General features: G+C 41.3%; 1 protein-coding gene across 1 annotated transcript; it reads right to left on the bottom strand.

Annotated features, from left to right (window-relative positions):
* Positions 1–23,603: 23,603 nt before the first annotated feature.
* SPRED1 (sprouty related EVH1 domain containing 1) lies at positions 23,604–132,650 on the bottom strand. The gene is made up of 6 exons (XM_034768960.1): positions 131,489–132,650; positions 80,908–81,082; positions 64,834–65,002; positions 62,865–62,914; positions 37,830–37,985; positions 23,604–28,697 (listed from the first exon to the last, which is right to left on the bottom strand). The coding sequence occupies exons 1-6, from the start codon at positions 131,518–131,520 to the stop codon at positions 28,038–28,040; spliced, it is 1,242 nt and encodes a 413-aa protein (XP_034624851.1). The 5' UTR covers positions 131,521–132,650; the 3' UTR covers positions 23,604–28,037.
* Positions 132,651–141,500: the final 8,850 nt, after the last annotated feature.

The following is a 141,500-nucleotide window of genomic DNA, read 5'->3' as shown; positions in this document are numbered from 1 at the left end:
TGGGCAGAGCAAAATCAGTATTTAAGACGGGTTTCCTTTAGAGAACAAAATCAGAACAATACACTTTCCCATGTACGCATATTCAAAATAAAAATGAAAATGGCCACAGAAAAGTGCAGTTGACTTTTACTGCTGGTAGGTGTCATGACAGAAAAGGTCAGGATGGGGCAAGAGAGGAGAGATGCAATACGGAGGCCCTAGCAATGGAGGAGGAGAAGGGGCATTTAGTATATATTTGTTTGTTTTGATCACTCTGTATCTAAGTGCTGTGAAAAGAATAATCCCTAAAGTAAAGATGGGTCCACATAGCTCAGGGAAAACCAGCCAAGAGGATGGCAAAGAAAACTCTAAATGGAAGAGCTATGGTCTGTGGAAAAGGGATACAAAATTATGAAAGATGAACCAGCCTGGATAGAAAGGTCTTCCACCAAACTTAAAAAAACAGGTTCATTCAGAGGGATGTATCTGGAAGGGATTTCCCTAAATGGGATCCTCAAACCAAGAAGGTCTTGAGTCCCGATCAAGATGAAGCCTCATGATGGAAACTGAGGCAAAACCAAGCTAACATCACCAGTTTTGGAGGTGCATGGGCAAAATGTACCGTTGACTTACGTTCTTAAGGGCTTTCTATACAAAGTAGTAGCTGGAAAATGGGTATAGGAAGATGTCAAAGATCTGGTCAGGCTCCCCCTGCTGGCAGCTCACCAGACTGCTGTGAGGAGATCCAGACACTGAATCCCCCGTGTGCTTTATAAAAGCTTCCCTGGATGTCAGTGGGCTGCAGCACTGTTTTCCCCTTTGTTCTCTTTGGCATACATCCGATGAAGTGGGTTTTAGCCCACGAAAGCTTATGCCCAAATACATTTGTTAGTCTCTAAGGTGTCACAAGTACTCATCGTTCTTTTTCCTGGACACAAACTCTCAGTCCATTACCTCTTCACAGAAATGGAGTCTCACAGACCTCCTGCCTATAGCCCCAGGATCCATCCCCAAGATCTCCCCTATATCTTAAGAACACCCTTTCCTAGAACTCCACCCAAAGGTGTGAGCCTTCTGGTTGACCTCTTCAAGGGATCACATGGTAGATGTACCCTATAACACAGACACTTTGCACAGAATTCTAACACACTATTTCTCTTTACTTAGACACACAAGTAATCTATAGAGCTATACAAAAATAATAATCCTTACACACATTTCCCTGCCTCTTTCCTCACCACTCCAGAATATTCTTTGGGCTCGGATCAGAGTCCTCTTGGGCTGTCTAGTGTCCTTCTGTTGCAATGCATTGCGTATGTGCTGAAACATCAAGCTATCTCCCCAAGCTCAGTTACTCTGATGTTGGCCAGACCGTCCCCTTCCTTCCTCCTGCCCAAACTCCCTGACTATCTGTATGTCTTTTAGAAACTCCAGCTTAATCGCCAGCTTGGTAACTTTCCATTGCTCCAAGCGCCCAGTGTCCTAGATACCAGCTTGGCTATACTGGTTTCTCCCTCCTTAGCATAGCCATTGTGTGGTCAAAATACGGTCATTAAAGATAGGTTTCAGAGTAGCAGCCGTGTTAGTCTGTATCCGCAAAAAGAACAGGAGTACTTGTGGCACCTTAGAGACTAACAAATTTATTAGAGCATAAGCTTTCGTGGACTACAGCCCACTTCTTCGGATGCATGTTTGTTAGTCTCTAAGGTGCCACAAGTACTCCTGTTCATTAAAGATAAGTACTCCCCATTGTGCTAATTTTGGTGTGTACCTGCTGTAGGTCTTACCCACAATAGGGTATTCCACACTTACACGGGGAATTCAATGATGCAGAAATCTTCATGGCAAGAACTTCATAATAACTTCATATCAATCACAATTCTTAAGTTCTCCAGACAGATTTCCCAAATCATCACATTGGGTCTAAGAAGGTGGGGAAAAAACAGTAGAATAATCCTAGGATAGGAAAGGAGGTGTGAAATCTGAGAGCTGAAAAAGAACAACTCTTTTGTCTGACAGACAAAGCAGCAGGACAGAAGTTCCCAGGAAGGAAGAAGACCTGACAATCCCCTTTGCTTTCATCTTTTATGATCATTCATATCAGAGAGCTTTGGTGCATTTATTTACCATGCATCCTTAATGCTGACTAATTCACACTTGTTTATGATTTATGTTCATGCAAGCATTGGTGTTACATATGATAGCACAAGGGGATCATGGTCCATGATCAGGGCTCCTAGGTGCTTTGATACAAATAAATAACAAAACAAAACAACTAGAACTAGCCAAAATTCAGGATTTCCAGTTTGCAAGAAATTTCAGTATTTTAAAATTATCCAGGAACAGAAAATTCCAAAAAAATTATTTTCCGAAACACTGACACATGGTGTTTCCAAAATGAAATATGCTTCCCAGGACCAGCAGCTGCTGACTGAAATGGACATGATTTTTGTCAGTTTCATTAAGCAGCTGAGTTAGGCAGCATGGGGAACCAGCTGGCCTGGGACTCCGGAAGCCATAGGATCCCAGTTCCAATCTCTTTTCCCAGCCTCCCCTCTCCACTCCCATCCCTTGGCTCCCAGTCCCAGTTTCCTGGCCCTGCAAGTCCCAGTTTCTCTCACCCTTCACCTCTCCACTCCCAATCTCACCAGATCCCTTGTCACAATCTACTCCTTCCCCTCCTCCCTGTTCAGGCTTCTGTCCCTTCTGCATTTGAATCAGATGGCTCCCTTCTCAATGCTGTATGGGTACCATCTGGGAAGTCACTGACAGCACAGGAGAGGTTAACTCCCTGCTCTCAGAACTGATGCCCGGCCCTGAACAGCAGGGAGCAGCCATAACAGGAAAAGGGCAGGAGAATGCTCAGTTGTTCTGTGAGGATGGCACATGCACAGTCTGATCAGCACTAAGAGCTGTGAGATGCTCAAAAATCTTCAGAGATTTTAGCCACTAAAATGTAAGAAGTTTCCACTGAGCATGTGTGAACTAACAATTCTCAAATGCATATAAATTGGCCAGATTTGGGCATATTTTCCTGGGGTTGGCAAAAGTCACATCCCTGACACAAAGGTCACCCCCTGCCAAATTTCAAGTCCCTGCTCCAACGCATCATGATGCAGGAGCTTTTCAAACACAAGGTCATTAGAATTTTTTAACATGGGCAAAACGACTATTTATTTATTTATTTTGAATAGCCCTGTTCTTGGAAATGGCTGAACTGTTTTGGCTGAAAGGTCCACAAAAATTCAGCCTGAGACAGCCATCCAGCAGGGGAAAATTTAGCCCAGTTAAAGTTTGACAATGTTCTAAGCAACTGAAAACAGTGTCTTATAATGGGAACTTTCAGGCCAACAATACTACGTGGTGCTATTAGCCACATATATAACACACACGCACATATATTGTCTTTTACCCACTCTCATGCATGCACAAACTCACATACACATATGTATATATAATAGAAAGTGTCTCAGCTTTACATTTGGGGTGGGGAGGCAGGGCTGGCTATTAGACTTTCTCTGCCAGATAATTCACTGGTGTTTTTTTCTGCAGGAACCTATTCATCTATCCGTAATGGAGTCTGCTAAAAAAGGGGAGAAAATATTTTAGGAGGGAAAAACAGCCCAGGTGATATTTAGAATGCTTGTTGTTTTTTAAAAAAACTCTATATTTTTACAGTAACTCTGACTCTTTGATTTTCCTCCATCTCTATTCCACACTCCCTCCCCCCACCCTCTTGCTGTTGCTCAAGAACTGTGGGTGGCAGTCTAAGCAGTGAGCATCACATGATGTCACCTAGCAACCTGATATTCATAAATAGTAACAATCATTTTTATGGCTATTTATTTCCCCCATCAGGAAAAAAGGTTTAGACCCATTCCATTCTGATAGTACTGAATTCTTCCTCTGCCCTGCTAGCATACTTACTGCATTCTCATTTCATGAGTGGCTCTCTCTCCAAACTTTCACATCATGGTTGATTGTCCTAAGAGGTGCTCAACGTATTTCCAAGCTTATTCTAAGGGGGGGAAAAATCAAATATCATCAAAACCCCCACAATCCTATTAAAAATGAACCCTCCTCTAAATGTCTGCATTGTCCAAATTCCAAGTGCTTCAGCAAACTGCTGTTCAGATGAAAACAGAAGTGTTATCCATGAAGGATTTTTTTTTTATATGCCATTTGGGAATATGCAGGAAATTCTGAGACTCTTTTCAATTCTTACAGAAAGTGTTTGTCTGGACTTTGTGTGTCCTATTAACATTGGTTCTAAACTATAAAAATATCAGCCCTTTAAAATATCAGATATGCTGTCAAGCCAGTGTATGATATAATTTGGCAAATGACATCACATGTTAACGAGGAACATACCATTATGAATAATTACTAAACAAGAAACAAAAAGATCATAATAAAACCTAGCTTTACTTTTCATCAGTAGATCTCAACGTACTTCCCAATCTTCATTGTATTTGACCCTCACAACAGCCCTACGAGATAGGGAAGTCCTAGTATCCCCACTTTGCAGAGGGGGAACTGAGGCACAGAGAGGCTAAGTGATTTGCCGAAGGTCACACAAGAAGTCTATGAAAGTTTTGTGTGTGTGTGTGTGTGTGTGTGTGTGTGTGTGTGTGAGAGAGAGAGAGAGAGAGAGAGAGAGAAATGTAGCGAAGTTATATAACATCCAAAGGCCCCTATGCGATCTTTTTGGGAACACAGAAATAATTGATTGATGCATCTGCTGCATTATTCCCCCTTTTCCAGTAGTTCCTCAAAGGGGGAATCTGTAACTCAGAAGGGAGCAAGGTGAAGCCAGGGGACTTGCATCATCACTCCCACAAAACCTATAGATACTCCGTAAATTCCCCCTCCCCCTCATTATTTGCCCAGCTCTAATAAAAAGTCAATTTAACTAGTGGCTAAGCCACTTAGTTAAGAAAAAATATTCAAGTCTCTTTTTTAAATTGGCTTCTTTACTGACAGTTTTAAAACTTAATATACAGTTTAACAGAGAAGTAGCTAAGCAACTCAAGCATGTAAACTTTCTTTTCTTCTCCAAGAACCCCTTATTTTTCAGCACCCATAGATGAAGTGAAGCTTGATGAAGCTAAGGCCAAGTCTACACTAAAGAGCCCTTTGCCTGTATAGCAATACGAGCATACTATATTGGCAAAGGATTCCCCAGGTGGCCACAGCTTATACGGCAAAGCTGTGCTTTTGCCACCTGTGATGAACTTCAAACATCTATATTTATTTTTATGAATATGGTGCATGCCTCTGTGCGTTTATGATAGGTTACTTGCTATGGAGTTAAATCAAAAGGAGTTGTTAGGGGAAAGCAGGAAAGGCAACATGACCTAGATAAAGAACATCCCAACACACACTCAAAATCTAATAACCAGATTTACAGCCTTGAAGAGCCAACTCCTCAGGCCCCCCCCTCTGGTAACATAGCTGTTTTACAAAAGTTAGAAGAGAGAGAGATCAAAGAGTTACAGGACTCTGGCTGAACTAAGGTGGGGAGGGTCTGTGATGCTAAGCACGTCTATATTCACACCCGGCACATTATTGTAATAATCTTTGTGCAAAATATGCATTATGGGGTATCATTTAAAAACTAACAACACAATGATTAATATTCTTGTGTAATCTACATACAAAATGCGTACTAAGAGTTATGAATGTAAACTGAAATTATGACTAAAATGCATTTACCAGATAAGTCTTGAGGTGTGGGGAGGTAAACCTGTTTCTCAAAGACAAAGGACAAGCTGATGCCTCTAGCCAGCTGTTATCAACGTTGATTGGCAATCACCTGTCAACTGGCCATTCTTTGGCAATGAAGGGGGGCAGGAACAGATCTATCTGCATTTTAGCAAATAACAATGTGGAACTTCTTTCACTACAAGACTCCATGTCTCCTTTTTCACAGCTGGAATGAACTTTATCTAGGGGCAACCCTCAGGAAAATGCATGTCAAAGGGTGACTGGACTATAAAACTGAGGGGCAAAACCACCCCAATCTCTTTCTCTTTCACCTTAGAAGACAAAGGAACCAGCCGTGAGAATCTGGTCAGCCATGTTGCTGGGAAAGTGGTAAGGATTTTACCTTGAACCAAGTCTACCTTGTTAAGTTTTAGCTACTAGAAAGCGTTTTATCTTTATTTCTATTATAACCATTTCTGACTTTAATACCTTGTACTTGCACTCACTTAAAACCTCTCTCTGTCATTAAATAAACTTGTTTTATTTTTAATCTAAACTAATCCACGGTTATGTTTAAACTGATCTGTTTGGTCACTCCCATTAAAGTAGCAAACTGTTGAGCATTGACCCTTTACAGGGGCAACATTCCTTTAATATCTGAACCGTCCAGGAGAAGACTCGAGAGTGCAGAACACGCGTTTTGGAAAAATTCAGGATTGAGAGTGTGTTGGGGTCACCCTGCAAGTAGTAACCAAGGCTGGTGGAAGCCAGTGTGAGACTGATATGTTGCCAACAGGCTGCTGGGGTCAGAGCTGCTGGCCCAGGGCTACAACTATAAGACACTCAGGGTGTGACCTGCATGCTGGCAGGCTGTTTGAGAATGGCCAGGGTTGGGAGCTACAGCAGAAGCATTACGAGGCACCCAAGATTGTGGGGGAGGCATAGGATTGCTAGATGTCTGGTTTTTGACTGGAACGCCTGGTCAAAAAGGGATCCTGGTGGCTCTGGTCAGCACTGCCGACCGGGCCATTAAAAGTCTGGTCAGGAGTTCAGCAAGGGCCTGGGGCTAAGGCAGGCTACCTCCACACAGCTCCTGAAAGCGGACGCCGGTCCTTTCGGCCCCTAGGTGGAGGGACGATCAGGGAAGCTCCGCGTGCTGCCCCCACTCCCAGCGCTGGCTCCACAACTTCCATCCTAGGGGCTGCAGGGAACTGGTGGCTGCTTCCTGGGAGCCACAGTAAGTGCCGCCTGGACCCCACACTCCAAACCCCATCCCACACCCCAACCCCCTACCCCAGCCCAGAGTCCCCTCCCGCACCCAAACTCCCTCCCATACCCCCCCCAACACCCTGCCCCAGCCCTCTTCCACACCCCAAACCCTTCATCCCCAGCCCCACCCTAGAGCCTGCATCCTCAGCGGAGCCCTCACCCCGCTTCCGCACCCCAACGCCCTGCCCCAGTCCAGTGAAAGTGAGAGAGGGTGGGGGAGAGTGAGCGACGGAGGAAAAGGGGATGGAGCGAGCAGGGGCAGGGCCTCAGAGAAGGGGCGGGGCAGGGGTGTTTGATTTTGTGCCATTAGAAAATTGGCAACCCTAGGCAGGCAGTGACATAGTCCCTCACTGGTCTGGATTGCACTCCAGAATGTGATAAGTTCTGCCCATGGAATGGTGGTGAGAGCTGACAAGCAGACAAGGAGATACACAGAGACAGAGATCAGGACAGAGTGCTTAGAGCAGGACAGACTGCTTCTGTAACTGGGCTAGCTGAAATGTATGAAAAAGTTGGCCAGGAAAGATTAAGAGTAAGGTAAAGGGAAATATACCTGTAGAGCCCATGGTTTTTGCCCTTTGCTCAACATGCTTTGTACCTTTGAGGGAAGGAACAAGTAATGCTTTGTTTTGAAAACGCTTCTTTTTGAGTCACCTGAGTTGTCTCAGGTCTTCAGTGTGAAAAAGCTGACAAGTGCCAAACACAGCCCAGAGATCCTGAATAAGAGCGGTTGGACCAAGTCATTCCACTTACAGTGAGATACTGCAGATTAGTATCTAACCCACTGCCACTGAAAGAGGAATTTTTTGTACATAGAGGCATACTCCTCTCTCTCGCCAATGCAATTTAATTTTTCCCCACAGTAGTAATCTCATTCTGAACAAAGCATGTATTGAAGTATAGGAATAGTATTATTTCAGTTATTGCCAAAAATAATCTTATATGCATAGTAGCCACCTTCCACTGTGAAGTATGAACCATAGTTCAGAAACACGTCTGAATGAAGGAAGATAAAACTTAAAAACATGTTGTGAGAAGTGACAAAGCTGTAGATCTCAGGTTTTAAAAGCTGCTGTCAGGAAGATTCAGACTCTTGTATGCCAGTGGCTGGTGCTCTTTATATTATCTACATACACAACATATGTATATACTGCTTTTATCTTGCTCTATACTTGTGCTAAATACTTTCCATTCACAACACAATCTTTGAACTTTTCTGCTCTCTCGTTGTTTGATTTTAATTTGTCCCACTTCTTTCTGTTGAGGTTTGTCCTCAAAAGGTTTCTGGGCTGGTAGATTTTCTAGCCTCAGCTCTCACCATTGTCAGTTTGAATGTTACTAGTAACTGAACTTGTTTCACAGTTATCGGTAATTTCCATTGTAGCCCTCAATTGTGTATCATGTGGTTGGACCCATTTGGGTCTTCATTTGAGAACAAATGTTCTTTGATAGTTCATAGCAAACAACAGTTGTGGCAGTAAAGTTGACCTTTTACTTCTAGTATGTGTGACTAGAATGCCACTACTCTTTTCATGCATGTCCCTGATCTTCATCTCTTGTCCCTGTCCTTCGGTGATAGTTGTGCTCTTCCTGGAATTCAGGAAATTATTTGATACCACTGGCACAGTAGTATTTGACTTGCTGTCATCGTTTATTTTTTTTCTGCCACCTTTTCCACTAGTAGTGACTTCAAAAGTTTATGGTTGTAGGCAGCAGAGAGAATGTGCAACAATGACCTGAAACAATGTGCTGGGCTCTCTGCTCATGCTTTCTGTTGGTGTATTTCCTCAGTCCAATAATGTTAAGAGACTTGAGAGAGAGAACAGATGCCAAAATATGGAATTCTGCAACCAGGTGACCTTTTACGTTTTGCTTCTCGATACAGTTGCCAGATCTGTGCTTCTGCCTGTGCTGGAGGGATAGAGGGATGGACGCCTGAAGCCATGTATTAACAGTTGTAGCTGCCATAGTTTTAGCACGTAGAACCTTGCTATCCAAAACTGCTCTGTAGATACCTTCGTAGGTAGTATGGTGTAGTGGCCTGTGGTCATCCCTCCCCAACAAGCTTGGAGAGGCGCCACTCTGCCTCACTACATCCCACAGAAAGTCAATTATTAGGCTAGGGCCCTGACCCCTTGGGCGGGGCCGAACACCATTCAGTCTATAGCCCAAATCTCCTGGTGGGGCAGACTAATTTACACTGACTGGGGCTCTGACTCTCTGGGCAGAGAAGAACAATGAGCAGTCTTTAGCCCACAGCCTCCTGGCTAGGGCAGACAGCAAATCCAGTCAGGGCTCTGACCCTTTGGGTTGGGTAAATCAATTGGCAGTCTTTAGCCCAGCCTTTTGGCTAGAGCAGACAGCAAACAGTCAGACACAGACCTTCAGGCTAGGGTGAGTAGGTGGCCACTCCAGGGATGGGGTCAGCGGCAGAGGGACCCAGGCCCACCCTACTCCACAAGGTCCCAGCCCAGGGCCCTAACAGTGGTAGGTGGTCCTGCCACTGGGTCAACAGGGCTCCTACTGAAACGCTAACTCGTATTGCAAGAGCACAACCGGACTAATGTCTGGTTTCCCTGGGCTACTTCCTACTACAGTCCATTGGCATGGCTCCATTGTCTGCAAGTCCTCAATCTCCTCTGGGTAAACAGTGGACAGCAGTCCCAGCAGCTCTGCTCCACAGTCTGTCTTCTCTGGAGTCAGGGCACTATGTGGCTTGGTAACAGGCCTGGAGTTCTGCAGTGAGGCGGAGATGTCTGCCTCCTTCCCTGGCTCCAGCCCCTGGAAATCTATGGCTTCTTTGAGGAAGAATGCTGCCCTGCACTCTCTTACATTGTTTCAGAGTGGTAGCCGTGTTAGTCTGTATCAGCAAAAACAACCAGGAGCACTTGTGGCACCTTAGAGACTAACAAATTTATTTGGGCATAAGCTTTCGTGGGCTATAATGGGAAACTGCAGAACTGGAATTAATTTGCAAACTGGACACCATCAAATTAGTCCTGAACAAAGACTGGGAGTAGATGGGTCATACAAGAACTAAAAACTAATTTCCCCATTCTAATTTTCCTCTCCTGTTACTCACACCTTCTTGTCAACTGTTTGAAATGGGCCACTACCACTACAAAAGTGATTCTTCCCCTGTTGATAATAGCCCACTTTAATTGAATTGTCTTGTTAGAATTGGCAAGGGTACCCCCATCTTTTTATGTACTATGTATATACATCTTCTTCCTGCTTATGCCCAAATACATTTGTTATTCTCTAAGGTGCCACAAGTACTCCTTGTTGTTTTTTCTCTTACATGAGTTTCCGCTCCAATGAGACGACACTTTACCCACAATGAGGATCAGTTATCAGGAAGAGTATAGAAGCCTGGATCTTTTAGGAACTTGTACAGGGTGCTGTGAGGAAGTACTGAATTGAGTTTCTTCAGGTATTTTGAGATCAGCAGGTTTATTAGCCTGAAGTCTCTTCCCCCCTGCTCAATGGGCAGGAATACCAGTTACAATGGCATGGAAATTCTTTGGACAAGAATCGGAAAGTCCACATAAGGCAAGATACAGCCTTTAGCATTAAGGTGAGTGATCTAGTCCATAGTCTTATGTGCAGATATATCTGTATATCATAATATCCAGCTCCATACTGTCTGATTGTGTCCTATCACACCCCTCCTTTACATTTTAAAATTATATTAACAGTTCTGAAGATATTTTGGATTGTTAAATAAATGTCAGTGAAACCAGAGATCTGTCATAAAGGATTGTTTAATATTACACAAAGGGTTTATGACCAATTTCTTATTTGGCCATATTTCAGTTTAAAACCTTGATATGCTCTAGGAATTATTTTGGGGACGTTCTATAGCTGTGCTACACAGGAGGTCAAATGAGATGGTCACAATGGTCCCTTCTGGCGTTAGAATTTATGAAATCTATGAGTCAAATCCTGAAGTCCTTACTTAGGCTAAAGATTTATTGAAGTCTACAGCATTTTGCCTGAGCTAGGACTGAGTATAATCTGAATAAGGACTGTAAGATTTGGCCTCCACATATCCAAGAATTTTTGCAAATCAAATTAAACTTGCAAACCAAAATTTAAGAAGTTATAGTTAACTAGAATAATCTCATGTTCCCTCTCTCTTTTGACTGAGCACTTGTATACAGTCTTGCCTGAAATGAGTTAGAAAATCTGGTAGTATCTCCAGACTATTGTTTGAAGAACAGAACGTAAGAGATGCCTGGAATCGGACCATGGGAACATCACTCTGCAGTCAGTGAAATATGCCATGTTAGATTTTTCTACTCTGTCCAAACCTTTTCAGATAAAATGGTGAGATTCTGAATGAGTGCTGAGGATGCAATCCTATACTTAAAATATTTAAACATGTCGGTTGGGAATATTATAGACTTTTGGAGAAAAATTCAAAACCTATAATAGGAAGATTCTGTGTTCTACAACTAAATTAACATCCCAGTTTTATTTTGATTGTTGGTGCATTTTCTGTTATTTTCCAATGGTGAACACTAAAATTTTCCACTTTAATTAATTGGGAGGCCACAATTTTCAAAAGAAATATGAACCTACAATTAAATATGGATTTCAGAGTTTAGACACCTGAATAAGTGCCTTCATTTTTTTTTTAAAGTGCTGAGCACCCAACAGCACTCATTGACTTCAGTGGGTGCTGCTGTTTGCTCAGCATGTTTGAAAATCAGGCAGTGGATTTGCAATTAATGTTGCATTCTAGTACTGGGGATAAGGAACAACTTACCAGCTTTAAATTCAAGAATATGAAAAATATATTGCTATTGGGCAACCATTTACTAAACGTGTTGAGACCAACGCATAAACTAATAATACACGTTTTTTGTTTCATATGGATATGATACGGCAATGCCCCAACTTGGTTTGCCTACCTGTACACTTCATATGCTTTGTTGTATTTATTTCACCATGTTATCCTCTCTCTATTTGTCCTGTATGCTTATTTCAGTATTTACTAATGCTAAAACATTCTTCACAACCTGCCTAATTTGTGATTTCTATAAATCAGATGTGTTTTAAAATAATTTCACAGTCAGTCAGTCTTCATCTGTGACTCAAAAATTTGAGTGTTGAAAACAGTATTAAATAAGACAAGCCAGAGGGATACGTGCACAAAGCTCATAAAGTAAAGTGATGGCACGAAATGATAGAAAAAGGGCAGCAGCTTTAAATTAAAAAGGGAAAGTGATGTAATAATGATTAAGCCACAAAACAGAACTCCAATGCTATGAGTGAGCAATGAAAATAAGGTAATAAAAAAAAAAAGTACAGAACTACCTCATGAGACATGTTATTACAGCAAATGTCATGCTAACAGTATTTATTTTGCTTAGCATTATGGCTATCTTCAAGGTTTCTATGACAGATGTGTGTAAGTTTTTAACTGAAAGTGAGTTTTAGTTCAGAGCTAAATAGGCATCAAACAGCTTTCTGCCTACATGATTCCTAAATTACATACCAATCTACATGTCATATAAATAAAATTGGTTTAGAGCCAATAATATTTAACAATAACTACTTGCAGGGCCAAACCATAGTTTTGGAAGTATTCATTCAATGTGCATACCGGCCAAATTCTAGCCAGGGGCTGAAGTTCACACTTTATGTCCAGAAGTATTATACCTAAACTCCCTGCTAGTTTGCTTGGAAAAGGTATTACTGTGAGTCATCTAAGTGAGGCATTCTAATAGCTAAGGGTCTGAATCAGTGAGATGTTGAACACATTTAACTCCTGTTGGCCTCCGGGGAAATTGAGGATGCTCATCCCCTCACAGGATTAGCCCTGAAGTCACATTCCTTTTTCACTGAATTAGTAGAATCCTATTCATGTGTGACTAAGCAATGCTGAATTTTATGTGCATTAATTATGGGGGAGAGAGGAAAGAAGGGAAAAGAACACCAGGGCCATTCTATGCAGTTTACAAAAATGCCATGTGTCAATGTGGTTTTTTCAATGAGCAATGACAAACTCACAGGCCTGGCACTTATTAAGGGGGTATATCATTAAAATGGTGGAACAGGGAGGAAAAGTATGGAACTGGCACAACTAAAAACTAATTTATGAATGAAAATTGTCCAAAAATGCAGCTGTATAAAGCCCCTGTAGAGTAACCTACAGCGAGGATCACACTTTTATAGGTAGCACTTATGTAGCTGTCACATACTGTTTTACCTGCACCCACTCTTCCCTGGTTCCCCCCATCCACACTGGCTCTCTAACACAGTGGCTCTCAACCTTTCCAAAGTACTGTACCCCTTTCAGGAATCTGATTTGTCTTACATACCTCCAAGTTTCACCTCACTTAAAAACTACTTGCTTACAAAATCAGACATAAAAATACAAAAGTGTCACAGCACACTTTTACTGAAAAATTGCTTACTTTCTCATTTTATCATATTATTATAAAATAAATCAATTGGAATAAAAATATTGAACTAACATTTCCATATATACTATACAGAACAGATTAAACAAGTTATTGTCTGTATGAAATTTTAATTTGCACTGACTGCACTAGTGCTTTTTATGTAGCCTGTTGTAAAACTAGGCAAATATCTAGATGAGTTGATGTACCCCCTGGAAGACCTCTGCGGACCTCCAGGGGTAACCATCGCTCTAGCAGACTTCATTGGACGTTCACACTTCTTGGACTTCACTGAACCCTCTAACCTGGTTTATCATGGGGAAATTTTCCAGCTGTTAAATCTTGTTGGAGCTGCAATGTAGACAAGGCTCTAGCCATATAGACTTTTCCAGAACTGGTTTAGTTAAACCAATTTTCAGGAGGTTTAAGTAAATGGGTTATAAAAATAGATCTGGCAGCACCCCTAACTACCCTGGCACTTTCCCTGGTTTTTTAAAATCGGTGTGCTATTTTGGGAAAATAACCCTACTATACACAAGGCCACTGATTACCTCATCAAGTGTAGCTGCTATATTTTCATCAGTCATGTAGGCCTTTGCACAGCAACCGAACTCTTTGATCAGAAATGGAACCTGTTGTCCTTTAGTTAATACATACATTGTTTATCTAAAGAAAATTCTGTTGGCTAGGGAATAGAATGAAAAATGTCTTAAGCAGTCAAGGGATCTGCAAAATCAGTAGCCTAATTCAGATAGTCTTTCACTAGAGAGCTAACAAAATTGTATTGTAAACCTTGGGAATACTTTGAAAGGAACTTTTCAGTGGATACATGATCAATTTCAGCTGCCTGGTCTAAATACTGCACATTAAATTTATATCTTAAGTTTGAAGCTCCAAGATTTCTCCCAATCATTTGGAAATATAGAGTTCAGTTAGTCAAGCCAGTTTCTCATTGTCCGGATTTCCCCAAATGGTAGTTGTCCCAACATTCTGGTTAATAAGAACCATTAAAGGCCAGGGTCCTCATTCTGCTTTTATATGAGGCAGAGCCTATAAATCATACAAGTCACACTTTTAACAATAATTGTACATTAAAAAAAAAGTTCCTAAGGCTGGTGGTGAACTCAACAGAATACAACGTTATTTGCAGAGGCAGCATGGGTCACAGTGAATGTGGACAAAATAGAAGGGATGAAGGTTAAACACAATTATGGATACATCTTGGTAGTTTAACAACATGTACATGTCTTTCCCCTACCCTAGTTTCATCTAAAAAGAAATATTTCTATGTAGACCTCAGATTTCATCTACATTTTATTACTGACAAGACCTTTGTCTATAAACCCACAATTACTTTCATAAATGTGTTAACTCACTAAAATCCTCACCAAGCTCCCTTATCCCATGAATGTCCTCCCCTGTCCCCAATCTTCCTCACAACATTGAACTGAGCCTCTGACCCTATCTCTATACTGAGAACTATCCCTTTGTCTCTGCACAATCCCCATCTGCTCAACAGATGGGTTCAGAAATGTCATTCATGTGTCTGCCAAGCGACACCCTGATTCTCCCCTACCTTGCCCTCTGTTTAGGTGACTAAAAATGCTACCAAATTAGAATGGTAGTGGTTTACATCTGCTTTTCATTGGTGTAGCTGTCTACACAAGATGCATGGCAGAATTAGGCCCATAGGGTAACATTTTTAAAATTACCCAAGTCACATTGTACTTCCAATGTGACCTAGGCTCCTAAGTGACTTAGCTGCTTTAGGAAAATCTTACCTATAATGTCTGCTCCTGGCAGCAGTTTAAGTCAAGAGTAACTCCATTTTTCAGTGAAGTGTCTCCAGATTTATACCAGTGTAAGGGTCAGTTATTGGTGGAGATTGTCAGTGTCTCTCTCCCAGGAAAAACTCTTTGGATCTGGTCTGTGATTTAATTAATTTATTTATTTTTGCATTGGTGCAGCTGCACCAGAACTGCACTGATGCAAACATCAGTGTAAAAAGTGACTTGCTCTGGTGCAGTTTAATCCAGTGCATGCCACTTTTTACATTAGTGCAGCAAGTCCACGTTAGCTGCTCTGAGGCAAACCCCTAAACTGACACAGCCACTCTGGTGCAAAAATGTCACATGTAGGCAAGTCTCTAATCCTCCTGCCCCCGTTTCCCCAAGTGTAAATGGAGGACAGTATACCTATCTACTTCACACAGGCCTTTGAGTATTTAGTTAATCTTTGTAAGGAGGTTTGAAAATGAAGCTTCAAGAAGCATTATCAAATTTTATCTTTAATAAAAACTGTGCCACTCTCATTTACAGAGATAATAATCAGCAGAGAGAGAGAAGTATCAAAGGTCAGCCCACTAAGAGGGAACAACCCTCTCTCATTAATATTATAGTGATAGAATACACTAACAGGTTCTTAGCATACTCCTGTTAACATACCTCTTTCCCGGCTGTGTTTAGTATTTTTAGAGTGCCAATCATCCCAGCATTTAGGGGCCAGACAGTTTTTGGTTCCATGATAACCAAAAGATAGAATCAGACTCTGCCCACACAGAGCAGGTGGTGTTTCAATAATTTCAAATTGTTTCACGCTCTGTGTATTACTACATTATAGCACATGCTATAGCCTCCATTTGTGCTTTAATGTGATCAGCAGAAAATCTGATCTAACAATTTAGTGATGAGGATTTGCTCATTTTAAAAAATGTTTAATTTTAAAAAAGCAAAGGGAGGGAGACATTAACAGGTATATATGAAGGAGAAAAGAGATGTTTCTCCATCCCTGAAATCCAATATAGCCCTAACTTACACACAGATGTTGCAGTGGTTTAGCTTTAATTGGTTTAAAACAGATTTATTGAAACTGGTGCAAACCCTGTGTAGACATTGTTATTTCATTTCATCAGTGGGTTATTACAGCTTATCTCAAACCTGTTCCTAATATATTTAAGTTAAACTGATATGCCAGGTTTATGTCCATCTAAGAGTGTCCACATGGCCATGGCCTTTTGCCATGGATTTTAAGTCATACCATTACTTAGATTAGTGCAAAGTGGCATGTGGATGAGCCTCTAAAGTTCATGGAGTGGGATAAAAGGAGGTTTTACAACCTGCAGAGAAGAAAATTCTTGCATCAGCAGTGGTGAAATTGTGTCAAGGGATAAGGAGAGGGCCACTGCTAGATTAGTGTAGGGAATAGATGGGGGAGTAGAAAGAGGAACAATGTCCATGTGATGGACTGGATCAAGTCTATGGAGGAATGTAATAACCAGCAGCTTTGAACTGGAATTTGGAAAGAACAAGGCATCACTGGAATTGTTGAAGGATAGGTGTACTCTAAATGTGTGAACAGGCAAGCAGCATATTTCAGTGCATACTGGAGCCTGGAGAAATAGGACTTTTTATAGAGAAGGGAACCCTAGTAGTTAAGGAAATGGGAAATAAAGGCGTGGATTCAAGTTTTAGCAGGGGTGGAGCTGCAGAAGGGTGTATGTGGGCAATGTTGCCATGGCAGTGATAAACACATTTGTAGATGTAAGAAAAGGGAACAGTATAGTTGAGGATCAGGGCCACCACTATGGTTACGAACTGTTGAGGCCAATCAGAGGCCTCAATCTAGAAAAATTATGATTGTGGAGATCAGAGAGAGGAGGAGAATATGAGGAAGAGACTAGAGAAAAGGGAGCAAGTAAGGGAGTATTTTGGAAATAAAGGAGTGGGAGGATCATAGAGCTGCATGATTTATGCGAGAGACCTCTCCTTTTTGGTGCCATGAGTTAATGACATTTGGAAGATCTCACCACTTGCATTTCGACCCAGGCAAGGAGAAGTCAAGCCCAGGACTATAACAGTAATTGTAATAGAGCATATTCAAATCCTAGAAAGGATGAGCCAAGCTCAAGTAGCCCAGTGGCTCTCAGAGTGTGCGCAATCTGTTGTGAGTGATGTCTCCTTTTGGTGACTCACGTGAATAGAGCTTATTTTGTGGGCCCCAAGACATTTCCAAACTTCTGAAATCAAATATTGCCAATTTCAGGGAAGAAGGTATAGTCCATTTCACCATATTAACTACTCTCCGGACAGAAGTAGCCCTGTAAGAAAAAAAGAGCTCTCTATTCCAAAAGCAGAGTTCTGTAATAACAACTGACAACACATGACTCTATCATCATTATGGAAAACAAGCACATGGGATCCAGCACAGCAAATGAGTCATCTGGGAGCAGTGCAACTCTGCCTCAGGCAGAGCATTTCAATCACTGGCAAGGGAACCAGACCAAGCCTCTCAGACTATTTTGTTCCAGCGTCTACAGGACAATACCAACTGGGGAGACAAGGTAACTGTACTACAGATGTACACTCTTGCTCTTTGAGCCGCACAAGGACTGTTCAGTGCTTTATTTTACAGAGTTGTCTACTGATAGATATTATCTCCCCAAAGGGCCTAATTTGGGACTACTTCTGTATAAATGTGGCTAGGTACAAATTTGAACATAGGTAAAAACAATGAATGGACTGAGCTCATTCTTTGTATCAGAGAGCATAGAAATGGCTGTCTGATAAGGAAGCTTTCAGTAACACAACATTTGAGATTAAAGTAAAATTCAAGCATCCCTAGCATTCATTACAGAACCTTAGACCTTGTCTGTAGTTTGGAGTGAGTATCAGTGACAACCAACAGGTGTAGTAATATCCTTATCTAGGGTTTGCATAGGTATCTTAGGATAAAGCTCAAATGGCGCAAAGTGCAGCCATTTTTCTCTATGCTCAGGGTTTGTTGCAATGCTGCATTTGGTTGCTAAACTGGAGCCATGGCCATCCCTAGGAGGGTTTGGGGCCTGTGACAAATCAGCCTGTATAGGCCCCGCTTCGCATTTTTTATACAGGTGAAATCTGGTGTGGGGAGCGGCTACCAGTGCTGGGGGGGCGAGGGATGATGGAGAGTCACAGGGTGGCACCTGTGCTAGGGGCAAGGGGGCCCCCTGTGCTGGGGGGTCCAAGAAAAGGGAGAGGTCCAGGGCAGAAGGGCAATAGATGGGGTTAGCCTGGCGCTGGTGTATTCCGGCGGTGCTAGGATGCCGGCAGCTGGTGCGGTGGCAGGCGAGCAAGAAAAAGAAATACAGCAAGCACTTTCTGCCGGTGAGTGTGGGCCCAAGCCCCGCTGCCAGCGCCAGGCCCCCCGCTAAGCCCCCAGGCTGGCCTGGCCCCCCAATCCCAACCCTCCCCAGGCCGACCTAGCACTCCCCACACAACACATACACACTGAAGCATGGGACCCCCCCCAAAGCACGTAGCCCAAAGCAGTCGCCCCAATTTGCCATACCCAAGGCTCTGACTGGAGCTAATGCAAAACACAAAGCCTTAGGAAAACACTTTCATCACTGTCAAAAAGATAGTACAAAGAGCTGCATCTTCACCCCAGATCTGTAGCAATATTGTGTACATAAAGAAAGAAAAGATTGGAGAGGGTTCAAAGAAGAGCCCTAGAATTATTAAAGGATTGAAAAACACTTCTATATTAAGTCAAATGAGCTCAAAGAAGGTTAAGGGGTAACTCGATCACAGTCTATAAGTATCTACAGGGCAACAGGTAATATCTTTTATTAGACCAATTTCTTTTGGTGAGAGAGACAAGCTTTCAAGCTGCACAGAGCTCTTGTTCAGGTCTCTCTAATATCCTGAGACTAACATGGCTACAACTCTACTGCACACGTGGGGACAGATATTTGGTAATAGAAATTTTTCAATCTAACAGACCAAGGTATAACCGGAAGTTCATGCTTGACAGATTTAGATTAGAAATAAGGTGTAAATGTAATGGTAAGGTTATATTAACCACTGGAACAACTTATCAAGGGCTATGGTGGATTCTCCATCACTGGAAATTTAGACACATCCAATCTTGAGTTCAAAAAGATATGCTCTACTTCCAATAGGAGTAGATTCAGATCCTATGGTCTGTGTTATACAGGAGGTCACACTAGATGATCACAATGATCTCTTAGTAGCTATGAATATAATGGGTATTTTCACTGTTCATTTTGCAGCAAGTTACATAGCACTGGGCTGATTAGTTAAATAACCTACAGATCAACAGAGGGGAATGAAAGCTTCATGCTGAAGCCTACTCTTATCAGCTCTAAGAATAGGAAATAAAGTGAGGGGAAAAGGTGTTGACTGGCTTATTTTTATAATGCTAACAGAGTACTAGGAACTGTACAGAGAGGAGACAAGATCTCTGCTGCAGTTTATAGTCTAGCCTGATCAGAATATCCAGCAAACACACAGATGGTATCAACTGATTTTGTACCACAGAAAAGCAGCAGGTTTCAGAGGTCACAGAATCATAGGTCCTTGTGTATTAGATGGTGGTCCTGAAAGATCTTAAAGGTGACCTGTGTAAAGGAGGGAGGGAGAGAGAGAGAGAGAGAGTCTGTGTGCGTGTTCAAATCGTTACCTAATATGATTTCTCTTTTCGCCATCTAGAGAGACATCCTTTTAAGGCTAGTCATGACATTGGCTGTAGAAGTAGATGTTCTTTGGTATCAGCATTTGGGCAGGGTTTGGCTAACTTAAATGGTTTCAATGGACTCCTCTTGGCTCACCTTGTTTATCTGCATCATTGTCAAAGATTTTGATGCATAGATAACTAATCCTAATGAAGATGTATTTATAGGGCTTGTGTTTCTTGGGGTTTGTTAATTTAATTTTTGGGTGTATTTTTAGCAATTTTTGACTTGTGTTGATTTAAAAAAAAATTTTTTTTCAGGGTCTCTTTGTATATACTGTAATGAGTAGTACATAAGAATGGCCATACTGGGTCAGACCAAAGGTTCATCTAGCCCAGTATCCTGTCTTCTGACAGTGGTCAATGCCAGGTGCCCCAGAGGGAATGAACAGGTAATCATTAAGTGATCCATTCCCTGTCACTCATTCCCAGCTTCTGGTAAACAGAGAGGATAGGGACACCATCCCTACCCATCCTGGCTAATAGCCATTGATGGATCTATCCTTCATGAATTTATCTAGTTCTTTTTTGAACCCTGTTATAGTCTTGGCCTTCACAACATGCTCTGGCAGAGTTCCACAGGTTGACTGTGTGTTATGTGAAGAAATACTTCCTTTTGTTTGTTTTAAACCTGCTGCCTATTAATTTCATTTGGTGACCCCTAGTTCTTGTGTTATGAGGAGTAAATAAACTTCCTTATTTACTTTCTCCACACCAGTCATGATTTTATAGACCTCAATTATATCCCCCTTAGTCATTTTTTCTCCAAGCTGAAAAGTCCCAGTCTTATTAATCTCTCTTCATACGGAATGCGTTCCATACCCCTAATCATTTTTGTTGCCCTTTTCTGAACCTTTCCCCATTCCAATATATTTTCTGAGTGGGAGTGACTACATCTGCACGCAGTATTCAATATGTGGGTGTATTATGGATTTATATGGAGGCAATGTGATATTTTCTCTTATTATCTATCCCTTTCCTAATGCCCAACATTCTGTTCGCTTTTTTGACTGCCGCTGCACATTGAGTGGACATTTTCAGAGAATTATCCACAATGACTCCAAGATCTATTTTACACATTCATTACGGTAGCATATCTTTATAATATTCCCTGGTGCATTTTGTCATAGTACTATTTTAAATAGCACTACGGCAAAAATACTAGAGGAACCATAGTGTGCACAAGCAAGGTCTACACAGACCAATTAATTCACAACATTTTAGAAATCAGGCTCAGACTACTGCGTCTGCATTACTGCTCCATGTAGACAAGCTCTTAGATACAAATATTGTAACTATCTCTAGTGTTTATCGGTTAAAACCAAAAATCAGATGCCCCATGTATTTATCATGATAAGCGAAGAACATAAGATTTTTTTCCAGCTCTAAGTGCACTACTTTTAATTAAATCTGCATGTTTTCCCACAAAGTCATGCTATATCCTGAAATAGCTCTCTGTGTGAGATTGTCAAGTCAGATACGTTTAGTATGGATTTTCCCAAGGTATGTGTTTACACCTTGACTTCTATTAACAAAAATTTTTTTTAAGGGGGTCAAACTCAGCAGTAGCTTTTACTTAAGATTTGTCTGTTTTCATGCTGTGCTGGTTTTCGTAAGTTTTGAAAGCGAGTTACCTACATATGGATAGGGCTCACATCTGGATATCCACACATCAGATGCGGAAACAAATTTTTCATCTAGAACCCTGCAATCCATTTTTGTGGATTGGATGTGGATACAAATTTTGTATCCGCTCAGGGCTCTACATGTGGATTTTGCTTCCGCATCCATGTTGACATTTCGGTTCATCTTTCCTTGCTCTCTAGGCATTTCAGTTGGTATTTACATTGCTGTCTGTTTTTTTGTCATTGCCAAACACAAGAAAATCCACCATGGCCTTCCAGATCCCTAAGAATGGGCATGATGCATATGTGAAATAGTTCCTGTACATTGTTTATTTGAAACTGATATCTTACTTAAAATATATGTTCCCAATAATTCATTGGGCTGATATGATTCTTTAAGGAATGGAGTTTGGCAACAGCTACTGTTCGCAACTTTCACTGACAGACAGCAAACCTCTAGGATGGATGACGATTTCAGCTACTTTGGAAATTTGGAAACATTCCCTGCTCACACCATTAAGTTCTTAGATCAAGGCATAAAGATTAAAGCTACCAGTCAGATTTTCAAGGTAGTGTTTCTATTTTCTTTGTACATAAATATAAACATAGTTCTTAGTCTTTCATACTACTCCAACTTCAAATTTGTTTTTTCCAGAGTGAATCTAATTTGTTTTGTTACACACACCTTTTATTTGATTTCAGGATTTTTTAAAATTTATTTTCAATACAACATATAGTAAGGTCTCTTGCTGACATGAATGTCTGTCTACACACTGTTAAAAGTACATCATACTCTGTACAGTAATTACAAAGCAATTAAGACCAGCTGGAAAGTTTTTGCACTCTTGTCCTCTCAGACTTCTAGCTGCAAGCTACAGAGTATGTTATGTGTTGCCTTCAGTTCTAGATTTAACCTTTTGATACCCCAGAACCTGAGTTTACTCTGGTACTTAACGCTAAAAGCAACCACATCTAGCCTTTTGTTTTGTTCTTTTAGAAGGGCAGGATGTGCAAAGGTATTTGTTATCTACGAGTTCACAGTGGGAATGGTAGAGATGGATTTCTTGAGGCAGACACTAGGCACCACCTACATTTTTAATTCTTATAGACCCTGATGGAACACTACGTCAAATGTCCTTTGGTTCTTATGCATTTCAACTTGGAATTTCCCCCAGGGTACTCTCCCCCCAACCCCAAGGTTGTAGAAAACCACAAACTTACTAGTCTCTATGTTAGTTTGCCTACTTCCCTTTTATGGCAACATCTACCTTTTCCATCTATTAGCTGCCCCAGGAAGTCAGCTATGCTCAGTCCTTTTGACCATAACTAGACCAACTATCCTCAGGTATTTGTTAGATGAGTGGCTGTATTCACACACGGGAATAATTTGAAGAAGCATGCAGCAAAGCCCCTCCAGAGATTACTTTATCATGTGTAACAAATGTGAAAGCATTTGCAAGAGCTAGAGGCACATGGAATTCAATTTAGAACAGTCTGTACTAAATTCTGACAACTGACCTTTCAAATCATATCCAACGTTGATGCTTTCTCTAGGTCCATCTTCCACTGAATTTCTTCTTTGTTGAACAGATTTTTGTCCTTCATATACTTGTTAATTTAATTTTTTTCTAACCTATTCAATTTTTCCTTCTGTAGCGAGCGTTCATTGTTCTAATATGTTTGTGAAAAATCTAAAAATTAAAATCCAAACATAAGGTTTTAATGAAAGTGGCTAATTGTCTTGACTGGTTCAACAGAAGTTCAAACAAACAAACCTGATATAAACAGCAAACCTAAAACCAGTCAGCTCCATAGTATGACTGCAGGTACGATTCATGTTGTACTACTTATGTACATGGAGTAATCTGGAACAGGCAAGTATTTGATTAAGGCATAATAGTAACACCTTTAAAACTGATAGAGTAAAGAATGCAAGAGCTTCAAAGTAACACTTTGGTAACTTTTCAAGTGTATTAGAGATTTGATTACACTTTAATTAGTAAATATTAATGCTATATGTATTCTCCTCTCCAGCAACAATACTTAACTTCTTATGTACTGTTTGATCTGAGCAGCCCCAAAAGACAACAGAAAAAACATGTCAGCAGTTTAATTTCATGATAGTTTTAATCAGGTAATTGCAGAAAAACATTGAAACTGTTGTATGATATTATCTGATGTCAACTTACAAGTGTATGATGTAACAAAACAGTTACAAACTTATATATGCATATTTACATTATATACTCAAAAGTAACAAGCTATATTCTTATACATAGAAGAAATACATCTATGACATGAGTTAAACTAAATCATACATCATTTAGTAGAAAGAAATAGCTGTTAAGATTTTAATGGAAATAATATACAAGTGAGGCACTTTTTGAGGTCGTTAGGTGGAAAGCAAATGGCACTACGCAAAAGAAGAGGCAGTCTTCACAAATGAAAATCTATGTACAGATTATACTGTAGCTTCAAATACAACTGTTTCTCCACTAGGTAATGCTTTAGAAATCTCAAAACTAACAACAACATTTGCAATTTAAGAAGCTTTAAGAAAAAAATGCTTACGTTTATCAGTGCACCAAAGCATATGGAAGTTTTAACCACTTGGCTGCTGACTAACAGTACCATAAGGCTTTCTCCCCCCCTCTGGTAATCCTTATCTTGATATTTTATTTCTTTAATGAATACGTATGCATCACGGTACTGTCCACATACAGGTGTAAATTCTGTGAAAATGTAAACTCCAATTTAAAAATTGTGCATTATTTACATGGGGGTTTTCAACATTATCCTCTAAGTACACATGGAAAGATCATCCAAAAGAGAACAAATCAGAAATGGGAGTGCTACATTTCAACATGCAAAAATCTATGCATTCTTTGAAATAGTTTATCCAGAGCATAACTCATGCACTAAGCGTCCCTTACTTTGCTCTGGACACTTGTGAATTTTATACAACCATTTACTGTGCTGTTCTACAAACAATTACTTATCAGAGGTTTCTCAGTATTTTGTTTTAATCTTGCTTAGAAGATTATAGGCACCCCACTTCACAACTGTTGGGCTGATGGTGTGCTTGTTTAAAAAAATTTACCCAAAGAATTAAATTCCTCTATCTACATAAGTGTTTGTACCACCATCTTGTAACTAGTAAAAATCCCAAACAAAGGCAAAAAAACCCCGACCCAGTTATTCTTGGATGTCCACTGGTAGAACACTTTTTTCAGTCATGATTTTAGCCATTATCTTGATTTTAGTGACACAATTTTATATTTTAGGCCCATCTCATATAATCTATGGTCCACTTTGCAAATTTGTACTCTAGCAAACACTATTTTATTTTTAAAGTCAGCTGTAATGGAAACATTTAAAAGGCATAAGATCTCAGGAATCAGAGTAAGGGTTCTTATTCCCACTTCCAGTTTAGGATAGTTTTTACTAAATTCATACCTCAAACAATGTACTGTTGTATTTAGCTGGCAATTTGTACGGGAATATAGCTACAATACATGATTGGGCTATGTAATCACGCTTGCCTTTAGTTTTTCCAGTAGGTGGTGCCAAAGTGCTACAGTTGACCTCTTTCCCCAGGAGACTAAATGCTTTCTTTTCATAACTGTAGAGTTCACCATGCCAGGAAAGTGAATCTTCTATGGCGGTTTCTTAAAACTTAGGTCTCCCATATGGCAGCACAGAGGTCTGTTACAAAGTCACATGACTAAAATTTGACTTCCGACTTTTCAGAAAAAAAAAATTGTATTAAGTTTCCCTCTTCACTTTCAAAAACTTGAGAAAAGATTTCAGAAGGAAAGGTAAATGTCACTTAACAGTGCCACAGACAAGGGGTGGGATGTAAGGAACAGTCTCTGAATGGTTTTGCAAAGTGTCTATTTTTGGATACTCAGAAAGTGCCTCCAAAAGTGAATAAGAACCCAAACAGTACAGAGAGGCATACATCTCTGTGCATACATCTCTGTGCTCTACTACTTCCAACCCATGTGTCAGTGTAATTCTTTTAATTAGTCTTAAATTGGGTGAACTGCTAGAAAGACCCATGGTGAAAAAAGATGATAATGGCATTAAGGTTTGTTTTTTTTTAAATGGATTGAATTTTTTAAAAGAGTAAAGGAAAGGATGGGGACAAAATTTTAGCAGCAAAGTGGTTAAATGCAAATTGAAAATATTACTGCACACATTCAGTAAAATTATTAAAGCATATATGTTGCATATAAAATACAGTACAGGACCAGGAGTTGCACTATGTTGAATAGTGCTCAGAGGAAATTGTTAAACTCATTTTTTCCTGAAGTATATACACAATACAATTCTACAGTATTTTCCTATACAGCCAGCAAGTTCTTTTCTTAGGTTGTTCATACCTCGCTCAATCTGGTTAAAAACCTAGCACTTACAAATATTTTTTATTCACAAGGAAAACATTCCCATTTCACTAATGAATAGTTTAAGTAACAGTCTATTCTAGGCAACCAAGTTTATCTGAAAACACGTAAAGCATGAAAATCATCCAGAGTAGCAGCTTTCAAATATATAAACAGTAAAAACGATACTTAAGACTGCTGCTACAGTGTCATATTCTTGGATTTAGTTTATCCAATCAATTTTTAGTACAAAACTAGAAGCTCTTTCATAACTTCTACAGTTATCAATATATTTGTCTTCTTTTCAATGTGAAATAATACTTCAAGATGCTCTATGTACACAATGCTGTCAATTTGAGCTGTCATATAAATATAAATGTTTTCTTTAAAAAAGTATTTTACAGACAGATAGTGTTATATACATTTGTTCAGAATTTGATTCCTGGACTACAGAAGAGAACTAACAAAAGCTTTAATATATGTAAGAAAGAAAAGGTACATACACCCACACTGGGAAAAATGCATAGAAAATTAAGGTTATTAAAAAAAAAAAAAAAAATCAACTATGCAACTTTTTATAGGAAAGGTGTACAAAGGAGATTCCTTCCCACTCCAACCCTATTGGGATATCTTCCTAAATGAATGAAGGTCTTTACTTCTGTTAGAATTTTAACATGACATTAATTAAACATTATGAGTGAATGTATTTTGTTATACCATGTAATAAGAGTCATAACAACTTGTTTAAAAATTCTCTAACAGTTAACCTGTTAGAATACTTGACCAACTGTTCTGTAAATTAAACACTTAGTAATATAATACCATGGCCAATTTTATACACATTTTGTGTGTGTGCACACAGACACAGACAGACACACACACACACACACACACACACTCACTCTCAAAAAAAGTTTACTCCAATTTTTCAGGGGCTGTAAGTTGTTAATTTATTTTTAAACACAGAATAATTTTATTCTTGCCAGTTTAAATAAAAAGATGCTACAATTCAAAATAATGAAAACAATTTCAATTTTTGTTAATTATTAATCTTTCAGTTTAATCATCGTACATGATAAACAGTTGAACATATAATCTTAGTTTAACAGAAGGATAAATTGAGAACACTGATGACATACCATTACAACTGCCTTATTGGACCTTTTGCTTTGCTGAACATTTGTAAATGCGATAAAATATTTTTTGGAAGACACCCCAAAAGAAAACAACTTGCTGGTTGAGTAACAGAAAACAACTTCTTTTGCTATAATTGTTGAAACCAAAGTAATTTATATAGAAAAATAAATGTGTTCTTATTAGAACATTTTAGACACTTACATCTGTGCTTAACAAAAAAATATTGGTCACTCAAGACTATAATAATTAATATTTTAAAGGTTTTTTGAGATTACCAGAATGCATGGATACAACTCAATACAAACTGCAGCTGACGGGAAATAGGACTGAAAATACCAATTTGTCCATCTGGAATAGAAATGCTACTAAATAAACTAATTAAATATTTAAAATACTATTATGGAATGTGATTGTAGATATGATTCATACCTACTATATAACTGGAAGGGGGAAGGAAAGTTTAATATGTAATAATTCGTACCTTACACATTTAGTTAAATATAAACATTTGTTATTTATATATAAAGTTGCTTCCAAAAATCTATTAATAAGTGATTTAGTTGCACTTAAATCAGTTTCATTTCTCATTTGCCAAGTATTAACTTTTCTTAGTCTTAAATCAACTGTCATTAGTGCACTTTTAATTTCCTCTCAAATAATTTGTAATTCTTTTAAGAGCCCCATCACCTAAACCATGAATGTACAAAATGGCAAAAGTTAATCCCTTTTAGTATAACTGTAGTTTATATACTCATTTTATAGCCAATAATAAGAAAAGGCTTCCTTTTCCAAACTCCTTCGTAACTTGCAACGAAACACCATGCACTGAAAGGAAATAGTTAGGCATGGCTACTAGCATTTGTAAAATGCTAAGGTCTGACAAGTCTTGCTGCTTCTTCCACATCAGGCTTCTCTTACACGAGAAGATTTCCTTCTGCTTGCCAAAGGCTTCCACAAATCCAAGATAGATGCTTCCTGGAAACAAAGATTTTCAGCTCTATTTGGCACTAGACTGTTCATCCAGCAGCTTTATGCTTTCCTCCACAGCACCCACACACCTCACCACAGTGATGGCATGCTCTCAAGGGGAGGTAGCAGCACATACATGGGGCAATGAATGACAAAGCTATCAGGGCTAACCATCGTAAGCAGAACTTGTCATCACTAGTGTCACATGAGCAGGGGTCAGAGAAATCTCCTTCAGAGTCTGACATGCAGTGATATAGCATGCTCTCTGCACAAAGCATGCAACTAACTTGGTATATGCATCTTTTAATAGGATCTGGAGCATCCTGACATTTCCCCCTGCCATTCTCTTCATGATTAAATCTCTCCTGGCAGTATATACAGCGAGAACGCTCACCATCTTCTTTCCTTCTTTTTGACTTTTTAAATTTTAACGAGGAAGGCTGTGTTTTAAATACCACAGAACTCTTCGGGTCTTTTAGTGAATTCAGCTTAGTCCCATCCACACATGGATATAGATAGTCCGATTTTTTATTGTCGGACTTAGAAAACTGTATATTGGAGTCCGCCTCATCCCTCTCCAGATCATTTTTCCACATGTCAGGATGTCTGTAGTCTGCATAACGACGTATTAAAATATCACGAGGATTTATTCTAACAATTTCCTCTTCATCCTGAAAGCTGACGTGTCTGATTGATTTCAATGGGACCTGAAATGGTAAATGGAAGCATCTTGTTAAATTACGTACAGGGACACAGTTAAGTTAGTACTTCAGTTACCATACAAATCAGGTCTCAGAACTTTTCCCCATTGCCAGGAGATAGTGCTTTCAGTTTATATATGATCTAGCACAATCTGCATAACAGACTTTTACAAGGGGTAAGCTCAACTTATCTTGTGAAGCAGATGATCAAATAACATACAGGTTGCAATGCAAAAGCCACCACCATCCATTCTTGAATAATTTCAAAATACTTTCTAATGGAGTTGTCTTTGCTTACTGAAGCAGTACTTCAGAAGAAATGCATTAATGCTTATGGTGGGAGCTCACAGCCAGTTACCACAAAAAGGGTTTAGAACACAGCTGGCATCTAATGGAAATTTTGCTAAACCAAGATTGACATAACTTTTTCATAGTTATATAAAGATTGGCTGGTGATGAGAGCCATCTTTCACTATTAATGAAAATAAGTTTGCTATAAAGTTTTCGCTTATGAGCAACGATTAAAAGCAAACAATCCTTTCCCATCGCTGCCAACAGCAAACAAGTCCCTCAGTTATAGGGGAGGTTAACCTCTGCCGAAATACTTGAGATTCATGAAGATTTAGTTGGCTCCATGGAATAAAGTTCAGAACCAGCCAACCTTGCAAATGGTAAACACACTAATATTGTAGAGCAAGATAGAGAGGGGAATCTTTGAAAAGCTGCGTAGCACAGTCCTCAATAAAAATATAGCAACAGAAATCTAAGGTACTGTAGTGGTGCTGGGTCTTTAATGGCAAGCATATATACCTGACTTCAGCTCAGAATGGGGGGTGGGATAGCAATGAATGCTGGGAAAGGCAGCACTATATAAAATTGTATAGTTCTGTCTGCAGTGCCTCATGGGAGGCGTTTGTGCTTTATGCTTTCCACAATGGCTCTAAGAAACACTAGACATGAGGAAAAACCTGGAGTGGGGCTCTCCATTAAGGCAGCTAGGGCAGCAGAAAGGACAAGCTGTGGGAAGGACCTGTTAAGAGGCTTAGAGACAAGCAGAAAAGAAGGCAAGGGGACTTTGGGGAGGATTATGTTGTCCAAGGTCTGAAGGTATTATACAGAAGGACCTCCATGGAAGAGTGAAGTAAATGAAGGGAAAGGCCTGTGGCAACACAGTAATGGTGTAGGCTTGAGGCCTGGCATTGGCACCTGCTGTTCAGGTGCGTCAAACTGGGGATTCCTCTACAGCAACATAGACTTCAGAGGAGGTGCAAGAAATCCCACAGTAGACATATGTAATAACTGCTCCCCAAGGAGCATGAAGTTTTATATTCTTTATGAAGTCTTTTAGTATCTACTATAATAGTTCTATTCTTGTTAGCCATACAAAATATCCAATCTTTCTTTGAATCTTGCTAAATTCCTGACTTCCACAACATCCTGTGCAGGGTGGATTGATTTAAATGAAAGCAATTTAAATCACTGATGGTAATCATGATTAAATCAGGAAACAGGAAACCTTCATTTAAATAATTGATTTTAATCTTGTTCTGCATTTGCACTTTAGGCATTTTCCTAAAGAAAAGCTGAATCTCATTTGTTTGTAACCATGCTGAACTGCAACTAAATAAAGCCTTTACATTAAATTTGGTCCTTTTTGCTAACCAGAAAGATACAGTATGTCTATACACATTTCTTTAAACAATTATATAGATTAACATATATTTTTTCAGATTCTTAATTTTTATATTTTATAAAATGGATGCCTTTTTGTAAAATGGATATATGATCCATTTTTATTTACTAGATTAGTTTATTTGTGATTTGTGTTAAGCTCTATTTGGATGGAAATTAGAATTCAATGGGCAAAACCAGCTTTTTTTATTAGTTCAATTAAACAACCTTAAATCAGACATGCCAAACCCACGGAAAAAAACTGCAGAAATTGGGCTTGGTTTTGGCTTAATTGGTGTGAGAGTTGCTTGTTGGCTAGTTTTTGGCTAGTAGCTTGTTTGGTTTGTAGATTCTTTTTTTTTTTTTGATTGGCTCCCGGCGGGGGGGGGGGGGGGGGGGGGGGGGGCGCGACAGGGGGGACAACAAGCAAGGGAGAAAGTCGTGTGCACAGCAGACCCACCAGAGCCCCAGACTGCATGCCGGGGGGATCTAGTCACATAGAGTGTTGGGGTTCTTAGGGACTGGCTTGTTTTGAAATGGGATTAGCTTGATTTTTGGCTTATTGTGAAAGTTAGGGTGTGCTTATTTACCACGTGAAAGTTGGCAACTATGCTTAAGTGTGCTGGAGACTTTCCATGATCTCCGTGACTTCTGCAGTGGCTGGTGCTGGCTCAGGGACTGCCAGGCAGCCCCTGGGCCAGCAGCAGCAGTTTGGGTGTGTAGGAGGGGGTTCAGGGCTAGGGGGTTGGGGTGAGGGGTGGAGCTTACCTCGCGGTGGGGGGCTCCCCCCAGCATGTCTCTGCAGCTCCTAGGCGGAGGGGCCAGGGGGCTCCACGCATTGCCCGCAGGCCCTGCCCATGCAGCTCCCATTGGCTGTGGTTCACAGCCAATGGGAGGTGTGGTACCGGCGCTTGTGGCAGGAGCAGAGTGTGGAGCCCCCCTACCCTTCTCCTCCCAAGGAGTTGCAGGGACACACAGAGTCAGGTAGGGAGCCTGCCAGCCCCGCCAACCCTCCCCCTCAGCACCAGCAGGGGTCCTGGGCCATGCGCCACTGCCAGCCCCTCCCTCCCAGCACCAGCAGGGGTCCCGGGCCACCCACCCAGAACATCTGTGGTCCCCCTGGACCATCCCTTCAGAGCATCTGCAGCCCCCTACCCAAGTTTTAGTTAGGGGTATATAGTAAAAGTCATGGACAGGTCACAGGCCATGAATTTTTGTTTATTGCCCATGACCGGTCCATGACCTTTACTAAAAATACCTCTGACTCAAATGTAGCCTTATTTATAACTAACTGATTTATTAAACAAAAGGACATATCTGTAGTTAGTGAACTGAACCGACTGCTTCTGGTCACTATGAACTTCAGATTTTAAAACTAGTAGATCTCATCCTCTCACATCTAGTTTTTATTGCAACACTGGAAGAGGAAAACAAGCTTCCTTGCTTTTTCAAATTCCAATTGGTTTCTTAACAGTCCGAAAGAAATAGTTATAGAACTGAAATAGTTCAATAAACTGAAATGAAGAAAATATTCTCTCTGCCCTTGCAGAAAAGCCTACTGCTGTCAAAAGCTGGTTTAGCACTTCAATAAACTAGTTCCAGGTGCTTAACCAGTAACTTTCACCCATTCGGTGGTTTGAAAAAGTATTTCCTTTTATCAGTTTTGAGTCTGCTACCTCTTTCAGTTTCGTTGGATGCCCCTTGTGTTTGTATATTAGACATGGAGAACAGAAGTTCCTCATCTAATTTCTCAATACCATTCATTACTGATGTATACTTTTATCATGTCCCCTCTTATTTGTTTGATCTCTAAAGTAAACAATCCCAATATTTACAGTCTATGTGAGAATTTTTCCATGCCCCATATAATCTTGTTGCTAGTTTCTGAACTCCCTCTAATTCTGCAATATCCTTTCTGAAACTGGGGTGACCAATACCGAACACAATATTGCAGAGGTCACCACATCTCAGAAAGGATACTGAAAGAAACTGGGACTGTTTACCATAAAGAAAAGACAAATAAGACAATAAAAGCATACAAAATAATGAATGAAACTGAATAAGCAGCTAGAGAACTTCTATTTGCCCTATCTTGTAATACAAGGAGTAGGGAACATTAAATGAAACTCCATTGAAAGGAAATACTAAGGAGCTTACAATCGAAGTATAAGAGGAGACAACAGCTGGATGCAGACAAGCAATAGCGAGGCAATTATGTTCAGTATAAATTAGCAGCAGTCACAGCACATCACATGCATAGCCTTTATTGAGTGCTTTATTGATATCAAAACACAGGTGAGTTTTAAGGAGAGATATGAAGGAGGATAGCATAGAGGTTCTGCACGTACATATTGCAGAAACTTCCCATAAAATAAGAGGCAGCTGAGAGAAAGCATAAGTCTCGGTTCATCCATAAAATGGGAATACTAATACTTAACTTCCTCAAGGGATGCTGCAAGGATGAATTCACTTAGGTTAAGCGAGGAACTCTGGTACTATGCTGGGGGGTTATAGAAGAACCCAGACCAAGAGAATGGAAACTCTTCAACTTTCAAGTCAGTTTTTTTCTCACTCTGCTCTCAGGTGCATGATTTGTGAACCTTCTAACAGAAAAGGCTGAGGGGGTTGAGCCCCCTAATTTAGCAGATCCACATGATACCATAGGTAGGGGCCATCTGTGAGGACACCGTGGTCGCTGTACTATCATTTAGACCGTACAGAAGCTGTTCTACCAGAGATACCCAGCCCTTCGGACTGACATTCCCTGGAGCCTCTCTCAGTGTGGGTTTCCAAAATGCAGAGGAATTCAGTTGAGTTGCTCAGTGAGTTTAAGGGTGGAATATGTCATGAAGAATATTTGTTCCCTTGGCCCTAATCCATAGAAAATTTGAGGCTGGGCTTCCATTTGGTCTAGGAGAAAATGCGTGAACAGAGGACTTATGGCAGGCAACCAATACTATTACTTTTTTCATGCTTCCTCTGGGCCTGAATTAAGGGGTTAGGGCTCCCTTCTGCTCATGGAAGCAGAGATATCCCTAAAGATTAGGGAAGTTTCTGAACAGAAGTCTGAACAGAAGTAGTTATGGTTTTAGCACTTGAAGTGGATAATCAGTTATTTTTTTAAATAGTTACTGCATATTTGTCATAAATCTGTTCATTCTTTCCTTAGAAGTCCTTCACTTACACAAAATGCTGAAAATGCATTCTAATTAAACAGAAATAAGTCCTTCCTTAAAAAACTGGTTAACTAATAATAACTAAGGACAAGATTAGGGTTAATAGTCCTGAAATTTGACTTTTTTTCCTTCCCCCTTTATGTTTGTAAAGCTCGTTATTTTTATTTATTCATTCATACACATGGATACTGTATCCACTTCTCCTTCCCCAAATCACCCCCCAATCTACCACCTGCTCAAATGCTTCAATGCTGATATATTAAAAACTTGGCAGCAGTCCATCCCAATAGCAAGCTAATAACAAATCAGTGGTCAAGGGAGCAGGAGAAAAAAAAAACATCTATAAAGGAAACAAGTTTTAGTACTGAACTTCCAAAAGGTTTTATACATGAAAAGTATGAAGTAATTTTAAAAGCTAGGTGATACACCTTGATAGTGTCCTTTTAAACAATTCAAAAACAGGAAGTAAAGGAGACTACAACAGTGTGTGACCCAGGATCAATTATGTACAAAACATGGTTGGCGAAATAAATTATGTTTACAGTGTGCCTTTCATTCAGAACAATCCCATTCTCTAACTCAACTTCAGAGTATATACCTGCACCTACATTTACATATTTCAGGATTCACATCACCCAATAGTGAAATGTGGTCTCTCCTAACACCATGTAGCAACACTACACAGCAGTTTGAAAAAAAGAGTAAGAAAGAATACTATATCAAATTGGAACTCCAGCGAGAATTTCATTAATAAAATTACCCAACTGGAAATTAGTTAGAACACTGGTGCTAATGTGCTTAGTCTTGCTAGAAGTACCAAAAGATTAACAGCTTCACTGTGGTCAGGGCCTTAATGTTGCATTTTGTTTGAAATACAGTACATCCAAACTAGGCTTGGACATTAGTTCAGTACTGTACATTTCCCACGTTTTCCTAGACAATCTCCCATCCAACCAAGTGGGCAGATCCAGCTCCGCTTAGTTTGCAGTCAGCCTTCAATGGTAGGTTGAATACACAATTATACATGAAGGATTGGGTTATGGCTGAATTTCTTTACTCTTGTCCATTAAAATTCTTAATCATAACACTACACTAAGCAGTTGTGTATGCTATGGTCAAGATAAAAATCTATAATTTATTCAATGACTGATTCAAATATCCCTGCACCCCAAGAGGGTTTGTTTGAATATATGTATATATGATCAAAATAAAACACTTACTGGCATTTACCTCATTATGCAGAACTCCACATACATATTAGTGTATACATAATTGAAGCACTGCACATTAAAGTCAGGAGAAATATACATTAATCTTTCTATAATTCTGTAAATGAAAAAATCCAGAACCAATAAAAATCCAAGCTATTCCATGCTCTAAATGGGACTCTTGAGGGCTTATGCTAAAGAGGAATGTACAGGATGCAACTGATCTTTAGGTTTGAAAGGAATGCTTTAGGAATCTAAGATTTACCTCAGTCTCCATGGATATTCAACAGTCTAGATTTGAATGTTAGTATTTCATGTAAAAATCTATAGTAAGGCATTTTTGTAGAGACATATGTTCAAAGCACAGTAAGTAATCTTTACAATATTCCTTTGACAGGGGTAGGCACATATCCCCACTTCACAACCACAAGGACTGAGACAGAAAGGTCTGGTGACTTATCAAGGAGACAATGAGTCAGCAGCAGAACCAAGACAAACTCAGAATCTCATTTCAGAGTGGTAGCCATGTTAGTCTGTATCAGCAAAAAGAACGAGGAGTACTTGTGGCACCTTAGAGACTAACAAATTTATTTGGGCATAAGCTTTCGTGGGCTAAAACCTACTTCATCCGATGCATGCAGTGGAAAATACAGTAGGAAGATTATATATTATATACACACACACACACACACACACACACACACACAGTACACCAATATAATGTGACCCGATATAACACGAATTCTGATACAACGTGGTAAAGCAGTGCTCCGGGGGGGAGCGCGCGCGCGCGCACACACACACACACACACACACACACACACACACACACACACACACACACAGAACATGAAAAAATGGGTGTTGCTATACCAATTCTAATGAGACTAATCAATTAAGGTGGGCTATTAGCAGGAGGGAAAAAAAAAACATTTGTAGTGATAATCAGGATGGCCCATTTCAAACAGTTGACAAGAAGGTGTGAGTAACAGTAGGGGAAAAATTAGCATGGGGAAATAGTTTTTACTTTGTGTAATGACCCATCCACTCCCAGTCTTTATTCAAGCCTAATTTAATGGTGTCCAGTTTGCAAATTAATTCCAGTTCTGCAGTTTCTCGTTGGAGTCTGTTTTTGAAGTTTTTTTGTTGAAGAATTCGACTTTTAGGTCTGTAGTTGAGTGACCAGGGAGGTTGAAGTGTTCTCCGACTGGTTTTTGAATGTTATAATTCTTAATGTCCGATTTCTGTCCATTTATTCTTTTGCCTAGAGACTGTCCGTTTTGGCCAATGTACATGGCAGAGCGACTCTGTCCACATATCTATTCAAGGGACTCCATCATAGGACCTAATCACATCAGCCACACCATCAGAGGCTCATTCACCTGCACATCTACCAATGTGATATCTGCCATCATGTGCCAGCAATGCCCCTCTGCCTCTAAGGTGCCACAAGTACTCCTCGTTCTCAGAACCTCATGAATCCTTTGCCTATTTCTCCAGATACGACTGTCTTTCAAATCAAAGAAGAATGTTTATTTTACTACTTCTGGGTAATTAGCACTAGCTGATACAAGTTTGTGAAAGGGGATCTTATCTTTCTTTGGAAGAAGACCTAATGTATTAGAGGGCTCCCTCCTTATGCTTTTTCCAGAGGCAGAAGTATTTTCTAATAAAATGCACTGAACTATTATTTGAACTTCCACATTTTCAGCACATGTTATGAACATACTCTCTAGAATTTCCTTAGTAAAAAGTTCCCAAAAACTTCTTGGCATATAGTCCTCTATAATAAATTTGTTACCCAAGTCAATAAAAATGTCTACTACTTCTATGCTGTCTATCAAAAACCTTGATGCTTTGACACTTAAGAAGCAGCAAAATGCACACATCATATTGGAAGACTAAAGTCAGTATTTTCCTTAGTCTTAATATTGTATGTAACACTATCTTTTGGAAAGTGTATTTTAACATTTGAAGCAGTAAAGCACACATTTCCTGTGTCAGTGGTCTTTTCCTTTTGTAACTTTTAATACTATTAATGTACAATTTATATATTGTTTTCCTGTTGTACCAAACATTATATCCTGGTCTCTGATGATGCTATAAATGAAGTTTCTCTAATAATATTAATTAGAAAAATACTCTATGCAATACACCCCAAGTATACATTTATTTATAATTTCTAACCAACACAGTTTTTCCATACTTGCCAAAAATGTTTTGCTGAGGACTAAGACCATGGCAAATCAAAAGTTTCAAAAAATAAATGGCTTATTAAAACACAGAAATATGTAATAAAGACTTGAAAAAAAAATTCAGAATGTGGAAATAATGGCTTTTCACCTAATCTGGTTAACTCAAGGATGACTAAACAATTTTACAAAACTTAACTTTCAAAACATCCTTTGTGAAGTAAAAATCCTACCACATTTCAGAAAGTAATTCAGTGCAGTATCTAAATATAGGGGTTTATAATTCAAGTGTCATCCCAGCCATACCTATGTAGTGTTGGATTAAATGACTAATATAGAATTACATGGTAAGTGAAACAAGAAATGTTTCTATGGTTGGAAGCAGGATTGGCAATTTCCTGGGAAAAAATTAGGTTAGGACAGGGCACTGGCAAATACCAGTTGAAACTGGGAAAAATAAAAATTATTAGAATATACTAATGAAAATTACTAAAAAAATATCTAGCAATTTAAATAGTTTTGCAGTATATATAATATTTTAAATTGAAATGAGTCATAACATGTATAACTTCCTTGAGAAAATACTGAAATATATACACATTCTGATGTTCAGTATCATATTAAATATATTAGTTTACACCTATTGCAGTTTTACTTTTTATTTGTACAATTTTAAATCAATCTCTGAATCTACTGCTTATGTAACCACAATGTGAATATGTAATTAAAATGAAGTGTAATGGGATGTGCATGAACAAAACAGTTTTTAAAATAGAAAATGCCTTGAACTGGAACTAACTAGTCTTTCCTGGGGTGGTAACAACTACAATTTCACATGGTAAAAATCACATCTGGTAAATACCATGTCATCCCCAGTTGGAAATCTCTTACCTGGTTGGGATGGCTGGGAAAGTAGGCTCTTCTAGAGTTCAATTCCTCAAACGTTGAGGGCCTTATATTTGGACTTTTATACGGTTCGCTGGTTACTACGGTTTCATGTTGGAAACGGTGATCTTTTAATGAACTGGAAGTATCGTCTTGAATTGCCTAAAATAAAAAGAATTCAACTTTATTCTGTTCTTGATATAGATTTAACATTTACGTAAAAATCTCTAGGAATATCAAACCATAAAATCTTCAAACTCTCCAATATATACATATATATTTTATAAGATACATGTTAGAAGGAAACATTCACAAGGTCTCAAATAACATTTTTTTTAAAATGGTTTCAGTATCGACAAAGTCAGTCTGCCCAACAGAATGAAATTCCCTGTCCAGAGAACGGATACAGCATAGGCAGCAGCAATACAAGCCTCTCTACCCACCCATGCACTTCAAATCTGACATGGAAGAACCACTTCTAGGAGGGAGTGTTTAGTCCAGTCTCCAATACTATTTGTTCTAGAAATGTCCACAAAGGTGTTAATTATTGCTGATTTTGACAGTAGCTTATACTGTGTGTTTGCAAAATTGTATTGCTCTCACTACAAATTGTGTAGAAACAAAAACTCAGACATACTGCTGGAGGAAAAAGTTCTGAAAGTAATGATGCGTAAACAGAATTACTGTTTGGGTATCAAGTTTAGAAAGCAAGTTCGTTTAACAGATTGGCTTGCTATAAAGGAAAATAAATGAACAAAAAGTGAATTTCAAGATAGATACTGGAGCTGAGTGCCACATAGTCACAGCAAGCATACACAAAACTACTAATGACTATCCAATATTGAAACTAAGTTTACATGAAACAACTGGGCACAAGGTTAAGACCCTGTGGCAAATGTATATTAAGATATCTTTAGGATAAATCCCACTCATAGCTTCAGACTGTGGAACAGGAAGTGTGCTTTGGTTGAATAGTGGTCTGTTTGTGCAGACGATCAATCTACTGGACAGAATGGAGATAATTTTAAAGAATCTGAGGTGTTTAATGAGTTGGGATATATTGAGGACAGGATGTAGTGAATGAGAATGAGGCAGATCCCAGTTAGCTGCCCCTTCCCCCCCAAACAACCACCCCATATGACATATAAAGTTCTGTTAGCACTGACAGATATAATTAAAAACTAGAATTGACTGGGTGATAAAATCTGATGTTACTGAAAAAGGTCAAACTTCAACTTTGAGTTAATGGTGGTCACTGTAATAAAACCAAACAAGCTAAAGATTTGTAGAGAGCCGAAATATTTGAATAAGCCAATTCAACACAAACTACTGCATAGGACCAGATGAGATAGTGATGTTTAGACTTCAAAATAGAAGAGTATTTTCCATTTTGGATGCAAACCAAGAGCTTTGGTATGTCCAAAAGATACAGCAAGTGCAAGACTCTTGACTTTTAACTTTCCTTTTGGTAAATTAAAAAAGTTCTGAAAGTAATGATGGGGGAGGGATAGCTCAGTGGTTTGAGCATTGGCCTGCTAAACCCAGGGTTGTGAGTTCAGTCCTTGAGGGGGCCACTTGGGGATCTGGGGCAAAATCAGTACTTGGTCCTGCTAGTGAAGGCATTGAGCTGGACTCGATGACCTTTCAAGGTCCCTTCCAGTTTTAGGAGATGGGATATCTCCATTATTTTTCTATAAATATATGTTTAAATAATTTCTTCTTTAAATTAGCTCTGCATCTGAAGTAGAGAAAAGCATCACATTCTGGATCTTTGAAGATCTGGATGAGATGGAAGGAGAGGTTACTTACCTTACAGTAACTTGAGTTTGAGATGTTTTGCCCCTATGGATGCTCCACCGTAGGATGCATGCATGCTTGTGCCCTCTCGACTGGAGAATACAAAGCAATGTCCATTGGCACTGTCACGGGGCACATCACTCACTGTTGGCCTGGCGCTGCCTCGTGGTACTCTGGGGATTATCTCGAGGCCGATGCCCGTCTGTGGTTTGCACACCGTCACTCTGTCTCTGCTATCGACTTGCTGCCCCTCTTGCAACCTCAGGAACTACAACATCCTCTGTGGCTCAGCCCTCCGGCCGTGTCACTGTCTGTGTTCCCCCCTTCTGGGGGAGTGTAACTTCTCAATAGTCGGGCAGTCCCCTCACTCATTGCCTCGGTGCCACTTGCTTAGTAGCTGATAGGGGAACCCAGGCCTGCCCTCTTCTCTGGGTTCTAGCCCAGGGACCCTCAGTTCAGCAGTCTGGGCCTTCTCTCTCTGAGCTCACTGGTCTATCCCTGAGCTGCTTTCAACTACTGGTTCCCCTTCTCTTCCTGGGCCTACCAGTTTCCCAAAGCCTCCTCCCAGGGATTGACTGCCTTTTCCCAGCTGCCTCTTCTCCATTCAGCTCCTGGGCTTTATAGGCCCCACAAATTCCTGGCCAGCTGAAGTTCTTTAATCAGCTGCCATATGGGTTAAGTGTACCATCTGGCCTGCATTAAACCCTGCAGGGTGAGTGTGGGGTAGTCATCCCACCACAGGCCCATATTTGCACAAAGTAGCATCTTGTGCCTCCAAACCAGGGGATATAAGGAGACAAGGACCCACTGCCACTCATTTCCTTCTCAGCAGTTGAGAGCCTCCACAGCTGAGGAGGAGGAGGAGGAGGAGGAGGACAGGAGGCGGAGCATCCATAGGGACAAAACATTTCAAAGAACTCAAGTTACTATATGGTAGGTATCTTCTCTTTTGAGTATATGTCCCTATGGGTGCTCCACTGTAGAAGAATCCCAAGCAGTAACTTAACAAGGAGGTAGGTGCTGAGGAGGCACATTCAAGACTGTTCAGAAGATTGCATCATCAAAGGTAGTAGCATCCCTGAAAACAGGAATGATGGTGTAATGCTTGGCAAAGGTATGGATGGAAGACCAAGTCACAGTCCTACAAATTTCTGGTATGGAAACATCCTTCAATAGAGCTATATATGTGGACTGAGATCTAGTGGAATGTATTACCACTCTGTGAGGGTACTGCATCCCAGCAGATTCATAGCAGGTAAAAAGATGCATCCTGAAACCCACTTTGCCAGTCTGTGTGTGGGGAAATAGGTTATCCCTTCATTCTCTCAGAAAATGATAAGGAGAGGTCCAGAAGGTCTTAGTCCCATCACGTAGAAGGCAATGGCCCTTCTGACATGTAGTGTATGTAGGCTGGTCTTATCTGTGGAGGTATGAGGTTTTGGGTAGAATACTGGGAGTCAAATCTTCTGATTAATGTGATATTCTGAAGAGACCTTTGGGAGGAAGTGAGAACGATGGCATAGTATCACCTTTTCTTCATAAAAGATGGTATATGGTGGGCCGACCTTAAGGGCACCAAGTTCTCCCATTTGTCTAGCTAAAGCAATGGCAATGAGGAATGAAGTCTTGAGGGAGAGAGAACAGGTAGCTACTGGTTCAAAGGTAGGTTTCCTTAGGACAATAGGAAACAAATCGAAGTCGCAACTGGGAGAAACAGTCTGTACAGGGGGAAACAAGAGGGTTAAGACCCTTGAGGAATCTAGCTGTAGTAGGGTGGGTAAAGACTGAAAAGTCTTTGATGAGTGAGTGGAAGGCTGTAATAGTGGCCAAATGTACTCTGAGTGTAGTGACAGGTTTTCAAATCCAACAGGTAGCCAGGAGTTTGGAGACCAGGCCCTCTGAGGCTTGGGAAGATTAAAGAAAACACCAGGAGTGGAGCACTTCCATTTTTGAAAGTAGTCTAGCTCCATAATAGAGAACCATCTAGGAATCATGTTGTCAGGTTCAAGAAGGAGGATTGGAGTCGATCAGGGCCCCGAGTCCTGCAACAGGAGATCCTTCCTGAGATGAAGTTGGTGAGATGTTGGCACAGAGAGGTGTAACAGGCTTGAGTACCATACTTATCTTGCTCAGGAAAGTGCTATGAAGATAACCTTCACTCTTTTCTGATGCAGTTTGGAGTCAGGTCTTGAGGATTAAAGGTAGAGGTGGATAACATACGGTAGGGGATGGCGTAATATATCGTGAATGTGGGTACCGAAGACCATATCGCGGCCCTGTAGATGTCCTGGATAGGGACGTGCGCCAGGAAGGCAGCCGAAGACGCCTAAGCCCTAGTCAAATGAGCGTTTACTATCGGTGGAGGCACAGCCTGTGCCAACTCGTAAGAAGTACAGATGCAGGTAGTGATCCAATTCAAAATCCTCTGAGAAGACACCGGAAGGCCCTTCATCCCATCAACTATCATGATAAAGAGCTGGGTTGATCTGCGGAAGGGCTTGGTGTGCTCCAGGTAGAACGCCAGGGTGTGCCTGACATCTAGAGTGTGCAGCCGCTTCTCCTCATTTGTCATGAGAGGCTTTGGACAGAACACCGGGAGGAAGATATCTTGGTTGACATGGAAGTGCGACACCACAGTTGGCAGGAAGACCGTATGGGGCTGCAGTGGGACCTTGGAAGACGTGATTAGATTTCTTTCTTTTTCCCATTTCTTTATGGCTTGTGGACTCCACTGTGCTAACCCAAGATGCTTTTGTTTTGCTTCTAACCTTTAAGCTGGACCTCAAGAAAGCTGTTGTTGGTGCTTAATTCTTATAGTTGCGCTCTCTCTCTCTTTTTTTTAAATCTAGCAACAGCCTGAGTTTTCAGATGCGTTTTCTTTTTTCTTTAAATACAATTTACCTTTTTTAAGAACAGAATTGGATTTTTGTGTCCTAAGAGGTTTGTGCACATGTTTAATTAGCTGGTGGCAACAGCTTATTTCCTTTCTTTCTCAGCTCTTCCCCAGAAGGGGGTGAAAGGGCTCAAGGGTACCCACAGGAAGGAATTCCCAAGTGCGCCTTCCTGGGTTCTCAAAGGGGTTTTGCACTTGGGTGGTGGCAACATCTACCCATCCAAGGTCAGAGAAAAGCTGTAATCTTAGGAGTTTAATACAAGAGTGCAGTGGCCAGTATTAATTTTTAGAATCCTTGTGGGCCCCCACCTTCTGCACTCCAAGTACCAGAGTGGGGAATTAGCCTTGACAGAGGCCAAGGAGACCATGGGGAACTTCAACTTCTTGAGGTACTTGTTGAGGCGCCGCAGGTCAGGGATGGGTCGTGGACCCCCCCATCCGGCTTTTGGGATAAAAAAAAAATAGGACAAGTAAAACCCTTTCCCCCTCAAGTGCAGAGGGACTTCCTCCACAGCTTCCACCTGCAGTAGGCCTTGCACCTCCTGAGTGAGCAGATGCTTGTAAGAAGGGTCCCTGAAGAGGGACAGGGGGTGAACAGAAAAAACCTGGAGGGTATATCCCCCCTGCTACTGTGCTGAGGACCCACTGGTCTGGTGTTATAGAGACCCAGACAAGGAGAAAGGGGGACAAACAGAAAGTAACAGGGGAGCAGGATCCAGCACACAGGCTGGAAGGGTGTCTTCAGGCGCATCCTCAAAATGCCTGCTTGTTACCTGGTTGGTTACGGGTGGAGCTCAGGTGAGCTGAGGGTGCCGGCTGATGGCCTTGCCAGCGCTTACAGCCCTTGCGGAAGGGCACTGATCGAGGTTTGCTTCCGAACCTCAGGAGCTGTTGCGGCTTAAACCGCTTCCTCGCCGGCCCCAGCATGTAAAGACACAGGAAGTGCAAGGTAGTCCTAGAGTCTTTCAGGCCATGTAATTTACTGTCTGTTTGCTCCGAAAACAATGCCAAGACATCGAATGGGAGAACCTGGATGGATTGCTGAACCTCCATCAATAGGCCCGACAACTGCAACCAGGACGACCGCCTCATAGAGATGACCAAAGCCATGGTCTGGGTCGTAGAGTCTACTGCACCTGAGGCCGCTTGGAGGGCTTCCCTGGCCACAGCTCTGCCCTCATTGAGACTAGCCAGAAATTTTTTCCTGGGGTCCTCTGGCAACAAATCCATAAATTTGGCCATGGACTGCCAAATATTAAAACCATAACGGCCAAGTAAAGCCTGATGGTTGGCTCCTCTCAGTTAGAAAAATGTATTCTACATCCAGCCTCTAACAAAGAGATCGAGCCTCTTTGCCTCCTTGTTCTTAGGCGTCCAAACTGTTGGTCCTGCCTGTCATGCTCATTGGCTGCCAACACAACCAATGAGCTTGGGGCAGGGTGGGTATAAAGATACTCATACCCTTTAGTGGGGACATAGTAAGAACGGTTACTTACCTTCTGTAACTGTTGTTCTTCGAGATGTGTTGTTCACGTCCATTACACATTAGGTGTACGCGCGCCGCGTGCACGGACGTCGGAAACTTTTTCCCTTAGCGGCTCCCGTCGGGCCGGCAGGGCCCCCTCCTTCCCGCCAGAGCGGCGCCCCGCTCCAGGGTATATATATCCCTGCCGACCCGACCCCTCCGGTTCCTTCTTGCCGGAGACTCCGACAGAGGGGAAGGAGGGTGGGAAGTGTAATGGACGTGAACAACACATCTCGAAGAACAACAGTTACAGAAGGTAAGTAACCGTTCTTTCTTCTTCGAGTGATTGTTCACGTCCATTACACATTAGGTGATTCCCAAGCTTACCATTGGAGGTGGGTAGGAGTCAAGGTACAACTGACTGTAGCACAGCCCGTCCAACCATCGCGTCCTCTCTGGTCTGATGATGGATCGCGTAGTGGGCTGTGAACGTATGCATGGACGACCAGGTGGCCGCCTTACAGATCTCCTGGATAGGGACCTGCGCCAAGAAGGCCGTTGAGGACGCTTGGGCCCTAGTCGAGTGGGCCCAGATCTCTGGGGCCGGAACATTTGCGAGCTCATAACACGTGCGTATACAATGCACAATCCATGCCGACAAGCGCTGTGTCGAGATAGGCAAGCCTTTCATACGTTCCACAATGGCAATGAACAGCTGAGGTGTTCTGCGGAACGACCTGGTCCGTTCCAGGTAGAATGCCAATGCCCTTTGAACATCAAGGGTATGTAGGCTGCGGTGGTGAGGGTCCATATGGGGTTTAGGGAAGAACACCGGTAGACAAATGTCCTGTCCCATGTGAAACTGCGATACCACTTTCGGAAGGAATTTGGGGTGCGGCCTCAGTTGCACCTTATCCTTATGAAAAACTGTATAAGGGGGTTCTGAAGTGAGGGCCCTCAATTCCGATACCCTCCTGGCCGATGTGATGGCCACGAGAAACGCCACCTTCCACGAGAGGTGCATGAGGGAGCAAGTGGCTAGGGGTTCAAAGGGGGGGTCCCATGAGCTTTGTTAGGACTAGGTTCAGACTCCACGCAGGGACAGGCGGGCGCAAGTAGGGAAACACCCTCTCCAGCCCCTTGAGGAATCGGGCCACTGTGGGGTTGGAGAACACTGACACTCCCAACTCTCCCGGATAAAGCCGAAATGACGGCTAAATGCATTCTAATCGAGGCGGGCGCAAGCCCTTGATGCTTGAGGTGCAGTAAGTAGTCCAGGATCGACGGAACTGAGGCCTGTAAAGGCTGTATGTGCTGAGGCTCGCACTAGTGGGAGAACCTTTTCCATTTGGCCAGGTAGGTCGCTCTTGTAGAGGGCTTCCTACTACTAAGGAGGATTTGTTGAACCTGGTGAGAGCACCTGTGTTCTGCATCGTTCAGCCAGAGATACCACGCCGTGAGATGTAGCGAAGACAGGTTCGGGTGGAGCAGGCGACCCTTGTCTTGTGTGACTAGGTCGCGATGGAGGGGGAGGGTGATCGGGTCGGCTATGGACAATTCCAGCAGGGTCGTGAACCAATGCTGGCGTGGCCAGGCCGGGGCGATGAGTATAACTGTCGCCCTGTCCCTGCGGGTCTTGAGGAGGACCTTGTGTATGAGCGGAAACGGAGGGAAGGCATACCTCAGGCTTCCTCCCCATGGGATCGTGAAGGCATCTGCTAATGATCCCGGGCTGAGGTTCTGGAATGAGCAGAACTGAGGGCATTGACTGTTGTCCTTGGTGGCGAACAGATCCACCCGGGGAAAGCCCCACCTCCGGAAGATTGAATGCAGGACGTCTCGCCTCAACGTCCATTCGTGCATTCGGTAGGATCGGCTGAGGCGATCTGCTAAACCATTTTGGATCCCCGGAAGATACGTTGCGATGAGGTGGATCGCATGGGCTATACAAAAGTCCCATAATTGGAGTGCCTCGCGACAGAGGGGAGAAGACCGGGACCCGCCCTGCTTGTTTATATAGAACATGGCGGTAGTGTTGTCCATCAGGACTGCCACGCTGTGACCTTCTATGGTGGCGTGGAAGGTCTGACAGGCGAGGCGAACCGCTCTTAGCTCCTTTAGATTGATGTGAAGCAGTTTGTCTTCTCTGGACCACAGCCCTTGGGTCCGTAGTTCCCCCAGATGCGCCCCCCAACCCAGGTCCGATGCATCCGTTACTAACGTCAGAGTGGGCTGTGGGGCAGCGAAGGGGATCCCTTCGCAGACCTGCTGTTGATCGAGCCACCAGCGGAGCGAGCCCAACACCTGATCTGGGATCGTCACCACTCGATCCAATGGGTCTCTGTTGGGGCGGTACGTTTGGGCAAACCACAACTGCAAAGGCCGGAGCCTTAGGCGGGCATGTCTGACCACATGTGTGCAAGCTGCCATATGCCCCAGGAGCTGCATGCAACACCTTGCCGTTGTCGTGGGGAATTTTTGGACTGAGCTTACGGCCCTCTGAATTGTCAGGAACCGTGACTCTGGGAGGCTTGCCCGCGCGGTCACCGAGTCCAGGGTCGCACCTATGAAGTCCAGTCTCTGTGTGGGGACTAATGTGGACTTGGGCACATTGACCCGGAGGCCGAGTCTGTCGAACGTCTGCAAGGCCAGCGTCACGTGAGATTGGACCTCGGCCTCCGACCTGCCTGCGAGAAGCCAGTCGTCCAAGTACGGGAACACACGCATCCTTCTCTTCCGAAGGAAGGCTGCTACCACGGACATGCATTTCGTGAATACTCGTGGTGCTGATGGCAGGCCGAAAGGCAGGACTGTAAATTGGAAATGGCGCTGGTTGATAATGAAGCGCAGGAACCGCCTGTGGGCCGGATTGATAGCGATGTGAAAGTAGGCATCTTTCATATCGAGGGCAGCGTACCAATCCCCCGGATCCAGGGATGGGATAATAGTTCCAAGGGAGACCATACAGAAGCGCGCTCTGATCAGAAACTTGTTTAGGTCGCGCAGGTCCAAGATAGGACGGAGGCCCCCTTTTTCCTTGGGAATCAGGAAGTATCTGGAGTAGAATCCTTTTCCCCTTAGGTCTGGTGGGACCTCTTCCACTGCTCCTGCTGCGAGAAGGGTCTGTACCTCCTGCATGAGAAGTTGCTTGTGAGAGGGGTCCCTGAAGAGGGATGGGGAAGGGGGATGGCAGGGAGGGGGCGAGGAAAACTAGAGGGTATAGCCCGCCTTCACTGTGCGCAGGACCCAGCGGTCCGATGTTATGCGCAACCATGCCCGGTAGAAATGGGACAGGCGGTCCTTGAAACTCGGAGGAGGATCCGGTATGGAATGTGGTACGCTGTCCTCGGGCGTAGCTTCAAAAGCCTGGTTTGTTCCCTGGCTGCGGCTTGCCCTGGCCGTGACCTTGGCCCTGGTTAGGCGTATTGTTACGTCTCCGCCTGTTATCCCTGCCACGACGGCGGTATGGTTCGTGCCGAGGGCGGTACTGCCTCTGTGGTGGCTGAGGTTTAAAGGGCTTGCGCTGTGTCACCGGGGTATGCATACCCAACGACTTAAGGGTTGCTCGCGAGTCCTTAAGGCTATGTAACCTGGCGTCCGTTTGGTCGGAGAACAAGCCCGAACCTTCAAACGGGAGGTCCTGCAGTGTGGTCTGCACCTCTGGCGGAAGGCCTGAAGCCTGTAACCATTCCGAACGCCTCATCACTACCCCTGACGCGATTGTTCTAGCCGCTGCGTCGGCTGAGTCGAGGGAGGCCTGCAATGAGGTCTTGGCCACCGCCATCCCCTCGTCCACCAGGGCCGTGAACTCAGGATGCGCGTCAGGTGGTAGGGAGTCCTTAAACTTGGAGACTGATGCCCAAGAGTTAAAATTGTGTCTGTTTAGAATCGCCTGCTGATTAGCGATCCTCAGCTGAAGGCCCCCAGATGAATAGACTTCCCTCCCGAACAAGTCTAATCGCTTAGCTTCCTTGCCCTTGGGCGCAGGAGCTTGCTGGCCATGACGCTCTCGCTCGTTGACCGCCGAGACCACCTGCGAACAAGGAGACGGGTGTAAAAAGAGGAAGTCAAACCCTCTAGATGGGGCGAAGTATTTCCTCTCCACGCCTCTTGCAGTCGGTGCACTGGAGGCCGGCGTTTGCCACACCGTCTTATAGTTGGACTGGACTGTCCGTATAATCGGGAGAGCGACTCTGGAGGGCCCCTCCGGGCTCAGGATATCGACCATGGGGTCCTCCTGTTCTACAGTCTCCTCCGCTTGCAAGCCCAGATTGAGGGCTACCCGACGAAGCAGGTCTTGGTGCGCCCGATGGTCAATCGGGGGAGGGCCGGACACCGTCGTGCCCGCTACTGCCTCGTCCGGCGAGGAGGAAGAGGTCGGGGCCTTCGGCCCATCCTCATCTTCCTGCAACCCGGCATCGACCGGTTGCTCCTCTGGGGCCTGACCCACAGTGTGGGACTGGGACGGTACCGTGCTCGGTGCCGAGTCCACTCCCTCCCGCTCCGGCGGTCTAGAGACCGTTGCCTCCTTATGCGATGGCGGGTGGTACCGCGGGGAGCGGGATCGGTACCCTGATGGCCCGGATCTCGAGGTCCTAGATGGGGGCCCTTACTGGTGGTAGGCCCAGGGTGTCCAGAAGGGCCATTGGCTCGGTTGGCCCCACTGGGAATGGCCATAGGCTTCGTAGTCCCTGCTAGCCTGCGCCCTATGAGCATACCCGCCGTACCGGCCCGAGTCAGTCTCCGAGACCACGGACGGTGACCTGGAAGGCCACGGCGGAGCCATAGGATGGTGCCGGTCCGGGTTTGGGGAGTAGCGCCTCTGCGACCAGGACCTGGAGCAGCGTCTCGCCGACCTGGATCGGTACCGGTGATCGCGGGACCGGGAACGACTACGGCTGGTCGGCCTCGGGTAACGTACCGCTGACGCCTCGCGGTGCCGACTCGTGCTTGGTTGCTGAGTCGGTGCCGACCGCTTGTTGAAGCCCGACTGCTGCGGTGCTTTCTGCGCCGAGGGCAACCGGGAGTCCACCGAGGCGGAGCTCGACCGGGACCGGTGCCCTGAACGGTGCCGAGACGGCGACCGTGATGGGCGCACCATCGCCGGCTTGCCTCTGTGTGGCAGCTTCGGCGGAGCGTCCTCAGTACCTGTAGGGGCCTCAACGGACAATGCAATGAGGTCCTTAGCTGCCTCAAATGTGTCCGGAGTGGAGGGCTGTTCCAAGAGCTCCTCCAGGCCTTCATCCTCACTCGACGCGCCTATCCCGGGGCTCGACGGGCCTTTCGGCGCCGGAGCCACTACCGGGGTCTGTGCCGGGGCCGTACCGGCCTTAGGCGCACTCGAGGTCTTCACCGGCGCCGCCCTCTTATGCGGGGAGCGTCCTCGGGCTTTGGGTTGGCCCTTCGATTTTGCCGGCGAAGACGACCGGTGTCGTACATGCTCCCGTTGGGTCGGTGCTGTGGGCTTCGGGTGACCCGCCGGCGCCGGTTCCCGCACCGATGCCGGGGCGCTCCGCACGGAGGCAGACGGTGCCGCCGAAGTGGAGGGCTGCAACGCCGTCTCCATGAGCAGCTGCTTAAGGCGAAAGTCTCTTTCTTTCTTAGTTCTGGGCTTAAAGGCCTTGCAGATCTTGCAGCGCTCTTTCTGGTGAGCTTCCCCCAGGCAGCAGAGACACGAGTCGTGGGGGTCGCTCAATGGCATAGGCTTGCGGCACGTGGCACAAGCCTTGAAGCCTTGGGCGTGCGGCATGCCCCGCCGCCCAGGGCCGGTGCCGGGGTTGACCAAGCAACCACAGCAGGAACTTTAAGTACCTAATGAGCTGTTAACTACTAAGCTCAACACTACTACTAAATAACTGATAACTGTTTGCTAAATAACACTAATGACTATGCTAAGGGATACTCTCCGACGAGAGACAGAGTTGTTCCAACGCCGCCACGGATGGTAAGAAGGAACTGGAGGCAGGGCCGGCTTTAGGAAGTGCGGGGCCCGATTCGAACAGTTTCGATGGGGCCCCGACAGGGATGACTAAAAAAAAAAAACACGTAAAAAAAACACGTGGGGCTTGTACTCACCAGGCCGCGCTCCTACTCTTTGGCGGCGGGTCCTTCACTCGCTCCGGGTCTTCGGCAGCACTGAAGGACCCACCGCCAAAGTGCCGCCAAAGACCCGGAGTGAGTGAAGGACCCGCTGCAAAACACCTGGAGCACCGCCGGGTGAGTAAAAAATTTAAAAGGTGCCTCTAACCAGGGAAGGGATTTTCTGCCACTTGCCCCCCACTCTGGGCGGCCCTGCCACTGGGAGCGGGGCCCTCTTAAGCGCGGGGCCCGATTCGGGGGAATTGGTGGAATTGGCCTAAAGCCGGCCCTGACTGGAGGGGTCGGGTCGGCAGGGATATATATACCCTGGAGCGGGGCGCCGCTCTGGCGGGAAGGAGGGGGCCCTGCCGGCCCGACGGGAGCCGCTAAGGGAAAAAGTTTCCGACGTCCGTGCACGCGGCGCGCGTACACCTAATGTGTAATGGACGTGAACAATCACTCGAAGAAGAATTTTCTTTCTGCCCGCTTGGAGATGGGGGGCAGAAAGGAGGGTGTCTGCCACAGGGCCTTAGTAATTTTTACCACTCCCTCGTGCACTGGCAATGCCACCTTGGAAGTGGCTGCTGCACTTAGCACATCGAACAGGGAGTCTGAGGGCTCTGCCAGTTCCTCAGCTTCCAGCCCCAGGTTTGAGGCGACCCTCTTCAAAATTTCCTGGTGGGCCCTTGCATCATCCTGGGAAACCAAGTGAGAGGGCCTTGCTACCGCCTCATCAGGCAAAGATGAAGAGGAGGCAGGTACAGATGTGTCGGTCAGCTCCGCCACTTCTGCTAAGGGAGCTTGGCCGAGGCTGGACGGCCTTGGGGAGCCTGCTCCGACTCCGCGTCCGAATCAGGGGGTGGGCGAGAGACTGTCACTGACCATCTTTCAGATGCCCCTGAGACTGACCTATGCCTTGTGATGGGTGGGGAAAATCCCCAGGGGTTCCATGCTGCCCCTGGTGGCCCACAGGGGAATGCTAATGGTGGGTGGCCTTGGCCTGCGAGCACGGTCTCCTCCTTGCTTTCCGAGCCCGAGGAGAGAGAAACTTGTCTGGGGGACTGGGATGGTACCGAGGCCACCTGTCTACCCCGATTCTGTCAGCTCTGGCTGTGGACTTCCATTGAGGACCTGTACAGAGACGATGGCTCTTGGTGCCAAGACCCCAATGACTGGTGTCAGCGTTCGGTGGATCGGTGATGGTAACCTGGCGATCGATGCATCAGTTAGAGAGTGGTGCGGCTCTGTAGATTGGGAAAGGGAGCAAGAAGACCGACGTGTCAGAGACTGTCAATGTGCTCACGGTGAACTGTACTGGTGGATCTGGCGACCAGGCTCCGGCGTCTCGACCCTCCAGAATGGTGCCGTGAGCTGTGAGAGCAGCTCGGGTACTCCCGGCACCGGTGTTCTGGGCTTTGATCTGCACCAGATCACTGGCAATGGACGCCTAAAACCCAAGGAACAGTGCCTAGAGTCCAGGGACCGATGCCGGGGACTCTGGCAGGCCAGCTGACCCGCATCCGGGGACTGGTGGCACTGTTCAGGCAAGTGCTGACAGGGCACCCACTGTGATGAGGATCAGTGCCACACTGATGGAGACCACTGGAAGGGTCCCAAGGCAGGTTGGTACCTCTTGAATGGGGAGCCTCACCGGCTGGTGTGGGCGGTACCGGAAGGGACAGTATGTCCTGAGGATACAGCAGCACCAGGTGCTGAGTGCCTCTGCCACTTCCTGGGATGGGGTTGGGTCTTGACAGCTCAGAGCCTGGCCACCATCCAGAGGGGAAGAGCTGCCCCATGCAGGTTTTTGCTCTCCTCTGGCTCTCTCCTTCCTTTTACGGGACATAGGAGAATGCCCCCTCCCGGCCTTAGTTTGCTTTTTAGCTGGTACAGGGATGAGGAATGGCGCCAGTTGGAGGTTGGTGCCGGCGGTGCGTTCCGCACTGAGGCTGCAGTACTTGGAGCAGAGTCTGATCTTGTTGGCTCTGAGGCCGGTGCAAGGGCCGACTCCATAAGGAGCGTTCGGAGATGAACATCCAGCTCCTTTTTAGTCTGTGGGCTGAAGCTCTTGCAAATGCAACACTTGTCGCTCATGTGGGTTTTTCCTAAACACTTCAGGCAGATTTTATGGGGATCACTGACTGGCATGGTTTTTTTGCCACAGTCATAAGGTTTGAAGCCCAGGGACCAGGACATGCCCCCGTCCCTAGGCTGAATCCCACATGGGACTAACTATTTCTAACTTAACACTAAAGGAACTATTAAACTATGCAACTTTGAACAACTATATACAACAAATTCACTACTAGATATAGTACAGATGGGAAAGCTTGTGAAGCAAGGAGACGGTCCAGCACAGTCACTGGCAGCAAAAAGGAACTGAGGGGGGTGGAGACGGTGGTGCCCCTTATACCGGCGCATACGCGGGCCACTCCAGAGGGAACCAGAGCCAGTCTCCTATGGATACCACTGAGGGAAAAACTTCCAGCACCAGTGCATGTGGTGAGCACACATACCTATAATGGAATGGATATGAGCAAGCACTCAAAGAAGAACGAGAAAGATAAAAAATTAACATGGAACACATTCAATGGATTAAAAGCTGGCTAATTGCTAGGGCTCAAATGTAACCGTAAATGGGGAATCATGATTGCACAGGTGTGTTTCTAGTGGAGTCCTATGGGGATTGGTTCTTGGCCCTATGCTATTTAGTATTTTTAAGTAACGACCTGGAAGAAAACATAAAATCATCACTGAAAGTTTGCAGATGATACAAAAATTGGGAGAATGGTAAATAATGAAGAGGTCAGGTCACTAGTACAGAGAGCTCTGGATTGCCTGGTGAGCTGGACTCAAGCAAATATGTATTTGACCAAATGTAAATGTATACATATATGTCAATGTACATATTTAGGAACAAAGAACGTAGGCCATACTCATAGGATACGGGACTCTATCCTGTAAAGCAGTGACTCTGAAAAAGATTTTGGGATGGAGATGGATAATCAGCTGAACATGAGCTCCCAATGCAATGCTATGGAATAAAGGGCTAATGCAATCTTTGGATGCATAAATGGGGGAATCTTGAGTAGGAAGGTTATTTTACCTCTATACTTGGTATTGGTGCAACCAGTTCTGGCATATTGTGTTTAGTTCTGATGTCCACAATTCAAGAAGAATTATAAACAGGAGAGCATTCACAGAAGAGCGAGACGAATGATTAAAGGATTAGAAAACATGCCTTATAGCAATAGAATCAAGGAGCTCAATCTATTTATCTTAACAAAGAGAAGGTTAAGGGTTGACTTGATTACACTTTAAGTATCTACATGGGAATATTTAATAATGGGACTCTTCAATCTAGAGGAGAAAGATATAACATGAGTCAATGACTAGAAGCTGAAGCTAGACAAATTCAGATTGGAAATAAGGCATAAATGTTTTATAGTGAGTAATTAACTCTCAGTACAATTTTCCAAGGGTAATGTTGGATTCTCCAATGAAAATTTTTAAATCAAGATTGGATGTTTTTCTAAAAGATGTGCTGTAGGAATTATTGTGACGAAGTTCAATGGCCTGTGTTATACAGGAGGTGAGATTAGATGATCACAATGATTCCTTCTGGCTTTGGAATCTATGGATCCATGCTCCGGCACAAAAAAAAAAAAAAAAAAAAAAAAAGGGTAAAAAACCCCTAAATGCTGGTTTTAACGTGCACATTTCTGAGCGCTAAATTGTCAAAGAAAGGTACCTAAGTTGTATCTACAAAATTTGCATATATTCAGCCATGTAACAGAAGTATGCAAAACATCTATTTGTGTATGTATTAGCATAGTTTGCAGGCATATCTTAGAGTAAGTCTACATTGCAGTTGGAAGTACACCTCTACCCCGATAGAATGCTATTCTCGGGAGCCAAAAAAATCTTACCGCATTATAGGTGAAACCGCATTATATTGAACTTGCTTTGATCTGCCGGCGTGCACAGCCCCCCCCCCCCCCCCGGAGCACTGTTTTACCGCGTTATATCTGAATTCGTGTTATATCGGGTCGCGTTATATCGGGGTAGAGGTGTATAAAATTTCCTGCTCGGGTAAAATGTACACATGCTAGCTTTGAGCTAAAGTGCTAAAAAATAGTGACATACAAACAGTTGCTATAGTATGTTTTGTGTGGAGTTCCTTCCTATCATCTGTCCATATTTACTTGAGCCCAGCTTACCAGGCGATACAGATCTTTCTGAATTAGTGACCTGACCTCTTCATTATTTACCCACTCTCCCCAATTCAGGGCAGGGTGGAGATGAGAAGAAAGAAATGTACTAAAAATTCATAAGGTAATAACTGAGGAAGGAAAACTGTAGAAAGGTTGACATTTTGCCTAATGACACGGACAGTGTCCTTTTAATTATCTTCACAGTTTTTTTCCTATTCAAAATATCAGAAATGATTAGATTTAAACAAAGCCGCTTACTTTATATGGGTGCAAAATAGTTAAATGAACCAATAAACTTTTTTAGTGAACTCATAATTCAGAAATATCCAAAGCAATTTTATTAAATTTGAAAAAAGCTTTACTTTGGACAGAGGATATATATGCCAAATTTTAGTCCAATGTGAATTTTTATGGCAGAATTATGAACATTTAAGAAACAGCATTTATAATGGAAATGCTGACTCAACTTGAAGAAGAAGTCCTAGAAACAAACTCCAGTTATACTGAAAAAATTCTTTAAATAAGAACCAAGCATGTAAAATCTTCCTTAAGAACGAAATTTGTTACATTAAATATAATAAATATATATATTACACAAACACACATGCACACATCCTCCTCTTCTACTGTCCACAGCAATTACACACCGCCCACATTCAGTATCCTTTTACCAGTCTGCAAAGTTCAGCACAAGCATAGGTTATAGTCAGTATTATCTGTAAAGTAATCTACGCCAGTTTTTAATGCACAACGGAAATCTGGTTTGCTCCCAGCTGCTGGTATAATAATTACTGTCCTATGGTTGCTACGAGATACTAACATTTTTTTTCCCAAGACTACTAAAACATTTCTGTGCTCACAGGCAAAAGGATGCTGGGAAAAGCAATAAAATGAATCCAGCTGTAGCTCTCCAGCGGAATTCAAAGCCAGATGACAGCTGTAGAGAAAATGAAAACCAGAAGAGCTTCTCTCTTCTTCAAAGCTTCTCTCCTCACTTTTCCCTTCTCCCAGTTTGCCAGAGCTAAGCCTTGGAGAGAATTCAGCATTGTTTTGCAAACATTGTTAAAGATGTTCTGTTTTCAGTATTTTGAATGATTATTCAGAAGGAAGGATAAAAACCACATTTCCCTTACTTGTACTTTGCTTCCATGAGGCCTGAAATTTTGCTGCTTGATTCTAACCAACAGGTGAAGGTTTTAAGTAATTTTTTTTTTTTTGAGTAAGTGAAACAGATCTCAATAAATTTAAAGTAACCACCTTCTGTTTTGGTTTATCTTAAAGTGATGGAGCAATTTTCAGATTTCGCAGTAAAGCCTTCACTACAAACAATCACATGCATTTTTTGGCCTAGATTCTGAAAGTGTTGAAATGTTGTCCAGATTAGTTTGAATATTTTTAAACAGTTCAAGAAAAATAAATAAGACATATGACATATATTGCTTCTCCTAAGTCTGCTTTGCCTAATCACAATGGAACACGATTTTTGGTGTCAAATCTGGTATACAAATTCATAAACCATAACAGGAAGTGGTCTACCTTTGAAAAAGTAAATAGGGAGAGATTAAATAGCTAATAATTTGAATTAATCAGAAAAAAATAGTAATTCCGCTTCCTTGTTTAGTATGCACTATCCCGCACACAGAATTGCTATATTAAATTTAAATAAGGAATACAGATGACTGTCACATTTACTGCTTGGAGTTAAACCTAATTAATATGCTATTTGCACCGCATACAAATAATTAGTGTAGGAATTTCTTGACCCCGTAATACATGAAACAAATGAAATTACAAACATCACAGTATCTCTGCTAAATTAGATTGCAGTTACTTGCATGAGGCCATAATGCTATAAATTATTTTGGTAAGATGAAGCCTAAACTTACTTCATTTGAACACAAAAACCTGGACACTCATTAAACATTACCTTTACAAAAAGGAACATGACCAACTCACATCCTATCTGCTGCAGTAAGACCATTTTAGACAATGTATGTGAATCACAGGCCTTTTTGCCACTTTGGCTGAAAACCTGAAGCACTTAATCCTGATAACAACAATCAAGCACTTCCTTGGAGTCAAAGAATATGACAACTTTTCTTTTTTTAGCCATCAAGTTTAAATTTTCCTCTGTCTTTGCCTGCAGCAGGAAACTCAAGGAAGAACTTCCTGTCTTAGTACATCAAAACTGTAGTGAAACAGTGCTAGTGGCCTGTCAATCACACCAATATACCTGAACAACAAAATCTGTCAGGCATTGTAACATATTTGATGCATCTTGCAAGTCTCAAAATCAAAATTTACAATAAGCATATCAATTTGAAAGAAATAGGCAAGTATTCCAACAATACAGTATGCTTAGACTTCACTATCAGATGAAAACAGATTAAAAGATATTGATTAGTTCTTCACTTTTGGTTTATGATTCTTAACTTCTTCATTTAAAAATAAAAAAAAATCACCTCTGTATCTATAAGTTTATATTTAGTCGAGGAAAACAACTATGGCCAGCCACTTAAAACTGCAGGTACACCAAATGCAAAAACATGCACTTCAGCTGAGCCCACATGTCCTATATTTAAACAAGAAAATCCGATAAATGCATGCCTCATTGCTTAGCTTCCCACTCATGAGCAATAAATGGGTCTCTGTGCACCCACTGTACTCAGTTAAAAATTTGTCCTTTAAGTCTCTATACATGTGTATGCGGAGATTTTATAAATATACACACACACACAAAGTCATTTATGATTGCACCAACCTTTTTATATAAATTTATATTTGGAATTAATGTAGTAACTAGTTAATAAATTGTACTTAAAATGTTAAGTTGAACCTACTGTAAGAAAATTGTTTTTGAAAAATAAATAATGTCAGCTAACCACTTATGGTGGTGAACTGGTATTTTATGGTGCTAAACAACAAAAATATGTACACTGAGTGCTAGCAGTGAAAGTCTTCAGATATAACACACAAGTGATTTAATAAATGGTAGTTTTAGTCTCACTAATCAATAAATATACCTGTACCATTCTTTCACTTAATAGCAGTTTGGGAAAAACTGAAGTGCCGATTTTTTCTTTAAAGTATGTTTAGGATTTCAATAATATTTTCTGCAGTTGAAAAGTAAATATTAAATTATATAGTTTGAAGGTCAAATGAAAATGATATCAATTGAAAAAACTTGTTAGATTTGGTTGTCAGCTGGGAATTTTCTTAAGTTTCTTCAGGATTCTTCATTTACACAATCTACCTTCTCCCTCAATAATTCTAGATAGAAAGAATTATCTAGAATTATCTATCTATCCTTCAGCTTTTGTATTGGAAGGTATGAACTCATTTTCATTTTTTAAACTATTTAATTATTCATGTTCTGTAACCTGCCTTGCCTTTATTAAAATGTTGTGTGGCCAAACTTGCAGTCTTTATACTAATAATATTCCTATGGATTTCAGTAGCAGCAGAACTTATGCTCTAACATACATTTCTTTCATTTAAACCAAAAAGCCATCTGAACATAAAGTTACAGACCCTTAAAAAAAAAAAAAAGTTATAAAGCAAGAAGTTCAGTTATCACCAAACTTAGCTCCCACACATTAAAGGGATTTTATAACAGTGTAATATTATTATATACATATCTTTTAATAGGTCTACACTAGTAGAAGCACAAATGAGTCCAGAGATGTTATGTAGATTTTGAATTTCTAGGGTTTTGATAGTTTTAAATAACTAGTTGTTTTATAATAAAATGTATTATATGCTAAATATTGTATTGTAAATATTGTACAGTAACTCCTCACTTAAAGTCGTCCGGGTTAATGTTGTTTCGTTGCTGATCAATTAGAGAACATGCTTGTTTAAAATTGTGCAATGCTCCCTTATAACATCATTTGGCAGCCACCTGCTCTGTCCACTGCTAGCAGGAAGAGCAGCCTGTTGGAGCTAGCTGGTAGGGGTTTGAAACCAGGGTGGACCGACAGCCCTCCATCAGCTCCCCGCTCCCCTAAGTTCCCTGTGTGGCAGCCACCCAGCAGGCTGTCAGTTGCCGGCAGTTCAGCTGTCCCTCCCCCCACTGCCATGTGCTGCTCCTGCCCTCTGCTTTGGAGCAGGGCAGGGAGAGAGGGAGGCTAATGTCAGGGTGTCTCCCTCCCCCCACTCCTGCACCCCACTTTCCCCATCTCCATGGGGGGAAGGGGGAGAACGACACGACAGGGCTCAGGAAGGAGGGAGCTTCCTGGGAGCAGCTGCTGTCAACTTGTTGATCTACTTAAAAAGGCAGTATACTTAGAGTGGGGTCAGCATACTTAAAGGGGCAATGTGCATCTCTCTCACACAGGGTGTGTGTCTCTGTCTGCCATGCTGTCTCCTCTCCCTCCATTCGTGCTGCCTTGTAGAGTGTGAGGCTACATTAACAACAATGGGTTAACCCCTAAGGGCTCAGCCAAAAGCTAGTTCATCATTTAGCAGTAAGGCATTCCCTCTGACTTCACCACCTCAACCAAGCTTCACAATCATCATCGCTGTGTACAGTATTAAATTGTTTAAAACGTACAGTGTGTGTGTGTGTGTGTGTGTGTGTGTGTGTGTGTGTGTGTGTAAAAAAAATAAAAATAAAATATAGTCTTTTGTCCGGTGAAAAAAATTTCCCTGGAATCTAATTCCATCCGTCCCCCAATTTACATTAATTCTTATGGGGAAATTGGATTCACTTAACATCGTTTAGCTTAAAGTTTAATTTTTCAGGAACATAACTACAATTTTAAGCAAGGAGATACTGTATTGTAAATACTGTAAAATGTATTACATGCTAAATATTACAATATTCTTACTGCACATGTACACAATCTTTTTGTGGGATCTGTGTAGTATGATGATTTGAGAAAACTGCAAAACCGTGTTAAAAAGGTGGATTAACAGTTAAGAACCTACTACAAACATCAGCAAAATATCTTTGAAATTTCAGTGAATTTGTCTAGCATCCCAACTAACAAACAATAATATGAACTGCAGAATTCTGCTATATAGCGGGGCTACTTTGCTGATGTGAATTTCAGGACACTACTTTTTGTAGCAATATCTTTATAAGTTTGAATACAAGTCCGCCCCCTTGTATTTTAACTACAGATTGCGAGGATGAGCTCTATTGGACATATAAAATTCTGGCTTAAAACAAGTGGATTATGCCTCAAAGATTAAAATAAATATTTTAGCATTTTCATCTCTGAGCAAAGAACAGTTCAGATTAGGTCAAATTTGGGGCTTATCTTTTAGATGTATCTGCCAATATTTTAAACACTCTCCTGCTCCTCTCTCTCCCCTCCACCCTCATTTTTTTTTTTTTAAACTAAAGGCTTATTGTGCACATATACTGAGTCATTAAAATTTAAGCATATATCAAAGAAAGTACTACCTAATAATTGGAAGAGATGTCTGGATTAGAACAGTGGAATGGGGATGAAGCCTTTTAAGATTTAGTGCAATAAAACTGGATGAGCCCTGTCTCTCCAGATATTTAGCACAGGAACTTTTGTCAAGGAAGTGATTATAGACCTCTTCATATAGCAAACCCCCTAGAGTCCAGAGCTGGAGTACTTACCTTGATGGAAGAGAGGTTAGGCTCTCAAACAAGGGGGGGAGGGGGAAAATGTACTCTAGAAGGTTAGGGTTGAAGAGTAAGCAAGTTATGTGGTACAATCAATGAAATAATCTAGCGATGCTGCTGTTATGCTAATCCTGCAATGAAGTAACATAAAAGAGCACCAAGCCCTACAGAAGCATCGCTGTACTGAATCTGGTTGAAATGTGATATTTAACTATAGTCAGACTAGTAGATCTTAGCGTGTGACAGATTCCGCAACCCTTCCAGTCCATAGAACACATATGGCTAAACAGAAAGTTCAAAATTCAGTCAGAATTTGCCCTGTGCTGCAGCTTCAGCAAGGAACTCCTCATACTTCAAAGGGCAGAGCTACCTGTTAGCAGTCAAGAAGCAATAGGGCACAGCTGATGCATTTTGTTCTGCTCCATGTGTGACATTAGTGCCAATTATTTAATCTAATTTGCCCTTAACCATAAACACACTTCTGATCAACCCAATCTGCTCTGAGTAGTGGTGGTGGTAGAACACAGAGCTGAACAAAACTTGGCAGTTGTGGCTTGGGTAGGTGGGTCATCAAGGGTATCTAGAAGCATAGCTGGGTGGGGTGCTGACTGGATTTCTACAAATAATGGTACTGGAAGTCAGGGAGCTCATAAGCGAGCTTGGTGCAGCTGACTGTGGGAAGAAGGAGAGCACGCAGGCGCCTGAGACTAGTATCGGGCCCCTCACCTTGTGGTAGTGTGCTTCCTCCTCAAGTGCTCCTTCCTTACTGGGATGCAGCAAGGGGAACTGCAATAGAGGGGGTGCCTGGCTGCCTGTTCAGAGACAGAGTGGCCAAAACAGAACCTACAAATAAATGCTTGCAGCCTTCCCATAGCATAACCAAACATACGAGATTCAGCCTGACCTGCAGGAATGTGAGACAGGGTGCCAAATGCAATACTGCATGGAACTTGGCAGTTCTGAAAGGGACTGCTAGTGAAATACCCAGAATGGGGATTATTTTTAAGATGACCAACTTCATACTTCCTTAACCTCACCAATAAATGATATCTAACTCCACCACTACCGCACACACTTCAACAACAGTGAACCACAGACCCGGTCTACCCCATGTGAGGCTGTAAGTGTGCTCTGATTATGCCCCTTCCTACCATCAATGCACTCTCTACTCTAAGGAAGTAGGAAAGGATGGTGTACAACTGCCTATGCCAGCCTAGGATTCCTCCATACTGAGGGAATCCTGAGCTACCCAGTTAATACATCTTTTCAGAACCTTATCCCTGGTGGCTAGAGCAGTTGCTCCAAATATTTGAATATTAGAGGGGAAAATTAAGGCTTATTAATTGATTGTAGAAGTTTTGCTTTCACTAGCAGTGTAAAATCCTTGTCTGAAAATATAAGTAAAGGTACGCAATAAACACATGTCTTTTTCTGTCTCATCTACTGCGTGAATTTCTTCATTACCAAAATATCCCTTACTTTACTATGCCATGCAGATAGAATGGGAGAACTTATTTTGATATTTGTTTTGCCACCAAGAGACAGATAAGAAATATGACTACAATAGGGATTGCTAATCATGATGGCACTTCACACTGTGTATTCTGGACTGTCTGGGATACTGTACTCAGATGAATTTTATCTATAAATTCAGACTAATTGTAAACTCAGACTAATTGCTATGAATAGGGGTAACAACCATCTTTTGTGAAGGAAAACTGAGTCCCCACTCTCCCTATAATACAAGTAATTCTATCATTATAAACTTGTCTAAATTATGTTCATTTAAAATATATAAAATATTAATGTGATTTCCCCCCAACAATATTATTGTTCCTTCTATCTATAATTAATAACAGTGTCCCCAGACTGTGAGGTGTGCCCCCTCAGGGGTGTGGGGGTGTGCAGAGGAACATTTTGGGGTGGGGACATGTGTCAGGGACAAGGCCAGCCACCATGGGGGGCAGGAAGGGAGCACCACACAGCCCCACTCCACCCTCAGCCCCACTCCACCCCCAACTGCAGTTCTCTTCTACCCCCAGCTGCAGCTCCACTCTCTGTCCTCAGGCCAGCTCCTCCTCCTTCCCAGTTCTGTCCCCAGCTCCATCTTCAGCCCAAGCTCCTCTGCTGAGCCAACTCTGCTGTAACAGACTGTAGTTGGGACTTACATGCTTATAAATGAAGAAAAGCACCTATGCTTTATACAGAGGTGACGTGGGTTTTTAATTGTATAACTTGGTAGTTATTACTACATATCAATTTCAGAGTACTCAATGGTGTCTGAATAAGGGAGCTTGTTAAACTCTAATCTCATCGTTGTCTATAGAAATTGCTCAAGAACAGTTCAAATAAAAATTAATCCTGTAATGTTGCTATGGTCAATAAAAGCTTTAAAAGATGTGTAGGGACAGCTTTAACTATGGCACCAGCTTTATTTAAAATTATCTGAAGTTTTCCAATATGACTAACCTGTTTGGACTGGACTTTTCCCACTGCTTCCTCTAAGACTCTCTCAGGTTGTGTTGCAGACCCTCCAAAAAAAAAAAAAAAAAACACACCCCACGAACCAAACAAAAAACCCACAACCCTAATCATGCCCAGTGCCAGCAGAATATACAATACCACAATGACATCCAGGTCAGCAAATAAAACTGTATATTTTTGAAAGACCCTGGCTCCTCTGCTTTTCTTTAAATGTTACCAGAGGATCAGACTTTGTTTCAACAGGACATATGTTCCCCTGGAACAGACAACAAACTTAAAAATTGGACTTTTAAAATGGCAAACCATCTCCTTGTTTAATATGTATTACAAAGATATGAGATGGGCTGGATTATAAATTACTTTCCAAAATAATGAATCTAGGAAACTCACTTTAATTAAACTTTAACTACTATAAGTACTAGGAAGAAGCAGCAAAATAAAATTACAAAAGTCAATCAACTGTCATTTGCTCTAAATTATGTGATTGGTATAAAGCTAAAACACTTACTTGAAAGCCATCTTCAGCCACTTCAGCATCACTGTGCAATGGTGGACAACCTGTGGAAAAATGAAAAGGGAAAAAATAAACAACATTCGTTTTACTTCCTTCACTATATATGGCTTCAATCATTCCATCTGAACTTCCAATAACCACCTAGGATACAAAAACTGAACTAAATACATAGACCTTTAAATAAGTAGATACACTGCTTCATCATTTATGGTTACAAGCCTATCATACAGGTTCCTAATACTTCTGCTGCTCCTGTCAGCATGGTCTTCTAACTAGCTTGCAGTTCTGCTTTGCTATGTTCTTACCATGGACTATTTCTAGTCACCTACTTATTTGCTTTTCTCTCCTTGTCTTGTAAAAGCTCCCCCCGCCCCCAGAAATCTCTACCATGAATCAGAATTAAGAAAGCACTCTTTTTTGGATTAAATATTTTACAGATTTTTCAAGCATTAATATATTTTGTTCTACTCCCTCATACTAGAATCTTGCAACTCCCAGAATTATGCCTTAAGCTGCATCAATTGGTAAAAAGGCAATATGTTGCACATATCTAAAGACAAAAATATTTCCTTCAAAAAGTTACTTTGGAATACCATCAATAAGTGCACACACACAATACACAAGGATAAACATTAAAGGGAAAAAACAGTGTGTGCTCAAATGTTCACTGATTAGTCTTGCATTTTTTCCCTCAGAGCTCAACTCATGACAAGTCTTTTTAATAGAACAAAACAATTAGCATTCTGCCTTTTACTTGCATTGCTTCATGCACATAAAAAAAAAAACATCTCAGAAGGATATCTACATAGAATATTAAACTCTCCATTGTTTGACCTTCCCTTTTATACGTCTGAAAGGGACATTCCCTCCCTTTTCCATTGGCAATTTTTTTTTTGCCTCCTCCCCATTTATTGTGTTTCTACCTCAAAACAGTCTTTGTTTTACTGTCCTTATGCATCAGTTTCTATGATACAAGCACAGCTCTGGGCCTGTGTGTCAATTAGGCCACGTCTACATTACCCGCCGGATCAGCGCGTAGTAGTCGATCTAACGGGGATCGATTTATCGCGTCTTGTCTAGACGTGATAAATCGATCCCCGAATCGACACCCGTACTCCACCTCGGCAGGAGAGTAAGCGGAATTGATGGGGGAGCCGTGGTGGTTGACTTGCCGCCATGAGGACGGCCAGGTAAGTTGAACTAAGATACTTTGACTTCAGCTACGCGAATAGCGTAGTTGAAGTTGCGTACCTTAGATTGATACCCCCGTGCCCCCAGTGTAGATCAGCCCTTAGACCAGAGTTCAAGATTTTTCCATGAGACATTTTCCCACAGATCCTACTTAAAAATCATGCATGAAGTTACTTTGACAGCGTCATTTTAAAAAATTACTATGAACTAAGCATCTCAGCAAAGAAAGTAATCTTAAAGGTGTCTGACCATTCAGCTACATGGTTCACATGCTAAGAACATATAATTTGACATTTCCCTAGAGATACTAGTGTGGATCCATTGATATATACAAAACAGTATCAACAAATGGGAAAGATGGACTTGTAGTTAAAGCATAGGACTGGGAATTTATGGATATGGTCAAGTCAGTTCCATCGCAGGCCTCTGGCATGATCTGGGTAAGTCACTAAACCTCTTTATGCCTCTGTTTTCTCATTTGTAAAATGGAGATAATGCTTCTTCATTACACAGGCATGTTTTGAGAATTAGTTCATTAGCAAAATATTAGGACCTTAGATGGAAAGCGCTAGAGAAATTCAAAGCATTATTAAACTGTCCAACCATTACAACCATAGTATATTGTGGAACAACGCAAATTTTTAAGTACTTAACAGCATTACATCAAAATACATTTTATGGTGTCATTTCACAAGGTTAATACGGATTCGTTTAAAAAACAAAAACAAAAAACAAAAAACAACAAAAAAAAAAACCCCAAACCAAGACATACCTTGAGAGATATCTTCTACAGCTCTACGGATGCCTCTGTCAAATGCTCGTGCATCAGCAGGACTCTGAAATGTAAGGCCAAACTTCTTGTCATCAATCTTCCAGTGGTGAAAAGTTGGGGTAACTTTGTTGTAAATGAGGTCCTTCTTTAACGTACATTCCAAAACCACCTTCCAGAAATTAAGAGGAAAAAAAATTGTAATTCTCTGAAAATATCACAAATTTGTAAAGAAAGGGTATTCAGTATACATCTTTGGAATTTTACTTGAAAAATGACTTCTTAAATACAGTTAACAAGTCCTTGTTTAATTTCTTCCCAGTACAAGCAAGCAGTTTCAATTAAGGCCAGGTCTACATTAGAAACTTTTGCCAATATAGAAATGTCATTGAGGAATGAGATTTTTCTTTAGTGACATTTTTATACCAGCAAGAGCCCTGGTGTTGGCATTATTTTCCATCATGAAAATGCTTTTGCCAGTATAGCTTATTTTGCTTGCCAAACCAGTATAAGCTATACCAGCAAAAGAACTTTTTTTTTATTATTAAACAAAATCTTCCTATCACTCTGCCATTTTTCTGTTTAAAAAAGTTATCACACAGTAAGCTTCAGTTATATTACATTTGTTGCTAAAAAATGTCAATAGTGAACAACCTGTAACAAGGGGCCTTATTATCTCATGTTTTCGCAGCACTGTTTAAATTTAAAGCACTTCATGATAAGTTGTTACATACTATTTTTTTCCTTTAACCTTGTCATATAGTCTTTTCAGAATGCTAACTTCAGCATTTGTTTTGTACAACATAGTTACAAACACACATAATATAAAATCTCTTATAGTAAATGAAAAATAATTATTTTGAACACAGTATTTGATTAAAGAGAAGACTCGATCAATGTTTTCTGCATATCATTTTTACCCACTAATTATAAGTACCTCTTGAAAGCAAAATTCTGTTTCCTTATACCACTAAGGTTCCCTCACCACAAAAGCATATTTGCCACTGGATTGCACTATTTATATTTTTTTAAATATAGGTCATTTGCAATTTCTGAGGAAACCAACATAGAAAATAATTTGCAAAGATTACAGTTAAGAAAAAGAGGGTCATTCTGGGCCATCAACATGCTGTGTAAGAAATATTAGGTTCTTAAGCCAATCACTGGCATTTTTCTGATGACAAAGTCCTATATTTAGAACAGCTCTGAAGGAGATAACATTAGTTGTTAGATTACCTATATTAGCCTTCCTTCTCCTCCCAATCCAGGATTGTTCCCCAGATTTTTTTTTTTTAAATGCTTTGTCTAGTCCATTTTGAAGCATGTGATGTGATGGAACTTCCTTTGCTTCTCTTGGAAAACCATTACACAGTTAAGGTGAATTTAGGACTATTTATCTTCCTATTTGGCTTTTGTATTCTTTATTCATCCCACTTTTCAGACTTCAATTGTCTTCTATTGTCAATAATTACTCCTCTCTATGCAACATTAATTTTAATTTAGATCTTTTACTCTTTCCTTACATATGAATCTCTTCAGATTCATAATTATTTTTGTTGCTCATCTCAACTCCCTCCAAATGGTTGATACTGAGGTACTCTATTCTAGGTATAACTGCCTGCAAAGAGAGAAATTATGGCTTCTGGCTACCTGCCTTTACATGTGCATCAAAAAACCCCAAACCAGAGTGTGATATGGTAGCAAAAAAAACATTGTCTATTTTTAATTTGCAGTCCACTATCACCCTATGTCTCTTTTGGTACTAGTGCTTTGTAAGTTTCTTCCTCCAGCTCAATGTTTTCATTTTGGATTGTTCCTCTTCTTCCCCAACATTAATATTTCTTCTTCATTTTTAATAATATATCACCAGGTCCATTTGTATTTTTGTATCTTATGGTGTTCAAAATGCCTCCTTATCTGGAACCAAAATTATGTTATTTACACTCGAATCCACAACAAAAGATGTGAAGTACAGGAACACTGATTCCGGCAGTTACCTGACTGGACATCTGCTCCCAGCTGTGTTAATCTAAACACCAGGAGATAAAATTAAATGAAGGATGGGAGAAAAATCAGTGCTTTAATTTTGTTGCTAACATGTGAGGGAAGTCTATTTTGAGACAAACATCCTTTACAGTAGCATTAACCACCTTGTGCTGAAAACTAGCATTTCTGGATGGCAAGAATGCTTATACAAGATACATTAGCACTGAGTCAACCTCCAGGCTGGCTATAAATTATAATGCTATTCACAAATCCAGACTGTCACTTGATCAAAAGAAAGGGGTTTTGGTGGTCCCCCACCCCTTTTGTTAAACTGTTTTATGGAATATCTGTTTTCTATATTACTCAATATATTTCTCTATGTGAAATACATACAGATCCCTAACCCAGTTTAGACACTAGGATAAAGTTTAAGTTGCAAACCCATAGCCAAATATCCAAATTACTCCTGATACCCTATGTAAACCCAAACGCCGTTTTCCCCTCTGCAGCATAGAACAGAAGAATCTCTCACTTGCTCTTAATGTTCCCCCAAAGAAGCAGAATTTCAAGAATGCCTCCCTCATTTTCTTAAGCCCACAGATAACTCTCTCTGCTAAAGACAAGTCGTTGGGGATTTTCAGGAATTCCACCTCCATGAAGAGCTTAGAGATCTTTAGATGAACAGAGTTATACAAACTTGTTAGGAATTATGTTTATATGGACCCATGGAGAATCTGCTTTTTTCAGCACGTGTCCCTGAAGCACCAGCAGATTTCTGGTTCGAATGAAGCAACATTACTCCATTTCTATAGTGTCTGGTCTTGCCCATCCAGAGTTTGAGTTGTCTTTCAGCATTAAGTTATGCTAGTTTTGCCAACACTCTGCAATTTCCCTCATCCCTCTTGTTGGGTGGTATGAAGGCCAATGGCAATACATGCAGGTGGTACAGGTAGATAACCTTGATGTCTGGCAGATTTCGTGGCTGGAATAAATGAAGTAGATATAATCTGGTCCCACATCTAAAACAGTACTTAAGACTGTCACCCAAGATTTGAAATTTTCTTTAAAAGGCCCCAATTTAATATAATGGCATGATATAATTTTCCAAAATAGGTAGAATAAAAGATTTCATCCTGGAGAAGGGAATTGTAGAGAAAAGCTCTTTCAGTAATGGTTGGCATGCTATTTCTCTGCATTCAAGAGCCAAGCTTCCTTCTACTTCCTTACAAATATCTTGGATTCTTCCATTCTTAAAAAGTGCTTACTAACTGCTCATCTGTCTTAATGCAACAACCATCCTGGAGAGACGTACGATACTGTGCCACATCCAACAGGATATCTATTTAGGTCCCTGCATATTCTGTGGTTGAAGAATTTTCCCTGATCCACACAATGCTGCTAAATCATGCTGTAGAATCTAAAAATTTTCCTTAAAATAGCTATTACCCATGTTTCTGAAGATAACTCGGGAAACATGAACCAAGTTTATATCAATGCAATTTTGTCTTCCGAAGCCTGCAGATATCCTGAAACATAGTGCTGAGCTGTGAACTGGCCTGCTCATAGTAAATGATTAATTCAAACCTAAATAAGACAATCTAAATATCAATACTTATTTCTCTACTGTGCTTTCCCCACAATCCTGAATTGCCATTCTGATGCTTTCCAGGGGCACTCAGGGTTATGAGGCAGTTCACTATCACCCATCCATAGTGTAAGAACTGTGTCTGCAGTGGGTCAGCTCCCTGACTCCATCAAGAAGCCCCTGGGTCACACTTCCAGATGTCATGCAGCTAACAAAGGTTCCAGCTTCCCTACTGCCTACTCCTAACCCTGTGTTATGCATGTCAATTTAAAAAAACAAAAAACAAAAATCTGCGGTATACTAAAATATGAAGATGTGGGCATAGTCCAAAAACTGGGTTTAACAGGGTCTACTGTTCTTATTATTCATTTTGATACTGAATAAAAACCCTCCACTTGAATACTCAGTTGAAGTTGATGTAGAATTCTCAGTTTTATATACCATAATCCAAGGACCTCACTCACAGAAGTTAGGTCCCATTTGCCATATCAAACACATAATTTTGCATCTATTTGGTATAATGAATTTTTTTTAAAAGATTATTAATTTGAATTTTCTGTGCAACTTTTTTGTTTTAGAAGGATGATTTATTAACCTACCATCCCAAAAACTAAATATTTATACTTTCAGATAAGATATACATAATTGTTTCCATGATTCTGGCCAGAAAAATGTCATTTTACTACCATCAGCTATTGTTACCAGCCTCTAACTCTGCATCACATAATACTTATTATTTTTCCCTAGTGGAATATGTGTATATATATTCAAGAGACAACATGCAAGTGTACACGTGTAAGTGTGCTGTGAACAGAAATTATTGCTTGCTAAATTATCATGCATCCCAACTAGCTTAGATTTTCAACCTGAATTAACATTTCATTGGTTTGAATGCCATAATCTCATAACAGTTACAGCAGAGAACCTATAGACTTCATGAGAACGCTCAACGGACAAAACACTAAAAGGTTACCGAAATAAAGCTATTATACTTTATAAAATGTACAAACAGAATATTACTTCTGTGTAGTGCAAGTCAGAACCATTTTATATCAGGAGCATATACAGTCTCAAAGTAACAAGGTTTAGACCCTAGAAGCAGAATATTAGCAGAGATCAATAAATTCTTAAGTACAGTAACAAAGTGATGTGGTTTTCCTTTCTATCATTATAAAAAGCAACATTCATTTTGTGTGTCTTTGTTAACTGCCATTCTCAAAACTTTGCTTAAATTGGCAAAGGTGTTTAAAGCAATTTTTGACCTGGGTAAACAAGTCCACACTGAAATACAAGTTACAAATTCACACTTTCAAACAGTTAAAATTTATTTTACACAAGATTAACACAAGATACCTGTACCACTACACAGAAATTTTTTTCAGTAAGCATAAGATGACATTTTATTTGGTGTACACCTCCTTTTTGATAATATGCCTCAGAACTGGAAGCTTACTTATACAGAGATATACCTATCTCCTAGAACTGGAAGGGACCCTGAAATGTTATTGAGTCCAGCCCCCTGCCTTCACTAGCAGGACCAAGTACTGATTTAGCGCCATATCCCTAAGTGGCTCCCTCAGGGATTGAACTCACAACCCTGGATTTAGCCTCCCAATGGTCAAACCACTGGGCTATCCCTCCCCCCTGATTTTGCTTTGAACACCTTTGCCAATTTAAGCAAAGTTTTGAAAATGGTAATTAACAAAGACACAATTAGCTTATATCGGGAAGCTAATTAAGCAAGTTACACAATCTAATTGGCTTCCAGTTGTGCTTCTAACAAATTATATCATTATATGTAAGTAGATACTGTTCCATAATATATCACAAAGGGCTCAACCCTGCAAACACATATGCATGTAATTTTACTTGTATGGAGTAGACCCACTGAAATCAACAGGATAAATGAAGCCCTCTATTTTCAAAAATCACTAAAATGTGGGAAAGAAAGAAAGAAAAGCAGAGAGGTTTTACTTTTTTGGGAAACTGTGTAGGCACATGTAAGAGAATAAATGGTGACCCACTATGCTATTACAGCAATCGACCTACAATCATGGGGTATAATTATATGCAACAGAAAAATACTTAGGTTTGCAGGAGTGAGGTCACCTTGGTCAAATGTGGCTATAACCAATGCCAGGACACCTTCTGCTGTGTTGCACCAGTAACTTCCGCAATTGGCAGGGCATACTTCATAGGATCATGCAACTACAGTCTTGTTTAAAATGTGCATTAGACCTTGCTACAACCAGTTAATAATTTCTAAGGACTAGAGAGTCAGACACACTTATTCATGCTGAGCACCTTAGTTCTTGAGTAGACCAACTGATTTCAAGATGCTTCCAATTCATGGGGACTTCTTTGGGTGGGGTGTATAAAATGTATTGTCTATAATGCATTTTATACAACCCCATGTAAGAAAGGTTTATGGTTTGAAGACTGAAGCCACCTATGGGAGTCTCCCAGAGAGGATATGGGAAGGAGAAATCCTGTCCCTGTCTCTGTCCTTCTGTTTAGAGGACTACGGTCTTCTGCAGATTGAGATTATAAGGAGGAAGATGACAGGGCACTAAATCCTCTTCTTGGGGCACATGAAATGGGAGGACCCCTTTTGGAATCCATACTTTGTTTCAACCTCCTTCAACTCTGCAGAAAATGCAAAAAAGTTGCTCTAGAAGAAAGTCCAGATAGAAGGAAAGTGTTTCCATTTGCTTCTCACATAGATTGTGTTGGAGGAGGAGAGAGATGTTTTTGTGGAGGAGTGGAGGGAAACAGCAACTTCTGAAGCAAGCCTCCTTCTCTGGGCTCACGAGAAGGAGAGCTAAGGTTTGAAAATTTTCTAGATAGAACAGAAAAATTAAACCCTTGAGGGAAGGCACCCCCTCATGACTCCGCATTTTGGGCATAGCCTTCTCTTGTCCTGTGGAGACAAACATTCCTATGGTGCCACTCTGTTTTGCTTCCCCTTTGGAACAGCCTTCCAGACAGGGTTAAGAAAGGGCTGACTCCTTGCCTGCAGATTTTTATTTGTGAGAAAAGTCCCACTGGGGGGTAAGGTCACAAAGGAAGATTCTATTGTTCCACACAAGAAAAAAATATAGCCTAAGAGTTTAGGCAGACTGTGGAGGGGCTCAAAGCAAGGCACACAGACTGTGCCCAAAGTGGGAGATTTAAGCCATTTGGTCCCCTATCATAAGGTACTGACGCCTACTCTGGGTGCTCAGAGTAGCGCTCCCCCTACGGTCATTTTGGAAGTCAGAAATCTACTCTGTGTTTGGTGGTGAAGCTATGAACATCAGTTCAGGCATCTTAGAGCAAGACTTGCTCTGGTTCTTCATAGGCAAATTAGCCACAACCACTCAAGGGGCAGAAGGGCTTGCTGAAGGCAACATCTTGTCTGAGACAATGTATGCTTTATTTTGCAATGGGGAGGGGACTGAGACAAACCCCAGGGGGAAACCTGGAGAGGGGACCCAGTTCCTGACCACACAAGACACAAACCTCTGAGTCCATCCAGATCCTGAGGGGTGAAGACAAGTTACCACAGGCTTGTGACTTGCTCTTAAGAGTTTACCTGCCACGTGATAGTGAGCAGAGTATACTAGGGACTGAATTTATGGAGACAGAATAGGGGGCACCCTGGTTCCTGGGAAGGACTCCTCTAGAAGCACAGCTACCATTAGTTTAGAAATTCATTTTGTTGCTTTAGCTGATTTGGCTCTGCAGCTGGTGCACCTTATCTGCCTTCTGACAGCTGCAGAAGCAGAATAAAAATTGGCTGGGCCTTCAGGGGTTGGGCTACTTCCCTTCTTATCAGTCAGGCTAGATAAATATCCATGATTTCTATGTTTATGGTTCTAGTTCTTCACTTTCTTCCCATTTTATTCTCTTAAATTGGGATTTTTTTTTTTTTTTTTTTTTTTTTTTTTTTTTACACACACACACACACACACACACACACACACAGGTTTATTTAGTTTCTTAATTGGTACCAGATTTTTAGAATTTAGATAGTTTTTTTACCTTCACATTTAAAGAGCCCATGTGTTTCCGGAGCCGTCGGTACTGAGGTGGCCGCACTGGGGAACTCCTCCAGCTAACCAATGACTCACAGCCCTTTTTATGAGCCTTTACAGGGAGAGTCTGCTCTATCCCCTTTCAAGTTAAAGACTCCGGGGATGATCCAGGGTCAGCACCAGAGTCTCCTGGAGACGTAAGTACCTTCTCCATAAGGAGGAGTTTTAACTTCAGCTCCCAGTTCCTGAGAGATGGCTGTTTTGGCTGTGGAAGGTGAAGCACTTCTGTGAGGCTCTCCCAGGCACCAGACACAGTGTGAGTGTCTGGTCATTACAGGAATCGACTCCTTGCAGGAGAGCTGCCTCTGGAGCAGGGAGAGCCAGGAGTGCCCCTGGGCAGGGGGCCATCATCCTCTAGCAGTGGGGAATGCAGAAAAAGGTCTACTTTACTCTTCTTCTTTCCCCCCTTTTTTTTCTTCTTTAAACCAAAAAAAAAAAACCCGTAAGAGTCCACTAAACACCTGGGGGGAGGGGGGGGGGGGATGCTCTCAGACAGTGCAGGAAACTAAGGTTCTTTTTCTCTCTCTCTTTCTTCTTAATTTTTTCCTTTAATCCCAAAGGAGTATATAAAAAAAGGAAACACTTAAGGAAAACAAAAGAAACAAAAACTACTTATTTATGTTAATGGCTCAGATAAGGAAGGGATGACTGCTCGCTCTGTTGGAGGCCAAAGGCGGTTGAGTGCTAGATAGCTTAGAGGCAGACCAGAAGGGAGGGAGAGCACATGCGCGGGCTCAACGCAGGGCTACCCAGAGGATTCAGGGGGCCCAGGGCAAAGCAATTTTGGGGGCCCCTTCCATAAAAAAAAATTGCAATACTATAGACTACTATATTCTCGTAGGGGGGCCCTAGGACTGGGGCAAATTGCCCCACTTGCCCCCCCCTCTGGGCGGCCCTGGCTCAACGGGACACTGCTAGTAAAAACCTCCGATTAGAGGCGCAGGGGCGTACATCCAACTAGCGTGGAGCACCCATAGGGACACTACTCAAAGAAGACGAAACAGTTCTATGTATTTTAGCATGCAAACTTATGGTTTAGCTGCTTTTGAATTTAATTAGCATTCTGGCACAAGTATGCCTGTTAATATCTTTCCAACTTCTAGTCAGAAGAGACTGAAAAACAGGATGGAGTCTCCTAGACTGCAGGATTTATATACTTAGGTATAGTGCGCCTCCTTTATACAAATGCATCCCTGCATCTCTCAAATTAATCAAAAATTGTTTTTTCCCCAGAAAATGTGTAACCTATTCCATCTGTCACTTCTGATGGGTGAACCAAATTAAGCCAGCCTCCTCTTTTCGTTTTATACTGGGTTCCACTACAAGGAAGAACTGGAGAAATGTGCAAGCCATAACAGAAAAGCACCGTAATTAAACAAAAAGCCAAACTACTTATTACGCATTCTCATTTAACAAGTAAGATTTACAGAATTCTAAAACCTTGAAGCTTTATGCTAATATAGATTTAATTACATTAATATCGAGATAGCCTGTGCAAAGATAGACATGTGTCTAACAGAGAAGCAGTCCTGACTATGTTAAATGGAGCGTAATTGTTCCAAATAGACTGGCTGGAGCCAGATCTAGGAAGGTGATTATACAGGGAGTCCTCAGACTTATGATGCCAGACTTACAGGGGACACCACTTACCACGCATTTCAATTCACTGCCCGCATTTCAATTCACTGCCCGTTTCACCCTCACTTGATTTACATACAGTTCGCTTGAAATCACTTCCTGGTTGCATTATACTGGTATAGAGCTGGAAGGGGTCGCTTCTGATTGGCTTCGAGGCAGCAGGGTAGCTTGTTACCGGGTAGGGTTGCTGCTTGTTTTTGATTGGCTGAGCCTGGGGCTGGGAGCCAATCAGAAAGCTTGAACAGTGATTGGCTGAGGCTCAGCATGTGTTCTCAAAAAGAAGAACAGAAGTACTTGTGGCACCTTAGAGACTAACAAATTTATTAGAGCATAAGCTTTCGTGGACTACAGCCCACTTCTTCGGATGCATATAGAAGTGGGCTGTAGTCCACGAAAGCTTATGCCCTTAGTCTCTAAGGTGCCACAAGTACTCCTGTTCTTCTTTTTGCGGATACAGACTAACAGGGCTGTTACTCTGAAGCATGTGTTCTGTTCTCCCTGGTTTTCTGCGCCTGTGTTGCGGGCATTCGGAGCAGCATATATGAGTTTATAGGTTTATTTGAATGCTGTTTACAAAATACAGTGTTCAGTAAATACATTAATGTTGCAACATTAGTCATCTATAATTCATTCAGTACAAAAATCTGGGTTATTGTGGTGAAAAGCCTTGGTTCAGGAACCAATCCCCCCTCATACCATTGATTCCTATGGGAAAATTCTGAGGAATGAATTGTGTCATAAGTCCGAGGACTCCCTGTAATAAAGGAGGAAGTGTGTAATTATGTCAAGGGTATTTTGTGAGACAACTTTACATTCCAACAGAGATCTACACAAGCTGGGTAAAGTTGTCCAATAGCGAGCCTCCTTTTCCTCTCCTAAATTAAATCAATATCTTTGTTACCACCACTTTGACTTCCTTCTTAAACTACTATCATGGCGTTTGTCAATAACATGCAACATTTTAAACATTTTATTTAGAGAGACTGCACCAAGTTTCTTAAATTGACCCATCACATGTAATTCTGAAGGCTCTACATAGGATCCAGCTAAAGTTTGTTCATCACTAATCTTTAACTTCTAGAGTAACTAAAGAATCTTCAAAGTTAAGAATTCAGTGTCAAAATAATCAATAATTGCTTGCTAAATGCTCTCAATTTAGTGAGGTTATTTTAAGAGAAGCTTTTATGTATACAATTTAATTGGTTAATCCACACTCACATATAATTCTAATAACATTTATTTAGATTGTTAGGGTTTAACAAAAAAAAAAAAAAAAAAAATATCCAGGCTGTGCCTGGTAAAAATACTTGCAATTCAGACTGATCAGATATTTATGCTGTTAAGAAATGAGTTTCTTTTCAAATTAATAGCAAGACTTCCTACAGACAAGGCAAACACTCTTGAGCCTGCTTTAAATCAGAAGATAAAACATGAAAATATAAAGACAATTTTATGGGAGTAAAACAGAAAAAAATTGTAATTTAGGAAGACTATATACTCATGAAGGTAAAAAAAAAAAAACCCCACACATTTCTGAAAATTCTACTTTCCACAGACCAAGAATTCATATGGGTGGGATGGGAATGATATTGGAAAGGAAGCCATAGTTACTTGTGTCCCAATCCTGAAAAGACTTACACAAATGTTTAAAAACTTTAAGCACAAATAGTCCCACTGAATCTTATATGACTACTCATATGCTTAAGTCTTTGCAGAGTTATAGCCTTAATAACCAAAACATTACAGGACATACTATGCAAAGCTAAAATAGTCTTTCCCAGAAATCAGAGACAGACTAAATACATAATATTATTTATTTATTTATTTGCTGTATCCAAAGATTATTTAAAAACAAATCAAAATTTAATTAAGAGGCCCACTTTAAAATTAAAGACTAAATATCATATTTAAGAGATTCAGGTTTGAAGACCTCAACTGCAAGAACACAAAGTGAAACTTTCTTGGAGACACTAATATCATTCAGTGACCATATAAAGTAAATTTTGAACTGTATAAAACAATGCTTCTGGAAATTTAAAATTAATTTGCTTTGTGATAAAAACTGCCATCTTGTGTCCTATGCAGCCATTATCATAATTATAGTTACATGTAACTATTTCTCAAAATCAGAAGTTGATAAGGATATTCTAAGCTATATTTAAAAAAAGATTTTGTGAAGGATCCCACAATCCCATGTCACTTGTTCCACTTTGTGTCACAGGGGTCTCTACAGGCTCTATTGTGGAGGAAGATGGAGACTTTCTCCATTCCTTTGACTTTAACTGTTGTGGTATCCAACTTTCTTGCCTTAAGGACATAGTTCTGTTTCCTTCCAGAGCACTAGCAAACAACTTGATAGGGATAACACAAATCTCAACTTTGTTCAGATTTAAAAAACAAACAAACAAACAAAAAAAACCCACACACTTGTCCATTTGCAGAAAAGAGAAGAGAATGGGCCAAGACTTACATGCTTGAACACAGAATCTACAATAAGATCCTTCAAACTAGCAACTACACAAATGTTACCAGTGTAGGAAGGATGTTAATCTAACAGCTCTTAGCATCATCCATTTGTTCCTTGACTCTAAGGGTATGTCCACACTGCAAGTAAGCCTGTCCTTGAGCCCAGGCTGAAGCCTACCCCCCGCATCTACACTGTGATTACACTAACCCAGGACCCTGTAGGGTTGGAGAGTCCAAGCTCAACTTAAGCCACTACCCAGGGTCTGAGCCATGTTCCTTTGCAGTATTGAGGCAGCCCCGCCTGACTTGGATACTGGGAGTCAGCTGGAAGTATCCCACAATTCTATGGGGATACTTCCTTAGTCCTTTCTATCCCAACAATCTAAAATCCAACCTATTGAAAACAGAAGCCCCTACCACCACCACCGCCCCTTTGCAAAGAGCAGCAGCTCAAGTCAGCATTAACTCATTCTCTTCTGATCACTGATCTGCAAGAACACTATCAAAGAGCCTCATGGGTTTGCAAAGGAGAGTGAACTGATCAAGACTTTTGCTAAACGAGCTGCTTCCTGGTAATGTGTAGGGAGGGCAGTCAAGTTTCCCAGTCCCAGGGCTAGAGTGGTCACATTTCCAGGGGCACTAGGGACTCTGGGATATGATTATTTTGACTTGGGTCTGTGCATTGCAACATGGACACCAGAGCACTAGGTTCAAGCACGCATTAGAAAAAAGTTTTAACATAGGGTTAAAATACAACTGAGATGCTCAAGCCCAGAGTCACCTAACAAGGGTCAGCTGACTTAAGCCCCACTAACCCTGGGCTTACATTGCAGTGTAGACATGCCTTAAAAGGCTGTCTTACAGCTTGCTATAGTCCGTCTGATGAAATATCATTGTCTGAGGATCTCCCCACCTACCCTAGCTACTAGATGGATATGGGGTCATTTCTTTTATCCTAACAGTTATCCTAAATCACCTGAGGTATCAGATCTTTCCTGTTGAGTCACTACATTAGCTTTTGATTACAGCAGCTTTCCTTTGAAGTCAGAGACAATACAAATGTACAGCTTCCTTTTAGTCTCTTACCAAACATCTATCCCCATAATTAGCTACACAGCAACTCCTTTTCCAAGCTGTATTGGTATCTGTATTTTACAGGAGTTTCTCACATTGTTTGCTCAGACTGCACTGGAAACAAACTTCTTGCCTGCATTCTAGTTATCTTCCTCACTCTGCTGGTATTCATTTAAAGAGGCACCTTCCCTAGAACTTAAGTAACATCTAAGTACAGGTGTACGTCAGTGGTACAGAAAAAAAGTAGTATTAAAATTGGGGATGGGGCACACACACATACACACAAGTTGATTGTTTTGAACGTGTATGAGATTCCAGAAAACTAGATAATAGGTTTGCCCTCCAGGACCAGAGCGTGCTCATGCCAAATGCAAAACCTCACTATCTTCTCAGTGAACTAGATACCAAATAGATCACAGGAGGCAGGAACCAAAAAATTTGGTCCAAAACCCCCCAAACAACAACAACAAAAAAACAACTAATTTAATTTCCAATCCCCTCACCTCACATCAGCTTAGTAAGTCTGCCCATTTGCTACTTTTGCAATGGGCTTAACAAGTTCTAAAGGTAGTTTGATGTTTGAGTAAATAATACATTTGCACTTTATTTTCAGTTTGGATACAGGAGTAATTAGCCACTGAAACAGATTTCCAAGGGATGTGGTGAATTCTCTGTAATTTGGTGTACTGAACTCAGTATTAGATGGCTTTCTAAAACACATGCTTTGGTCCAACCACATGATGTTGGGTATGTTACAGGAAATGACCTGTGTTATGCAGGAAGTTCAATTATATGATCATAATGATACCATCTAGTCTAAAAATCTGTGATCATACAACATGAAACTCCAGAAAACAAAACAAAAACAACAACAACAAAATCCAAAGCAGTACTAGGTGAATATTTTCTTTTTATATCCTTCCCCCCTAAATTCCCAAACAGGAACTAAAAGACCTCTTTGTGCTCTAGAACCAGAATAATGAGAAAGAAGGTCAGAGAGGATGTGTCTTGGGATTCCATGAGGAATCGCCCCATCTTAGAAAGCATAGCTGCTGGTCATAGTACCAGCAAAGGAAGAGAAAAGTTTCAGACCTCCTATGCGAGGAACAAGTTTTGAGATGTCAGGACTTTGGAGGAGAAGCGGTCTCAAATGGTAGCCTCTCTGGCTCTTGAAACTGGGAGCAGGTGATAGAAAGGACTGTTCAAACAGAGACTATGAAGGCTATGGCTGCTTGCAAAGCAGGAGAAAAGGATTCAAAGATCATTTTAACAAGCTCTTCATTATCTGGTCTGCAAACAACTCTTCGGGGATGCTCCCTGCTCCAGTCACTTCAATGGAAATTTTTTGTGTTGAGAGAAGTACTGATTGAGATAAGGAAAAGAGTAGTCATTCCTGCAGTCTGAAGATAATTTAACTGACTTGTCCACATGAATATAGTATGGCTGGATTAACTTTGAAAATGGATTTTCCCTTCTGAGTGGATCATTGATTTCACAATCTTTATCAGAGAATCTAAGATTTGGAACAACTGCTCAGATCTTCCGACACATTCTTAAGAGCTTCTTTAGATGAGAGAGGCAATGGGTTGAAGGCTCTTTATTTGTTCCTAGTGAGTGAATAAGATTCACCAAGTTTGTCAACTTCAATACTGGTACCTTTTCCTTTATGCTGAACTAGTCCAAGGATGATGGAGAAAGTTTGCCCTCTTCCACTGATGACGTGGGTGATCTATCAGCTCTTCCGAAGTCAAAACTCACCAAGAAACTCCTTTTAATGGCTTTTCCCTTTCTGGTCACACATCACCCCCTTTTATCCAATCAAAAGAGCGTGTTGCAGAGAGTGACCTGGCTGACAGCCTAAGCATGTCAGAGGTTGCACTGTGCAGGGGGAAAAAGAGACAGTGCTACTATGATGGAATTTAGCACCTTATTAGAATCTTAGAGTTTATGGAGGTCTGGTGAGAGGCTGGTTAGGGCTAGAAAAAAGGTTTGTGAGAAAAATCTAAACAACATGGGATCACTAATACCCTCAGTTTCTGAGCCTGCCAAGTGCTGGACAATGGGAGGAGGAAGAGGGTCCAAGGCTTTCAACAGGGTTTGGGAACCAACCACCACTTGCCATGGAGATTGTGACAGCATCATAGGACCTCCTTTCTAACTGCTGAGATAAAGGCAGAAAATTCATCAGTACTGATGGAGGAGTAGGTACTCACATGTGAGAATTAGCAACACAGACCTAAAAAGCAATTCTATCTTTTATCCTAAAAGGAAACTGCACACTTCATACATGTAAGAGATGAAACTCTTGTGAAATGCAATGTTCACTAGCATACTGCGCTGTAACTCCCCTGTGTGGTTTTCAAGCAATGCAATGTTTTCTAGTATTTATTTTATCAGAGTCCAGACAGATTATTTTCAAGCAACAACTACAGAAACTGCCTTACTCTAGGTGGAAAATTTGACCCAGAATAAAATGTTTATAGTTCAAGATGGAATTCCTTCTGGACTTTTTTTTTTTTCCCCCCTTTTTTCTTTTTTTAAACAAACTTCAAGAATGTTGCATGCTTGTACTTTTCTGCTTTTCTGCACTTTGCTGACTTCACTGATTTTGCCAATGCACAAACAGAAAAGAGAGGTTAGTTTGAAGCTCTCTTAGAAAGACAAAGGGGAGAAAAACTAATTGTTTGCCAAAAAGTGTATTTTTGAACTTTTGAAAGGGCAACACTTAATTTTAGAGACACAGGAAGAAAATTTAAAGAGTCAAAAAATAAAATACGGTACTTGCTCTTATAGGCATATGAATATTTAGACAGTGTAAAATCACGCAACAAAGAGTGGAAACAACTATGGCTAAGAAGTTTAATTATTCTGTAGACCGGGGTCGCCTACGCGGTGCCCGCAGGGGCCATGGCGCCCGTCGGGGCATCCATGTGCGCCCGCCTACTGGCCGCTGGAAAAGCAGCTGATGAAATGCTGCCAAGAAGCGGCAACATCAAGAAGCACTACCGCCAAAATTCGGCGGCATTTCGGCGGTGATGCCACTTGATGACGCTGCTTCATAGTGGCATTTCGGTGGCGACGCCTTTTGACCATTGCAGCTTCACGGCGGCTGCTTGTCCGGCGGCCACGGTCCTTGGTGGGTAGTCGTCCGGTGCCTGCCCCACGGAAAAGGTGTAGACCAACAACATGTAGGTGTTACTTTTAGGTTCTATCAAGTTATACATATGTTGTATTCATAATGTAATTTGTTACCGTTTTATCCCTGAGTCGTTCTCCGTGGATAAGAAAATCAGCACAGCTGTTCTCTTCTTGATGAATGACTTTGAAGACCGTAACGCAGCTTAGTCCACCCCCTCCAAGTGGTAACCATCCACCACTTGAGTCATCCCGGGTCATCACCACAGCTCGCACTCTTGCATAACTATTACTGAAAGAGATGCAACATGAACAAATTAGTTTTTCCATAGACACAAAATGGCTGAGCACCCAATCTTATTTGAAATACCACGACCACATTAATAAAAATAAATGTCTGTTAAGTGCTTTCTGTTTTCCTAACAGTCAACCGAAAAGAGAGCAGACGCTATAACCTGGAAATCTGCCCAATATTAAACTAACTTTTAACATGCTTTTATTTTAAATCTAACTTAAAAAAATTGTTTTGTAAGCCTCTCCTTTTCCTTGGGCGCTTTTGATATAATTTCTTGTTGTGGTAAATATCTGGTGATCAGAGAAATCTTACCAACCAACATTAGCCTTCAGTAAAGATACAAATGGATTTAGAAACCATATATTTAATGGTCTAACTATATCTAGGAAGCATCGGCTTCTGACTGAAGACTAATTATGAAGTGAGTCAGGTTTCCAATATCAGTTGTACAGAAAAGTAAACAAATGAGAAGGGCTTGATCCTGCTCCCACTGAAATCATATTAGGAGCAGGCCCTAAGCTAAGAAACCTGTTTTTTCCCACCGTTTGCTTTACAACTATGTTTTCACCAGTTCCAAAAGTTATATTCTTTAAGCAATAAATAAATAAATAAATAAATACATAAATAAAATAAATAATAAAAGAAGCATATATACTACAGGGTCCTATGAATAAAGAAAATCTTAACTGACAATAGATATTTCTGCTGATTGAACTATGTAATTTTTACGAACACCTAAAATTACTTCTTGTACCGAAGTGGCATTTTTAAGAGAGTACTAGACTTATTTTAGGACCATTTGCTCCCAACATCATCTTTTCTGTTTGATACATGATGGAATTTACTTGCATTTTACATAGCTCTTTTGAAATACTGTAAAGCAGAGAAATCTAAAAATTGGTTTATTTAAAAAAAAGTGTGCTATATTATTTCTTCAAAAGTCTCTGCCAACTCGTTTTGTTTTTTTGTTTTTAAAAAATGGAAATGCTAGTTTGTGACTTCCAAACAGGAACTTGTGTGATCGTGCCCTCTGCACAATCATTTATGCACTTTAGAAAAAGCAATCCACTATTTTACAAGAAATGAGGACCATATGTTTGGCTTACACTGGGTTTCAGAAACCAAGTTTGCAAAGTTACGCCACCTGAGTGATGTTATATGAACTATAAGAATTGAACTAGAAATTTACAAAAAGATATCTATACAAGAGTACTATTTATAATCAAATGCATCTTTTTGGGATGTGGGAGAATGTTTTATTTCACAAATGGTTAAATTTTAACACATTAGGAATTTCTGATATTCCATGCTGATCTTTTCAAAACCTTTTAACACACCAGAAGTCATTGTTGGGCTTTCTTGGTTTAACTTGTAATTCAAATATATAAAATAAGCATTATGATGTAAACATCTAATGATCAAATACATAAAGTTGTGCAAATGCGGCTGTACAAACTGGAAAATGAAACAAAAGTACACAAGAACATTTTAGCCTATGGGTGACAAATGAAATATAAGTTGTTCACTGAACCTATGTCTTTCGTCGCTAAAAACTGTAGCTAAAGTAAACATTTGCTGTGGTCTGTGTAATGACACCAATGGGAGCCATTTTAGTACCATTATCAATTAGCAGCCTCTCCTTCACCAGGGACATCCCAAAACGCATGAAGGAAGCACTGCCATGCACTCACTCATTCTTATATTCCCAGAAGCAGCCAGATAACCAAGTATGAGTCTCAAACTTAATTTTTCACAGTGTAGTATTACTGCAAGTCTAATTGGTCTCAGATCTATATTAAGAGAATTTCAGTTGTAAAGACAAGATCTTAAAAAGTGTCTGCTTATACATTTAAAATCCATTTGCTTCAGACTTTTCTTGGTCACTGCTCCCTTGACAGCATATAAGCTGCTCCTTCTGAAGGAAATCAAGGATATTAGGGCTTCCCTGTGAATAAGGGAAAAAACAGTGTGCAATGCCACAATCTTGTCTGACAAAATATTACATTTCTGCTCTCTTCCACCAGGCCAACTTCAAATTTAATGTAAGGAAACTGAAGTTCACAAACCAGCAGAATACAGTACCTAGAGAGGTTTCAGAACTAAAGTTCAGTACTTCTCTTTGTATGTTAACAGAAGTATTGCCACTTCCACAGGCTTCTGTACTTTTACTATATCCCCAAATATAATTTACAGAAATATAGAACTTCCTTTTGTCCAAGAGCTCTCCAAGTTACAGTAACACCATCTTCACATTTAACCTTATGCTTAATTGTACCATCTAATCAAGTATATTGAATTATGACAACATTCAAACCGTAAACATTTTGATCAACTACTGTGAAATCCATTTATACAACTGATAAAGGCCAATTAGTGTAAGATTCCAAAATAAAAAGTCCCAACACAAATAAAGATGGTACAGTACATTAACAACCCCTTCATACTAAAATGATGAAAACTTCTCATCCAAACATCAAAGGATGAAAAACTAGGGCTATCAAATGATTAAAAAAAATTGTGATAAAAAAAAAAAATCGCACTGTTAAACAATAATTTAAATTCATTATAAATATTTTTGGATATTTTTCTACATTTTCAAATATATTTATTTCAATTACAACACAGACTACAAAGTGTAAAGTATTCACTTTATTTTTATTACAAATATTTGCACTGTAATAAAGATAAACAAAAGAAATAGTAATTTTTTTTCAGTTTACCTCATACAAGTACTGTAATGCAATCTCTTTATTGTGAAAGTGCATTATGTGGGGAAAGAGAGGGGACGGAAATTAGAGGTAGGACCCCGTAAATGGAAACAAACTTGTCTGTCTTAGCGATTGGCTGAACAAGAAGTAGGACTGAGTGGACTTGTAGGCACTAAAGTTTTACGTGTTTTATTTTTGAGTACAGTTAAGTAACAAAAACAAATCTATATTTTTAAGTTGCACTGCAACAACCAAAAGGTTAATTTTTCAGTATCTTTTGCGAATACAGCAGAGATCGCTCTAACTTTTATGCCATTGGAGCTATTAGTCCCTAAAATCTCTAACACTTCACATGTTGATGTGCCCTAGAACTCAATCTACACTTGGGAATTTTAGGAACAAATTCCTACTGGGTGCTACCACTGGCTTCTGTAGACAAGATTCCAAGATCTTTCAGAATTACCACCACTGAGTCAATTAAACCTGTGACATGACATTTTTAAACAACTGTCAAAGGTTTAATTGGCATAGTGGCAAACAGAACTGGCGTCGACAGCGAGCACTTCCAGGATCGATCCGGGATCGATTTATCGAGTCTAAGCCAGACGTGATAAATCGATCCCAGAACATCGATTGCCTGCCACCGGACCCTCCGGTAAGTGTAGACGTACCCTTTGAGCTCAGACATTCTTCTGGCTGACATTATAGCCACAAAAACCACCACTTTACAAGAGAGATAAAGCAGAGAACATATTGCTAGAGGTTCGAAAGGAGAACTCATGAGCCTTAAGAGGACCAGGTTAAGGTCCCAGGGGGCACCAGTTGCCACACCTAGGGGTACAGTCTGTCTAGCCCCTTAAGGAAGCATCCAAACATAGCAAATACCAACTGCCCCGCTGCATGTGGGTGGAAAGCGGAAATAGCTGCCAGGTGCACCTGGATTGATGAGACTGCCAGCTCATGCTGCTTTAAGTAGAGTAAGTAGTCCAGTGTAAAAGGGATTGAGGACTGCAGCGGAGGGGTGCCCTTCTGTGCAGACCAAATAGAGAACCTTTTCCACTTGACTACACAAGTGGCTTTCAACTGCCAAGGAGAACTTCCCCAATCAAATCAGAGCACTGGTGCTCTAGTGGGTTTAGCCATGGATTTTTCACGCGGTGAGGTGGCGAGACTGCAGGTTGGGTTGCTGAAGGTGGCCGTGGGTCCTATGTGATGAAATCTGGAATCAGGGGCAATGTCATGGGCATGTCCACCGAGAGGTTCAACAGCATGGAGAACCAATGTTGGCGGTGCCATGCTGGCACTATGCGAATCAGCAAAGCCTTGTCCTGCCGGACCTTGAGGAGGACCTTGTGGATAAGAGGGAATGGCAGGCATGCACGCACGCATACAGCAGGCGCCCCATCCATGAAAGGATAAAGGCATACGTGATTGAGCCGGGGCTATGATTCAGGAAAGAGCAGACCTGCTGGCACTTCCTATTGCTTCGTGTCGTGAGATCCTTACTTCAGGAAGATACTGCTGACGACGCCCGGTCAGAGAGGTTTGGAAAAAGGTACACCCACACAGACTGACTGTGAATCGAGCCACCACCGGAGGGACTCGAGAGCCCGAGGAGAAAGCATGAGCACCAGACTGTCCTGATGGTCCAGGTTTGGGCTGTAGGCTTGGACCAGCCACACCTGGAGGGGATGGAGGCTGCAGCCTTGAGTGTTGCGTAAGTGCACACTGCCATATGCTCGAGTAATTTTAGGCAGTTTCTAGCAATCGTGGTGGGGATCCAGTGGAGACCTTTTATGATGGTCTCCATGGCTAGAAAACGAGACTCTGACAGGAATGCCCTGGCCGGAGTCCAGGAGAGCCCCAATGAATTCTATTGTTTGAGTGGGACCCAGAGTCGACTTTGCCACATTGAGGATGAGACAGATTGAGGAACGTTGTCCGTACCAGGCTCACAAGTTCCTCCACCTGGGTTTGGGACCAGCCCTTGATGAGCTAGTCGTCTAGATATGGGAAGACTTGCACCCGACACTTTTGAAGGAAGGCCGCCACGACCGCCATGCACTTGGTGAACACCCAAGGCACCGCCGATAAGCCCAAGGAGAGGACCATGAATTGATAACGTGTGCCGCTGACCACAAACAGTAGAAATTGTCTGTGGGAAGGGATTATGGAGATGTGGAAGTATGTGGAAGCCCTTCAAGTCGAGGGTGCGTACCAGTACCTGGATTCAGAGAGGTAATGGAGGAGGCCAGGGAGACCATGAGGAACTTCAGTTTTTTCGTGAATTTGTTGAGGTTTCACGGGTCTAAAATGGGTCTGAGCCCGTGTTTGGCCTTGGGGATTAAGAAGTAGCAGGAGTAGAATCCCCTGCCCCTAAACTCCAGAGGAACCTCCTTTACACCCCCAGCTGTAGGAGCGTTTGCACCTCCTGCATTAGCAGTTGCTTGGAAGAAGTGTCCCTGAAGAGGTACAGGGAGGGTGAGTGGGAGGGCAGGAGGGAACAGAATTGGAGAGAATACTGCAGTTCTTCAGTGCTCAGGACCCAAATGATTTGAGGTTATTTGAGCCCAGGCATGGGACAGACAGTTCACAAGGGAGGGGAAAGATCCGGGTATTGAACTGGTGCTCCGTCTTGGGGCACACCTTCAAAAGTTTGGCTCTGAGTCCAAGGTCTGCTTAGCCGAGCCCTTCCCTTGGCCAGAGGAGGACTGAGATAAGCACCTCCTTCTGCCCCACTTCCTACTGTAGTCCTGTTTAGGAGGGGCAGGGTAGAATTGTTGGGCAGTCTGGGGCTCAAATGCCTTTCTTTGTGGGGCTGGTGTGTGCAGTCCCAAAGACTTGAGCGTCACCTGCGAGTCCTTAAGGTTATGCAGCCTTGAGTCTGTCTGTTCAGCAAAGAAGCTGGAGCAGTCGAAGTGCAGGTCCAGAATTGTGTTCTGGACCTCATGCAGGAGCCCTGAGGCCAAGAGCTGCATCTCATAGCTATGGCCGTGCCCATAGTGTGGGTGGCCGAGTCAGCTCAGTCCAGGGCGGCCTGAAGAGAGATCCTGGCAACCACCTTTCCCTCCTCCAGAACCGCTCCAAACTCCGAGCGGCAGTCAGCTGGGAGTAATTCCTGGAATTCGGCCAGAGAGCTCCAGGAATTATAAGCATAGCGGCTCAGGACCACTTGCTGATTCGCTATGTGAAGCTGGACCCCCTGGTGGAGTAGACTTTCCGACTGAAGAGGTCCAGCTTCTTAGTGTCTTTGGATTTGGGGGTAGGCCTCGGTTGCCCCGGCGCTCTTTGTGGTTTGCTGCCTCCACCACCAGGGTCCCCAGAGGTGCTCATACCCCTTAGAAGGCACAAAGTATTCACATTCTGCACCCTTGGCTATCAGTGGAACAGAGGTGGGTGTGTGCCACAGAGCCTTGGTGGTATTCTGTATGGTTCTGATGAGGGGCAGAGCCACCCTCGAGGGCCCTTCAGGGGCCAGTATATCCACCATGGGATCCGTATCCTCAGAGACCTACTCTGCATGCAAGTTCAGGTTCTGGGCCACCCTCCTGAGCAGGTCTTGATGGGCCCTGATGTCCATAGCGGGAAGAGTGGTGGAGGTGCCCGCTACCACTTCATCTAGGGAGTACGAGGATGATGTCCTCGGAGGCACGGTGTCCTCTTGCCCCTCCGGCCATTGGGGATCCCCTTGAGAGGTGCAGGAAATGACACTAGCACCCAGTGCCGCAGCTGCTTCAGTGCGGACGTCCTTATCAGCCTGGGCTTGTGCATCCCTACCCCAGGCAGGCTCCTGGGCTACAGACATGGCCGATGGAGGGATTAGTGCCTCCGACACGGACCTGGAACCCAGACCCTGGACTTGGCCAAAGGCCGATGGTGTCCAGAAGGGCCACTGTGTCGGTCCCTGCCACTGCGGTGGCCAGGACATTACAAGCACTGGCTGCCCTTCATCTTGCCTAGGGCAGTGACGAGAGCGGTGCCGGCTCTGCCTCGAAGCATAGGAGTCCGCCTCCGACGAGAAGTCTGAATCTGACCAGGGCGGTGCAGATCTTTTTTTCTTGTGAAGCACCAGCGACTGTGAGCAGTGCCTCGCACTACAATTGGTCCTCGGTGCCAGGGAATGGCAGTGTCATGGCCCTTTAGAGGAGTCCTTTCTCGGTGCTGAGTCCAGCGCGCTGCACACTGAAGCACCTGGCACTGGTTTGGAAGCTGCCTGGGGTGGTTGGGGTTGAAGAGCTGACTCCATTAGAAGACGCTTTAAGCAAAAGTCCCACTCCTTAGTTCTGGGCTTAAAATCCTTGCAGATTTTACACCTGTCAGACTGGTGTCCCTCTCCGAGACACTTTAGATAGGAATCGGGTGGGTCTCCCTTTGGTGTGGGCTTCAGGCAGGACCTGCATGGCTTGAAGTCCTGAGACCGAGGCATGCCCCAGTCCCCAGGACGGGAACAAAGCAGTGTGTCTGTGTGGGGTAACCCCCAACTAAAACTTAACTATAACTTTCAAACTATTTACAGAAAGAAAGGGAGAGTCCACTAGGGAATCTCTTGCTAATGCAAGAGAAAGCTGCTCCAACCATCACCACTGGTGGTAAGAAAGAACTAAAAAGGCGGTGGGTTGGCAGGGACCTATATACACGGCCATGAAGGCGCCACTCCAGGGGGCTCCACAGCTGACCTGATGGGTACCACTAGGAAAAAATCTTCCAACGATCGTGCATGCGGCGCGCACAAACCTACTTGGAATTGTCATGAGCAATCACTCGAAGAAGAATTTCAGTTAACATATACAGCTAGAACTCTCACCCTAGATAATAGACATTTTAAAAAATGTTTGGTTTTGGATATTATGTAAATAGTTATATTATAGTAATGCCCCAAATCGGGGTTGTTGTCCTAATGTAATGGATGCTGTACAAAAACATAGAAAAGATGCATCCCTGCCCTGAAGAGCTGTTACGTTTTTTCGGTTTAGCAGCTGATAATTTTCAAATAGTTAAACTACTATTACACTTTTTCCTTGAATGCGTGAAACAGATATCTATACCATGTGAACTCTTTCAGATAATAGATGCATCCTTACAGAACTGTAAGGTCAGCACGTCTTTTTTTTTTTTTAATTATTACTTTGTACATTTGTTTACAATCACTAGATCTGCGGTCCTACATACTTGTGATACTAAGCCACTGGAATGCATTACTAAACATTAACGGAGTTCTCCCTTCTTCCATCAGCATTGCAAAAGTTTAAGAGCCTACTTCCATGCAATTTCACGGAAAGAAAAACACACCACCTTTCAGTTTCTACAGTATTCCACTTTTGAAACTACCAGTACCATTCTCACATTCAGCATCGCTATCCTTTTATTTAACCTCAAATTGGAAATATAACTCAAAGAAATAGTGATCACATCTGAAATTACACTGTGAACCTATGGGTAGAGCAACTACCCTCTGCATATTATTATAACTCATGAAAAATATTTTTCAGCATTTTAAAACTATAAAGTCACCTCCAAAAATTGGATCCACAACTGGAATTACTAACTTTAATGCATGTGACACTGGCTACCATCTAGGATTTTGTTTATTTTTTTTTAAATATGTAAATACTTCCCCCTAATTTGTTTCAATATTACTAAACTTTCTATTTGGAAGTATGTAACTAAAATGTCTTAACAAAATTAATTTTTTTATATTATATATAGCTAACATAGTACAAGATGAATTCCCATAAATCCATGGTCAATATATTATGGCAAAGATAGTTGTTACATTGGCTACGCAGTCAATTTGTCAGGGAAAAAATCAATTTGTGCAATGGAGTGTCTAACAGATTGATGCATTTTCACTATGTTGGAAGAGGAGAGAAAAGAGATTTTTATATTATAAAAGTCTATGTGCCAACTACAGGACACTATACCAAAAAAAAAAAAAAAAAAAACAACACTCTGCCATGCTCTAGGTTGGCAGGTCAGAGTGAGCTCTTCCTGGATCCACACTCCCTACCTCAGGTTGGTGCTTTGTAAGCCTGTTTTAAGTTTTTTGGGTTTTTTTTTGTTGGGGAGAGGGCAATATAAAATGCTTTTGTTTGCTCTTTGGGAGAGACCTCAAGAGCTATTCTTCTGACACTTAGAGTACCTGATATCAAAACAGGAGAGCACTTTATGATTGCAAACAGACAGGGCAGAGGAGACTTTATGTATATATAATTAGAAACAAGATAAAAATGTGTGGATTACATAAAGGGTATCGTACTAACACCAAAATAAAGTCAGACAAATCTACTGTTTAAGTTAGGTGAATATCTGTACTTGTAACAGGGTGCTAGTCCTTCGGGCACATGTGTGGAATGGGATGTTTGCTTTAGGTATGTAGCCCTTTGAAAATGGAGTTTTGGGAGTGGCAGCCTCCAGGTGGAGGACATGACTAAGTCCTAATGGAGATGCCACTTTTATCAGCAAATAGACTTTGTCAGGGTAGCTGCATCTTCCCAAAGCCTTTTGCTGGCCTAGTTATGTTGGTTACTGATGTGATTCCTATTTTCCCCCTTCCCCAAGACACATTCCTAACTGACAAAGCTATGCTGGCAAAATTTTTAAGTGTAAACACAGCCTGAGAAGAGTCCTGTGACCACAGGATGAAAGCAAGACCGCTGCTATAGAAGAGGCAGCCTACTCTCAAGTAAGGGAGAAACCAGAGTCTTGGCAAGACCTGGGGAAGTGGGGCTCCGGACAGCAACCAGGCCTGGGAAATGGAGTCCACGAGCCAGACCAGATCCAAGAATTCTTAGAAGGGAGTACAGAAAGAAACCCGAGAAAGGGTTAGGATAAAGGGCCTAAGAGGAAGGCCAGGTGATAAGAACAGGAAATACCTCCAAATGTTGCAGATGGACAAGGCTGAAGTGGAGGACTGCTTCATTATTTAGGGTCTTGAGGCTGGAGAGCCCCACACCTTGGGGCAGAAAGGACTCAGCCTGAAGGGAAGGACTAATTGTGAAACTGCTGACCAGTGAAGGAACTGTTTTCATCTTGCAAAACCAGGAGAACTGTTTGTTGTGTTGTACCTTAATAAATCAGACACCAGGAAAGGAGATTTTACTCCAAAATGCATTGTGTGAGAGTTCTGAGGCATGAATGACTACTTATTCTATTCCCAGACGGTGTAACATACTTATCACGTTTTCTTGAATTTTATTAATAATGATTCCTTGAAAGCAAACTGAGCAAGATCACTAGACCTAGGTTTTCCTTATTTAAAAACTATGTAGATTTGATACTGTGAGTATAAAAATGCTTTAGTGCTCTTCAGCTCCCAACCTCCCACTTGACATATTAGAAGCCCTTACAGGATGCCCTACAACAAAACACCGTTAGGTGCATGATAAATGGAGAATTGGTAAGAAACTGATCTGAATTCAAGAGATGATTATAGACAGCAACTAGGCATTTAAAAAATATGAAAAATATTTTGACTGTGTCCTTTTAGTAAAAACTATTTCTTATTCAGAGTGTGTGTGTGTGTGTGTGTGTGTGTGTGTGAGTGAGAGAGAGACGGTTTTAGCAGTTATTACTTTTCCCCCCCACAAGGCGTGTTTAAAATGGTAACCATTTAGAAGCTTCAATCACTAGAACATACTCAGAAGCCACCTCCAGCAAGAGAGTAAAAAAACCAACCAAACAAATAAAATAAAAGCTAAAACTCATCGTTTAGGACACAGTAGTACACCTCTACCTCTATATAACGCTGTGTTATATTGAACTTGCTTTGTTCCACCGGAGTGCGCAGCCCCCCCCCCGCGAAGCACTGCTTTACTGCGTTATATCCGAATTTGTGTTATATCGGGTCATGTTATATCGAGGTAGAGGTGTAACTACAAGGGCAAATGTACTAAAAGCCAAGTATTTATGTTTGAAGCAGAGTCTTTTTCTGTTCATTGTACTTCTAATGTCCTCTGAGAATTTGTTCACCCTGCTGTGCCCAATTCAAAGCCTTCCTAAAACCCACTTCCTGTTATGAAGCCTAGAAGTAGAGGAGAATGTATTCCCAACTCTCACAATTTTATTGGCACTCTAGCATCTTTTGGGTGTTTTTTCTTTTAAACCTGTCTCATGAAAAGATGAAAGGCTGCCAACTCACAAGTTTTCCATTCTTCAAACTAGCCACCATCTCCAATTGGGGCTGAAGCCAGCACAATGGCTACCATTTCTCTACAGTCTATCTGCATGTGGAAGTGATGCTATCCTTAATAAAACTGACTACCACCTCCCACTGTTTTCAATGAGATTGAAGCCATGCCCACAGGCAAAATGGACTTCCACTCTGGTTCAAAGGGCTAGACAGGACACAGGGTCTTTGAGGAGCAGCAGAGATACTGTGAAGGTGGATATGGAGAGTGAGGGCGAGCAGGCAACTGTAGGGAACTGAAGGTGGATTTAGTGATTGCAGGGGGTGGCAGGAGAGAAGTGAGGGGAGTGCTGTCCAGTCTCAAGCAACGTGTGAGCAGAGAAGGGGTAGAGGGTGTCAGGGAAGTGTTTCTTTTTCAAAAAGACTAAACCAATCCCATATTGTTTTTATTGTGACATTATCACTTATATGAATGAATAAGTTCTTTATATGTATATGGAATTCATCAACCCTAAAAAGGTAATGAGTTTTATTTGAGTGTAAACCAGGGGTTCTCAACTGGGGGTTGGCACCTCTGAGGGGATCGCAAGGTTCTTACATGGGTGGTCACGAGCTGTCAGCCTCCATCCCAAACCCTATTTTGCCTCCAGCATTTATAATGGTGTTAAATATATAAAAAAGCATTTTTAATTGATGGGGGTGTTACATTCAGAGGCTTGCAATGTGAAAGGGGTCACCAGTAAACATGGGCGGCTCTAGCTTTTTTGCCGCCCCAAGCACGGCAGGCAGGCTGCCTTCGGCGGCATGCATGCGGGAGGTCCCCGGTCCTGCAGATTCGGCGGCATGCCTGCGGGAGGTCCAACGGTCCTGTGGCTTTGGCATACCCGCCGTTGAATTGCCGCCGAATCCACAGGACCAGCGGACCTCCCGCAGGCAAGCCACTGAAGGCTACCTGACTGCTGCCCTCACAGGGACCGGCAGGGCGCCCCCCGCGGCTTGCAGCCCCAGGCAAGTGCTTGGAGTGCTGGTGCCTGGAGCAGCCGCTGCCAATAAAAAAGTTTGAGAATCACTAGTGTAAACCATCATGCATTAATTAGGTTGGAAGTTCTCAAACTATTTACCATCCAGCCCTTTTTTTAAGGAAAGGAAATAAACTAGACGGGGAGAAAGTCAAGACAATGTTAGGAAATGGATAACAGTTCTCCTATCTGAGGTGTGAGGAGAGGGTAAGAAGTTTTCATCTGAGTAGCCAGGGAGAGGCATGCATTTGTGTGTGCGTTAAAGGTTGACTTTTCAACCTAAAATTATCACACACATTGCCAGAGGACCATAGAGGAAAGTCAAAAGACGCTTAAAAACTATGATTTTATGGTTTTTTAAATCGCATTATTTTGGGGTCCAATCTCATCAGTTTTGAGGGGTCCGTCCACCTCATGATGTCTGATGTCCTAAGGTTGGTAATACTGTCTACCAAGAAATAAGAACCTGTAACAAGAAAACTGAACCATCAGGATGTATATTACAACTAAAAAACTATACTAAAAGGAATATTAAGGTTGCAAAATTAAACACTCAAAGTTAGAAAATGCCAGAATTAAGGTTGGTCACACAACCTTATTTCAGCTCCCCTGTTTGGATATAGTTTTAATCACATATTATTTCCCCCCACAGAACCCTTGTCTCATTCAGTTACTGAATATTTATTTTTATCCTCCACATTCAATGTGTTGCTCCAGTCCTGATTTAACACTCAACACCCAAACCTAACACTGAATACAAAGTTATTCATTTTTTTCTGGAATGTTTCTATGGTACTCTCACTAGCAGTTAACTTATCCTTACAACACCCCTGTGAGATTAGGTGGTACTATCATCCCCATTTAAAACAGTTGGAGAATTGAGGCTCAAAGATTAAGGCCACAATTCTCAAAACTCTCCACTAATTTTGGATGTGTAACTTGGAATCTAGGGCCTGATTTTTCAGAGTACTTAGCATATTTTATATGTTCAAAACAGAGCTCCCATTTACTTAGTTGCAGGCTTTGGGTGTAATTTACTAATTAAAAAAACAAAAGTGAGAAACAGAAATTCTATCATGTTGAACATGGGCACACAAGATTTTTTTCCCTAACCTCATTCTTGAAAAACAGTTGAGCTGTTGTAGCTGAAACTTAAAAAGAGTAAAATAAAATAAAAAAGCCTGAGGCAGACACTCTGTATGGGACAATTCAGCTCAAACAAGTAAAGTTTGCCAAAGCTATAAGCAACCGAGAGAACAGGATCTTATAATGAAAAGTGTTGGAAAACCATAAATATAGCAGGTGATACCAGTTGTGTCTGTAATACTATTGGTTACTGAAAAAAAAAAAAAAAAAAAAACAAAGTGCCAAAAACCTTATTGCCATCTTTGCCCCTTACACCATTTACCTGTCTGCCTGATCCTTACTTGCTGTGCCACATCAAGTCAAAACTGTACACTTTTAGGAGCAGAGACCATATTGCCACTGGTGAGGTGCCTCCACCAGAATGCTTGGAAAAAGACAAGAAAACCAACAGAAAGTTTTACAAGACCTTTTAAATAAAAACAGCACTAGAACAGTTTGATATTTTGTCTAGCAGCAGGATGAAGTCTGAAAACACCAACATTTACAAGGAAGACAGGCTTTGTAACTTTTTCAGCCAATTCACCAACCTGAGGACAAGTACAGGTATGTATCCTAAGGCAGACTTAACTGAATCTTAGATGACCTGACACTTTAGTAAGTTGGCACCTCCAGGGTATGTGAGTACAGTAAGACCACACACAGAGTAAGGTACTAGTCATCTTGGTTAAGGATGGCAGAAAAATCACCCTCAGTGTGCACACTGAGGTGTGGACATGTTTGGAACAAAATGACTTGTTGATTAATTCTTGACAAATCAAATAAGACTGGGCTACCTAAAATAACTAAGTAGACTATAGTAATATTTTATGTGGAAGTATGGCTGCTAAGAATTCATGCCACCCTCCACTCATTAAAGTTTTCAAACAAAGTACCTTTGTGCCATCTCCTATGCTGCCCCTCACGCTTGAAACTCTGTAAACATCCAGAAAGCTACTTCATTATCACCCTTCACATCCCTAACTTTGCTGTGATGCCTTAAAATCCATACCCCCACCACCACCGCACACTTGGCAATGGTGAGAGGTCTCTGATGTGCTTAGACCACTACCTATCTTGCCAACCAGTACTGTCTTACTGTTTCCTTGTACTCCTCTGTCTGTAGACGTGGTCTTTTACTTAGATGTAAGCTCTTTGGAGCAGGGAACTTCCTTTTGTTCTGTCTTTGTGCAGCAGCTAGCACAATGGGGTTCCCAGCACTATGGAAACACTACTAACAACAACATGCCAGATCCACTTCCTCACATGGGTTGTGAAGCTCTAAAGCCGGCAATACCACAGAGGCAGGTTGCAGCTAGGATGCACAAGTGGTCTCTGCATCCCAGTGCCTCCAACTCTGTGGCAGCTCCTTCCACAATAAGTGTCTGGCATATTTAGTTAGACCAACTGCAGAATCACCGACAAACTCCACCACACTTTCTCCCCAAGGAAAAATGGCAGTCCAGCCCTCAATCCTTCAATTTACACCTACATTCAATAAGCTTACTCTTAACTCAAACAGTTGCATATGAAGTAGAGAATCACACAATTAAGGTAGTTAGAGCCTACCTTTCGTTTAAACCTACCTTTCCACTTATATCTGTTTACAAAGTCCATATAATTCTTTGTTTCCCTTCCCACATGGGTTGGGTGGGAAATGTAGGCAGAAACACATCAAATCAAGTAGTCCTGAGCAAATACATAACTAAATAAAACAGAGAAAAGAATTTTCATTTAAAAAAAAAAATCAGTGTCAATCTCTAAATGGGCTATGAACTTTGTGTATAAGTTGTATTATGGATTATAAAAAGTATGCTGAACAAAAATGTACTATCAGGTGCCTTAAAACCCTGTATTATTACAGTGAAGTTTGTGTCAATATTTGCATTATAAAGATTGACTTCTAAAAAGAGTTAAGTTGGGTATATAAATTTGCTCCTAAAATGAAACACAGTAATTAAGAGTTTTAGCGAAAGCTATTTAAAACTCTCTCTCTCTCTCTCTCTATATATATATATATATCCCCATCATTTTAGATATTTGTATTAGTAACTAGTAAATTTTAGTTCTGTCAAATGATTAAAAATAATCACGATTAATCACAGTTTTAATCGCAGTGTTAAACAATAACAGAATACCATTTCTTTAAATATTTTGGGGTGTTTTCTACCTTTTCAAATATACTGATATCGGTTACTACACAGAATACCAAGTGTAGAGTGCTCATTTTACATTATTTTTATTACGAATATTTGCATTGTAAAGAAAGATAAAAGAAACAGTATTTTTCAATTCACTTCATATAGATACTGTAGTGCTATTTCTTTATCGTAAAAGTGCATTACAGGGTGGGGAATTACAGGTAGGACCCCATAAATGTAAACAAACTTGTTTGTCTTTGCGATTGGCTGAAGAAGTAGGACTGATGGGACTTGTAGGCTCTAAAGTTTTCCATTTTTTATTTTTGACTGCAGTTATGCAACAAACAGATCTACATTTGTAAGTTTCACTTTCATGATAAAGAGATTGCACTACGATACTTGCATGAGATTAATTGAAATTATTACAGTGCAAATATTTGTAATAAAAATAATATAATAAAGTGAGCACTGTACTTTGTATTCTGTGTTGTAATTAAAATCAATATATTTGAAAATGTAGAAAAGGATCCAAAAATATTTATAATAAATTTAAATTGGTATTCTATTATTGTTTAACAGTGCAATTAAAATGGCAATTAATCATGATTAATTTGTTTTGAGTTAATTGCAATTAATTGACAGCCCTAGTAAATTTATTAGTTTCAAAACAAAGAAATGACTTTGTCCCTTAAATGTGGGCTACTAGCTTGCAATCTTTCATTACATTTTCTTTTCAAACAAACAGCAAAAATATTTAAAGGGACAGTATGCAAGTTAGATTCAAATTTTGATCTAGCTTAAAAAACCCTATGAAATCTAAATACCAATTTTAAATCCACCACTCAGTGAATAAAGAGAAGCTACACAATAATTAGCATTCAAGGCCTCCTATACTGATTTGCATTAGCTGTTCAGCTATTTTCACAACTGCATACCTTTCAGTAGAGAGACTATAATGAGGCATACAGACTAACAAAAGGAAATTGCACAGGCTTCTATTTAAGCAGTCCTTAAAAGAAGAGAGGAACTGTACGATGCAGGGTTGTTTTAATGGTTTTGCAGTCGGTCACTGCTAAGAATCCAGATAAAATCAGTAGGGACCAGAAATGATTTTTAAGTAGCCTATGTGCAACTTCATGATTCATATTTCTACAATCCCAGTCATAATTAGCACTGTTCTTGGCAGTCTCAAATGCCAGTGATTGAAAGGAAATGGTGACAACTATGCTCTGAATACTCCCTCTAATTCAGAGAGTTGAGGAACACTGGCAGGATATTGTAAGGAGAGCCTTTGACAGCTACCACTTAATTTTAACTCCTGTGTGGCTAGGCAACTTTGTTTCCAACTACTGCCAAGCTATTATCTTTCACAAGGACCAAGTTATGGAAGTTAGGTAAGGGTTTCAAGTGGGTGTGCATAAATGAAGAAAACCTACAACAAAACAGTAAACATATCTTAATTCAAAAGAATTAACTGTAATGGAACATTATTTGCTGCTGGTCCATGTAGTCCAGCAGCAGCCAAACATCAGAAAAAGTTGAGAACTTCCTCATCAGTTGTGCAAAAGTGCAAAATTAATAGTGCAGTATTATTTTTGGGGAGATATTTTCTTCTTGAACAAAGATAACATCCATGAAGCTGAGTATATTATTCTGAACTTGCATGCCTACAACATTAGTTAGCATAATCATCCACCCGGTTTAAAAAAAAAAAAAAAAAAAAAAAAAAAAAAAGCAACTGCAAGGGGGATCCACCGTGTATACATTTTTACATATCCTTATTCTGACAACAGCAAAGTGTTACAAACAAACAGAGATCATGAGATGGTTTGTTATGCCTATATCTTTTTGCTTCCTCTTTGGACTTTAAAAAAAAAAAATGATTACACTTATTAAAAACAAAGGTTGGGTGAAATTAGCTGAAAGAAATTCTGAAGAGGGATTCAAAAGGAAGCAGGTTGAGGCTATATGGCATACAGGGTCAAACAGTCTGCTCCAGGAAGCAGGCTCAGCATGAGAGAATGCAAACTCCACATTAGGTAGCTGTTTTGCTTAGTTGGTGATGTATCCAAGTTAGCAAGTACCATCCAATAGAAGAGGTGAAATCTCACCTACAGTTTAAGAAGAATGGGACTTTTGCATTGTTAACAGAAGTAGGGAGATTCTTGCTGCAATTGGATTTAAGTTACACAGTTTTATAAGACAACATAAAAACTAGCAAATTCTAAGATATGTTTAACTAGTTTTCTATTAGTCAATTTACTTCTTAAACAGGATGGATAAAATCAATTATTTTTCAAAAAGTCTATTTGATCTAAAATGAAATTTTAGTTAAATAAAAACCACTTATTTTTTATTAAAAAAATCATTTGAAATTATGGCAACCTATTTTAAATCCAAAATTATAATCTATTAAAATAAAAAAAAATTAAATAGTACCTATTTGCTGCCAAGTTTTAAAGAAAAGTCAAATCACTGAGCTGGTGGAAGTCATTGGCTAAGTACCTGGAAACAAGTTTAGCACTTCAACAAACTAGCTTTTGACAGCAGCTTCTGCAGGGGCTGAGAGGATATTTTCTTCTTTTCTGTTTATTCAACCTGTTCCAGTTTATTCAACTAGTTCAATTTAGTGACTAGTTCACTGTTTTTGTTTGTTTGTTTTTTTCAAACACCACACACAATTGGAAGCTGAAAAGGCAGAAAAACTTGTCTTCATCTTCCAATCTAAGAATAAAAACTAGGGGTGACAGGATGAGAAAGACTAGTTCTAAAATTCTGAAGGACATGGTGACCAGAAACAAGCACTTCAGTTCACTACCTACAGAGAATACTTCCTTTGTTTAGTAAATCCAATCATATTTTTCATTTAAAACTATGTTTTGATCATTTCTTCTTATGTATCCATGCATTTAAGCTAGTTTAAAAAAAATAAATAAAAATAAAAGAAAAAATTAACTACCTGGTTTTGTGCATTAATTGAATGTGAATTTGCATCCAAATATAGCTTGACAAAAATCACAAGTAAAAAATTAATCTTCATCTTCTCAATAAGAAATGCATCCGTTCACCATCTTCTAACATAACAAAAAACATGCAAAAATTAAAAATCTGAATGTTAAGCTATAAATACATATATTGTTTAAATAAATATGTATAGTTATAAGGCATTCTCCTGGTTAGCAAAAATAAATGTAGTGTAAAGTGTATATTTATTAAGTGTAAAGGCTATATTTAGTTACAAATCAACATGTTTTAATGGTTACCAACCAATGAAAATGACGCTTGCTGTAGGAAAATAACTAAAAAGCACAAGCGCAAAACAAGATTGAAACTGTTTACTTAAATCATGGTTAAATCAATCCAAGCTATTACATTTCTACTTATCATACATAATATTTACAAAATAAGGGACCTTATTCAAGTAGTGGAAGTGGATATACATTAGTCTCCCTCTTCATGACCACATAATTCTGTCTTCCCACATCTATGTAGCTGCCATAATCTAGAGAAATTGCCTCTCAAGTGATTTTTGATAGTGTCTTTAAAAAAAAAAAATCTCCAACAGAGTTTTAGAAGCAGAGACCTTGCCTACAGAAAGATAGACACACCATCCAGTTTGTCATTCTGCATATTTAATTCCTAACTGCAGCTGTAGATGGTATAGACCAAGGAATAAGAATCCAAACAGGGCACAGCAGCAGCATATTTACTCTTGCCTCTTTTCCGCCTCCAGGATCAGAGATACTTTCTCTAACCACGAGCCACAGATTGCAAGTGTGGGACTAATATTAACCTCCTGTAGATCATCTTTGTTCACCTAATATCAATCACTCTTCTGTGTTTCTAAAAATGCCAAAGAAATCCTATCTGGATTCTGTTGATTGTAATGCCTGAATAATCCCACTCATTGAGGAAAGTGGAAGTTATAAAAAACTGGTGTACTATCAGAAGCAATGCTACCACCATCATCAGGATTTTATTAAGAGTGCTCGGAGCTGAGACCAGAACAAATGTCAAGTGTGTACTACTCCAAGTGGAGTGTTCTAAAGATGACCATTCAATACCTCTAGTAACATTCACATAAGCATCTTGTAAATTTACAGGCATAAAATTCCTCATACGGATTTAAGAAGCTAGGATAGATATTTACAACTTCATTTTTAAGTTCTGGCTGTGGACAAAGGGTCACCTATTTTGGGTCCAAGACAAGCCATCTTTCTCCGGTCTTTTTTCAACCATGAAAGTAACAATGTATTCGCCAAGTAAGAACGGCTGTACTAGAAATATAATTCTTATATCGAGGAGATAATACTGCTTTTGAGTACAGTGGAGGAAACATCAAAGTCACCATTCTTCAAAGGGAAGGAAGAAGAGCTATGAAATATTCCCTAGACACAAAACTCATCTATATAATTCAGGGAGCATGGGGTGAGGTCCCAGAGGATTGAAGAAGGGCAAACATAGTACCTACTTTTAAAAAGGGGAACAAATTGGACTCAGTGAATTATAGACCAATCAGCCTAACTCTGATACCTCGAAAGATACTGGAACAAATTATTAAACAATCAATTTGTAAGCATCTAGAGATCATTAGGTTATCAGGAACAGCCATCATGGATTTGTCAAGAGTAAGTCATACCAAACCAACCTAATTTCCTTGTTTGACAGAGTTACTGGTTTAGTGGATACGGGGGAAGTAACAAACCGAATCTTGATTTTAGTAAGCTTTGATACAGTCCCACATGATATTCTCATAAATAAATTAGGGAAATGTGGTTTCAATTAAGTTACTACAAGGTGGATGTACAACTTGTTGAAAGGCCATACTCAGATTATCATACTCAAAGAATATCAATGGTTCACTGTCAAATTGGAAGGCGTATCTAGTGGGGTCCTGCAGAGGTCTGACCTGGGTCTGGTACTATTCAATACTTTCATTAGTGATTTGAATAATGGAGTAGCAAGTATGCTTATAAAATTTGTGGATGACAAAAAGCCTGGGGCAGGGCGGGGGGATTGCAAGCACTTTGAAGGACAGGATTAGATTCCAAATGACTTGACAAATCGAAGAATTATCTGAAGTCAACAAGATGAAATTCAGTAAAAACAAATGCCAGGTACTTCACTTAGGAAGAAAAAAAATTCAGATGCACAACTACAAAATGAGGAATAAATGGTTAGGTGGCAGTACTGTTGAAAAACATCTGGGAATTACAGCAGATCATAAATTGAATGAGTCAGTAATGTGAATTGCAGTTGCAAAAAAGGCTAATATTCTGAGGTGTATTAATAGGAGTATAAGACAGGCATGGGAGGTATTTGTCCTGCTTTACTTGCACTGGTGAGGCCTCAGCTGGAGTAGTGTGTCCAATTCTGGGTGCCACATGTTAAGAAAGATGTGAATAAACCAGATACAGTCCATAAAAGGTTTAGAAAACCTGATCTCTGAGGAAAAGTTCAACTAATGGGACATGCTTAGTCTTGAGAAAAGAAAAGTGAGGGGGGACTTGATAATAGGCACCAAATATGTTAAGGGCTGTTACAAAGAGGACAAGGATCAATTGTTCTCCACATCCACTGAAGGTAGGATAAGAAGTAATGGTCTTAAACCACTCAGAGTTTTAGGCAAGAATTTTTTTCCCCTAAGAGGTAGTTGGTTAAGCACTGAAACAGGTTTCCAAGGGAGGTTGTGGAATCCACATCACTGGAGGTTTTTAAGAACAGGTTAGATAAATACCTGTCAGGGGTAGTCTAAGGCAGAGATCCCAACACTGTGGGGCACACGCCCCTCCGGGCGCACCGAGGAATGTTCAAGGGGAAACAGCAGGGCCTGGACCAGTCCACACAAGTGGTGGGGAGAGAGCACCACCCAGCCCCACTCTGCTCTGGCCACACCCCAAGCCTCGACCCCTGTCCACAGCTCCGTTCCTGGCCCTGCTTCCACCCCCAGCCCCGTCCATGTTTCCCCCTTACCCAGGAGCCGCAGCCCCGCTTCCGACCTTGGCTCTGGGTGGGGCATGACTCTGAAAAGTTTGGGGACCAATGGTCTAGGTTTACTTGGCCCTGCCACAGTGCAGGTGGCTGGACTCAACCTCTCAAAGTCCCTTTCTGCCCTACATTTCTATAAGAAGATTCCAAGATTGTCACGGCGTGTCAACCTGAAGCTTACAATGTCTGCTGAGTCAATGCAAAGTGATGGAAACAGCTACAACCATGGTTGAGAGATCTTTTTGTTTAGAGTATCAGCAGGTTCAACTTCACTGGGATTCACAGTCTGTTATCCATTTTTCAAGCTCTCAGCCATTTTGACATTATGAATTTCACACGAGTGGTGTACAGCTATAGCAGGGCATGTATTTATGCCATACCAAGAGTCTTAAACCATTGTGATACCAGGGGTAACTCAACCAATCACCACACTTACTTTACAGCTAATATGAGGAAGACTGCACAGATGGTTGATTATTTGGCCCAACAGCCACCACCCCTTTGGGATGGCATGGGCTTTCAGCTGATAATACAAACAATTCTCATCCATTCCTCCCAATACTATAAAAGCCTCCCTTTTCTGACAAAATGTTTGAAAAGACAGCAAGTGAACAGAGAAAAAACCCTTTCCTGACATTTTGGGATGTTGGAGTTATAATCCAGTTTATGGAAGAAGTCGTTAATCCTTATTTTGTCTGTATTTTAATGTACATATTCTGCGTACAAAGCTTGGTGGCCAACATGGCCTCCACTCTGGGACATTTAAACTAAGCATTGTGTGAAAAGTATTAATGAGTCCTCAGTATAAAAAGGCAACCTTTAAATAAATAGGGCTTAGGTCCTCCTTAGCTTCTTTATGATGAAAGGTTTTTATCAACAGAAGAAGTTCCCCACATCTCATCCTCAACTGTTTGTTACATTAGAAATTCAGATCTGGTCTATCCTGGGAGACTAACATGACTCAAGAATAAGTGGAATTAGGATTATCACAAAAGACTGAAAACTCAGTAATTGAGAGAGTAAGAGATTCTTATACCAAGGTGTAATGATTTAAATCAAAAGGATTTAAGTCACTCATTGTAATCCTGATTTAAATCAGCAAATAGGAAACCTTCATTTAAATAACCGGTTTTAATTTTGTTCTGCTTTTGTACTGTAATTATTTTTCCTAAATAAAAGATAATTCTCACTGGTTGTTAATCATTGAAATATGTTGATTTGCAACTAAATATAGCCTTTACATTAAATCTGGTACTTCTTTTTGCTAACCAGGAGGATACTGTGCATCTACCTACATTTATTTAACACATTTATTCAAATTATTTTTTACTTTATTGTTAGAACATGGACTGCTTCCTTCAGCACTGAAAACTAGCAGAACTCATCCTCACATATAATAATTTGATTAATAAATTATAAGAGGAAAATAAGCTTTCCTGCTTTCTCAATTCCTGGTTGGTTTCTTTGAACTTTGAAACAAACACTAGTCATTAAACTGAACTAGTTGAATAAGCTGACATGTAGAAATTCTCACTGCAACTGCAGAAGGGGCTACTACTGGTCAATGGCTGGTTTAGCACATCAACAAAACTGTGGTTTAAATGCTCAACCAGTGACTTCCACCAGTTCTGTGGTATGGCTTTGTTTAAAACTCTAGCAGCAAACATATTGTCTAAATATTTTTTATTAATTCAAATTTTAATAGATTATAGTAAATTTAGGCCTTAGAATATGTTGTCATAATTTTAAATAGATTTATTTAAAAAAAGAATCCTATTTTAATTTAAATAAAAACAATCCGTTTTTTAATTTATGTTCATCCACTTAGTTTAACACCTATACCTATGGCCTGGTCTTCACTAGTAAAAATAAGGTGTATTTAAAAAAAACAACAAGCAACAAAAAAACCTTGGGGCAGCTAACGTGCATGAGCTCTCCCAAGCAAGAAACAAATGAAGACAGGGCACTTTATAGTTTTACACAAGGTAAGCTCTATGAGGTCAGCCCCAGGCAGAAATATAATGCTGGCCTCGCCTAGTTTACCTTGCAGTAAAACTTAAGTGCCTTGTTTTCACTGTGTTTCTTGCTTGGGATAGGTCATGCATGATAGCTGCCCCGAGGTAAAATTATATATATATATATATATATATATATATATATATATATATATATACACACACATACACACAGGTTTTTTTTTTTATTACCAGTGATGACAAAGCGCAAGAGAGTCTGTACTCCATCCACTACAGGTAAGTTCATCATTCCTGCACAACAGCGCTCACAATAAACATCTTTCAGACCACCAACACTAAGCTGCCAACAAACCCAGGGAAGACCAAATTTCATTCCTGAATATTTTTAAGATTAAAATAAGCAGGAAAATAAAACGTAACTTTTCAGGACTTTTTTTAATATAACTACCACCACAAAAGGGCACAATACTAGTTTTAAAAAATCCTTTAAGAGCAGATTCCAGAATATTTCCAGGCAAGATCTTCTGAAGGACAGTGACATGCTTTGTCTGGAAAAATCCCCTATGCCAAAACAAAAGAAAACCAAAAGCCCAACTAAATGGACAGTATGCTAAGACTAGGTTTATACTGTACTGGTACTTTTGTTGGTAACAAACTTTTGTCAGTCACGGGTGTGAAAAAAAACACACCCTGACCAAGGTAAGTTTCACCGACAAAAGCACCGGTGTGGACAGTGCTATGTCAGCGGGAGATGCTCTCCCGTTGACATAGCTACTGCTGCTCAATGGGGGTGGTTTAATTATGGCAAATGGGAGAGAGCAGCTTCATGGGAGACTTTACAGTGATGCAGCTGCAGCGGTACAGTTGTGCCGCTGTAAAATCTGTAGTGTAGCCATAGTCTAATTCTCTCCCCTGAAAAGGCACAGGCAAAGTCCATCAGGCCAAGCGATAAGCGCTAGTGATATTGGTGATCAGTGATGTTCCTGAGGACCTTCAGCAAATTAAAGACATTAATCTGAAAGCCTCTGTCACCTAAAGAATCTGGGGTAGCCACGTGAAGGGAGATGAAAGAGAGAAAGAAAACAAAAACACTACCGCATCTTTACCTGCAGGAGCAGTAGCTTGAGAGTGAAGCATATCGGAAGGAGAACCTGGGTGCCCTTGCTTAATATACACACAAACTGGTGGGAAACGTATCTTATTTGTATGCGACAGAAAACAGATAGCAAACATCTAAGCTTTACTGTGTAGTTCTGTTATTTTTCATATATTAACAGTTTGTTTTCTTCAGTAGCTAATCTTTAGCTGCATTTGAAGATGTGCTGATGACATGAAACACATTTTGGGTTTAAACACCACAGAAGAAAAAACGTGGATAGTCTGGGACTATGGAGTGGGAAAAGAATGAGAACCACTAGTGTAAGAAATCTGTATTCAGACAAAAGAAGAGATGCAAAACAATCCGACCTATTAGGTATTTTCTGCAGAATGGAATCCAAGACTCCATCATCTTCTACAGTCCTTGAATTCAGAAGTTCTTCCTGTGCCAATGGAGAAATAAGGATCTGAAACATCAAGAGCCTCAAGTCTTCTCCATTTAGAAGCCTGGCTTCTTAGGGCTGGTCTATACTGGGGGGGGGGGGGGGGGGAAACCAATCTAAAAAACGCAACTTCAGCTACGCTATTCACGTAGCTGAAGTCGAAGTATCTGAGTTCGACTTACCTGGCCATCCTCACGGCGGCAAGTCGACTGCCGCGGCTCCCCCGTCGACTCCGCTTACTCCTCCTGCCGAGGTGGAGTACAGGTGTCGATTCGGGGATCGATTTATCGCGTCTAGATGAGAAGTGATAAATCTATCCCCAATAGCTCGATTACTATCCGCCGATCCGGCGGGTAGTATAGATGTGGCCTTAGATGTGAAATCAACTGCAGAATAGAGTGCTACCATAAATTGCACGTAGTTTCTTCATCCCAGGATTATATTAATTTTTTCCTAATATTCTTTGCTAGAGTTAATTAGATAAATTAGAGTCCAGTTGGTGAAGCATATATGACTGTTACACAAAAGAAGTTTCACTTTTGTGTGACTCTAAAATACACAAGGAGGAAGCAAAATTGGTTCTAGAAGAGGAAGATGAGAAGGGGAGAAAATCTGGTAGCAGAAAATACAGACATTCTGGCCATTGTGAGAAGGTAACTCTGGTAACAACTGCTTTGCAGGGAAACTGTTGATTCCAAACAAATCAACTGAAAAATGTATCTCAGACATTTAAATATTAGCAAATCTAGTCTGTATAGCTTTCATCTTCAGTGATAATCATTACTTTGACTGCTTGCAAATATTGTACAATATTTCTATTTACATTTTCAAAGTTAAATAATGAAGTTATGCAACACTGCACAGCATACTTAGACACTGATGAAGTACACTGGGTCAAAACTTTGGTCCAGTTATTTAATGTATGTGTTATGGTAACACTCAGATATTCTAATTAGTTTTGAAGCTCCATCGTACTAGGAACTGTACAAACGCATAACCACAAGTGTTTATAAACATGCATTTTGTAGATTAATCCTGTTAGTAGTTTATCTAGTGCAACAGATGCTCCCAAAGAGATGAGTCCCTAATGTTCCACTCTAAGCTAATGCTAAACTCCTTATGAATTCACCAGGAACAGGACTGGACCTGTGGTTATTTTAGTAATAAACAAATTACTACCATTATAAACACTACTAAGCTTCTGAAGTTTCATTTCTCATTCAATATGGAGATGTGGAAAAACAATACCACATGATATTCATGTTAATATGTCAGTGGCAACCAAAAATAGACAGATTATTAAAACCACATTTTTTTTTTACATGCTATATTTTTGTTGTTAAAATACTGACGTTTCAGAGTTTGCTATCCTGCAACTATTTAGGGGAGTGAAAACAGTAGCGAAGTTCTCTCTACACTATCGAGGCCTAAACACAATTTTATCCAGCTATAAGACTCAAAATCGATCACTTTACACTCATGGCTTTCTGCAACAGAGGTAAATATTCAATCTGGTTCTACCTGTTTTATATTCAGAACTTCCACCAGCCACTATTTTCAAACAAGTTAACACATACCAGGTGAATGTGCCTTGTCTAAGGAGACCCGCAGGTTGATGCATGTTGAAGCATTTTTCTGTCACTTACATTAAAAGAAATCAAGAACTAAAAAAAATAAAAATAAAATAGCAGGTTGGCTTTTCAAGAATAGCCTCAAAGAGGTGTAAGTGATGATAAAAACTTTCCAGCATAAAAAAGTATCCACTGTAAAGGATACTGAAACCAGTCATTCTTTAAACAGCCATCTTCATTAAACTATACTTCTATTCTATGTACTTACACTTACATTAAGCCTGTTAATTCATCTTGTAGTATAATATGAAAACTGTATACAATTTTAAATGCAACTACTATGGTCCTGAGGACCCTATATAGTCCTCTCTATACATTTTACTAATTTGTTAGTGATTGTGATTCTTTATATTTGCTCCAACTATGGTCTGTGTTTATCTGCATTTATTTGCTCTTTTTGGCAACCTTTTTTCTCCTTAAAAAAATCTATTTTAAATATAAAGACATATACAGGAACACTACAAGAGTTCCTGGAATTCCTCCCTTACAAGGATTCCATTATTTAAGTGGGGATCCCTGATTTATCTGGAACACAGAAAAATGCTGGGATCTGAAAGAAGAGCTCTGTAGAGTTCAAAAGCTTGTTTTTTCCACCAACAGAAGCTGGCCCAATAAAAGATATTACCTCATCCACCTGGTCTCTCTCAGGAATCTGAAATTGTAAGTTTTAATGTTGGGCTCTGATATACTATCTTTTGAGGATAAGTAGATTCTATATTCCTGAAATGCAGGCATTTCAATATGAACAATCTAAACATTTCACAGAGACATGTAGAGTGACACTATTAAGGAGTCATGTGGTAGAAATTCCTCTGCCTAGTGCAATCAATATCAACTTGGGCCGTACGCCAGCAAACACCGAAGTACCTGCATAGCTTTATTCACATATGAAGTCTGGTCATATATGTGAATTTCCAGACATGTATCAGTATCCTCTATGTTTGGCATACTGTCCTGTAACTTAGTAATACACATAATGATTTGCAGTTCATGTTTTACTGACTAAATTTTGTATTTCAGATACATTGATAAGCATTAAGTTGGATAAAACTCAAACTAGCAGGTCTATTTATTCTAATAGCAGCAAAAAACGCTCTACTTACACAATGGACAGATTTCAATATGGTATTACAATATTGATGTGCAAAGCTGGAGTAAGGGCTTTTCTACATGGTGCTACAATAGAAGCACACCAGAGAGGGGTGATTTCATGCTGTGCTCAAACTATCCCATCTAGACCCTGCTGGTGCACTCTAGAAGGTTCCTCCACAGAACTACATTAACGTGAACTAGGCATGTCTTAGAGCAGTGATCTCCAACCTTTTTAAGCACAAGATCACTTTTTGAATTTAAGTGCAACCCAGGATCTACCTTAAAGAAAATGTAGAAATAACTGTAATCACACAAACCCAAACACCTCTGCCCCGCCCCTTCTGAGGCTCCGCCACACTCACTCCATCCGCCTCCCTTCGTCACTCGCTCTCCTCCACACTCCCTCACTTTCACCAGGCTGGGACAGGAGGTTGGAATGTAGGAGTGGGTGCGGGCTCTGGGCTGGGGACAAGAGGTTCGGAGTGTGTGAGGGGCATGGGACATGGGTTGGCATGCCGGAAGGGGTTTAGAGTGTGGGCGCTGGGAGGAGGTGCAGGGGGGCTCAGGGCTGGGGCCAGGGTGCGGATGGGCTTCAGGCACTGCTTATCTCAGGCAGCTCCCGGGTGGCAGCTCAGCAGAGCCAAAGCAGACTCTCTGCCTGCCCTGGCCCCATGCTGCTCCCAGAAGTGGTCGACATGTCCGGCAGCTGCTCCTGGTAGCAGGGGTGGGGTGGTGTGCAGGCGGCTCCACGCGCTGCCCCCATCCACAGGCACCACCCCTGCAGCTCCTATTAACTGCAGTTCCCCATTCTCAGCCAATGAGAGCTGCAGGGGCAGTGCCTGCAGGCGAGGGCAGTGTGTGGAGACACACCCTTCCTCCCCCCCCAGGCAGTGCCTGCAGGCAAGGGCAGTGTGTGGAGAGACACCCTCCCTCCCCCCGGGAGCTGCTGCCAGACTTGCCAGCCGCTTCCGGGAGCAGCATGGGGTTAGGGCAGGTAGGGATCCTGCTTTAGCCCCACTGCCCTACTGGACTGTTAGAGGCCAGCTGCAGGAGGGTTGCCAACCCTAGATTGTGATGGACTGGTCGATCATGGAGTGACTGAGACCAACTGTCAGAGGCTCCATGATCAACCAGTCCATTGTGATCTCCTGGCTGGTGACCACCGTCTTCGAACATGCCAGCTGGGTCTCCATGGGGCAGTTAGAGCGCAACACATTACTGTGCTTTGCAAATCACACCCCTCTACCGAGATAAGCCCTAACTTACCTTTAAGAGGGCATAGTAACTTTTGAAGAAAAATTACCTTTAATGCTGGACTATTTAGATCAACATGGATAGATACAGTCTTCCACTAGTTAGAGTAGATAGTATTGAGTGCGTTTATGTTCATATGTATAATTTTTATTTTAAAAAAGTTTTAAATATGGGTAATGAATACAGATCAATAGCTTCACATTTAGTGACTACTCTCCGTTCATTATGAAACACTGCATTTTATAGTACAATCATTCCATTTCAAGCTAGACCAATACGCCTATTTACACTAGGGATGTAAACCATAAGTTAACCGTTTAATGTTAACAGTTTATGTAAATTTTATCGGTTAACCAATTAAATGGAGAGGGGCCCGGGGACCAGGGTCACAACGGCTGTGTCCGGGGGTTAACAGTTAGGGTTGGTTAACTGGTAAGACTAATGCTTAATGAGTTTCTATTAGAAACGTGAGCCAGAATTCGTCATATAGAGCACTGAACTTACATACAAAAATCTGGCAGTGAACAAAGCAGCAGCATATAGAACTACTCGATCAAATTTGCAGTATGGAATTACTGAACTCTACTTCTAAACCCAGCGAAGGGCTTTATAAGATGGAATCTGTTTTACACAAGTTGTCTATCCGAAAAGGGTAACTCTGACTTTAATTTGAGGGTTTTTTTTCCTTCCAATCTGTAGCTGGAACTACACTACACTACAACTGTGCTATTAAAGGTAAACAATACCCAAAAAAAGAAAGGCTGGAGGAGAAAGAGAGGGACAAAATAGTAAAGCACCCTCCAACCCCACACCTGCAGCAGACAGGAGACTGAGGTAGGTAGAGCAGTAAACACATACCCCTTCAGAGGAAGTGGGGTGTGGAGTACAGCATAGTAGACTCAGGGGGGGGGAAGGCGAGAGATTCTCCTCACTTCCAAAGCTCATGAGGGAGAAAGGTCTGAGTTTTAGACACCTTATAGCTAATAGCTGAGATGAAAGAATCCCCAAACAAGGCTCAGAGACAGTATCTGGGTAAGCATGCCCTCTTCCTTAGCAGAGAGGGTGGGAATAAATTTATCACAAGGGCATAGCCCCATGACTTATAAAGTCAAAGCAGTGTTTTGCGCTAGGATTTTGCTCTAGGATCAAATGCACTGGAATAGGATTATGTTAGTTTCCTTTCCTTGACAGTTTAACTAGAAACGTTAAGAGGAGCTTATTTCCAGTCTCTCTCAAACTAGATCATCTTGCTTTACAATTCTGTTGCAGAGACTATATTCAGTTTTTAATAGCAGGGCAAACTTGCAACATCACAGTTAAAACACTTATTGCTTAGATTTTAATTAAAATTGTTTAAGTGAATGTGAATTTAAGTGAATGTATTTCAAACAAAAAAACCCCCAAAACCATAAAAAGCAGGGGACCCTGTGCTCATAACCCCACATGATTATACTTTTTTTTTTTTTTTTTTTTAAAACAGGTTTCTTGCCCTAGCCCATTTTCTGTGAATAAGGGTAATCAAACCTCATTTTGTTATATGACAAAACAATAATTGAATTAATTACCTTGCCCTGTTTTCTGCACTCCATTACTTTCCCCTGTAATTATAAGCACATAATAATAATACTTTTATAATAGTAATCAATTATAGTAATAAGTGGGCCCGTTAAGAAGGAAAAGCTTGTGAACTCAATCTAGCTCCAGCACCTGCACATTCCCCTCTGGAAAAGCACACAGACATTGACTGATTCCATCATATTAAAAATTATGTATGTAACTACGCATAAACCATAAGTGCAACATAATTCACTCAGATTCATAAAAATCTATTAAATCATTATGCACTACCTTCTTATTACCAGTTGTATGCTATGTAAACTGACTTGCCATTTGTGACCCACATGTAATACTGTCCCATCACTTCATGAGTGTCTCAGTAGTCCAATAAACTGTATTCAGAGACCCACAAAAACGTCAATACATGAGCATGTGGCATCCATTTTAACTTCAGAAAAGCAAGTCGCTGTAGCTGCTTTTAAAGATTTTGTGTTGACAGTAAAGGCATATCAGAGCTTTAAATCTGGAAAGACATTTCAGAACAGGAAAGATTACTTACTGGAATTTAATTGGTTATAACTCTGATCTGCACATTCGGATTCATCATGGACCAAATCCTTATTCCCTCCCCACAATTAGGAAGTTAATGCAATTTTTACTGTTGACTCAGAGAAAAAAATTCTATGGAAAAGCAAAGGGAAAAACTTAACTCTAGTATTTTTAAATGATATTTATGAAGTCCTAGAGAATCTGATTGCTAAGTGATTAAAAATGAATTCAGCATTTTTCTAATGATGAAACCTCCAAACATATTCTTAAGATTTCACCACATACCAATGTTATAAGCAAGCTAGTAGCAGTGGTCAATTATATCTCTCTCCTTAATGAGTATTCACTGTCTCCCCCACCCCCTTGCAAGGTTTAAGCAAATTATTTACACGCACAATTGCTATGACTGAATAATTTTAATTGTTAAGTGACATCAGGGAAAGGGTTTTTTTTTTGCTCCTGAAAACACTGTACTTTAGCACAGATGAAAATGTCATCTGGGGGGTTTTGTTTTAATATTATGAGAACATTTGATTTTGCTTGATTTGATACCTAGCTACAACAACAAAAGCATAATTTTCTTTTACCTTTTTTGCATTGTTTTATGGAAAACAAAACGTTAAACACCCCCGCACCTCAAGCTTTACAGGTTCCAATGTAGCTGTGAGGGACTGGATGGTGGAAACTGTTCCTCATTTGGGCATCAAATTTAAGACAAAGTAATTCAAGGGTCCTACCAGTCTGCACATTTCCACACACACTTACACTTTAGTCTTGCTGATCAAGTTAGGATAACCTTTCTAACTTTGAAATTTCTGCTTAACAGTGGTTTAAACAAAAGTATAAAAATCTTCCATTAGGATATAAACTGCAATTCCTCCTTAAAACCAGGTTTTATAATCCTAATATTAACTAAACCTTATCATGCAAGCACCATTATTTGTTAAGGGCCTCTCTCATATGGGTTATGTGTCAAATAGATTTAACTCCAGAAATGTAACATGGTCTTATAATTATTATGACTAAATTACAAGTTTTAAAGTAGACAGACATCAGAGTAAGGAGACCAAGCAATCATGGATTCAGGTTATGTACATTCTCACATACTCAGTAAAAGGGAAATTAATAGATTTTTCTCTATCAGGAGAAAATAACTGACTTCATTTCTGTTTTAACAACTGACACCGGTTGACTAATCAAATTGTATCTTTGTTTCATATGATGACAGTTACTAACAGTTACTAACCCATCCTCTGTAACAGATGCAAAATAAAACACTTAGCAGCTGTGAGGTGAACAGAAAAGCTGCTCTATTTAGTAGCCAAGATCTGCACTACAGGCCTTCCTCTAACACTGAAACTCATTTTCTACTGCAGGATGATGAAAAGACACAGCACAGTACAAAACCACACATTTAGCATTTAAAGATGCCCAAGGAAATCCCTTACAGAAACAATAAATTCTTATGAGGAGGGGAAAAAAAAGAGGCGCTGTAGGAGTTAAAACAAGTCACAGGTAAATTAGAGACGAGAGCTGAAAAAGCTGACAATCCTTTTAACAGAAAGAAGCCCTTAAGACTTAGAATAAGCTTCCTTAAAAAAAAAAAATCTTCCCCGCATGTACCTGCATTTACCATTAAGTATTTTATTAAATGTAATAAACCCAGTAAGGCACACTTTGTACCACATTAATGCATAAAATAGAACCCTTAGTTCATAAAATAACTGGAGACTGAGTTCATAAAAATCAAAAAGTTAATAAAATTGACCTGAAAATTACAGTAGATATGGTGCACAAATTGCAGTGTGGACCTTACAATAATGAAGAAATTAAATTTTACTGTCTGGCCCATTTTTTGTTTTCCCAGGCTGACTGACAATAGGGTTTTTCCTAGCTTGTGATAATGCACTAGGATAACAGCTTTACAAGTTTCAGAGTGGTAGCCGTGTTAGTCTGTATCAGCAAAAAGAACGAGGAGTACTTGTGACACCTTAGACAGGGTTACCATACGTCCGGATTTCCCCAGACATGTCCGGCTTTTTGGTACTCAAATCCCCGTCCGGGGGGAATTTCCAAAAACCTGAACATGTCCGGGGAAATAGGGAGGCAGCATAAGCCAGGGTCCGCCTGGCCCCAGCACAACCCGCAGGGTCCGCAGCGCAGCCCAGCCACCCGGCTACATTGTAGCAAGCTCGGGCGGGGGAAGGGAGGGGTGCCGCCGCAGAAGGCAGTGAAGGGGCCGCTGCTGCCCTCAGATGCCAGGCAGACCGCGCGCCCCAGCAGAGCCCGCAGGACCACGGGAGGCCAGGCCCAGCCAGCGGCTCAGGCTTCCCTCACGGGCGGGGACTCCCCAGCCACTGGGAAACCTTTCCTGCGGCCCCGTCACCCCGCACAGCAGGAAGGAGCTTGTGGGACAGAGAGTGCGGCGTGTGCCGGGGCTGCAGGGACCCGCGCTGCCCCGGTCGCCACTGAGCGTCTGAAGCCCCTGCCAGGCAGAGGCTGCCGGGTGAGCGGGGGAGCAGGGCAGGCGGGGGGGTGCAGAGGCTGCAGAGCGAGGAGGAGCAGGGCAGGCAGGGGCATAGAGGCTGCAGGGGTACGGGGGCACAGGGGCAGGGCAGACGTGGGGCGCAGAGGCTGCAGGGGCGGGGGGGTGCAGGGGCTGCAGGACGAGGAGGAGCAGGGCAGGCAGGGGCATAGAGGCTGGAGGGGCAGGCGGCGCAGGGGCAGGGCAGGCAGGGGGTGCAGAGGAGCAGGGCAGGTGGGGCATAGAGGCTGCAGGGGGGTGCAGGGGCTGCAGGGCGAGTGGGGAGCAGGAAGCACAGAGGCTGCAGGGGCCGGGGGGGTGCAGGGCAAGTGGGGAGCAGGGAAGCACTTAGCAACTCCCAACCAAGATCAGAGTGGCAGGGAGGAGGGGGAACGCAGGGTGCTCAGGAGGAGGGGGCAGAGTTGGGGCAGGGACTTTGGGGAAGGGGTTGGACTGGGGGCGGGGAAGTGGTGGGGTTGGGGCAGGGCTGGGGGTGGGGCCCCGTGGAGTGTCCTCTTTTTTAAATGTTTGAATATGGTAATCCTACCTTAGAGACTAACAAATTTATTTGGGCATAAGCTTTAGTGGGCTAAAACCTACTTCGTCGGATGCATGAAGTGGAAAATACAGTAGGAAGAGATATATATATATATATATATATACACACACACACACACACACACACACACACACACACACACACAGAGAGAGAACATGAAAAAAATGGGTGTTGCCATACCAACTATAATGAGAGTAATCAATTAAGGTGGGCTACTACCAGCAGGAGGGAAAATACAAGAGATTTTTTTTTTTTTTTTGGTGATAATCAGGATGGCCCATTTCCAAAAGTTGACAAGAAAGTGTGAGTAACAGTAGGGGAAAAAATTAGCACGGGGAAATAGTTTTACTTTGTGTAATGACCCATCCACTCCCCGTCTTTATTCAAGCCTAATTTAATGGTGTCCAGTTTGCAAATTAATTCCAATTCAGCAGTTTCTCGTTTGAGTCCGTTTTTGAAGTTGTTTTGTTGGAGTATTGTGACTTTTAGATCTGTAATTGAGAGACCAGGAAGGATGAAGTGTTCTCCAACTGGTTTTTGAATGTTATAATTCTTGATGTCTGATTTGTGTCCATCTATTCTTTTGCGTAGAGACTATCTGGTTTGGCCAATGTACATGGCAGAGGGGCATTGCTGGCATATATCACGTTGGTAGATATGCAGGTGAACGAGCCTCTGATGGTGTGGCTGATGTGATTAGGTCCTATGATGGTGTCCCTTGAATAGATATGTGAACAGAGTTGGCAATGGGCTTTGTTGCAAGGATAGGTTCCTGGGTTAGTGTTTTTGTTGTGTGGTTGCTGGTGAGTATTTGCTTCAGGTTGGAGGGCTGTCTGTAAATGAGGACTGGCCTGTCTCCCAAGATCTGTGAGAGAGAGGGAACGTCCTTCAGGATAGGTTGTAGATTCTTGATGATGCGCTGGAGAGGTTTTAGTTGGGGGCTGAAGATGACGGCTAGTGGCGTTCTATTACTTTCTTTGTTGGGTCTGTCTTGGAGTAGGTGACTTCTGGATACTCTTCTGGCTCTGTCAAATCTGTTTCTTCATTTCAGCAGATGGGTATTGTAGTTTTAAGAATGCTTGATAGAGATCTTGTAGGTGTTTGTCTCTGTCTGAGGGATTGGAGCAAATGTGCTTGGCTGTAGACAATGGATCGTGTGATGTGGTCTGGATGAAAGCTGGAGGCATGCAGGTAAGTACAGCGGTCAGTAGGTTTCCGGTATAGGATGGTGTTTATGGGACAATCACTTATTAGCACTGTAGTGTCCAGGAAGTGGATCTCTTATGTGGACTGGTCCAGGCTGAGGTTGATGGTGGGATGGAAATTGTTGAAATCATGGTGGAATTCCTCAAGGGCTTCTTTTCCAGGGGTCCAGATGATGAAGGTGTCATCAATATAGTGCAAGTAGAGTAGGGGCATTAGGGGACGAGAGCTGAAGAAGCGTTGTTCTAAGTCAGCCATAAAAATGTTGGTATACTGTGGGGCCATGCTGGTACCCATAGCAATGCCGCTGACTTGAAGGTATACATTGTCTCCAAATGTGAAATAGTTGTGGGTGAGGACAAAGTCACAAAGTTCAGCCACCAGATTTGCAGTGACATTATCGGGGATACTGTTCCTGACGGCTTGTGTGGAATGTTGGTGTAGAGGGCTTCTACATCCATAGTGGCCAGGATGGTGTTTTCTGGGGAAAGTGACCAACGTACAGAGTGTCTAGAATAAGAGTGTCCGCACAGAGAGTTAATCTTGAATAGCTACAGCACTTGAAATAAGGTAGCACTTTACCTGATTCTGGAACAACTGCTCAATGTACACAAGCCCCTGTTCAAGATATTAATTAGCAAATGAAAATGTAATGATTTTCACCTTACTTCATAGCAACTAATGTGGGTGCAGTCTATCTTTGTTGCATTAGAAGGCAGACATATTAACATCAAAAACTAGAGACTGATAACTGTACACTTAAAACTCCAAGAACTTAGTAAGGGGCAAGGTACATTTTAAAACAAAGAGAGGTGTATTTTTTGCATTAAAGACAAACATACCCATAAAATACTTCCGCAAGCATCTCCCTTCACATCAATGCTCTGTGCTGCTTGCCTATAATACAAAATATACCTCTACCCCGATATAACGCTGTCCTCGGGAGCCACAATATCTTACCGCGTTATAGGTGAAACCGCGTTATATTGAACTTGCTTTGATCCGCCGGAGCGCGCAGCCCCCCCCCCCCCCCCCCCGGAGCGCTGCTTTACCGCGTTATATCCGAATTTGTGTTATATCGGGTCGCATTATATCGGGGTAGAGATGTATATATAGAGCAACACTGTTCCAACTTTTCTGTTTGAAAACCATATCCAAAAAATGACAGGTTTCAGAGTAACAGCCGTGTTAGTCTGTATCCGCAAAAAGAAGAACAGGAGTACTTGTGGCACCTTAGAGACTAACAAATTTATTAGAGCATAAGCTTTCGTGGACTACAGCCCACGTGGAACATACATGTATGTTCCATTCTATATGCATCCGAAGAAGTGGGCTGTAGTCCACGAAAGCTTATGCTCTAATAAATTTGTTAGTCTCTAAGGTGCCACAAGTACTCCTATATCCAAAAAAGTATCACTGCATAGAATACTGAAGTGTCTATATCAAATGGTAGAGCATGATTTCCCAATCTCTAAAATGTTTCTGCCACTTCTAGTTAGTAAGTGGCTTTTATTGTTTTGTAGTCTCAATTTTCAGTGCCCCAGGCAAGCACTTAACTGATTTGTGAAAAACCTCCAATACCTAACATGGGCTTGTTAACATGCAGAATTTTTTCCCTACTGCCATAGTAACACTGCATGAAATGTGTGCGTGTGTGTGTGTGGGGGGGGAGGGGGGGGAAACAGGCAGGCTCTACAAGAGTATGTTTAAAGTTTATGATAACATAGTATTGATCTCTTAGCTGTTTTAAACTAGAGACGTTCAGGATACATACAGAAAGGATGATAACATACTGGAAACCTTATCAGGATTAAGTTTCAACATTTGTTACTTGCCTACTAAAAAATTAAGTTTCCTGAAGAGTGGCACAGGTTAAGGGGAATTAAGTCGACAGGACTTATTTTCTAGTTATTTTGTATGCATTAAGGGCCTGATTTTTAGAAGCGTTGAGTATCTGCAGCTCCCACCAGCTTCTTCTGACCTCTTGGGTGCTCACCATCTCTTAAAAATCATTTCAATATGCTTTCACTGATATCAGCAAAAAACAGAGGAAGGCCAAAGGTTTCAAGTGTGTCCATTAGTGTTTAAGATCTCCTTTAAAACATCTATTTATTAGTTTTAGAGATGGTGAGCACCCAGAAATCTCATTTACTTCAGCTAAGGTGGTTTGTACGCCCAGAAAATAAAAAAAAGGGAGGCCTGGCACTGGTTTTGTAGAGAACCCAATAAATGAAGCACCAAATTAGTGGATAAAGTAAAAGATGCTGGCCCTAACCCTTACCTGTAAAGTGTGCTTCTGTCAGGTGTGCACTACCAATTAGGCAGAAAGACAAAGCTCAAATGTTTGTGTGATTCTCCTCATCACACTAATGTTTTAGGAAGACTAAAAAGAATATGACTAAAGCATATTTAAGAGTAAAAACTTTCCCACAATGAAAGAGAAAGGAATGGGTGAATAAGAGATCGGGGGGAAGAGGTGAGCTTCCAAACTGATATGTAATAACTCAGCTTCCTGGTAAGCATTAAAATATCCTTTTATGCACAGAAAAAGTACAGTCAAGCCGAAAAGTTTTAAGAAGCAGTTCACAACAATCCTAGCTAGAAATATTACAGGGTATTGTACAGACTTGCCCAAGAGTAACACCACCTATATCTGAAAACTGCAGTAAACAAAAGAGCCTTTTATTAGTATATGAGGAAAAGAATCAGAGTAAAATTCTGTCTAAATTACATACAAAAAACCATTAGGACAAGGTCAATGTTTCAAAGAACATTACTCAGAAGTTTGATAGTGTCAGAATTAAGGCTAGAAACCCTATTTCTGCCCTTTGACCATAAACATGATAGTCTAATTATATGATCACATGCTATTTGTTCTACTCTTGCCTCATTCTGTCTGCAGGATGAACAGTGAATGAGGCAGAGGGCTGCAAGAAGAGGAAGGATGTTTCTTTGTGTTTAAGGCATTGTACTTGAGGGTTCTATTCCAGACTCTGCAAACCTGTCAGAAGTCTTCCCACTTATGCGCTTGCCCTAAGGTTAAATAAGCAAATGCTGGCATTTTCAAACTTTTAAGTGCTTGAATATGCAATATTAATGTTATTTGGGCATATCTGTGTATGCCATTTGCAAGTGTTTTTAAAGACTCAACTGAAAATACAAAAATGCCATCATGAGGAATCACAGTAACTGCCCATATGGGCTGGAGCCCAGGACCTTTAATAAAAGCCACAGCACAGACCTAACACTTGAACTACATGAGTACCTTGTAACAGAAGTAGGCAGTTATCCTCTGGAGGCCAGAAGGGGATTTAAGACACACTTTGCCATTGCCTTAAAAGTATTTGATAGACAGAGGAATGAAGGGAATTGGGAATTTTGGATTCTATTTCTTCTGGAAAAGTGGGGAAAGACAGCATTGCCAAACAAATAGCTTCACCATATTCATTCTCAAAGGCAGTATAATTAAGAATCGAATAAATCCTACCGGAGACCTGGGACCAGATTCTAATCCCTGCTACTACCCCTTTATAACATTCCAGATGTATAAGGAGCTGTAAGGGGAGAAGAGAGGCCCACAGAAAGAGTCCCCCGGCATAGAGCTGGCAAACATACTGCTATGCTGCCCCTCCATCATGGCCCCAGCATAGTAATTTGCTGGGAGCAGGAGTGGAAGCACCAGAGCATGGAGCACTTCAGTAATTCTGGACTGCAGCCACACCCTCAGGCAGCCACATAAAGATGCCATAAATTAGAGCAATCTGAGTGCTCCCATTCCCCACTGCCCTTTTTATCCCCTACCTTCCTGAATGTCAATGGCATGGCAGAAGCCACTCCTGCTGCCATTCAGGACCTGCCCCTTTACCAAATCAGGGCTTTGCTGTTCCCTGTGTGGGAAATCACAGGCAGTATATCATGCTGTGAGCTACATCTTATTGATTCTCTTTTAGCCTTTTAAAAACAGGACACGTCCGTTTTAAAAAACTATTATTTTAACAAACTTATTTAGCTATGTTACTAACAATAATATAAATTAAGAAGATCATTTTACAAATCCAATTTACTCTTCACTGTGCTTCTTGTTTACTCTCTGCATTAGTCTCAGCTCCTGGGGGGAAAAAAATATCAAATCAATTTCATTTCTGTTCATAATCAATCTCAGCTTCAGTGATGGGATGTCACACATTACAGGTGAATGTTTATTTGTTTAAAATTGTTCTTTATGGAGTTATTTTAAAATGGGCAGGAAAGCATTTCTACAGGTTTTAGAGAAGCTTGTGCTTATAAAAATTAAATATGGGAACAAATGCAAGTTAACAATATTCCTTTCATTGTTTTAAATAGAGAAATATTTAGATTTTCAAAATACGCATATACTAATTAGGAATTTGGGGTGGAACCTTGTAAAGGGTGGGGAACACATCATCTGTTTTTACTTTTATGCATTTATTCTTATGCTTGAAAGCCTCCATCTCCTTTCTTTAACTACAATAAATTATATTTCAAATTCTGGTACTGTTCTTCTGTGACATACATTGGGATCATATTATTTGGTCATTTACATTGCTCACTCAACTAAAATCTGTGCTTGTCAGAGGGGAAGAACCTAACTACTTACATTTCTGTGGCATCATATCACTAATCACTTTATTCAAATGCTACGTTGTCAGAAGCAATACATTATTCCAGAAGAGGCACTAAAATTACAACACATGGACTTTTTCCATTTCAAGTTAACACAAAGATCATAAGATAAAACAATATAGTTGTAATGTCTACTTGTGTTAAACTCTAATGATATTTTAAAATAAATCTTCAAAAGCAAGTACATCCGAGATAATCATCTGTGGCACAAAAAGAGTTCTGTCAGTGCTAGGAAGCAGGATATAGTTAAGACATCTGTGGTTTTTGGTCTATCTGCCTGTAAAGGAATTAGGTCCCAAACTACTGAGTTTAAGTGCAGCTTTTTCAAGCTTGCTATACACTTATTTAATCTATTTTTAATGAATCTGTGGTGGCACTATGAACCAGTGGAATAGAAGCTTTTAATGTTCATGTGTTCTTTTCTATTTCCGCACGACTGACAGAATCTATAAATACAATTATCATGATTTATTACTTTGGGAATTACTTATTTTTTTTTCCTTCTCCCACGTTACTTGGACTGAGTTGGGATTTTATTCAGGATGACAATTATATGCAGGAAACCACTCACTACTAAAGGTGCTTTTCATAGTGAACTGCAGTATTTAGAACACTTAAGTGCATGTTCCCCCCTTCAAGAACATACTTGAAGAAACTGATATTAATTCTTGTCTACCTTAAGGGAGGCCAACAGTAGAAATAAAATAGTATCCAAGCCACCATTTTTTATAGCTTATAAACTGAAATAATGGACCAACAATATGGGATCTGCGGGTCATAGTGGATCACAAGCTAAATATGAGTTAACAGTGTAACACTGTTGCAAAAAAACCAAACACCATTTTGGGATATAGTAGCAGGAGTGTTTTAAGACAGACAAGAAGTAATTCTTCCGCTCCATTCTGCGCTGACGAGGACTCAGCTGGAGTATTATGCCCAATTCTGGGCACCACATTTCAGGAAAAATGTGGACAAATTGGAGAAAGCCCAAAGAAGAGCAACAAAAATGATTAAAGGTCTAGAAAACATGACCTATGAGGGAAGATTGAAAAAATTTGGTTTGTTTAGTCTGGAGAAGAGAAGATTCAGAGGGAACACAACAGTTTTCAAGTACATAAAAGGTTGTTACAAGAAGGAGGGAGAAATGTTTTTCTCCTTTAACCTTAGAACAAGAAGCAATGGGATTAAATTGCAGCAAGGGCTATTTAGGTTGGACATCAGGAAAACCTTCCTGTCAGGGTAGTTAAGCATTGGAATAAATTGACTAGGGAAGTTGTGGAATCACCATTATTAGAGATTTTTTAAGAGCAGGTTAGACAAACACCTGACAGGGATGACCTAGAATCTAGATAATACTTAGTCCCCTGCACTCAAGGTAGGACTGAGCTAGATGACCTCTTGAGGTACCTTACAGTCTTATGATTATGAGAATGGTAGGTAAGGATTAGATGAATTCAAGACCAAAAAATGTTGTCTTGGTCTTTACATTGATAAAATGTGTTTAAAGCCCTCCCTAGATCTAAAGGCTGGTCTTTATTACAGATCCTTCTTGATAAAGACATACAGCATATTCATGTTCCCAGTGGCATATATCAACAAAAGCCACTGGGAGATATGGACCAGCAATTTTTAATCACCAACTGCTTCTTCTTAAGCTAATGTCTTGAGTCAAAAACTTGTTCTCTTCTTATCCAATACTGGATAAATGAAAAGGAGAACCAAGGTGATCCATATTTTGCTATGCTACTCTTATGCAGCATAGCTCTTTTATAAATAAGCTATTCCACCTATTACTCTCAGTTGCTTGATAAGTAAGCTTTTCTAGTATGCTGTGCTAAAGATTTCTTTCTTTCCTCAGGAAAGAGATCTGGGCATCACTGTAAACATATCAATGAAGACTTCTGCTTCGTGTGAGACTGTGGTCAAAAAAGTGAACAAAATGTTAAGCAGCATGAAGAATGGGATTGTGATAAATACTAAAATTAAAATGCTTTTTCTACATCAGTGGTGGGGTCTCATCTGCAATACTGGGTATATTACTCATCATCCCATTTTAAATAGGATACAACAGAACTAGAGTGGGTTTCAATAAAGAGCAACATGAGTCAAGGATATGGAAACTCTTCATATGAAGCAAGGATGAAATGTTGGGACTGTTTACCTTAGAAAAGGAGATGATTAAGAGAGGACAAGATAAAAGTATGTAAAATAAAGAAAGGCATAAAGAAAGTGAATCAGGAACTTCTGTTCTCCCTGTCTCATAACACAAGAACAAGGGAACATTCAATGAAATTAATAGGTGGGAAATTCAAATGCAATTCAAGGAATTACCAAGGAATTCATTGCCATGGGAAGTTGAGGCCAAGAACTAACAAGATTCAAGAAGGGATGTTAATATCAATAATTTATCATAATTGAAGATAAAAATTGTGTGGAAGGGATATCGTGCTTCATGGCTTAAATCAATTTAGAATTATGATGAGATCTAATATAGGGGCAGAATAGTCCAGAAGTACCTAGTGTGGGATTCTTACACCTACCCCTAAAGCACCTGGTATTGGCCACTGTCCGAGAGACAGTAATAGAATAGATGGACCTTAGGTCCAATATAATATGGTAGTGCTTGTGTTCTGTCCAAATTCCCTGAAACATACTTAACCCAGGGGGAATCTGCAGAGTATATTTAGGCCAGCACAAAATTCCATACCACTTTATGTGATGTTTTTATGTCACTTACATTAAAACTCTATACATATTGTAATTTCTTTCTGATTTTTTTTGTATAAATTAAATACTGTCCCTTGTCTTTTAAATACAAGAACACTTCTCTGCAGGGCAGATTCATTTAAATCAAAGCAACACAATCACCAACGTAATCCTGATTTAAATCAGCAAGTAGGAAACCTATATTTAAATAAATAATTTCAATCTTGTTTTGCAATTGCACTTTTAGTTATTTCCCCAAAGAATGGTTGATTTTCATTGGTTGGGAACCATTAAAATATACTTATTTGTAACTAAACAACCTTTATGATAAATCTCCCCCCCCCTTTTTTTTTTTTTGCACTAACCAGGAGGATATAGGTGTACAAGTGTAATGTCAGTAATTATATATTTTAACTTAATTTATCCAGATTCTCAATTTTTACATTTTTATGTTAGAAAATGGTGAATGACGCATTTCTTATTTACTAGATGATTAATATTTTACTTCTGATTTGTGTTAAGTTCTCTTTGAATGGAAATACAGATTAAATTACAAATGCACAAAACCAGCATATTTTTATTAAATGAAACTACTTTAAATGTGCTGATACATAAGAAAAAAGGTTTATCAAACAATGTTATATATAATGCTGTTTTATTAAACAAAGGAAGGATTACTTGTAGTTAGTGAGTCACAATGCCCTTCAAGGCTGTAGAACTAGTAGACCTCATCCTATTAGAAATAGCTCCTACAAGTCAACCCAATCCTACTGCTTGTTCAGCCAATCACAAATACAAACAAGTTTGTTTACATTTACGGGAGATAATACTGCCCACTTCTTATTTACGTCACCTGAAAGTGAGACCAGGCATTGGCATGGCATTTTTGTGGCCGGCACTGTATTACATACTAGATATGCTACACATTTGTATGTCCCTTCATGCTTCAGCCACCATTCCAGAGGACATGTTTCCATGCTGATGCCACTCGTTAAAAAAATAATGCATTAAATTTGTGACTGAACTCCTTGGAGGAGAATTGTATGTCTCCTGCTCTGTGGTTTTACCCACATTCTGCCATATATTTCGTGTTATGGCAGTCTCGGATGACATCCCAGCACGTTATTCGATTTAAGAACACTTTCACTGCAGATCTGACAAAATGCAAAGAAAGTACCAATAAGAGATTGCTAAAGATAACTACAGCACTCAACTCAAGATTTAACAATCTGATGTGCCTTCCAAAATCTGAGAGGGACGAGGTGTGGAACATGCTGTCAGAATCTTAAAAGAGCAACACTCAGATGCAGAAATTAGAGAAATCAAACCACCAAAAAAGGAAATCAACCTTTTGTTGGTGGCATCTGACCCAGTTGATGAAAGTGAACGTGCGTCAGTCCCCACTGCTTTGGACTGTTATCAGGCAGAACTAGTTATCAGCATGGAAGTATGTCCTCTGGAACGGTGGCTGAAGCAGACAGTTACTGCTTACTATTATTTTTGGTACTTAGCTTAAAATAGATTATAATAAATTTAGGCCTTAACATAGGTTAAATATCCAATTTTAAAATAGATTTATTTTTAAAAATAGCCTGTTAAATTTTAAAAAATCATTTTAAAAAAATCTATTAATTTTTAATCCACCCTTATATTCTCTTCCCTTTTTGCCTTCCATTTCAACATTGTGATGTATTATGTTTTCATCATTTCCAGCATTAACTTTTCACACTCCTACCTCTGAATTCTGTTAATCCATTTACGCTGACACTGGCTCTCCCTAATAAATTCTCTCTCCATGTCCAATTCAAGATTATCACAATAAACTAGGCAGAGAAGCTCCCCATCCTGCCTTTATAAGCAGGAAAATTAGAACAGTATCATATGTTGATCCATAGTGAAATTAGGATTTTAAAATTTACTTGATATTCTTTCAGACTTAAAATTAAATTGTAAACCTTAAATGTTTAAACTCAGAGTTCACTTTGTTAATTAAACTGATGCATCTCCACGCACTTATACATATAAATTTCAGTAGTGCTACAGAGATGCATGGACACAGACAGTAATTATATGCAGAACAGACAAACAGCATATACACAAATATCTGTCATAATAAAGAACTAACCTGCATATACCTTTATAGATATGCAGAAAATGACTAAAGGACAAATTAAAGAAGACCTGCAAAATGAGGCTTCAGTCCTGCAGACATAAATCATACACCTAACCTTTACTCATTAATAGTCCCCTCTGCACTTGATCAGGGCCAACATTAATAAATGTCATTAATTTCCAAAATACATACTGAATGTCCCTACTATTCATTTCAACTGTTGGATGTAACACAATCACCTTTAAAAACAAAAAACAAACAAACAACTTTCTTTCTCCAAATAATGCCACTGACTCCAGTTCTACTTGTTTCAGAGTAGCAGCCGTGTTAGTCTGTATCCGCAAAAAGAACAGGAGTACTTGTGGCACCTTAGAGACTAACAAATTTATTAGAGCATAAGCATAAGCATAAACTTATGATCTAATAAATTTGTTAGTCTCTAAGGTGCCACAAGTACTCCTGTTCTTTTTCCAGTTCTACTGTGACATCCCAGAAAAAAATTTTCTGGGATACCACAACAATCAAGGAATGTTGGTAAAGCTGACCCATAAGTGTTTTTTCTTGACTTCTCAAATTATTATGTAACCTGAAAGTTCATTTGCCTTCAGAGTAATAGCTGGGACATAAGGCCAAGTAAAGAGTATGAGAATGCCAATAAAATTGGAATGGATTCTCCAGAACTCCAAAACAAAATTATGCCCCAGAAAGAAACAATTTATAAAATGGCAGTGAAAATCTAATTAGTGAATTCAGAAGGGACACTAGCAATTTACATTTTTAAAATCTCTCAGTTTATATACATCTTACTTGTACTACAAACAGATTATTAAAAGTGACAGAATTTTAGAAATCTATTTTTTTTCTATGTTTGCAAGTTGCAAAGATGCATTATACAGAAAGAAAGAAAGAAAGAAAGAAAGAAAGAAAGAAAGAAAGAAAACAGACCAGTTAGTTTCATTGCCAGGGTCAAGGTCTCATATTAACCTAATCATTCAATATTTTGACTGGAAATACAAGGAGATACTTAAAAATATTAATTCTATTGCAATTTTATTTTAAAGTTCTAGGAAACCATTTACATTTGTTTTAGATTTTGTATAACCTAATTTTATTTTTACACAGCTAGTCTAGTTTTGGGGGATGCATCTGACCCAACGTTTTTCCCTCCACACTGAGCCTTCCGTGTGTATGTCTTGCAATTGGATAGCTCAGATCTGCCATGACATGACAGATTGATATACCTCTCTGATAACACTGTCCGTTCATTGTCAAACTATGGACAGCAACATACCTCCATCATAAAAGAAAAAAAATTAAATATATTTAACCGGGGAAATCTATGACTTGATAGTTAAAGGAAATGAGAAGGTTATATGAACACAAGATCACCTTTCATCCATAAGAATCTCAGAAGAATTTACAAATCAGAGCCTAAATGTACAAGCCTACAATATGCACAAATGACCCCCAAAATTGAGTTCAGAAAGAACAGTAAAGAGGGCTTGCAGAATCAGGCACCACTTCTCTCACTAAAGGGCAACCTACAACTAACATACGCAACAATAGGATATAATGAGAAAAAACTGCTAGTAGGATGTCACTTACTTTTGGACTAATGGGTCCTAAAACAGCATTGTATTACAAAATGAGTTTGATAATTTCATCCAAGTTTAGTGATTTTTTAATGTGGACAAATAATGCCACTTAATTTTAACTCTCATATGCAGTGTTGTTGTAGACGTGTTGGTCTCAGTATATTACAGAGACATGGTGGGTGAAGTTGGCCCAATAAAAGATACCTCACCCACCTTCTCTCTCCATTTAGTAGTAAATTTATTCTGTTCAATGGAGGCCCGGTGATGGAATTATTGGGGTACTTCTGGTCAAGAATGGAGGTATATACAGGAGAGAGTAAAACTTTGCAAGGTGCCTGTTCACGTTATGCATAGCTCAAACCAGCATTATTATGTCCAAGAGCATCAAGAAAAGTCTTCACTCTTCCACTATATCAAAATGACAAAAACAATTCAACTTTCTTTTTATTGTCCATCAGCCAAGTCAAACTGCCATGAAAACAGTCCCAGCCAGGCCCAGCACACACAAAAATCTACTTGCTCACCCTTTACCACAAAGATGAAAATTAAAACAAAAACTACACAAAAAAACTAAAACTATTTGCCCAACTACAAAAATACCTATCCATAATAAGCAGAATTTTCTATGGCTGCCTTCTACATATTCATTTAAAAATACAAGAAGCAGTGACACCTGATATAGCTTTTAACTTTCACGCCCTTTTATTTCACGGACCCCATTTACAGTAAGATACAATATATTCTTAGATGAGATCAAGCTCTAAACAAAAACACATAGCTCAATCCTTTAGTCCTTCTGCATGAATGGGAGTTTTGCAAGCACAAAGACTATTGACCAAGCTCCAACCATAGTTCTCAGTTACTTAGGCCTGAGCTATACTAGCGGGGGGGTTCGAACTAAGATACGCAACTTGAAGTCGAAGTATCTTAGCTCGACTTACCTGGCCATCCCCACGGTGGCGAGTCGACTGCCACGGCTCCCCTGCTTATTCCTCTTATTCCTCCTGCGGACGTGGATTACAAGCGTTGATTCAGAGATCGATTTATTGTGTCCAGATGAGACGCGATAAATCGATCCCCGATACATCGAACACTACCCGCCGATCTGGCAGGTAGTACAGACATACCCTTACATTGCAACAAAATGTCTTTCCAAGTACCCGTATTTGCCTTTACTTGAAGAGAAATTTGTAGATGAATACATTAAGGTAATAATGTTGTTCTCTCCTCTGTTGCTATGTGAAAGACACACACAAACAGGTGAAATAGTAAAACTAAGTGCTGTCAAACCACAAATTAAACAAAATGAAAAAGTTAGAGGTTGTTTTAAATTTTTCAGTTATAGTAATCTTGAGTGTTACCTACAACCATAGTAGGTAAAAAAGCTGTTCACACAGAAAAATGATCTTTAAGTTGACAGTGCCTTGTAAGTTTTTACATTAACATATAGAAAAAATAAAAATGGACACAAACTGAAATACCCCTCATTTCTGATAAAGTGTTGAAGTCACTCAAACATCATTCTGCTGGTCTGTTAACAACAAAACTCCCCCAATCCCTCTAAAAAGCATTTGTCATGTATTTGTTAAATATATTGTTTGGATAATTTATCAACACTGTACATAAGCATTTTAACACAGCAACCCACTCAGTACTTCTAACAAGGGGTTCAGGTAACCAGATTCAACTTGTTTTGTGGCTGGGTAACTAGAATCCAACAACTAAGGCCAGGTCTACACTACACCCCTAATTCGAACTAAGGTACGCAACTTCAGCTACGTGAATAACGTAGCTGAAGTTCGAAGTACCTTAGTTCGAATTAGTTCGAACTTACCTTGGTCCACACGCGGCAGGCAGGCTCCCCCGTCGACTCCGCGGTACTCCTCTCGGCGAGCTGGAGTACCGCAGTCGACGGCGAGCACTTCCGGGTTCGACTTATCGCGTCCAGACTAGACGCGATAAGTCGAACCCAGAAGTTCGATTTCCAGCTGTCGAACTAGCGGGTAAGTGTAGCCAAGGCCTAAGTGCCCTTGAATATTGTTTTTAATTGGGATGCTCAAAATTTTTTAAACAGACTAATTAAAAATATAATTTCTCATACAGCATCCTCTACATTGGTTCAAATTTTTTTTTTTAAAAAGTGTTCTGCTCCTTTGATATTTAAAAAAGGTCTTTTCAGCGAGAGAGAGAGAGAAAAAAAGGCTGTCTAAATAGGAAAGTGACTATACAGAAGTGCTGTAAAATTCACAAAAATAGAAAAATATTTCCTTTTCATTGACTTTTCAATTTTAGCCATCTGAGGCATTTGTTAACAGAAGATACAGCACTATCTGAGATGTTATTTTCAAGCCAATATCATTTCATTAAGGTTAGACTTATTAGAAACACTAGCATCTGATATTCCTTGATATGGAAATAAATAGTAGTGTTATACCGATATCATAAAAAGTAATCTGAATTGTTTATTGCAATGGGAATTGGCAAAATGGTTAATATTTTGTCTTGAAAGCAATGCAACAAAATGCACTGGTGAATTTGTTTTTTCAGTATTTTATTTCTGATTCACTACTCCTAAAGATGAAATTACTCTATCTTCTTAACACTCCTTTCCTTAATACATTTTGAAATTTAATAAAAGAAAGTGATTTCTGGATTAATGTCTCTCTTTGAATGCAATCTTTATTTTAAAAACAAAAACAAAAACAAAAAAAGAAAACCAGCAACAAAATGTACAGGTTTCTCCAGGCTCGCTAACAATAAGCAGTCTCTCCCCCATTGCACTCTGACATAAACCTCTTAGTCTCTCCTCTGTCTATGCAGATCTAATCTGCAAGTCTGTTTAGCACAGACAGTGTACTGCACAGTGAATGGACAGCCAGGTATTTTATGAATGGAGTAGATCACGTGCTCCCAGCACCTCCCCGAGCTGATATTTCCCACATAACTCTGTCAACAAGCAACTTTTAAAAAAAATACAAGTAGACATGGAAATCCTAACGTTCAAACTTCCTACAATAACCAGTCCGTTGACGTGCAGGAAAAGGCCTATACAATTTGCATGGCAGGTCTTGTTGAATGTCAACGGTGACGGTGGTTTAATTTTTTTTTTTTATGAATGGAGATTGTGGTATGCAAATTAGAACGATTCACAAAAAAGAAAACATGGCGACTGCTTCTGCCTCGTTACTGAAGCAATTCACCTTCTAAACCATCTCAGTGTAATGCTTCGTGCTTTACAGACTGGAGCTCAGGATTTCTCAAAACTCTTGTTATCCAACTTTGAAAACGTAGTCAATGTTTTAAAAAGAAAACTGCTTTTCCTTAACGAGATATAGCTTAAGGAATGAAGGTTTTATTTAGAGGAATGCATGCAAATGACAATCTGCCTCCCGCTGCCAATGACATTTTTGTCATATATATTAACTCGCTATTTAAAACATTTTTTTTAAAAGCACAAGACGGTTATTTTCCATCACCAAGAGTTGTCTCTGCACTATGACGAGCCACATCACTCGTAAAACAAATTACAGCAAATGACTAAATTGCAAGTCATTATTCTGGAAAGGATTACACAGCCTGTAGCAGTCAGAGCCAACAGTAAGCCTTACGCAAAATGTTTCTGATAAAGACTGAGATCAACCTACCGCAAAACACTTTGCATTTCTGTTTTTGAACGCCATAAGACACATTTACTAGTAGAATATTATTTCTTCCCCTCCATCCAAAATGTAAGTATCACGGACTAAATTCAGAAGGACAAATATATAAAAACCACATGAGGCCGAATTATTTCATCCAAGCTAGGTACATTAAAAATTTAATAGACTTGCTTTCCCCTTAAAAAAGAAGTCCCAACAGATCATTTAAAAACAAAGAAAGCCTTAGGGAAAAGTTTAAACTTTATTTACATTAACTGACTCATCCAATTAAAATTCAGGAGCAGTTTCCTACAGGATGAAGCTCCCACACACTAGTTTCCATGTGGAACATCTAGGAGATAAGATCTGATCCCAGGCGGCATGTGGAGGAGTGGGGTGCACTGTTGATATCTGTTTGGACATTAAACCCCCACCGTTCCCCAACTTCAACACATGCCGCCGCCACTACCTGGCCACTTTTCTGTCATGCTGTAATTGCACGGCACTTTCATAGAGACTGGCTCCCCATCTTTATGAAATAAGCTCCTAAAACACAAGACGAGACCCTCAGGGTTTCTATGCATGTACGCGCAATATAAACAGACACACGGGGACAGATCCAAAAAGCTAGAGCAATGCAGCGTTGAAATGCCAAAATGTAAAGGCAGGGGAGCCAGGAAAGAGAGGAATCCGAAGAAGAGGAATAATATTTGCTTACTCGTTGTTAGAAGTCGCCGTCTCTTCGCTCATTTTTTCCTCACCGTGATCCGACAGCGAGATGGAGCAGCAGCAGCACCGACGCAGCCAGGGCGCAGCAGGAACTCACCAGAAACCTCACCATTGTTAACCCCCAGATCTGCCTCCCCAACGAGAATCACTATCAAGGCTGGAGGGGCAAGGGGCAAGTCTTTTATCCGAGAGCCGCAGGGACTTTGCTGTCCGGCGCTGGAGCGCAGCCCCCTGCCTCAGCGAGGGTGGTAGCCGCAGCCCCTCTGGTCTTTAATGGGAACAGGCTGGCGCTGGTGGAAGAGGAAGGCTCCCAGCTGCAGTGAACTCCGCGCCGCCGTCCTCCTGCTGCAGCTCATCTCCCGATGCAGCTACCTTCAGTGCCCTCCTCCTCCTCCTCGCCGAGCGGGCTCTCCCCTCGCAGCGCGCCCCTGGGCAGCCGCGGCACAAATTCCTCCGAACAGCAGCGGCTGCGATCCGAGAGGGGAGGAAGGGGCGGGGGGCAAATCACCCACCCCTCCCGCAGCGAGCAACAGCCCCGAGCAGGGAAGAAGCCGGGCGGGCTGGGGGTGGAGCGGGGAGGCGCTGTGAGGCAGCTGGGGGGGATGGGGCGGCGGGATGCGTCACGGCTGTTTGTGTGAGGAGAGGGGGAATGGGGGGAAGGAGCCAGCAGGCGTCCCGCGGAGGGGCGGAAGGCAGAAGCCCCCAGCCGGAGCCGGCGATAAGTTCAGCAGCCGCGCTCCGTCCCCAGCAGCAGCAACTCCATTAGCCGCAGCCCCGCGCTCTCCTCCCACCTCCTCCTCGCAGGAAAACTGGGCGGAAGCGTTGACTTCAGGCTCCTTCCGCCGCCACAGCTTGATTCCAAATAACCAGGGGAGAGAGGGGGGCGGCAGAGAAAATAATCCCCTCGGGCGCCCCCACGCCAGCAGCTGGAGAGGCCTGCAGCGCCTCCCTTCTCAGTGCCTCCAGGGCAAGCTAGTTTCCTGAAAGTAGTTCCTTCCCTTCCACTCACTTCCCAAGGAGTTGTCGGTGTCACACACACACTCGCAGAGACGCGGAGGGATCTATAAAGCACTGCAAGCGACCCCCTCTCCCTCCTCTGAGTGCGTGTGTGCGAGAGAGCGAGAGCCTGTGGCTGTATGTATGTGAGGGAGAACTGAAGAGAGTTAGCAAGAGAGCTGGAGCTGCTGCCTGCCTGCACGGCCTGGGAGGGTGAGGGCCCAGAGAGGCTGCAGGGCTGTAAGGCAACCCGTGCACAGTGCAGGCAACTCGCTTCCCGTCCTGCAAAGTTGGATCGGTCGGTGCTGTTCCCTTCCCATAAGGACTGGAGACGTTGGCAGGCAGGGAGGCTGCCCTGGTGCAGCACAAAGCGTGTACATGGCACACACTCATCTGTTACTCTGCTCATAAAGTGGGCTCTGCTGCCACACTGCAAGGGGGCGGACCGGGTTAATGCACGCAGCGCTAGTGCTGAGGTTGCATTGCTGCACCACAAAACATTGCACGGTATTCACCGAGTGCTGCTGGGCTAAACTGCAATTGCTTCTGTTCACGAAGGAGGGAATGGTTAATCTACAAGGAGCTTGCTCCCATGGAAGGCAATGGGATTTTTGCCATTGAGTTCAGTGGGAACAGGATGCTGCTCCGGTTACATGCCAATAGCTGCTGCGGAATATGCTCATTGCATGCATTAATCTTCTTGCCAATGCAAGGAATCAATATACTTTCTGTAAGCCTGAGCCAATACTTTTCTGTCCATTCAATCAATTTTTTAATGCATGGATTTGTTTCTGACATGCTTGAAAAGGGTTAGCTAATAAGCACGAGGTGTAAGATTGCAGACATGGAGGAATGCGAGAAGGGATAGTGTTTGCTGTCAGAGGTTGTTGAAGCGTGGCCTGACACACTTCAAACAAATGCCTCTCCTTCTACAGTACACGTAGGAGGCCTGTGACTACCATTTATCATTACTATCAGAGTTCGCATAGACATATGCAAAGTGTTTTTAGTTAATCGAATATTTCCTCTTTAAACTCTCCTATAGGGTTGGCAGGCTTCTTTACCAATGTGGATGCACCTCTGGGATATCAGCAACAACAGCACCAATGTCTCTTTGTTTTGTCCTTCTTGGGTCTGATGAAGTGGGCATTCACCCACGAAAGCTTATGCTCCAGTACTTTTGTTAATCTTAAAGGTGCCTCAGGACCCTCTGTTGCTTTTTAGTGGATTATGTTTTCAGTTTGTCCTCCTCTACGTAATTCTTTATTGATGCTGCTTTTAGGAACAACAATAGACTGGAAAATCTAGAAACATGGTTACATTTTTAAGGATGTGCTATGCTTGCCTTTAATCCATCCAGTTTAAATCCTTGTGGATGTACTATCCATAAAATGCACATTACTCACTGTACCGTTTCAGTTTTGAAAAGAGCCCCCTTTATAAATAGTTTCTTTATTGTGTAAATCTGGAATCAGTTTATCTGTGTAGTTTACATTATGACAGAAGAGAAACAATATTAAAAGGCATATGCAGTGATGTTGTAGCTGTGTTGGTTCCAGGATATTAGAGAGAGAAGGTGGGCGAGGTAATATCTTGTTGGTGTGAGAGAGAGAGAGAGACAAGCTTTTGCACTTATACGGAGCTGGGAAGAAGAGCTCTGTGTGAGCTTGAAAGCTTATCTCTCTGACCAACAGAAGTTAGTTCAGTAAAAGATATTACATCACCCACCTTGCCTCTCATGAAAAATATATGAAACACAGACTTGGCCTCCTCTCTAAAACAAACACACAATAAAATGGAAGTACTTGTAACTGTTCCAGGATAGGTATGCAGGAGGAAGAGGGTTTAAAAAACCCATCCCTAAGCCTTTTCAGCTTATATAGTAAACATGTTACTGTAGAAGAGCTTCTTTGCCAGATTTAATTGAAAATTAGAGATACAGTGAAACTTGCACTAAAGATTATCTCCCTCTTTTATGGGGCCACTTATAATTATACCACATGTTTCCAGTATAATTTTGTTTCACTTCTATTGGCCAAACAGTTTCTTACTGGCCACCTTGGGTAGTTGCTTAGGACAGGTTTCCCTTTCTCAGTAGACGTGGTGCCTTTTGCGTTCAAGTTTCAGCAATTGCTCCCAGAAATGTTTTTGGGAGGAACTGTCCTTTGTTCAATGGGTGAAGCAGTCCACGCAGATGCTACAATGAGAGGTATATTATATTTATTTGTATTACCATAGCACCTAAAAGCCCTAGTCATGGACCAGGACTCGATTGTGCTAGGAGCTGTACAAACATACAGCAACAATGATGATCTCTGCCCCAAGAGCTTACACTTTGTTTAGTTTGTTTTTCCTTCTGTCAATGAATTTCAATAGAACCATTTTTATCTAACACAGCATGATGTATTGATGCAAGAAGGTCCTTCTTTTATACATAATTTAAATTCCTTATAATATTCCTACTGATAGCAATTTGTGTGTGTATAAAAAGAGTTCTAACTTAAATATAATGGAACAATTACAGTAAACTACTATCACCCATTCGCTAATAATGGCCTTTAACACATATCTCAAACATGCAGCAATAATATTTTTCTCTTTGTATATACTGTAATGAATAATCTCTTTATAATGTTTTACTTTTATGTAGTGTTGTTTCGAACATTAAGGCAAAGTAGGGAACCTTTAGTGCACACCAGCAGAGCCTACACGGGCCAATTAATGTGCAACATGATAGCGTGCTTTGGAAATCACATTCCCATAGTCTGCATTACTGCTCTGTGCAGACAAACCCTTACATACTAGTAACCATTTCCAGTGTTTACTGGATAAACACTTAGTTTCTTTTCTTGGGGTTGTTATATCGGTGTTTATCAGTTAAAACCGAAAACCAGAAGCCCTAAATATAATCTAGAAGAATAAAATTGTTATTTGTATCACAGCATCTATGTGAAAGAAGGAAAATATTTTTACTCTGAGCCATAGACACAGGATTATTCTAGTTATCTAAGTGAGAGTGTTTTTCAGTTTACTTTCTGTTTTGAGACTGGCAGATAATGTGATTTCCTGTTAATTTAGTCCTTGTTTTATACTGGTTTCAAAGTTTAAATGGCTAAGATCCTGTAAGTTAATAGTTTACAAAGATAAGTTGATTAATATGTTCCAGTAGAAGAAATGCTCAGGAATCAGTTCACTTTGTAAGTTGATGATATAGCTCCGTTTAGATCCAAATGCAGCAGAGACAGAGGCTCATGAAGTAGAAGAGAATGTTTGGAGAGGTTTTTTTAAAAGGGTTTTCAAATATGTCGTTTCACTGTGGTAGTTCACGAGATGAAACATTTTGCAGAATATCATGAAGACACAAAGGATTTCAAATAATTGCAACATACTAATCTTCATATCCCGGAATAGTGGTGTGGAACCTGTAGCCTTTTAAACAGAGGCATTCAAGGGTGTGTCGTAAGAAGAAAATGTGAGCTGCACCTTGCATCTTTTTATCTAAGTGTTATAATCAGTACTGTCAGTACATGGAAGAGGTAGGGGATTCCAGGTCCTCCAATGCCTCCCACCATATCTTCAACCAGCTATACCAGCTCTACTCCCGGGAACATTCCTATGCTGGAGAATCTGTAGCAGGAGAAATGTGAGTGGTTTCTGCTCCCTTAGGCAGTGTCTGGGAGAGGCAAAGAGAGCAGAACAAGGCAGGGAATCTGCCTCTATGTGTTGATTGTGGCACCTTTACTTTTAAAAAATAATATTTTAGGCCCATGGGGTAAAAAGGTTGGACATCACTGTCCTAAAATATTTGCAAGGCCTAAATGATCTGGAAAAAGAGGTAAACAGTGAGGTGGCAAAATTTGCAGATGATATAAAATTACTCAAGATAGATAAGTCCAAAGCAGACTGCAAAGCATTACAAAGGGATCTCATAAAACTGGGTGTCCAGGCAACAAAATGGCAGAGGAAATTCAATGTTGATAAATGCAAAGTAATACACATTGGAAAACGTAATCCCAACGATGCATACAAAAAGATTGGAGACAGATTAGCTGATACCACTCAAAAAAGAGATTTTGGAGTCATTGTGGATACTCCTCTGAAAACATTCGCTCAGTGGGCGGCAGCAGTCAAAAAAGCTAACAGAATGTTAGGAACCACTAGGAAAGAGATAGATAATAGGACAAAAATATAATAATGCCACTATATAAATCCCTGGTATGTCCACACCTTGAATATTGCGTGCAGTTCTAGTTGCCTCATCTCAAGAAAGATATATTAGAAATGGGAAAGGTACAAAGAAGGGCAACAAAAATGATTAAGGGTGTGGAAAAGCTTCCATATGAGGAGAGATTAAAAAGACTGAGATGATTCAGCTTAGAAAAGAGACGACTAAAGGTGGATAAGATAGAGTTCTATAAAATCATTAATGGTGTGGAGAAAGTGAATAAAGAAGTGTTATTTACTCCTTCACATAACACAAGAACCAGGAGTCACCCAATGAAATTAATAGGCAGCAGGTTTAAAACAAACAAAAGGAAGTACTTCTTCACACAACACATAGTCAACTGTGGAACTCATTGCCAGGGGATGTTGTGAAGGCCAAAACTATAACTGGGTTCAAAAAAGAATTAGATAAGTTCATGGAGGATAGGTCCATCAGTGGGTATTAGCCAGGATGATCAGGGTGCAACCCCATGCTCTGGGTGTCCCTAGCCTCTGTGTGCTAGATACTGGGAGTGGATGACGGGATGGATCACTCGATGACTGCCTCTTCTGGTCATTCTCTCTGAAGCACCTGGCATTGGCCACTTTTGGAAGACAGGATAGTGGACTAGATAGACCATTGGTCAGACCCAGTATGGCCATTCTTACGTACTGTTTGGAGCATAAACTAGTGATGCTGAGTCAGGTATTCTCTTAGTGTGAGTTATTTATTTACAAAATGTACACAAGTCCTGTTTCCCTGAACAGCGGTGGTAACAGGCTGCACACAGGCAACCCCCTTTTGCAGATACATCAGATAAGGCACCACTGCTCTGTCACAAGAGGCTGCCTTGAGCCTCTACCATTCTCCAGGATTCACACAAAACATAAACAGATCCAACTGCTTAAATACACTCTGCACTTTACACCTGGGAAACCCCTCCATCTGCAGGGTCTGAAAAAGATGAATCCTAACTTGCAAACCATTAGAATCTTGTACCATAACAATATATATGTCTAATATATACCCCCACTTTATTACTGATGTAAGGATGGATCCTCAACTGTGGCCAAGATACATTTGGTGCAGCTGGGGGATATGGGGCAGGCCAAAGGCAGCTTCGTGGCTGGGCTCATGCTGGCCACAACTGCTGAAATATATGCCTGGCTGCCAATGGCTCAAGGTGCCATTTTGGCATCCAAGGACTGTCACAATGCAAGCGTGCTCTGGCCTCAGCTCTTTTCATGGGAATCCGACCTATGCCAAGGATTAATAATGGGGGTGGCATAGAGCCATTGATAGGGTTACCATACGTCCGGGTTTCCCTGGACATGTCCAGCTTTTGGGTCTTTAAATAGCCATCCGGGGGGAATTTGTAAAAAGCTAAAAATGTCTGGGATTTCCCTCCGGATGGCTATTTAAAGACCCAAAAGCAGCTGACAGGGCAGCCGCGCTAGATTGAGCCACTGACTTGGGGCCTCGCTGGCAGCAAAAGCTCCTCCCCAGCTCCCCCCACCCCCGCAGCTTCAGCACGCCGGCAGCACTGCACAGGGCCTAGGCATAGGCCCCGCTCCCAGCTCCGCCCCTTCCCCGCCCCCATTCCAACCCCTTCCCCAAATCCCAGGCTCCGCCTCCTCCCCCAGGCACGATGCTTTTCCCTTCCACCCCCCTCCCTCCCAGACTTTTGCACGGCAAGCCTGGGAGGGAGGGGGGAGAAGCGGAGCGCTCGGGGAAGTTGCAGAGCGGAGGTGAGCTGGGGCAGGGGGGGCGCGGGGAGAGCTGCCCACAGCAGGTAATGGGGGGGGGCGCAGGGGAACCGCTCCCCGCCCCAGCTCACTTCCACTTCGCCTCTGCCTGCAGCCTTGAGTGCACAGCCGCGCCGCTCCGCTTCTTGCCCCCTCCCTCCCAGGCTTGCCACGCGGAAAGCTGATTCGAGGCAAGCCTGGGGCGGGGGCGGAGAAGCGGGGCGGCTGCATGTTCAGGGGAGCAGGCGGAGCCGGAGCAGGGGGGTTGGATGGGGTGGGGGTTCTGGGGCGGCCTGTCAGGGTGCAGGGGTGTGGAGAGGGATTGGGGCAGTCAGGGGACAGGCAGCGGTTGGATAGGAATGGGAGTCCCAGGGATCTGGCGGGGGCGGGGGTGTGGATAGGAGTCAGAACAGTCAGGGGACAGGTAGGGAGTGGGGTCCTAGGGGGGCAGTTAGGGTGGGTGGGGTCTCAGGAGGGGGCAGTCGGGGACAAAGAGAAGGGAGGCTTAGATAGTGGGTGGGGTCCCGGGGGGTGGTTAGGGGCAGGGGTTCTGGGAGGGGGGCGATCAGGGGACAAGGAGCGGGGGGGTTGGATGGGTTGGGGGTTCTGTGGGGAGCAATCGGGGGGCGGGAGGTGGGAGTGGCTAGGGGGCGGGGCTACCCCCCCTCCAGAGTGTCCTCTTTTTTGAAAGTTCAATATGGTAACCCTAGCCATTGATAAAATAAAGAAAATGTATTTCATTAGGAAGTCATAGAACTTACAAGAATTAATATAATCATGCAAATTATCATCAAGTTTTCTGCAATTCTTTCCTTTTACATTCACAATTTTAATGTAAACTGACCTATCTAAAACTGGCCTGCCCTGACCTGAACCTGTCTTTGGCATTCTCAACTGCTCAAATATTTGAACTGAAAGTATTCAATTAACAATAAATTATTGTGGTGTGGCAGCAATCCGGTACATCTTGCAAAGGTTACTTACTTGGCAGGAGGGGAAAAACTTAAACCAGGAATAAATTTGATTCAATATACATATTTAGCACCTCTTAAAATGGCTTACACTTTTGCTTGCGAATATCTATAAAGAAATAGCTGAAGATAGGAATTTCTATTTATTCATATTGGTTGGTACACCTCTTACATTTATGATTGGGGAATTATATAAAGAGTGGGAATTAGGAGGGTTTGGGTGCATAACTACTTATCAGCATGGGATTCACATTAAAAATGCCATCCCAAGTATTCATTCCAGGATTGTTTAATTGTGGGAATTAAATCAACAACTCAGAGTTTAGGTTTTAACTCTAAAATAATAATTTGGAAGTGTTCCCCCACAAATCAAAATAAATTATGATCACATCCAGATATTAGTGGTAGATTAATTAACACAAAACTAAAGTAACATGGATGTTAAAATTTTCCTGAGTTATAGCATTTTGAGGGAAACTGTTAAAAGTAATTGTCTTTTTGGGGGAAAGGGGAGGTATTGTTTCCTATTTTCTACAGTCACAATTCTAGTGCTAGTTAAACACTGGGTGGTCATTACACATATCCTACTAATAAGGATTTAGCTGAATTGAGCTGATTAAATCTATATTAGTACTTCAGCAAAGTCAGATCTTGTTAACTGCTAAACAAGATTCCAGATACATACAGAAGATACAGAAAGCTGCCTTCCTCATCAGATACTTTTATATTGAAAATAGACTTTTTCTATCAAATTACAAGAACAGATTACAACCAAATTTCTGTAAATTCTTGCATGATCTAGGTGGATGTGACTCAAACAATCTGAATTTCAGAAGTTATTCCAGTGATTTGATGTGTATTTAAAATAATTTATACCACAGAGAAAAACAAATACTAGCACTAGCTTCTCTCTGTAGGCGATATGGAAGCCCAAGGTGGGGGATGGGTTGCCAGGTTTTAGTTTGCTTGGTCCTTGCAGTTGCGGTCAAAGGGAGGCAAGACAGGAAGACATTCTGTGTTAAGGCATAAACCTGAGTCGAGATGTTTAATCTCAATTTTGTTTGTTTTGCTGGTATTTATTCCTTAGAGGACATGGTAAACAAGGAAGTTTCTACCATTTGGAGAGAATTTCATATCAATTTGTGGATAAAGTTACATGGGTTTGGAATGAACTGTCTGTTTCTGAGCAGGCATCGGACAAACACTAATTCCCATCTTGAGCTCTGGCCTGTGGTCCTGAAGTACTGGAGTTGTTGGATATATTAGTTCTACAGTCTGTCCTGTCTGGAAAAGGCCAGTGAGGAAGAAATGGTAAAGTCTTGAAACACTTCGAGGGTGGTATGTTGCCAGTTTCACTTAAGAAAGTTATGTACAGTCTCTGCACAAGACAAAAGTATTTCTGGATTCTGACATTCTAACAAACTATTGCTGGTATGTAATGTTGCATTTTTGGTTAATATCACTGAAAACTCTATGATGAGCCAATTCTCACAGTAACTTGCTGCCTCAGATTTGCTTGACCCTTGTCAGTTGGGATTCTGAGCATGGTACAGCATGGACATTGAATTGGTTTGCTTAATAGACCATCAAATTGGTTTGCTTAGTAGACATTGAATAATGAGCACATCCATGACTGGATTTAGGGGCAGGCAACCGCCTGGGATGCTGGACTTGGGTTGCTGATTTTGTTGTTAGCAACAAAAGGGAAAAAAGAATGTTTTCGTATGTGGATTCATTCTTCACTAATCTCCTAGAATTTTCTGGACCTTTGTAGAATCTTGTGGAACTTTCCAGACTTTCTGTAAATACAGATTTATAGATCCTAGCATGCAAATTTATCGTTTTATATGATAAGGATAAATCATGCAAATTGTGTATTGAAGTAATGAAATGGGCTATAAATGCAATTTAAAAAAAGGTATTCTAACATTTAACAAATGGGGGTGGGGGCCCGAAGACGTGCCTCGCCTGGGGCACCATTTGGTCTAGGGCCAGCCCTGAGCACGTGTACATGTTGGTATTAATAGATCAATCAACTGCCTTTACTGCTGGTCATGTGGCACAATTGACTTGCCTATGAACCAC

This window comes from Trachemys scripta, chromosome 4 (genome assembly GCF_013100865.1).
Source record: "Trachemys scripta elegans isolate TJP31775 chromosome 4, CAS_Tse_1.0, whole genome shotgun sequence".
Lineage (NCBI taxonomy): Eukaryota > Metazoa > Chordata > Testudines > Emydidae > Trachemys > Trachemys scripta.
Note: the sequence above shows the minus strand (reverse complement) of the source record. Positions and strands in the feature narration are given on the sequence as shown.

What these genes read in the sequence shown, in the direction of transcription:
- SPRED1 (XM_034768960.1), bottom strand. Translation starts at nt 131,520, where the DNA reads ATGAGCGAAGAGACGGCGACTTCTAACAACGA. An exon ending in AACGACTCAGGGATAAAACG is followed by an intron (nt 65,003 to 80,907) that starts GTAACAAATTAC and finishes AATTTCTGGAAG; the next exon opens with GTGGTTTTGGAATGTACGTT. An exon ending in TGTAGAAGATATCTCTCAAG is followed by an intron (nt 62,915 to 64,833) that starts GTATGTCTTGGT and finishes ATTTTTCCACAG; the next exon opens with GTTGTCCACCATTGCACAGT.